This window comes from Numenius arquata, chromosome 13 (genome assembly GCF_964106895.1).
Source record: "Numenius arquata chromosome 13, bNumArq3.hap1.1, whole genome shotgun sequence".
Lineage (NCBI taxonomy): Eukaryota > Metazoa > Chordata > Aves > Charadriiformes > Scolopacidae > Numenius > Numenius arquata.
Genome location: NC_133588.1, coordinates 6,831,789 through 6,974,819, shown reverse-complemented (window position 1 = coordinate 6,974,819; position 143,031 = coordinate 6,831,789). Strand labels below are relative to the sequence as shown.

General features: G+C 41.5%; 7 protein-coding genes across 9 annotated transcripts in view; 3 read left to right on the top strand and 4 right to left on the bottom strand.

The window, feature by feature from the left end:
• Nucleotides 1-8,203, bottom strand: part of VPS35 (VPS35 retromer complex component) — a 25,492-nt gene extending 17,289 nt beyond the window's left edge. The window contains exons 1-4 of the mRNA XM_074157896.1: nt 8,123-8,203; nt 1,251-1,349; nt 367-463; nt 1-35 (exon numbers count right to left, since the gene is read on the bottom strand). The exon at nt 1-35 is cut by the window's left edge and continues 89 nt beyond it. Of these exons, the coding sequence (XP_074013997.1) occupies nt 1-35; nt 367-463; nt 1,251-1,349; nt 8,123-8,125 (234 nt within the window). The 5' untranslated portion in view covers nt 8,126-8,203. The remainder of the gene's footprint in view (nt 36-366; nt 464-1,250; nt 1,350-8,122) is intronic.
• Nucleotides 8,204-8,344: 141 nt separating this feature from the next.
• ORC6 (origin recognition complex subunit 6) lies at nt 8,345-14,667 on the top strand. Its single transcript, XM_074158066.1, has 7 exons — nt 8,345-8,424; nt 8,769-8,898; nt 9,703-9,866; nt 10,985-11,074; nt 12,151-12,263; nt 13,508-13,582; nt 13,973-14,667. The coding sequence occupies exons 1-7, from the start codon at nt 8,360-8,362 to the stop codon at nt 14,140-14,142; spliced, it is 807 nt and encodes a 268-aa protein (XP_074014167.1). The 5' UTR covers nt 8,345-8,359; the 3' UTR covers nt 14,143-14,667.
• Nucleotides 14,668-16,573: 1,906 nt separating this feature from the next.
• MYLK3 (myosin light chain kinase 3) lies at nt 16,574-39,685 on the bottom strand. 2 transcript variants are annotated; one of them, XM_074158135.1, is made up of 14 exons: nt 39,032-39,544; nt 36,563-36,628; nt 35,452-35,542; nt 33,752-34,190; nt 30,202-30,773; nt 28,401-28,506; nt 27,195-27,288; nt 26,791-26,900; nt 25,377-25,518; nt 24,244-24,314; nt 22,586-22,714; nt 21,361-21,513; nt 19,356-19,488; nt 16,574-18,313 (listed from the first exon to the last, which is right to left on the bottom strand). In XM_074158135.1, the coding sequence occupies exons 1-14, from the start codon at nt 39,542-39,544 to the stop codon at nt 18,242-18,244; spliced, it is 2,691 nt and encodes an 896-aa protein (XP_074014236.1). In that variant the 3' UTR covers nt 16,574-18,241. The 2 variants fall into 2 exon arrangements, with proteins under 2 accessions (XP_074014236.1, XP_074014238.1); XM_074158137.1 differs by lacking the exon at nt 36,563-36,628 and having other exon boundaries at nt 39,032-39,685.
• Nucleotides 39,686-64,263: 24,578 nt separating this feature from the next.
• On the bottom strand, nt 64,264-78,018 carry C13H16orf87 (chromosome 13 C16orf87 homolog). Of its 2 annotated transcripts, XM_074158138.1 has the most exons (4): nt 77,847-78,018; nt 73,532-73,628; nt 70,748-70,930; nt 64,264-64,970 (listed from the first exon to the last, which is right to left on the bottom strand). In XM_074158138.1, the coding sequence occupies exons 1-4, from the start codon at nt 77,910-77,912 to the stop codon at nt 64,852-64,854; spliced, it is 465 nt and encodes a 154-aa protein (XP_074014239.1). In that variant the 5' UTR covers nt 77,913-78,018; the 3' UTR covers nt 64,264-64,851. The 2 variants fall into 2 exon arrangements, with proteins under 2 accessions (XP_074014239.1, XP_074014240.1); XM_074158139.1 differs by lacking the exon at nt 70,748-70,930 and having other exon boundaries at nt 64,852-64,970; nt 77,847-77,912.
• A 9,787-nt stretch (nt 78,019-87,805) lies between these two features.
• GPT2 (glutamic--pyruvic transaminase 2) lies at nt 87,806-113,451 on the top strand. Its single transcript, XM_074158134.1, has 11 exons — nt 87,806-88,561; nt 98,940-99,029; nt 100,493-100,601; nt 104,213-104,346; nt 106,742-106,985; nt 107,746-107,825; nt 108,373-108,509; nt 109,195-109,369; nt 110,188-110,343; nt 111,471-111,583; nt 112,824-113,451. Exons 1-11 carry the CDS (start codon nt 88,220-88,222, stop codon nt 112,912-112,914), a joined length of 1,671 nt encoding a protein of 556 aa, XP_074014235.1. The 5' UTR covers nt 87,806-88,219; the 3' UTR covers nt 112,915-113,451.
• Nucleotides 113,452-117,925: 4,474 nt separating this feature from the next.
• On the top strand, nt 117,926-126,212 carry LOC141471605 (borealin-2-like). Its single transcript, XM_074158208.1, has 10 exons — nt 117,926-118,055; nt 118,325-118,453; nt 119,421-119,461; nt 119,944-120,004; nt 120,665-120,732; nt 121,537-121,604; nt 122,984-123,082; nt 124,889-125,021; nt 125,261-125,347; nt 126,165-126,212. Exons 1-10 carry the CDS (start codon nt 117,926-117,928, stop codon nt 126,210-126,212), a joined length of 864 nt encoding a protein of 287 aa, XP_074014309.1.
• Nucleotides 126,213-128,894: 2,682 nt separating this feature from the next.
• Nucleotides 128,895-142,812, bottom strand: DNAJA2 (DnaJ heat shock protein family (Hsp40) member A2). Its single transcript, XM_074158207.1, has 9 exons — nt 142,610-142,812; nt 139,630-139,689; nt 138,431-138,654; nt 135,706-135,786; nt 135,258-135,391; nt 133,352-133,548; nt 131,518-131,662; nt 131,228-131,355; nt 128,895-130,711 (listed from the first exon to the last, which is right to left on the bottom strand). The coding sequence occupies exons 1-9, from the start codon at nt 142,685-142,687 to the stop codon at nt 130,523-130,525; spliced, it is 1,236 nt and encodes a 411-aa protein (XP_074014308.1). The 5' UTR covers nt 142,688-142,812; the 3' UTR covers nt 128,895-130,522.
• Nucleotides 142,813-143,031: the final 219 nt, after the last annotated feature.

Here is a 143,031-nt window from a genome sequence, read left to right as displayed (position 1 = left end):
TTCCAAGTAGTGTAGTTCATCAGAAATTGCCATATCTTTTTCTCTTAGTTAAGGATTTCAAGCCAGAATGTCGACAACAGATTAACATAGTAATTTGCTCATTCACACCAAGGAGGAAAGGTGCTGTACCAAATACAGTCATGCCTAAGTAGCTAGAACTTCTGAAACAATAATCACAATTTGGATAAATACACACTGCGTTCTTAACTGTATATTCACCCACAACAATCCGGATAACTAAATACTGAAGGGAAAAGTGCTAGTAAATATCTGAGAGCGAGGAGATGCCATTGTACAAAAAAGCGCAGATGAATATTTCATTCCAAATTCAGCATTTCAAGCATTCGTTTCCTCTTCAAAGGATACAGAGCTCATAATAGCTCTTTGGAGATAACATAGAAGTCCGCAGCTCACCAAGCATGTTGGAAGCATGTTTCAGAGCATCCATGAGCTTGTTTTTGTCCTTTAAAGGAAGAAAGGGAGAACAATCTGTAAGAAATAATACTAGGCAATTGCAGTATTTTAGAAAGCTGCGCTTTTAGCTTTAAAAAGCACACAAAGATTAAGTAAACATGAGGCAAGCAATAACTGTGATTAAATCAATGTTATTGATTTATTATTATTGATTATTTAGTATGTAGCTTGTACTACGTTGCCCATCCTAATTTCAAGATAAAGACCTCTGCACAACCCTAGCCAATGGTGTTTTCCAGTCACAGAAGAATTCATGCATTAGTCTACAATTAATCACTACAAAATTTATCCTGTGCAGCAGGTAATTCATTAGCAGCCTGTCCCGGTTTGAAGACGAAACCACAACATAGCCTCACGATCTGTGGTTCATGCCAAGAAAAGACTACATGGAAAAAACCCAACAGCGTGTTCAACATAAACAAGAAGAGTTTCTTATCATATCGTTCCATATAAAATGATTTTAGGCAATTACCTTCTGATATCAAATGGCAGGCTCATTCTCAGTTTAGCTTTACTTAAATGCAAGCACATAAATTATAAAGCTACACCTTTATAATTTATCTTGTCAAATACTAGAGCAAAATCAGGAAGACATATTCAACGAATACTCAATGCTCACTCTCGTTGAGTAGCCACTCTCATTTATTTGCAAAGCCTCTGCCAGAAAGATACATAAAGGGTTAACTTTCCTCGCATCACTAGAGACAAGTATTGATTTACTGTTTTAGTCCTAGCAGACAAGAAGCTTCATTGCATTTTAGAAGTCACATTCTCACCAAGCATCTCTTCATCTGGAAAGACTGCACCTTCACAGCCTGAATAGCTTCGTCCAGGAGTTTTTCCTGCTCATCCTGAGGAGATTGCTGTGTTGTTGGCTGGAAGAAAACAACAGAATGCAATTATTTTTATGAAGCTGTTTATGACTTGATTCAAACTGGTTTAGAACAAGGTGCAAGTGACACTGCAGCGTGACCACTCAAGAGCTGTCAGATACATGATATTTAAGGGAGAAAGTTTCCAGTACTCTGCAAAAACCTGAGGGCAGGGAGGAGATAGGCTGTGGGTAGCCTGTGAGTACCATTGCTTCTTGGAGCACAAAGCCACAGGGGACAGAACAGGGTCAACTTTTCCCTTCTAACAAGTAGGGGTCAAGAACCTAGTGCAGGTATCCAGCAAGAAAAAGCTTCAAGAGAACGCCAGGCATCACTATGCTGAGAGGAAGCATTGTTACTTCCCTCCACTTCAAAGCAATGCCCAGAGCACACACACTGCAACTGTACAGATGCTTTCCTGTACTCACAAGTTCTCAATTAACTGCTGAGCCACACAACTCTATTAAAGGCAAGTTTAAGATAAGCAAAGGATAAAGTACAGTTAGTGCTTTCCGGAAGGTAGAAGTGACTTGCAAAAAGCAATATAAAACTGAAGAGAAGCAACAACTCTTCATGTCCCCTGTTTGTCCCAGTGACACTCTTACCTCTCCTCAAAGAGGAAAAGTCCAGGCCTTCATGATCCTTTTTCCAAGGATCATACTGAATTTTCTTATAATATTGATTAAATTCATTGCTTACAGCTTAGGCTTCCCCCCAATGCAGCTGTAATAGACCTTCTCCTACTGCAGCTGCTCCCTGCTGTCTACCAGACCGATAAGATTATTTTCTATGACTGTCTTTATGTTATCCTCGAAGATGTCCGAATCTACTTAGGTCCCTAATACTCTCCCCACCTGCAACCAGCCTTCTTTCCTAACACCTTACAAGGAAACACCACCATCCAACTATTGTTTAAGCCCATTCTTCAACATCTCATTAAAGCTTCACAGCCTCCCCTAATCTTGCTCTTTGTTTTCAGACGGTCTCTCTGAAATAATGACAGAGATGAAAGTACTGAGGTGTCCCAATCACATCTTCTCTAGTCTTGACAAATACCACGTACAGAGTAATTCGCACAGCACGGTTCTCCAAGACTGCAGCTTCAGTAATTTCTCAACTATTAGTTTAGTGATGGCTTCTGCCAGTGTTAGGTTGATGGTTGGACTCTATGACCTGAAAGGTCCCTTCCAACCTAGACAATTATATGATTCTGTTCTTACTTGTTCTCCTCATCCACTGTGTTCAGAAGGTTCCTAGTCTCCTCTTTAACTACTGTTTTCTCCCATATTTAATTGGATTCTTGTTCTGCAATTGTTATCTCCCTAATAAGAGTCACAGACAGTATCTCCCCACTATCATTTTCCACATACAGAAAACAGACAGTGCCATGCAATATTCTTCTTGCCTTGATCATGCCCAAATAGGCAGTGAATCTCTACCCTTGAAGGCTTTCAATCACCCAGCTACACAAAAAGAAGGGTGACAATCCTGCTTCAAGTAGGAGGTTACATGAAATAAAGTTCCTTCCAACCATCACTTCTATGACTCAACGTGCCTCAGTAATATTCAGATCATTCACAATAACTAATTAACAAGTCTATTTTGTCAACAGAAAAAAAAAAAATCTACCTCTTCTAATTAGAGTAACTGCACCTCTAACAAAGCTCTCTCCATAATTAATCACATAAAGTGCAGGTCTTCAAAAAGCAATTTAAGCATAAGGTGAAAGTGGTATCCATGGCTAGATGCCCCTATTTCCCAGGAAATTCAATAGAAAACCTCCAACTGTGAAACAAGTACATTCTGCCAACAGAACCTTTGCTGTAACAGCTAAGCTTTATTTATTCCATGACAGATCAGACTTTCAAGGAGCAGAAAGTGACAGCGCTGGGACTAGCGTGCAACAATCAATATCAAAACATCATGTAACAGACTTGCTGAATTATGCCTATGCCAGCACATTTGTCACACCCTGCAGTCCCCTGAACCCACAGTAGCGCTTTAAAGTAGATATATCACTACTGAGCTGAACACCATATGCTCTATCCACATCAGACACCTCTATATTAAAGCACAGTGGAGTAACGTTAATGCTAACCACAACTTCCTAAGCCCCATTTCTCCTAATGGGCATTAAGCTTACACAGCTACCAGTCCTGCTTTTCCATCCCCAGTTGTTCACGGGGCCACATAGTGCTGGAAGAGCTGTTTAGGCTGCAAAGCAATTAATAAGCTAGAAGACTAGCCCAGCTGATTAATAGTTTACCATTCACCCTACAACCACATAAAACCTTGCAAGCAAGGCTGTAAAAAGAAGGCCTTTTGACAGCAACATCAAGTTAAAGCATTTATTGAAACACATAATATTTGCTACAGCCCTAAGACGTGGTTGGCAGACCGCACATGCATCAGTTTACTTACTTTTGGGGTAAAAGCCACCAGTTAAAGCATAATGGCTACTATGAGTTTGAAACTACACTTCAGATCATACTGGATCTGCCGGACCTAGCTTTCCCATTTATAATGAAAAAGAGTCTGCTCTACATCAAATTCTGTCTGCGTCAACAGGAGACATGGACAGTATTTCCATTTCTGCTCTAAATTTGAGCAGCAAGGTCCCACACCATACTCAACTCTGGGATTGTCGTAAGTATGTGACTGAATTCATCGACAGCAGCATTTCCATGCTAGCACAATAGATTGACTTTTTTCTTCTGTATCTCCTGAAGATTAAGAGTAAAATTCCATTCATCTGTTCTGATTTGAAGACCGAGAAGGCGATTGGTCTAAATAAAGATGTCTTTACTACAAGGGTACTGCACTTCATGTCTAAAGAAAAGCCAACCTCAGCATTTCAGTCGCACAGGCAATGAGATAACCTACCACTGATTGTCACAAGCACACAACTGAACCAGCACAGAACAACTTCCCGCTCTTTCTTACTTTTCCATTTTCAAATTCTGAATATTTATCCCCTTACCCTTTTCTTTCTACTTCAGAAAGCAAGCTACTTTCAGCTTCAGAACCACACAGCATTTCCACACGTAACTTGCTTATTATCGAGTGACACAAAAAAAAAAAAAAAAATCACATCAAAATACACGCATCCTCACACATATGCCTGACATTTGAGGAAGTTGTAGCAAAAAGCAACTGAAGTAAAGAGAACATAGAGCAAAAGCCTACCAATGACAGTTTGCAGAGCACACACCAAACCAGAAACCAGTTCTTCTGTCAGGTACAATGCAGAATAAAGCTGTCTATGTTCTGTATCTTCCACTTCAAATTAGGTACCTAATAATACAAGATGGTATTTTCAAGTGGCGTTTTATCAAAAATGCAACTGCACCGTGGAGTCCTCTGTCAATCTATAAACAAGAATCTTGAATGAAAGCTTCTGAAGTGGAAGATCTTTGACACTGGAGAAAAGCAGCAGTACTCTGTAACCAAGGCACAGAACGTCCTGCCTTGTCAAGAGCATGTACAATAAGGTATAAAATCCTGCATGAACACAAGGTAAGCAATTACACAGCCATTTGGGCTCAAGAAATCCTCATCCCTACCGCCATTAGATACGCTGCAGATGTTGAAGAAAAAAGGAGAGCTGATGCGAACACAGTTTTCTGCTTACTTGTTCCCTAACCTTCTTTTCTCCGAAGCCACAAGGAAGCAAGTAAGCAGTGAAGAAGGGACAGAACTGCTTCTTTCAGATACACTATCAGTTTCTGTACAAGAGACCAGAGGCTTTTTCTGCCTTTGAAAAAAAGGACTATCATAAGTTACCGCGTGCAAGTTATGGAAGTCCCAACACACAGCAGAGCTGGCTTTTGGTGTGGGTTTTTTTCTTTGTTTGTTTCAGGCTTTGATTCTGTGTTTGTTTTGTGGTTTGTTTGTTTGTTTGTTGTGTTTTGTTGTTGGTTTTTTGTTTGGGTTTTTTTAATACAGGCTAGTGAACTGTAAGTTGCCTTGGAAAATAAGAATTTGCATTAAACCTCGAACTAGCTTGGAAGAAGTCTGCTGCCTGGCTGACCAGAGTGGGTATTACAAGTTATCCTGCAGGTAACAATTAGAAAAGAATTATCACAGCAGCACACACTATTCTGGACTATCCTCATAATAGCAACTTGCCTATCCTCATAATAGCAACTGTTCTTGAACATATAAAGTAAACATTACACATATTGTGTATGATTTACTTATTTCCTAACACTCATCTCCATGAGAAGACTTCGTAAGATTCATACTTAGTTTCATACTTAAGACTTAGCTGCACTCCGGAGATGGTTATTATTTTGGGTAAGCGCGCTGACTAGATAAGATGCTCATCCCACTCAAAAATCTGCTAAATTGCTCAAGAGCAAGAATTACATAGCATTGAAATACAGAGTTCAAGGCAAGCTTGTGGAGCCTACAAACCACATGTATTCTGGTGATACAGGTATCTTAAGCTGGATGCAGAGCACAAATACTACAAAGTAGAAGGTTTCGCTTCTGTTCCATTCCGAAGTGCATTTTCATCTAATCTCCAAATGATTAAGGACTTTTCTTTAGATAACTGATGTGCTTACAGACTATCCTGCACGTGACTTTTCCTTCTGTTTGCTCACATACTTGTGTTTGGAACCACAACGAACGAGATTTACCCAAGGAGGTTTTTCTGCCTCCTCCTAGTTGGATGTTATTAGGACTACCTGCCAGGCAGTCACAACTGACACATTTAAAATGAAGGCTACCCAAGACAGAAGATGGGTTAGCTACAGAAGCTGACCAGGACAACAACTACAGATAAAGCCTGAGTGCACACAATGGGTTGCTGTTAAAGTCATTGAGCTGCTTGGGATTAACAAAAATGCAGAAGCACTGAATACCATATAGGAAGTATTATTCTGCAACACTGAAGGCAACTCCAGAAATTCTATTATATCTCACAGTATAGGAGCTTGAAGATGAACCAAAGAAAAGAAAACATTTTCCACATTTAAACTGGTACTGGCACAGGAAGCCACAAAATATTAACAAGAATCAAGGGGCTGGACTTCTTATTCAGGGAACCATCAAGAACAGTAGTGACAGGACAAGGGGTAATGGTTTTAAACAGGAAGAGGGGAGATTTAGATTAGATATTAGGAAGAAATTCTTTACTGTGAGGGTGGTGAAGCACTGGAACAGGTTGCCCAGGGAAGTTGTGGATGCCCCATCCCTGGAAGTGTTCAAGGCCAGGCTGGATGGGGCTTTGAGCAGCCTGGTCTGGTGGGAGGTGTCCCTGCCCATGGCAGGGGGGTTGGAACTCGATGATCTTTAAGGTCCCTTCCAACTCTAACCATTCTATGATTCTATAAAGTCAGTCCTATTAACGGTACTTAAACATCCAGCTTCAAAGTTTAAGCCAAGCTTAGCATAAGAAATGGCAGTAGAGCTTAACTGGGTAGAGGAGATGTTCGTATGTTTAACATCTATAAACACCTGTAAGTTTGTTTTTCCTGAATCACCTGATATCGGCTACTCTTAGAAAGAGGACATGAGACAGACAGGTCTCAGGCCAGTTCCCATGGAAGTGACAGGCAGAGGAAAGTTGTGTCATTCTTGAATTAATGACTACCACAAAGTACGTGGGGGGCAAAGACTGCTATCTATATAGTAGATTTAGCATTTCTCATCACCCAATTAAGTATTTTTCCATTCATCTTTCAAGTAATATTACAGGTTTTGCTCCCACACAGACCTCTACAGAATATAGTATTAAACTTACACCAACATAAACATCGCTTTAAAAAGAAAGTCTGTCTCAAGACAGAGGAACCGTGCAATCCCTGCGTTATAACACGTTATTTTTTGCCTCACTGTCTAGATCCTGTTAGTACTGTTTATACTCCACACTCAGGCTAATCAACACACCGTGATGGTTATAGCAAGCGCCGCTTAAAATTCTATTGAATGTTAAATACCACAGAAAACAGACTAAACAGACTTTTCAGTTTTACTTGGAAACTTGACTCTCCCTTGTTTTTATCAAATAAGAGCTATTTCCATGCTGAAATCTCAGGTTTGCCTCTCTTAATAAAACACCAACGTTTGTTCCAAAACATCCCTAACCAAGCCAGGCCCCACCAACGCACAGCCCCCCCACCCTCCCGCCTGCAGGAAGAGAAAGGCGGGTGACCGGGTGAGCCCGAAACAGCCGCCCTGGAGGGTGGGGAACAACCCACCCCCCAACTGCGGGACAGGACACAGGCACAGCGCCGGGAGCCACAGGAGCTCGGGTCTGATGACAGGAGCAGCAGGCTAAAACACACGGAATTCTGACCGCAAGTGCGGCAGCCCTTCCCTAACAAAAACGCCTGCCCCCCCCCCCCCCCCGCACACTCGCTTCAGCCCAGCGACCTGCACTGAGCGGGGCAGCCGCGGGCCGCCCTCACCACAGGGCGAACCGTTACCAGGGGCACAGCGGGCCCAGCCCTCACCTCAGCCCCACCCGGGACAGGCGGCGGCCTCCGGACCGCGGCTCCCGGGCCCCCCTTACCCCGCCAGGCCCGCACCCCCCGCCAGCCGAGCGCGGCCGCTGACGGCGCTCCCGAGCGGCAGCGAGCACGACACTCCCCCCCCCCCCTCAACACACACACACCCGGCCGGGCCTGCCGCTGGGCCACCGGCGGGCGCGGGCCGGACCCCTCCAACCCACACACAGGAGGCCGGTGCCGGCTCCCCCGGGCCGCACCCCGCAGCGCCCGCCGGCCCCGCCCGCCCTGCAGCGGCCCGGCCGCCCCGCGGCCCCTCACCATGGTCGCGCCGCCACAAGCCGCCCCCACCAGCAACGCCCCGCAGCGCCGCGCACCGTCATGTGACTGCGCCGCCCGCGCCGCCCCGCCCCGGCCACCGCCCTGCGGCCTTCCCATTGGTCCGCTCCGAGGAAGTGGCCCTCTGCAGGCCGATTGGCGCCGGAGGGCGATGATTGGCGGCGGAGCCGGCCAGTCGGCTGCGGGAGCGGGCTGAGGGGAGCGCGGGCGGGAGGCGGCATGGAGGGCGGCGCGGTGCGGCGCCTGGCCGCCCGGCTGGGCCTGGCCGAGCCCGCCGTCGTCAGGTACCGCGGGGCAGCTCGGCGCCGGGCGAGCCCCGAGAGCGGCGGCGGCGGCCGCCGTTATCACAGGGCGGGGGGGTGTAGCTGGGGCGGGGGGGGATCGATGCCCTCCCTGCAGAGAGGGGCCGTGCGGCCGTCCCGGTTACGGCCCAGCAGCCCCCCGGCCGGGTGAGGCGCTGGCCTGGCCCGCGGGCCTCCCTGGGGCACGGACGGGCCTGGCGGCTCCCCCTTTCCCTCAGCCGCCCCTGGGGCCGGGCGGGCCTCGGGCCGGTTCCTGTCCCGCCGCCGGCACCGTCTTCTAACGGCGGTTTTGTTGACGGGGGCTCGGCGTGGCGGGTGTTTTGCAGAAAAGCTGAAGAGTACCTGCGGCTGTCTCAGGTGAAATGCACGGGGTTAATGGCCCAGATGACGGCGACAAGCAGCGCTGTGGTGTGCCTGGACCTGGCGGCTGGTTTCATGCAACTGCCGGTTGACAGAGTAAGGCACAGCGTGTGAGCCGGCTGGCTCCATAAGTCCGCTACGGTCATTCTTCTGGATAGCGCATGTTGGGAGCAGGACGGGGATAGCAATAACTGCCGTCACCCTGCCGCTGAACAGAGTTAGAGCTTTCACTACTCAAGAGTTTGAAACGGGGCAAATTGGGATGTGCCGTAGTCGCTTCACAAGTTGAGCTTGCTTTGTTAAAAATTTCAGCGCTTTTAAGTTACAAACAAACTACCAGCAAGAATGTCAAATTTAAGATCTGTCCCTTTTACTGAGGAAAGGAAGCTGTGGCTCCAAGGAATCCCTCTCTCTGGTGGTACCTGTAAACCTCCACCTGCAGACTCGCCAGGTAAATGGCACTGAGCTGCCAAAGTAATGTCTGGTACAAGATGTTCTTGATTGTCAGTTCACAGACAAAGAGGAACTTAATTGGACCTAACCCCATGAGGAGCAACATGAAAGTATTGCTCAACTTTTCAAGTCGCCCAGATCTTAGTTACCTTTGTTTTCAGCCACCTTGTGATAAAAGGGCCACGTCATGTATGGAAAAGAAACCTCACTTCCAGTTAAATGGTCTAAAAATAACACCACATTAAAAGATGTGACATTCCTAGGTGGTTAATCTTTTTGTGTACAGTCAAAGCTTACAGTATTCATTGCACAAATTTGTTTAATATGGCAATTGAACTTAATTTTATGATGTTGTGCAGTTTCTCCCTCGTCTGTTTTGGTTGCCTGAATAAGATGTTGGGAAGGAATCTCGCTAATTCATGGGGTTTGTCTTTGTCTTCTTGAAAGAGCTATTTTGTTAAACTCTCCGGTTTGAACAAGACGACCTACCAGAGCTCCATGAAGTCTTTGGAGTGTTTGCTAGAGGTGAACCCCAGACTGGGAATGCGAGACTTGGCTGTGCAATTCTGCTGCACAGAGGCAGTGAGCACTGCTTCAAAAATACTGCAGAGGTGAGGAAGCTCTCGTGAGCACACTGGTAAACACTAGTAAGATTCTTTGTTGTGTGAAGATGTGTAAAGAGCTTGATGGTTTGGAGGGCCAGGTATCTCCTACTGACCGGAGTGCTGAGGTGAGTTGTTAGCACTGACACTCCAGTGATTTATCTAGGCCACTTTTTTAGAAGATGTGTCAGAAAGACTGAGTGTGGGCATCTCAGTAAGTCATTGTCTGAGTCCTAGTTCTTCAACTGGGAATAGTATGAAAAATGTAGGACTCTTAGTCCCTGTATTTGTCCATAGCGTTACGTTGTCTTCCATTTAACTGCAGATCGTGTCACAGTTCAGATGTAATGCTCAGTAGAACTGGAGGAGCAGATCTCTAACAATGCACAGTACTCTATCTGTAAAAGCAATAGATGGAACACTTCAATGGACATTCAATAGATTTAACTAAAATTTTGCACCCTGCTCTTGTTAAAGTATGTGTTACAATCGCTGAAGAGTTTTCTGGAGTGCTGTCACCCTGATAGCACATGTTTAAATGCTGTTAGGGATTTAGAATATCCTGAGTTGCAGGTCAGTGAACAAAGGCTGTGTATGCTTGTCGGTGCTACAAACTACACAAAAAAATAGATTGGGGACAGTTGGACAAGAAAAAACTTAATTCTTCTTTAGTGCTACACATCTGTCACATCACTTCCTGTATTTAAGCCTTCATCTGTGTAATATACACGTTAGAGGAATCAGAGAAACTGTAATTCTACCCTCTATTATAGGATGGATTTATGCAAAGCATCTTATTTTAACTTTCTGATGTAAGGTAGACATAAAAGTGCCGTGTGGATAGGCAGCACAAGAAATAGATTTTACTGACATGCTTAGATCCCGATCCCTAATTTAAAATATCTTTAATTCAAAAGGAGGAGGTCATCTTGATTCCCTTCTTTTCCCTAGTCACTCTTGCTCTTCTCAGCCAGTAGCAGCTGTTTCTGCTTGACTGGGTTGCAAAGGACCAAGTAATCCAAGAGGAGACCTGTTTAACTGCCGAGTACCATGTGACAAATTCATTTCAACAGCTTCATTGGAGGCAAATGCACTATACAGTTATCTCTCTTATTGCTGTTCTTCAGGTATGAATCCAGCCTCTCTGAAGCACAGCAAATGGACCTTGATTTCTCAAAACCGCTGTTTATAACAGCTGCACTATTCACGGCATGTAGGTGAGTACAGCTTGAGGGATCTTTTATGGGTTTAAACGCTTTGTGAGACACCAAACAGAAACAGCGCTTACAGTGTTAGCAGCTGATTCATTCAGCATGTCTGAATAGTCTGAAGGGTCTTGCTTAGTGCATCTTGCTGCCCTGGTCCTGGAAATGGAGACAGCTGTAGCAAACCAAGCCATTCCTGCAGTGAAGTCTTCAACCTATACTGCATTTGCCTTCAGGAGAAAGCAGAAGTGTTATATCAAATATACGGAAAAGGATCTTGAGTTACTTATCGTAAAATAAATGAAATTTATCTTCCCGGGTGTGTAAGTGGATGCTGTGGGAAATTCCATGGCCGTGGCTGTAGAACTTCTGTTAGAGTTTTGCGCTTCATCCTCCTTCTTCTCAGCCTAACCAGCATAACATCATTCCCTAGTAACATTTTCAGGTTTAGTGGGAATTTTTTTTCCCTTGTCAGGATAGATTTGAGCTGGGCACGAAGCAAAAAGTGGCTTTTCGTGAGATACTCCTCAGGGTGGAAGAATGGCGACTAGCTTACTTGTGAGCACCAAGAAGCAGCCATTCTGAACAAGGAAAAAGCTTTGGGAGATGGATTGAATAGCTGTAGGCCTGCATCAGCTTGGAAGCTGGGTGTCAGGAGCACGTGACTCTGCCAACCCTTTCTTTATCAGTATTCTGCCTCGTAAAAATCTTAGGAAGCGATTCAGGTGGTGTGCAGTTGCACGGCTCCTGACAGATGTTCTCTTGACACACGGGTCCCATTCATCTTTTTGCAGTAGTGGGATTTTGTCCTGGTTCTCTCAAAATCTGAAAAGTACCTTTTCCTGATAGAATTTCCTCATGTCACTTGAACTAACCCTGGGTCTCAATTTCTGAGCTGTATTGACTGAGTAGCGTAGGGGTCTGTTTTTTAAGTAATTTGGTTTCTGAGCGAGACAAGGACTAGATAGGACAAAAACTCGGGTCTACCTTCCCAATTCTCACAGGCAGCGTTGGTATAGTAAATATCACCTCGTCTGAGTGATAGTTGCTTGAGTATTGCTTTGTACAGAGATAACTTTCTCTTGTAGGCGTTTGAAGCTAAAAGTGGAAAAAACTAAAATGTTGGCCACATCTGGGGTGAAAAAAGCAATATTTGACCGGCTGTGCAATCAGCTGGAGAAGATAAGTCAGCAACTCAGCAGTAAGTTTTTCGGCTTTATCCCTGTACCACAGCATACCCATCGCCTGGCCTCACAGTGCCCCATCCTTTTCCACTGGTGATTTTATTCTGATCACTTTCAGCCAAACCTGCCCATCCATTCCAACATGTTTTCCATAGCCCAGTTCCCAGTCACAGTAACTGCTTCTGGGGAAGTCAAAACAGCTTAGCATATGTCAAGGCCAAAAATAAATATTTTCCTCTCTTCTCAAATGCTCACTGTTCCTTACATTCTCTGCTGCTGCAATTTCTTGCTTGCATCTCCCATACTACCTGACCTATCTTGAATTCCTCCTTCTTGCTTGCTTTCTACATCCCGTTAACATGGCAACATGACACACAAATTAACATAAACATCTTGCTACCTCTCTGTTGCCTTGGACTGACTCACTTCTGTGTTTTCCTTTCCCCCACTGCAGGATTAACAAGCCTAAGCCTTGCTTTTCTGGTAGTAATTCAGCCATTACCTGACGCCATCCCTCCACATATGGCTGGCAAACGTGAGGAACCTTTCTCACCTGGTCCTGAACCTGCAGCTCTCTCCGCTTCTTTTTGTGGAGGAGGAAGATTGAAATACGACACACATCTTCCTGTCCTTATATCTCTGCTCCTTCCTACTTGCCTCCTTTTTCCTTTCCGAGGCTTTCATTCCGACTCTCCCACTGACAGTAGCCCTGCTTCACCCTGTCTTCACGCTTTATATCATGAAGGTTTCAGGAATGTGCTGCCTGAATCCAAACCGAAAGCTGCTGCTCTCCCTAGGCATGGACCTTCCCATAGGGCAGTGCCCTATAAAAACCTCAAACCTTTCCCCGCCGCTAAAAGCAGCTGGGAGTTTGTGGATCAGTTCAGGGAAGAGTGTGCACCTGCACAGCCCCCAGCATGTTGTGGGCATCTATAATACAAAGTGTGGAAATGGGATAGAAGGAGAAAAAAATAACTGAGAATCCTGCCTGAGTAATCCAGCAGGGTAGCAGTGAGGTTTTGGGGTATGAACACGGTTACAAATGCAGCAGCAGCACTAGTTAAAGCAGCCAACCAGTCCGTGCAACCCTCAAAGTGTGCCGGCACCTATGCACGTAGACCTTCAGGCTGGACCAGGGAACTGCTCTGAGAGGGAGAATTCTGGAAGGTGGCACTGCTGCCAAAGAATTGCGTGTAGAACACCACCCGTGGAGCCCCAAACACCATTCACAAGTAAAGCAACTCACCTATTTTTTTTTTAGAAGACGACGTTCCACTGGCTGCAGAGACACCTGAAAGCTTACAGACCAACCTGGAACACTGGGAGAAGGAAGATGGTAAGTTGTGTTTAGCTGCGAACTAAAATCACCTCACCAGAGCAGTTCCGAGCTGCAGTGCTGCTCAATATTTTAGTTGTGTAATAAGCCATAACGTTCCGTTCCCAGCAGCCTATTCCATTCTGCAAACCACTGGCTAACGAAGGGACAAAGAGAACCTAGGAGACAGATAATGGTGTTTATACTGAGTAGTCCTAGTAGAATTAAGAACAACTCCTGCATTCAGACACGGAGGTGAAAAGGTGACCGTTCTGGTAGGAGAGGGGAGCAGCAAAACAGGATTAGATAACGCAGTGACAGACCTGTCTGTACATTTCCCTGCTGCCATGGTTATTCCCAGCAACATGTTGCCCCTGATTGCCTGTCTTGGACTTTCTCCTTCTCTCACAGGATCTGAAGATGATGAGGAGACGCCATGTAAACGGCCAAAGACTGAAACAAAGCAAGACTATGAAGAATGGAAAAAGAAAATCCTGGAAAACGCTGCTAAGGCGCAAGAGACGAGTAGGGGTGCTGTCTCTGTAGTGCCACCGAGTAATACCACTGCTGCTCGCTCGTAATTTTAACCCCCCCTCTGCTCTAACAAGAGTTCCAGTAGCCTATCAGTGTTGGCTGCCTGGTAGCCAGCTGATTTTATTAGTTAGCTTTTAAGTATTTAAGAATGTTATTTTTAGTAAATGACACCAGAATTGAGGTGATTTTACAAGGAGCTGGTCTGACTCCGTGCCAGGCTGGTACCTGAGCAGCTATGGCATTAGGTGGTAGAACAGCTTCATTCTGTTGCTGCAGGAAGCAGGTAGCGTTCTAATGACGTGCTACGTGTAAATAAGTTGTAAGTTTTATGTCCTTGGGCCCCTGGGTGGAAGCAGTCAGTGAAAAAAGAGGGAGGGGACCAACGGTGCCTTGTTAAACTGCAAAACCAGGAAAGGAAGTCAAACTGATTTTTTTATATATTTTTTTTTTTTTTTACTGTTGAAGAAATATTTAGTCACTGAATGTGACTTATTTTTATGACCTGTACAGGACTGACATCTCTTGTTCTTGTAAGGGGTCCCAAATATTCCAAGAAACAATAAAAATACTGGAAAGAAAAGCTTTGCATTATTCTTGGCACTTGTCATATATAAAACCCTTAGAGCACAAACCAAAAGCTGCACAGGAGATGTCTGTGCTTTAAGGAGGATGAGATCCAGGGGACAAGGACCTTCTCTGGGTAATACAGGTTTGTCGCCTCTCGCAGTCGTGAACTTGTGAAGAGGACAGAGTGCCCTGCCCTGCAGCCCTGCGCTTCCATCCCAGCTACTCAAACTGCAGTTTGTGTTAACTATTTTTTTTTTTTTTTTTTTTTTTTTTTTAGGAAAAATGGCAAGTTTTTGCAGTACAGGGCTGGTGTAACTGTAATAATAAAACCCATTTAGTCTTCTGCCCATTTCTCTTGCACGTTTTCTGCCTGGGGTGTGCAAAGAGAAGTTAACTTTCATAAACCCTTGTTTCAGAACAGCCTAGAAAACCTCAAGCATGCGTATGAAGCAAGATGAATTCTCTCATCTCTGAGCATTTAGATTTGAAACACTGCTCCCATGTGAGCTTCTCAACCGTATTTCAATGGCTTGCTGAACACCCCTGTGCTCACCTGGGTGACACTGATTGCACCAGGATTACGACAGTTGATCCCATTATCTGCTTTAGGTATCGGTGTATGGGGCCAGTTCTTTTTGTAATATTTCCTTACTGGTCCAGCGACTGGTCACCTGTGCTTTGTCCTTTTAGCTTTTTTGTAGACCCCAAAGCAAAACGCACCGGACATGGTGAAGCATCCCGTGAGGCTGCCGGGGTGGGTTTCGCTGTACTGCAGAACCACGTGATGGCTGCCAAATCTAAAGGGATTGCTTTCTATTAGGAAAGAAATACTAATCCTGGTGGCCAGGTACACCTTCTTTTTGTAGAAAACGGAGAGGAAATATATTCCGGTGTCGTGGTTTTGGCTGGGATGGAGTTAACTTTCTTACTAGCAGCTGGTGTTAGGCTCCGTTTTGGATTTGGGATGTTAAAGAGCGATGATAGCGCACTGGTGGCTTCAGTTGTTGCTTAGCTCTCAAGGCCTTTTCTGCCCTATCTCAGGGCCACACCGCCCCAGCAGGGGACACAAGGAGTTGGGAGGGGACACAACTGGGACAGCTTAGTCTAGGGGTAGTCCATACCATGTGATATCATGGTCAGTACATAAAGCTGGAGGAAGCAGGAAGGGGGGACATTTGGAGTGTTGGCGTTTGTCTTCCCAAGCAACTGTTATGTGTGATGGAGCCTGGCTTTCCTGGAGATGGCTGAACACCTGCCTGCCCGCGGGAAGCAGTGAGTGAATTCCTTGTTTTGTTTTGCTTGCGTGGGTTTTGCTTGCGTGGGTTTTGCTTTACTTATTAACTGTCTTTATCTCAACCCAGGAGTTTTCTCACTTTTACTCTTCTTCCCCTATCGCAACTGGGGGGTGTGAGCCAGTGGCTGCGTGGTTCTGGCTGCCGGCTGGGGTTACACCACCACAAGACAGCAGAGAGCATCCGAATGTTACCCTCTCAAAAAAAACAGAGGAAGCAGCACACAGTAACTGGAAAATTAAAACTTACCAGCCATTTTCCTTTCACCACTTCTCCCAATGCATAAAAAAAAGAGGAAATCACTTGAAGCCAACTTAACTTTAATTAGCAAGAGCTAATTTCATTCCAGATGCGAGTTCTGAAATGTAACAGTAACAGAGTCCATCTGGGAATGGACTCCAAACAAACGCCTGATGTGCAAGAAAATACTGGACAATTATCCCACATTGAGTAAGAGCTCTTAAGAAAATGTCTGCCATTTAAAGTCTGATCCAATAGGTAGCAGAGGATCCTCAGGATGGGAGAGAATCCCACCTCCTACATTAGCATTCTGTTGAGACCTACTCGGAGATGCTTTCAGGTTTGGTGGAATGATTTAAACAAAAAATTGAGGAATAGACTCGTTCTTCCACTTTAATGGAATTTATTAGTATTAATTCAGAAATATACAGACCAATTAATATAATCACATTTAGCATGCAGAACCACTGTGGAAGGAACACACGAACAAAAGTGGGCCTTCACAGAAGGTGATACATTGTCAAGATTATTTCACTTGATTTTAATAATGCTCTGTCTCAATTCTGGAAGTGCTGTAGAAGTCCAGAATTCAGGACTACGCGAAGTGAGAAACACTACAGTGGAAAAGATAACTAGACCAGGGTAAGCCAGTTTTACAAACCTCTTTATTAGCAATCAACACTTTTGCTAATTCAAAGGACATGAAAGTCTCTAAAATTACAGGGAGCTTTACAGTGGTTTGATGCCTTTGCTGGAAAGCCAGTTTTAGTGCTATTACTTTCTGTTTTTCCTCAGAGCTCATCCAACTCACACTGATTTGCAGAATCTAGAACAGGAATGAAGGAAATCACAGGTTTAATAAATAAAGTTAATACTTTTAGCTGAGAGACTGTAAGTGGCTCCAACTCTTTATACATCAGGAAAAAGTTTAAAATCCAAAATAAGTTAGTATCGTGAAGAAAACATTTAACGTTCAAGAGCAAAGTGGAGAAAAAAAGGGCTTCAACATCCTCCTGGAGCTATAGTGAGAGTCTGGCAATGCACCATTTCCCTGCCACTGAACAGCGATAAAACCTAGTTTGCATATCACACCTATCAACTTCTCAGACTTCATTAAAATTGTCAGAGAGGAGAAAAAAATCCTCAAACTAAAACTTAAAAAATTAAGGGGGACAATCACAGTCAATGAGAAGCGCTTACAAATTTTAAATACATACAAAATGATGTCTGGAAGCCTATTCTTTCTGGACCACGTGAAATCTTTTTGCATAGGCCCAACGGTCATTAGGCAATTTTCATTTGTGGCACTTTCACCTGTTTCCTTCCAGAAGTTCAATCAATTCAGCTAAATCCAACTTACCATAAGAAAAAGCAGCAATGGACCGATAGACTTAAGTTGCTTCAAATCAGGATTCCTCCTATTTCCTAACTATGCAATGCAGTGACTTTTTTAAAGGAGGGAGTAGAATAAAAAAGCCAACAAGCCAAAACCATTCCACTCTGAGTAGTTGCACTGAATCATCATCATGTTGGGAGGAAAAAAATTAATCTTTTTGGAAAAAATATAGAAGAAAAGGATAGCCGATATCTTTTGTTTTAAGTAACAAATACCCAAGTTGTGCCACTGTTGTGGCAGTGCTCTGAAACTGATGACGTGCAGTCATGAAGAAAGTCTTCAGAGATCCCATCCTTAGTGTGAGAAACCAGAAAACTGATAGGATGTTTTCTGGTGTAAACACACCAACCATACTCGGCAGAATCAAGGCCTTCAGCGAGAAATCAGCCCCAATAACAGCCACGTCTTTCCATCACTATGTACAACGACTGAAAGCTTGTAAAAACAAACAAGGTAGCTTCTGCTTTTAGAAATTATTCCAGTGCCTCTGCCTTGAGGCACTTCCGGAACCTTAGCACTCACACACATAATATTTGAGGAGGATAGACCCAAAACCTGATGTTATAAAACAAAGGGGTAGAAAATTATTGAAGATACTGAGTCCCATGGCTTCATGTCCATCTCCAAGAGTGGTCGATGCTTCATACAAGCTTATGCCAGCTTGACAGACGTACTCTGAAATCTCTTCAGCCTGTTAGCAGCAGCCACCACATAAAAATGTTTCTGTGAACAAAACAGAGCAGTCCAAGCGTGAGTGCAACTGCGGTAAAGGACCTTCTCTGAGGCTGACGTGGGTTTTTCTTCGTGGTAAATCCGGTTACCTCCCAGTGACCCACACCTTGTGCGGCCTGCAGCACAGAACAGCTTTGTGTTGGGGAACCAACACAAATCTGTTCCAATTGTTGCAGAACAGGCTGCTGGTACCGTCAACTTCTGCAGCACTATTGTGAATCGTATAGTGACGCTTCTTTAGATTACGTATTTTTCACAATGCGAGTGCAGAAGTCTGACCGAACAGCTGGAGCGCAGGAGTGGAAAAAAATACAAGCCCTGGTTTAACTCCTTGGCAAAGAATTACAGCTCTCCAGGGACAAAAGAAAAGGAAATGGTCCTCACTGAGTTTTCCTCACATTTCCACAAGCTTATTTGTCACAAGATCACTGCGTTCACCTTCCAGGATCAATTATCTACAATCCAATACAGGCTTCAATAGAAAGTCATATCTATCACTTTTTTCATACAATATTTAGTTCTGAAGGAGGATGGGGTTATGAGAAAGGTCCTGAAGGGCTCTCTGGCTGGGGTTGAGCATAATTTTTTTCTTTCTCCCAGACTCCTCCTCCCTGCAACAGGAGGCACAAAACTGCCTTATGTTGTAACCCTACTCCATAGCGACAACGGAACAACGCAACTGCTGTCAATGGAAAAAGGTCTCTCCAATATGAAGAGAAAGAACATTTAATATCAGCTAAGTAGCACCTGAAGTCTCTGAACTTGTAAAGAGGAAAAAAAAAGTGTAAAACTTCTAAACACCAATGAGGAGGAGTAAAAATTGAAACCAAACTTGCTAAAAACAGAATCAGTATCATTCTGCAGGAGAAAAACCTTAATTTACAATTGAAAATAGGCTTCCCAAACTCATATTTACAAGAAAGAAGCCTGCGGACAAAAGTGAGCCATCATACAGAAGAGGAGGGAATGGCTCTGCCTTTGTTGAGCCGATTTTTCCCTCTGGATGTAGATTTGCCAGGCTTTATGTATTTACCTTCCATTTTCTGTGAGCCAGGTAACTCTGCAGCAACAACTGGGACCTCAGACGAAGCTTGAACTTCTTGGCTTTGGCAGGCAGATTATTTAACCACTCGTGCTTCAGACACTGCGTTGCACTCATCCGGCAGCTGCGGGAGAGGAAATCTTTCATGTAAATCCAGCTACCCCCATTGCCATTTTCTGTGCCCTGTACTCCTCAATATTATCGATAAAGAAACTGCTTTAAACGAACAAACAGCTGCTTTAAATCAACAAACACAAGTGTGTGGAGATGCCTCCTGAGAGAGTTCATCCTGGTGCACGGGATCCTAATGCCATACTGCACCTCTCCAGCATAAAAGGTGAGTGGTGTGAAAAGCTGCTGGTGGGTCTGCAGTGGGTTGATAAAGCTGTGATTAAATACTGTATTTTGCCTTTTTAGGGTTTGGGTTGGGGTGTGTTTTTTTTCTTTGAAGCAGCAGCTGTACAGGTTCATCAGTTTATATAGCATTTTGTTATGCGAATGCAGAACTCTAAGAGAATCAGTGCATATAGAACAATAATATTTGTGGTGTTATCTGCCTGTCCTGATAGCGCAGGCTTGTCCCGTGCCTCATCTTTAAAAAGCACAATTGTCTATTCACCCTAAACTTGGACCAAGCTAAGCACGCGTTATATCCTGGCGTTCAACAATGGGCCCACGTGTGAAGGTCTATCAAAAAAACTTTGAGAATTATATGGCAATAGAGGAAATCTTGGGGGAGAGGTGTTGAGAAAAAAGTTTAATTTGCCATTTTTTCCAAAACAAAAGCTATGCCTAACTCCTGAGCTTTGCCTGAGCTGTCAATGGGAAGATGATGAAAAGAAGGCTCCTGCCCGCTCACACCTAGTTTCAGTTCTTCAGGGGAGGCAGGTACAGATCTTGCCCAAGGCCAGACCTGCTGTCCCAGCATGGCAAAGGCCCCTACTCTGTAGGACACCGGAGGCTGCCCCATATACCGTGTGAACAAGTGGGCCAATTAATCATTGCTCTTCGCATCTCACTGGCAATACTCTTCTCTTGCAGTCTTTTCATTCACAGCTGCTAACCAGACTTTGCATAGTTTCCCTCTGGAATATCTATTCCCATTGCACAGAAAAATGGAAGACTCCAAAGCAAAGTTTACAGTCTCACAGCAAATCATCATCACAGTCTGAGAAAAAGCCCCTTTGCTGTCTCCTGCTGGCAATATGCTAAAACTCAGTTTATTATTTCATGAGACTTGTTGTTCAAAATGTAATTATTACTAGAACCGATTTGTCTGATTTTGGTAGTGATGTGGAAGTTGTTAATATTCTAAGCGCTCCTTTGAATTCCCCTTGACCACACGATCTGTTTTACCGCATGCATCATTTCCTGTTTTGATTAGTTTTGTATCACTGCTCAGCAAGAGAAAAATTTCTCTACTCTCTTACCCAACCCCATAGCCATGGTCTGACATCAACATCATCCTCGTTCTCTCCTCGTTTCCTACGTGCAGTCACTTATTTCAGTGGAGCCAAGACTGAGAAGCCACATGCAGAGTTCAGTCCCAAATGCTCCTTAATATCTACCAAATGCATGTAGACCACTTTCGAAGAGAACAATGCACATTTTCACAGCTGCAGCTTCCATTTATCCTCCATGGCATTCAAGAGATGTTTTTGCAATTTGTATCAGGGCTTGTGAGAATCCAAAGTAACAACAGAAACCGCTTTTGCTCAGAGAAGGAACACTGAAGACAGCAAATCCTCCCAGATTTCCTCTGTTCTGCCTATATTGATGTTACCATGAAAACCAACTTCCTTCAGGCAAGGTACACAGCCATTTTCCTTTTAAATAGGGCCTTTTGAATCGCTGAGGAACTGCCCAGCAAGCACAGATACAGCATGCAAAAATGTCACGTAGTAAGTTCTCATTGTTGGCTGTAATCCAAACAGTTGGCTAGGAGAAACTTAGTGTTATTAGGTGCTACTGTCCTCACAATCAAACAAAGACATACCTTTTCTCTTTCACGAGTAATCTGGAAATGAAGTCTTTAGCTTCCTCCGATAGCTGTTCAAATGCTTCTGCATCAAAATCCCAGTTGCAATTGACTACATAATTCATTGTCTCTGCATCTGTTTCTCCCAGGAATGGGGACAGGCCACTGAGCCTTAAAAAAAGAAAGAATGGGAGGGAGATGAGTATTTGTTACAGGCAAGATGCATTTTTCCTTCTATGAATGCTCTGCTTTATAATCATTGTTAGCTTACGAAGAGGAAAGACTCTCAGCTGTGGGTGGTCCCACTTTTCAATCCCTGCCAAACTAAGCCAAGAGTGTGGAGCAATGAAGCCTTGTAATGTTAGTGTTACTCTCTAGCAGTTCACTCAGCTAATTTACTGTTAATAGATCCCTAAGGAAACCAATTCCGCCGGGATGCAGGTACATACTTCAGTGCTTTCCCAGCTAGGAAAGCTAGGGGGACTCAAGAGCTTTCCTAAATCAAGGCCGTATCCATATTTGGCTTGAATTAAACTGAATTCTGAACAATGGCATACTTTTTTCAATTAGTCTCTAAGCCCAGATTTATTGCTTCAGTCGTTTATTACTTCATTCAGTTGGGTTTTGGCTAACATACAAATTTAAACCAGAAATGTATCCAGTTCACAGAAAGCATCTGTGAAAGATTCTGGGATGCAAAGTCAGCTCACCAGAAGGCAGAGATTTTGGACAGACAAGCCATCCATGGTCACCATCCAGATATCAGAGAAAAGTTTGAGCCCCATTTGTGACATGACATTTTGTAGACCTGTGGCCTAACACCCAACATTAACTCCTCTGTGCAGACACACGCCAAGTCCAAGCTACTAAAATGATCAGACTGCAAATTCAAAAATTAATTCAAGTCCTCAAGAACGCAATCAAAATGAAAATTCTGACCTGCTTTGGGCAACTTTTCCAAGTAAACAAAAAAAGACCTGACCCATTTTACCTTGCTAAATAAGGTGGCAAGAAAGAACATTTACATATTTATCAAAAGGACTGATTGTTTTTTTAGAGACTCTGTACACACAGCGAGCTGCCTTTGCATTAAAGGCTGGGTTTTTTAACAGAATGAATTAGGAGGAGTCACGGGCAGATGGGCTCAGCGGTTGCTGCATTCCAGCTCTGCAGATACCCTCCACTGGTGTGCTCCTGCAGAGCCGGTGGTGCCACCGCCACGACCCCTCACAGGGTTACTCACAACATATACGTGATGACGCCTACACTCCACATGTCTGTTGGGAAGGAAACAAAGTCGTAGTTCACCACTTCAGGAGCCAAGAACTCCGGAGTTCCAAAATTAACCTTCAGTTTCTCACGAGGTTTGTACCTTGACGGGAAAGAGAGAGAAATCATCGCTGAGAGCAGGCTGGGGAACACAACTCACGTTTGTAAAAATCAAGGTATGGCTTTTTGCCATGCGAGCATGGCAGAGTGAGCGTAGCAGGCTCACCCAGGCAATCAGGACAGGATTAAGGTTTTTAAACCAACCAATCGGTGAATTTTTCTGGGACTTAAGGTGAATACACCATCAGCCGTGCCTTTCCTGCAGCAAAACCAGAAGGAAGACCAAGGGCAATAAAACCTGCAAAGGCCTCCCCCAGAGAGCGATAGCAGCTTTCCTCTCTGCCAGGCTCCACAGGGTGCTTTCCAGCAGATGTTATCCAACATCCAACAGATAAAGCAGCTTCCATTAAAACAGGTTTGGAGAGCATTTGCTTAGTGGGATGTACCCAGCTACAGCTCGGGGCAAAGGTCTGTATAACAGATAGGAGCTAAGGTGGGACTCTCAAGACGATTATTTGGGCTTGTAACAAGTTAAAGTGATCCATATAGGGAGAAAATTATTCTGGTTCATCGCTTAAAAGGGACAGATTATGAAACTGAACTAGTAATAGTCACTGATGGCAGCTGGAGTTACATCTGTGTACAGACAGAACAAACCGTTAGAGCATTGCTTTTTCTCTATTTCCTGGAATATCTTGTTTTCAAAGCTGCTTTAGTGGAAGATTGCTTCTTTACCTTCCCAATTAAAAAAAAAACAAACAAAAAACAAAACAACAAAAAAAAACCCCAACAAACTAAAAAAAACCCCAAACAACCCCAAAAACCCCCACAAACCTCAATGTAACCGTTTCTGTTTTCATAAAATACTTCTAAAACAAAAAAGTCCTTGGACAGATACATACACACATGTAGGTACATATATGCATCAATGTACCAGACTTTGACTTTAAAAAAGCCTCAAAGGGTTTAGAAAAGAAATAGAGAAGTGTCGGTTTTGTACTGTTTACTGGACTCCCGTTAACAGGAGATGTTCCTTTTGATTGTAGGGGAATTGACTCATGCTCCCACAGCTTTCCTTTAACAAACTCATGCCAGCAATGTAAAAGAATGGAGAAAAGTCCATATTTTTCCGAGTGTTTCCTGTTACATATGGGATGGCTCAAACATGTTTTGTTTCCTCTCCCTGCCTTCAATCTATGTAGAGTTTAGCAGATAATTGCCACAATTTGAACCTGCACAATAAAACCCAGCAGTCAAGAAGTCTCTGAGAGCCTCCATAGAGTCCCTAGAGCAAAAGCTCTACATGGGGAATAATTTTGAGATAATTAGAACAGCAGTATAGCTTTATCCAACAGAAATGTTATTTGGAAAATGTAATTAGATAATTAATGCACAGAGCAGAAAACGCATGCTTGCAGCAGCACACTGCTTAGCTCATTCACATAGCAGAATTACTTTCGAGCCATCAAAATACATTAAAAAACCCCAAGACCTACCAATAATACGTCAGAAGGTTTGGGGTTTGTTTTGGTTTTATTTTTTTAAAATAAATTCATAACTGAACTTTCTTACCTCCTTGCTAATCCAAAATCAATAATTTTAATCTGGTTTCCTGTGTGGTTTACACATAGTATGTTTTCAGGCTACAAAGAGAGAAGAGGGTATTTTGAGTTAAACGTACGACTGTTTGACAGAGAGATCCAGCAAAAGAATGTAACAATCAGAGATTTTAATCATAATTTTTATTATAATATTTTTTTCTTCTATTCCTGTCATGGGAGAGGAGGATTCTGGCATACTGTGTTAGTGAAAGGTTTGGTTTTGGACCTCCCATAAAGAAGTCTAACTTTTATTCCTATATAACAATATTCCTGTATTTCACCATAGATGACGATAGATTTTGAAATCAAAAGGCCCCCTCGTGTAAAACAGTAGAGTCAGTCTGACGGTTGAGGCTCACCCACTGGATTCACTCCTTAAATATAAAAGTAACTCCATAAAAAGCCACAAGAAATATGTCAAATGCATCCTTTGGTTTGCCCACAAAGGCAAAAACTTGTTTTTTTTCAATGAGGATATTTTTCAAGGTGGAGACAGGGGGGACGATGATGTCCAAATTTATTATAAATGCAGAACTGTCTACAGGCCAACAGGGTCTAACATCATTTGTGTAAGGCACCGTATAAACAAGCAGAACAAAAACCCCAGTTTTTCTTTTGAAAAAGATCAGTTATTAAGGGGCCATTAGGAAAACACTGTCATTTCACTGCAGTTCAGTTCCAGGCAGAAAAAAGCACAAACAATAGGAAGAGGATTGAATAGGTATTTGAACACAGCTACAAGGGGGGGTAGGAGGCTGCGGAGGGGAGACCGCAGGCATTCCTAGCCAAAGAGGAGTTTGGGTGTGTTTTTCTATTAATGACAAAAGGGCATTGTTTAATTCCACACAGAACGAAAAGCTTCTGATTTAAGAGAGGCAAAAGCACAGAACCCTGTCCATTTCACGATTCTAAGCAAGCTACCAAACAGACATTGAACAAAAAATAATGAATCTCTAGAGCTCCATTCATTGTGGCTATTGAATTAAGTAAGTCTATTCCTTTGTGACGCAAGTCCACGAAATGAGACGTGACTCTTGTAACGAGAGACTCTGTGGTGGTTCAAACCACAGCATCGCCAAAGAGCGGAGAGTATGAGCTACTGACCTTCAGATCTAAATGCAGAATATAATGCTGGTGCAAGAAGTGAACTCCTTCACAAATCTGTTTGGTAAACAGGATTGCATCCAACTCAGTTAGATTGTAGTTTTCATCTGTGATCCGGTCAAATAATTCACCACCATCAAGACTAAAATTTTGACATAGAAAAGTGTTAAAAACCCTAAAATTCCTCATTAGCTCAATTTATTTCCAAGTTGGAAAACTTAGGCTCTCTAATTTAGCAAGGATCCTAACAATGCATCCAATATAAAGCGTATCAGTAGACTCAATGACTTCAGGAGACTTATTTCTGAGTGTGAAATTAAGTTTCAATCTAAATTCCAATCTGGAGAAGTTATCACTAACATTTGGGGGAGATATATGTCAAACCAAACCCACACGACCTGGTGATCCAATGGGGACCTGGAGAACCTACAGGGAGTACCAAAGTATCTATTATTTGCTAATCTTATTAGTCTAGAGAAAATAAGTCTTCAACCTATAAAATTTACTAAATGAAGTTTCTCAAACGGAAAGCTATTTTACATAAGCTGACAACTGAATTTAATTATGCACAAAAATTAAGAGAAAATGACATCAGACATATAGCTCTGACAAGTTTCTGCAAGGTAAAAACTTCAGGTATTAATTTCAATATACACATTTTAAATGTCATATTTATATTTCCTTTTGTGTTGTTTTTTCCTTCAGTTCTGTAGCAGAAACTCAGTTTTTAGGTTATAAAACTTCAGGTTTTTGTAAAGCAATATGCCACTACACAGAAAAGGCAGATGTAAAGTCATGTACATCATGAAATCTCCCTTTTATGAATTCTGTATTTAATATAGATCCAAATTCTTATTTAGCTTCAAATGGGGAGGCATTTTTATTAATCTTAAAATTATTCAAAGGAGGCAGACCATGCATATAATTAATCACTTTCCTACCTTCCCCATGTCTTTTCTAATTCTACTTAAAACACCTCTCTCCTCCTCTTGTCTGGGTCTCTCACTTTCACTCTCTCCCTAATATGACATTTTATTTACCCACAATACTTTTATGTAATTTGGCAGCTGGAGACAATGTTGGAGCCCGTAAGTTAAACCTAAATGAAAAATGATTCATAGTGAAGATGTGTTCACGAACAATCTTGTAATTTGTTTCATGCTCTTGAAGACAGCTGCCTTTCTTATAATTTGTTTAAGCTGTAACCTTGCCAAATACATGATTTTTAACCTGAAGAAATTGCCTTTAAAACATTCTATGTTTTTTTTTTTAGTTCTGAAATTGAAATCAAGTCTCTTTCAGGCTGGGAAACTACTCAAGTCTTCTTCACACCTCGGAATTATCATTCCCTGTTACATTTAGTGACCTGAGAAAACCCAAACATCTGACAATTCCCGAGATCATTTCAACTTACTATTCCATGATCAAAGTGACATTATTTTTGGCTTCAAATGCATCATAAAGCTGGATGAGATTAACATGATTTAATTGGTTCATGATGTTAATTTCATTTTTTACTTCTTCCTGAAAAAAATAACAGTAACAAAAAATGAGCAAAATATGCTCCTTAAATTCCAATATATTCAAATAAAATTATCTGTAAAGCCCAATAACAGTTATTCCACAGGTCTCTTGCGGACAGAAGGCTTAATCACAAAGAGGGGAGATGACAAACAGCCATATAAAGATTTTACAGTATTTGATAGTACGCAACGACAAATTGCCTCTTAGGGGCTGATTCGGGGAAGTGGTGTTAAGGTGCTTGCAATGAGGCCGGCTTTAGTGTGTGCTCACTCGGGTTCACAGCAACATACTTACCCTCTCCTTTGCTCCTTTCACTTTTATGATTTTGGCTGCCAGGTTGAGGCCAGTCGATATTTCCGTGCACTTGTGAACTTGCCCAAAACGCCCCCTGTTGATACCAAACAGAAGATGGGAAACCAGCTTAACACAGCTCACCGCAGAAACTTTTCATACAACTATTCTTATCGTTGATTAAAAATAGCACAGTACAAAGTGAACAGAATCAGGTGCCCAGCAGCATGAATCTCCTCGTTCTCTCAGCTTACGAAGGATTAGTTTTATCTTTCCTGCCAGTTGTTCAATGCTTACATTAAAATATTATGCCCCCGTTGTATTACTACATTTCACTGCGGCATGATGACCTGATGGTATTCTTTTTCGGTTCTGTAACTGTACCCGCTTGCTGTCCTTCAGTGATGCGTTACTGGGTATATTAACAAGGATATTTCTGTCCTGATCTCATAACTTTTTAAATGACTATAAGACCAGTAACTGTAGCCACTCCACAGACCGCATTGCCTGCATGTTGTAAATTCTCCCCCATGTCACCCAGATACGTTAATGTCCCTCGGGATGATTTCTAAACACCGTCTTCTCTGCTATTGCATCATTCGGCTTATACTTATTAAGCCATATTTGTACTTGGATCAACCTGTAAATCAAACCTTGTCAGACAAGTAAGGATACAAGAATACAAAGGCTGAAGCAGCTGCAGACTTCCTACGAGTGAAAACTAAACATAAGGTCAAAATAATTATAACTTCTCCCTTGGTTTTCCTTAACGTGCAGTTCAGCACGGAAAAGGGATTTTGGAAGCTGCCTGACCTAACGGGCTTCGCTGACTTCAAATGCTCTGATCTGTCTGCCTGAAGGCTACAGGTTTTGCTCATGACACCAGCTGTGGCCAGGATTATTGTAACAAATGCAAAAAAAAAAAAAAAAGTCATCCAAGATCACAGTCTGGCATCTGAAAATGGTACTAGGGGCAGAAACTAGTCATCTAAGGGACATTCCCACCACACACCCCAAAATCAACATCAGGTTGATATAAAGAGCCCAGGAACTGTGGTAGCCCGAAAGGCCTCAAGGATGAACCTGCTGACTCTGGCTGCAGTGGGCTCGGGACCCTCTGAAGAGGACAGCTCTAGCTCTCCAGCTAACTGCATTTCTCCCTGCCTTACCCACCACCAGCTGTACGGCACTAGGGACAGGGATACTTACCCCCCCAGCACTTCGTGACGACACACCGAGTAGCACGTTGTCACCTCTGTTTGCTTGACACTCACTATGCGGTGTTCGAAAGGAGCCGGTGGAGAAGGGCTGTCATCTGAACGGGACACAAGCTGGTCACTGAGACGCTCCCGCGCACATCACTGCGCCCAGTTTCACCCGCCTCACGCCAGTGACTTCAGTCCACGGGACACACACACATCACCTTGATGTGTTTGCTGAAAACCACGCTCCTGAGCTCCCCCACCTTCAGCACCGCTGTTCCTCGAGGGAGGAACCCAGTTTCTCAGGCAGGGGCCAACACAAAGACCCACACGAGCCAGCCCCCCCCCACCGCTGCCGATACGCTGCTCGTGCAAACACTCAAACACCAGAAGAACTTCGGTATAACGTGCACTGCCCTCTCCCCCATCTTTCCTCTTTGCCTCACGTTCCTCTACCGCACCACCATTTTTCCTTCTGCTGGAATTCAGACAAGCGCCGAAGTATCTGGATAACACTAAGCATGCGATTCCTTCGCTATTTTTAGAGTGGAATGCAAGTAAAATAACCAGTGCATTTGCAGCTAGCCCTAAGAAGGGAGGTGCTGACAATATCCAAAATCTCTCTTTTACTTCAAGTGAGGGACTTTTTTTACTACTAACCCTGTTTTACAGATGAGGAACAAAGGCCCAGAACAGAGAGTAGGATCCCACCTCCCGAATCTCAACCCTGGTTTTTTTTTTTAAAAAAAACACAGTAAACCCCCTGGGCACCTTCAGAAGATCAACATCTTAGTTTATGCGTTAACAGAAGAGGTCACCTGAAAAAAAATATCTGGAAATTTGAAGAAGTTACACTTGATCCTCTTTTAATTGTTATATGGCAGCCAGAAAGACCAGCACAAATACACAGCACTGATAAATGATGACAGTTACTGGTAAAATCAGGAAGTTTCTCCCGGCAGCGAGACTTTTGCAGACAATGTCCAAGTTAAAGCTGCAAACATTAATGTGACAACTATCAGGTTTAATCAGCTCCTGGGAAGCTAAACACTTAATATCCAATTTTTTCTCAGGTAAAGCTTCCATAAACCCACTTTTAGTGTCCCCTATTCAAAGCAATTTTACAATTAATGTCCAGATAGCTCGGGCTGCAATTTAACATGTATTCAACCCATCTCCAGCCACTGCTGAGAAAGCCAGATCCGGGTCAGGACATCTCCCCATGTATGTCCATTCTGGGACATACACATATCTATGCTGCCGGGAGAGATTACTCCCTGAAACGATCTAATCAGCTGTTCGTACAGCAACCAAGAAGAGATCTATGGTAAATAACACAACAAAGACCACAGCAAGATACTCTTCCTGCAATATTTTGCTGCTCTCTGGACCTCCAGCCCATAGCTGCTAACGCATACCAGTTTGCATACTCTCTTAAGGAATAAATGCTTAATCTAAAGAAAATGGAATTTTTCAAAATTACTCATACTTCTGATCACACATATACTTCACCCAATTTTATTTAAAATGAACTTTTTTCCCCCAAACACACTTTAAAAGGAAAATTACTATTAAAAGAATTTGTACAAATGCTAATTCACTTGTTATTTACATAGTCAAAGGCATCAAAGGCATTTAGGTAAATGCTCTTGAACTGTAAGAGACGGGTGGTCCACTGAGCACTGCTCCAATTATTATTGCATATATTGTATATATCATATCTCTATGATGTATATTGTATACAATACACACAGGTAGCACAAACATCTCAATGCAAAAATTTCCAAGAGTAACTGCGAATAACTTACCGATGATCATTTCATCCTGTGAGGGAAGCTCTTTGCTAGCTTCCAGTGACTTATCCTTCTCCGGTGCCGTTCCCGTACACTGATGGGCATCGTTTTCACTTCCCGCTGAAGATGCAGACTCAGATTCTCCCCTCTCAGAATTGGTATCCCTCAGGGATTCTTCTGCCTTTGCAGTTTCTTGATGGGTTTTTGCTTCTACTCCCAGGTCTTTTGTAGGCTCCTTTGCAGAGGTATTCTGTGAGGTTATGGGCTTGCATTTTAATTCTGATTTCTCTTCAGCCTTTTTCCCCGGTTTGGGCTTGCTCAGTAATGGCTGTTGCTTCCCTGTTTGAGGTGCAAGTTCATTTGGCTTATTGTCCCCTTTCACGTCTGGATTCGGCTCAGTGATGATGTTTTTAGGACTCTGTTGAAGTTTTAATTTGTCAGGCAGCTGTTCGACTCCTTCCACTTCTGCTGGTGTGGAAGATGCAGATTTTACTTTGGGGCTTTTACCTCTGTGATGATTTAAGTTTCCTTCCTTCGTTATCTCAATCTTTTCTTTCATTTCAGTCATATGTACATTGATGGATATCCTGCAGAGCAAACAGTTGACAGTTTATGCAGATGACTAGCCTTGCTTTTGTAACTTTGTGGGGGAAGAAGAATCTATAAGCTTCCGAAGCCACAGATGTTTACAGTTTTAAAGAAATCTAACCATATCAATCCTCTTAGGAAATACTCACAACCTTAAGGGAAGAGCACCAAAAAGTGTGCTGATGTTTTTTCTGTGTCCTCATCTGTGTATATGCCTGCCTTCTGCTGAACACAAAGTGTCTCACACTGCAAAGTATCAATCCCACATCTGAAAACTAACTTACTTTTTGCAGCTATTACAGTTGGTCTAATAAAATACCATCATCTCGGCGGAGAGGGTGCAGTGATTGCCCTCACAAATTACAGGCCGATTATCTAAATGACTGACTGCTCATACAGCTCTACAAATCCGAAGGTTTGCATCCATCCCAGTCCTCTTCCAGCTGGCTGAGTTGCGCACTCAAACATCTGTGTGTTTTCTGATGGGACAGCATTCTTTCCACAGCTTTCTGTTAAAAATGTAACTTTCATGAACTCTCACTCCATCAATACTATATTCCTTGGCGTTCCAGCTACTGGAAAAGTTTAATTATTCTTTTTTCCTCTTGTGTTGCCTAAAAAGAATATGGGTTAAAACCAATTCTCTATGCTTCTAAAATCCACCAAAGACATTTGTGTGATAATTTTGGATCGTTATTGCTCCAACTGTCACGAGCACACAGTCTGATTTCAGTGAGGCTGAACTGAAACTTGTGAAGTTGTAAAGTATGTTTTACACAGCAGCAAGTAAATAACATTTCTGATGTCTAGGAGAGAATGTATCTCATTTTCACAAAAGTTATTGCCTCTTTCAGTGGAGCAACCTTATTATAAAAAGAAATGTTTGTGCTTTTGCATAACAAGAGTCTGAAGTTTCTTACTTTCAGCACCTTTCACACCCTTGCGTTGTGCTATGAATCTCAGCTGCACCAGAGCGAGCTATCAGAGCAGCTGAACACAGCTCCGAGCAAACGCTTCCACTGCTATCTAGACAAGCCTGAACTCGGCAGGACTCTTGGGCATTTCTCCAAGCAGAAGAACACAATGTTCTTTTGACACTTCTGCGTGGGCTTACAGACTTCATTAAAAGTTGCGTTCGTTTTAGAGAGGCATTTACCACCCTCATGTGACTTCACACACAAAAGCATAGCAGGTACCCCGTGCAGGAAGGCTGCAGCTTCCCCTGGGCTTTACTCTAGGTTCTGCCTTCCAGTTACCCATCAGCCTCCCTCCTCCCCAAAACCAAAGTCTTTGGGGCTCAGACACCCCCCTGCCCAAACCAACCAGCTGCTTCAGAAGCTGCTGCTTATCTCCAAGTTCACGGCCCGGCACATCACCATCAACCAGCGCTGACTTCCAAGGGGTAACGGTAACTGTTCCTCCACCGCTTCGTGAACACCCTGAGCCATCCTCAAAGGACAGCACAGGCAGAGCCTCCGAGGCAGCGCTGCGGCGGGCAGTGGGGACGGACCCGCTCCGGCTGTTGAAGCACAGAGCCTGTGGCTCACCAGCCAGAGCCTAAAACCCACAGGGAAAATACAGGGAGGTCCCTCTGGTTTTAGTGTTGTTACAGCAACCCGTTTGGAGGTAACAAGGTCTATAAGCTGCACATAAAGTTGTTCCTGAATGTTTGAAAAGAGGCCACAGTAGAGAAAGCTTCTACTTTCTCCTCCACATCCTTACACTCGGCCTCTTAGAAAATAAAAATCCCAGCGTGCCAGTCCTCACAGTGAGCCCCTTCCTTTATGAAGCCTATGTACTGATATCAGGACAACTTTCATTATTTTGGTAAATTATTCTTCATTCACTTTTTTTTTTTTTTTTTAAGACTTCTGTAATCCCAGTAGACACTTACCCACTGCACAGGAATATTTAAGTGTCCACCCGATATTCACAACATACACAAGTTTTCAAATGAAAGTACACATACACAAAGGTAGTGTCATGTTCTTGTCTGGGCTTCAGACACCAATTTGTACACACAAGCAATGGGGAAATTCCACAAAGTAACACACACATATATATGTGTGTGCGTCTATGTACGTGTGAGCGTGTCTATCATAGAATCACAGAATGGTTTGGGTTCGAAGGGACCTTAAAGATCATCGAGTTCCAACCCCCCTGCCATGGGCAGGGACACCTCCACTAGACCAGGCTGCTCAAAGCCCCATCCAGCCTGGTCTTGAACACGTCCATACATACACACGTACATAAACAACTTTATATCCACCAGCTCAGACAGAAAAGGCAGAGCAGTTAAAATTTGCCACAGAACTTCCATCTGTTGGGGTTTGGTTGGTTTGGGTTTTTTGGTTGTAGGTTTTTGTTGTTGTTTGTTGTGTGGTTTTTTTTTCATTTAAATAAATAGAATTAAAATAAAATCCTAAATAAATAATTCAAAAGGAAATTGATTATGAAAGACATAATATAAAACACCTCTATAAGGAAAAGATTAGGCTAACAGAGATTACTAAGTGAATGATCTGGCCATATCTTTAGGTGACCAAGGGATAAAAAACCACCACAAAACCACCAAGGACAGCAAACAAAACAAGTTGGTCTTGTTGTACACTAGTAAATATCTCAAATTCCTTTCATCCCCACAGTTACAGAAACAGCATACTTGAGCTATACTAAGGCGGTCAGCTTTCTACCCCTAATACACAGAAGCCCCAATCATATAAAAAAAAATTCTCCAGTACATCTAGCCCTCTGACTCCTTGCCTTCACAGAAATTTACACAGAGCCCTTGCTGCTTTGAGTTTTGAGCCTTAATCATTTGCAAGGTCTCACCACTTCTATCCTAGCATGGACTGTTTTTCCCCTGGATCATGCCTCAGCAGGAGCTCCCTCCTTCAATGACCTGGCTTTCCTTTTTTTCCTTCTAACACATGAAATGGTTTCAGATCACACAGAAAGCCACCAACAAGGCCATTACCTGGTACGTGTCACTTCACACCCTATGTCAGATATAGCCCGGGATGTGGAGGGCACAGCTTCCCGGGACGCCGCACTCGATGATGGAGTTTTGTTTTCATTCTCTCTGAGTTTCTGGTGAACAAGCTGCCCGTGGCACTCATCCAGGCGCGGGGCTCTGTCCGTATCGTGTGCTTTAGCAGGAACATTTTGGTTGCCTACATGATCTTGATTTACGCAGGGAAGACCATTGTGTTGATTCAAAGCTTTGACACCAACGTCCTTTTGCTGTTGACAGCTCTTAGAGCTGTGTGTTTTGCCAGCACCTTCTACTGCTTGTTGCTGCGCTGTCCTCTCTTTAACTTGGGGTTTGGAGTCAGCTTTGTGGGCTACAGCACTGGAAGCGTTCACCTTCTCACATGCTCCCTTGTTTTCATCCAGCTTTTTCCCACTTTTCTTCTCTGAATAAAATAAGCCATTAATAAACTATCTTTGACAAAAATGACAGCAAAACAGAGAGGGAATGAAGTAACCCACCACTGAAAATAACCTATGCGGTTACATACATCTGAAAAGGTAGCAAGAAATGCCCCCCCCAAAGGTTTTAAATCCTTACACCAGCAGCCTTGAGACAGCCTTTATTAATGCTCGTGGTTTAATCAGAGGTTTAACTGCTCTGCTGGCTTTCCAGCCGTGTTACAGATTGAACTTGCATTTCCATAAGGCAAACAAATAAATGGCAAGGCTCGAGCTCACCGCATCTAAAATCCGAAATCACTCTGCAGGCAAATGGCACAGGTAGTTCAGGCACTGCAGACCCATCCAGGACCTGAAACTCCCTCTACCTGATGAGAGGGGCAGAGACCCACTAAGACTCCAAGGGACTCCGGGGCTTGAGACAGTGCCTTTTGCATTTTCCACCAAAGGACAAGAAGGTTCTTCAGCACCTTCTCATGACAACGGTTGTGAATATTAAACAGTGGAAATTTCTTGGTTAACTTCCTTCAGGATTCAGCACACACAGGTAACTGTCAAAGTTAGTTCACAACCCTGGGTAGCTTTTGAGTCAGAATTGTGACCGCCTGCTTTATTTTTGTCACTTCCTAAACAATGAAGCTAGAAAGGGGATCTCCCATAGGCGATTCACTGACTATTTGTGAAGACAACAGCGTGACAGGGCCTGCTCAACATCATCTTCACCCCTGTTGCAACTCCACAGGCATTTAATAAGGGATGCAACAGGGCAATGCCCTGACAGATCCATCCTAAATAGGAATCTAGCCCTGACACAGCAATGAAACTTGTTGATGAAAAAAGATATTCCCAATGTCAACATGTTCCTTCTTCAGAGAGGGGGAGGAGAGAGGGGCGGTTCAGATATGTTAAGGACAAAGAATTTTGTTAGGTTTCCTACGTGATATTGCCACTACCTTCGTGGTATCTCTGAACAAGTACTGCTCTCTTAATTCAGCTCACTGTCGTTCCAAAGCAAAAAAACCTGTGCAGCCAAAGGTGCTGCTTTTAGGTTTTGGGGTTTGATCCAGGGGGGCAGATCATCTTGCGGAGGAAGCGAGAACAACTATTTTCTGAGTACTGGTGGACAAAGTTACTCAGTTACATTTGAGTAATTCAGGTAGTGGGAAATAGCAGGCTATTAATTTCCAGTTTGTCTGCTGCACATTCTGGAGTCAAAGCTTGTAGCACGCCTGGAGTGATACATACCTTCCAGAGGCTTCTTGCTTTCAGTTTGGGTTCCTCTGTTACTAAGCACATGCTTAGGTTTTGCACCACTCTCCTCAGGCTTATCTTTGGCCTAAAAATGACAGGGGAACACAAAAATAACAGTAATGGCCAAGAGTGTTTATCTCCTACCAGGTTACTCCAACTGTGTAGGTATTCAGAGTCTGTGAAAAGACACCAACACCTCTGATCTTCTGAATTTTTAGTTACTGCTGTGTTTATCCCCTTCTTCCAATCTCTCCCCGCTTTTGCAGATGGGGGATACTGCATAAAACAAGATGCATACTTCTAAAACAAGATGGCGCAGAATAATACATTAGCTTACCACTTTCCAAAATTTTGACTGTCAAAGATTTTGCCTCCTGCCATCTTTACTCATATTATTAGAAAACTTGACATGTGCGACATAAGAGAGAGATTAGAAAAAGAAATTATACTGTATTTCCGTTGCTTTTTGGCTGGTGACTGAAAGATAAGCAATGTCTCTGAAGATGTTGTTAATATATTTGTCCCACAGCATCTAATGATTCATGATTTGAGCTATGATAGAAATGATACCAAAAAAAGCCTCTAGCTTTATGGTAACTTTTGTGTATGTACTTGATGTTACACACGTCACCTTTGGCATGGTTAAAACCAGACTTACTGTCTTTTAGAAGCAGATTTTTATTTTTAAGCAAATTTCTTCCTCCAATTAAGAAAGGGCTGAGGAGAGATATTTTGTAATAGCACCAGTAAACACTCCACACAGCAATACATTTGAAAGCACATTAAAACTAAATAACTAATATTCAGCAAAAAGCATTACACAAAAATAGGGAAAGGCATAACTTATTTCTTGGTTGACAGTTAAAAATCTAGTGATGAGCACCCTCCTATCCTTATTTGTACAAGCAATTAAGCAACATGTAAAATATTTCTGCAGATAACTCTGATTACAAGGTTGCTGCAAATCAGCCGCTTCATTTGTTAGTAAAAGCGGTTAAGGATTTCATGCTCCGACCATACAGATCCCACAACACATCCCCCCGACCTCCCACTTCACAAAAAACCAAGACACCCATAGAGTAAAAGTAGTAAAAAAAATCATTACCATTTTTATTACAGCTCTAAGCAAACCTGCAACAATGACCAGGGGAAGCATTATTCTTGCAAAATCCTACGTGCAAAGAAAGCCTTGGATAAGTGACAGTTTAATGCTGGTGGGCTTTTCTGTTTGTTTTCTAAATAAGAAGTTAAGAGGTTTGGATCCTATGAAGCTCAATTCATAGTCTTTTATTGATTTGACTCCAACCCTGCAAAACTGCTTCCATAAGTATTCCCATGGCATCCCTGGAACGCTGTCGTGCCATCAAACAGCTTCACCCAGACATGAAAACATGACCTCCCCGCTCCCATCCCCATACTGGGTAACCTTGCACTAAGCCAGCCCCACGATAAGCAGCAGGCTCTTACAAAACAGCAAAAGCCGGAAAACAGAAACAAGCAGGTAGCAAATTCCTTTTTTTGAGCAACCCCCCCGCAGCTGCGGAGCTCTTTGGACATCTCTATGCCACGATCACACAACAGGCTGCAAGAACTAGACCAAAGTTAGCACATGGCTCAGCGCAAGCTCATTTGTTTTTAAATTCACCCGTGCTTTGCTCCACATTACCCCAGCTAGGTCACGTACAGACGCTACCTCACTAATTCAAGCCTAGTTCAAATATCGCTAAACAGCCCGTGATCAAAGTATAAACGTATCTCAAGGTCTTAAAACTGACCTTATGCTCCGGTTTCAAAAACTTCACGACCAGAAACAAAAAAGGAGAACAATGATGGTGAAACTGCAAAACCGGAGTTAGTCACAGAACTCTCCGCTTGCCCGGTACACGTTGCTGGTTCTACTGAGGCAGTGGTTAGAGTCTGGGAAAGAGACCTCCACCCCATCCTGGTCACTCATCTCTATCCACCCATCCATAAAACCTGGATGAAGTTCTGACCTCCTTCAGCCTCCTCTTTTGCAAACACCGATGAGGAGGCAGTGCATAGTGGCTAGTTGACAACTAATCCCGACAGTATGCTACAAGTCCACGTGAAACATTCCTCCAGTATCCCTCACATCACCTCCCTTTATTTACCTCCCTCCTCACTGCTCTTTTCACTTAGAAACTGACTATCTGGAAACAAAATTAGTTAACCATCTTGATACTCATCTTCACCTGGCCACTGACACACTGTGCGCTGCCGGTTCATTTCGAGGTGTAAAGCCTCCCACGGACGGTATCTGCCTCCAGGCATTTTGCAGTGATTGCAGGCAGTAACTTGTAACAACACAGCTTTAACCAAAACCCCTCAAACTTCTCCATTTCTCCAAAAATCTGTAGAACTGAAATTGGAACTTCAAGCAAGTACAAGCTTCATCTCTATCAGAATTAAGAGTGATACCTAATGTACGATTTATTGTTCTCAGCACTAATGGAAACTCTTTATACATTCTTCTGTCTCCTAACCGTCTAGGTCACTTGGCAGCCTCAGACACTTAAAAAGGGAGACCAGGAGAGCATTCGGAAAGCCAGAAAAGGTATGCTGCCATCTAGCATTATCCTGTTCTTGTTAAAGTTTAGGTGTACCTTCCACCAAAGTATTTTACAGTTTTTGTGAAAAATATTTGGATTAAGATACAAATGGACATTTGAATTCGAGCTAAGTTCTCCTTACTGTAATCACACCTCCGCGGATCTGGAGATTCTTAGAACAAATAAACCTGTTCCAATTCTTGCAGTTTTCCGTCCCTTCTCCACTGCAGGATAAAAGCCATAGCGAAAACTGAAAACTCCCATTAGTTAAAACTAATTCCAGATGCCAAATTCCAGAATACCCTGAACATTTAAAACCAAGGGTAATCAATTCCAAAACCCCAGATCAACTATGTACTGGTCTCGCCTGTTCCTCCCTCATTGTCCTCAATAATTAAGAAATGCATAGGAGCTGATGTCTAGGAACTTGCAAACACAAGAATTATTTGTTTTGAAGATTGAAGAGTGTTGATAGAGTTGATGAAGTCACAGGTTCCTCATAAAGATGTAGCTAAAGACAACTTCAATATCTAAGGACATATCAAATCTGCTCAGTAATACAACCATAAGGCAGCACAGGTTTTAGCAACTGGCGTTGTGTTCAGAATTCGTGATCAACCAAGAAAACAGAAGCTTCTTCCAACAAAAAAGGCTTTCAGTATCTTACTCATACTTTTCACTGGGGCCTCAATTCAGTCACTAATTTGAATGACGTTGCTGATCTTGGAGCACTCAATTTTCCTTTACAGCAGCAATCTACTCCTCATCCTTGTTACAGGATCACCTGGCACACTTTGGGAACCTGGGACACGAGACTGCAAGGCAAGTTTTGAGCCTTGGTCTCTGCCTTAAGAGGCTTGCAATTCAAAGCTCACAGCAGTAACCTGTAACAGCAATACCGAAAGGAAAACCTCAACTATACCTTATGCAAGAAATTAGCAGGAGAGCCTAAAGCCCTGCTACGTTATAAAGAAAAATATGAAGAGTAGTAAAACAAAACCAACCTCAACAAGGATTTCCAGCAGACTCCCCTTCTTCCAGGGCACAATGCCTTTGAGAATAAAATCCACTACTTTAGAATTTTTTAATACTTCTCCCACAAACGTAATAACTTTATCCAGTGTATCAACCCTTTTCTCTATCTTTGCCAGCTTCTCCTTATGCTTGGAGGCATCTAGCTGGGCAGCCTTCATCAATTTCAGCACTTCTGAGCACATGCTCTGGACATCAGTCTGGTGAGTACTGTCCGATACCTTTGGGCCTTTTTTCATTGCATCTGTCTCATCAGGAGCTGCTCGGGATACTGTTAGCTTGTTAATGCCTTTTTCTACATCATCAATGCCTTTGTTAACTCGCTGCAGTTTGCCTGTCAGATCTTCTTGGAAATGCAACAGTTTGTCCATCTTTTCGTTCAAGAGATACAGTTTTTTGTCCATCATACTTAAATTGTTCACTTTTGTAGGCTGTAAGTTGGTCAGGGCAATCCCCTCTGCAAGGTCCAAGCTACCCGCAGACATTCTGTCCAGACAGCAGGATGTCAGATAGATTAGGTTGGCTTTTCATTAATCATAAATTAGAAAATGAGGGTCTGGAAGTTCATCTTCTTTAGCTATTCCTACACCCGACAACCTCGCTTATTGGAGTCGCTAGAGCGTATCATGAGATAGCTACTGCACAAAAGATTTATTTCTGTGTTATCTATTTCTTACTGCGTGCTTTCAATGATGGAGGTAATTTGGCACCAGACTCTATTTTCTTGGGCCTCCTTGACGTCACGAAACCATTTAAAATTCTTTCTCGAGTGGCTGTTGATAGGCAAGCATCTTAACAATTGCCAATGCCTGAGCAGACCTCTGGAGGGAGGGGGATTATTGTTTTTATGACCAGATTTAGTTCTGTGATAACGAAAAGAACTTGCTAGAGCATTTCTCCTCATTAAATAGGCAAAATATAACAGTAAATTTGGTGGCCTTGTGCTAAGGTTCGGAAGAATTCAGCTTTGTCACACGGATGCAGAGCACCCCATGTAGACCCAGGGTGTGCTCTTTAGGTTGGCTGGCACTCGAATTTAAAAATAGAGTACAATGACAAGGATCTGAAATACGTATCTAGCACCAGCATGTCTTTGTCAACTGAAACTTCTAAAATTAAATCTTTCTCCCAGGCTATGAAAGTGAACCAAGTAAAAAAAAAAAAAAAAATAAAATTTTCATGAAGACACAGGAGAATTAGTCCAAGCAGAATTAGTCCAACTATGAGCAACAAAATTACTAAATCATAAATCTTATTTAAAGGATTTGTTACTGACTTGCTTTCACTTCTGAATCACAGCACGTCTACTACAAAAATTACAGTCAGTCACTAGAGAACAGAACAGCAGTCACTTTATACTTGCACAGCCCCCACTGCCACAGTTCTGAATGCTTTAGAAACATTAATTAATTACAATACAGCACAGACCGAGAGTCGGTCCTCTGCCACAGAGGATGAACTGTGGCATCAGGAGATAAAGCAGTTTGTCCCATGCCAGACATGACATTGTGTCAAATGACTGTGTCAAGCACTCCCAGGCCCCTTTTCACTGCTGTTTGTATGTAGAGCAGGGGGAGAAAGCAGTGGGGAAATGATGCTGCCACAGGAGTCTTGGTGCGAAAGAACAACGGAACCACATCAAAGCCACCATGGGCTTTGGGATGCCAAGCATCCCTTTGCCTCCAATCCCTTCCTTGTTTTTTGGAAGGGGCACATGGGAAGAAAGTGGAATTCTTAAAGTAAATTTGCTGTATGAGATAGGACATACAGAATCATACATTCATTTAAAGATGTTAAGTCCTTTCCACTTATGTAACACAAGGGTTTTTTACCTTTACAGTAAATAAAAAAAATGTTATATCTACCAAGGCCACCAAATAAGTATAGCCAGCCTGGTGGTTCTGTGACATTTAGAGGACAATAACTGGCTTTACAAAAGACACCAAAAGCTTTAATACTTGGACTGCTCATCACCTTCAAAAGAGGGTTTGAATACCAAGCAATGACTCTGGAAGAAAACTTGGCCTGTGGAAGCTGATGGGAGCTGGCTTTTCATGCAATGTCACTTCTCCTGATCAAAAAAAATAAATAATTTTAAAGTCACTGGTATTTTCACAGTGGTCTGGGATAGTATGGCATAAATTTTATGATACACCATAATCTTATTTCAATTATCAAGCATACAATGCAGTAAAATATACAGCTCTATCTTGGAAGTATAGGACATTGGCAATAAAAGCTTCACAACTCTGCTACTGCGTTTAAAGAATCATATTTTTCAGCCAAATGCCTTTAAGTGATTAATTCTTTCAAGCCTACAAACATGCTGGATAACAAATAATCAAAACAGCCAACATTTTTACTAAATCAAGAGTACCAGCTAAATGCTGTCCTCTTAGGGGAAAAAACGAAAAAGGTAGAGTGATTTGATTGTTGTATTTAAAGTTGGACAACTTGCAGCAAATATTTCCATAAGGAAATGTAGCCACAGAAAGTCATCCACAGTTGCGTGCTTAGAACTTCAGTTGCCACCAGCAGTGTGCTATTACAGGCACAGCACGCGCAGTCGTGAAACAATGCAAGTACAATAAGAGTGCACTGGCCTCTGTGTGTGTTTGTGGGCAAATGGGAGTCTTTTGAAATCTTGAACCTTCTTAATTATTTAGCGATTGAGAGCCAAAAGCATTAATGCTGCCCCATTGTTATTTGCTAGTGGTGTTATTCATATAACTCTGACTATTTACTCCTCCTCATATGCAATGGACTCTAATGGTAAATGCTGTGTAAAACAAAAAAAAAGAAAAATAAAAAAAAAACCCAGAAAGGAAATCTCTGAATTTATATTACTTTACACAGGCAGACTTGCCTGACTGCAGCTCAAGGGGCACAAATCATCTCTTCCTCCTCCCGATTCAGCCGCGCGCACTGTGTATTCCAGCTATATGGAATAGATTTCACCACCCAACACCCACTCACACAGTGCACTGAGATGTGTGAGACAATGTACTATGGAGAATTCTTGCTCTACGCAGCAAATACTCCTTGCTAGTGTTTTCTGGGCCACGTACAGGGAAGATACAGCCAAAGCTGCCTCCTACTCAGATAGCTGTTTGACTTACAACACTACTTACATCGTACTGTGCATCCATAAGCAGCTGCAAAGTTACGGGTGGAATGAAGGATAGAGATGAAGGAAACAGCATTTGGCCCATAGTGGGAAGTTTTAAACACCTGTCACAAAGTTATTAAGGTCGGCTTTTTTTTCTTTAAATTTCCTTCTCCCCCTCTCTCCCCTTTTAAACTTCTGGTAAACACACAAAAATTAAAAATGGCTCCAATGGACCTAACTGATTGTTTTGTCTTCAGGATGATAATATGGTCAAATTCTGGCAAAAAATCTTTTATTCCTTTTGTTTTGAATTGCAATAGAAGGCAATTTTTGTTCAGAACGTTGATTTTAGTGCCCAATGTTTGCATCTTGTTTGAGCAGCCTGAAGAGAGCATTCAGCTCCATTGACAGTCTCAAGCCTTTCCACACTCTACCAAAAAAAAAACCAGAAAAAATCCTAAATTGCCTGACTGCATATTGCAGATCACAGCATACCCATCCTTAAACATCAGAAAAAAAATTACAGTTATTGTAACAAATAGCCCATTAAGCTCACTTTTTCTTTGTGAGGAGCTGTTGCTTATAATGATGTTTTGCACTTACATACTGCAACACGCGTTGCTTCATCTTCAGTACTCCCCAAATTACACCTAAAGAAGTGTTGTATGAGCGACGAATACCAGCGAACCTTGTAGGACCTCTGTAGCTTGCAGAGCTATGCTCAGTCACCCCGTGCTGTCACTGGCAAAACAAACTGGAGAGTCACAAGACTCCATCACAGTCTGGATGTAACTTGATTAAAGTTTCTGATGGTAATTGGTCTCCCGTGGATTTCTGCTTGTTTCTACCGGGAAACAAAAAATGAGCACTGCGATCTGGAGCGTGTAGGTGACTCCCTCCATTCTGTAAGAGCTGAACTGAAATGAACTTCTAGGATACCTTTAAAAAGTTTCCAAGCTATCAAGTGTCTCAGGAGCGCCAGAGAAAAGGAACACAAATGCTGGAGAACCAGAACTGCAAGTGACCTTGAACTGATGATGCCAAAGACACTTCTAATCTCAAGGGGGAAATGAGAGTTTATTCCTCTTTGGCTTCAACCCCACACACACTCTCCCAGTTGTGAAAGAGAAGTATCAGAAAACAAGAGGAAAAATTCACATTTAACACAAAGAATCTGTGATATGGCAGTTCAGTTATGATCCCTCCCCCTGAAGGAAAAAACCCAAAGATGGGGTGAAGAGAAAAAAAAAAAAAGTAAAAAAAAAAAATCATCTACAGCATGTACTAAAGCGACAGCAGAGGCTTATATCCCAAACAAGAAATGTCACAGAGGTTAAAACCAGCTGCTCAAACAGATCATCTCATTAGATTATTGCACTGCTTCCAACAACATCGTAAAACAGGAGATGGTTGAAAATATGTAGGTAAATGAAAAAAAATAACCTTTTAGAAGGCCAAAACAAAGTCAAAGTTTTATATAGAACTTGGGGGTGGCTTGAAAGAAGTTTGCAATGCAACAGAGTTCTAAGGAGATGAAGAAAACATGGTGAAACATCAGGAGCTTACAAAAAGAAACCAAACAGCAGATAAGCTCAAAACAATTTGGCTACATCTGCTGACACTAATCAGGCAAAAAAATACTAATAAATATTCTTTACGTATTTAGAAAACAGTTGTCAACTTTTCCAAGTTACAGTGAAAATCTACTTAATGTGAATATAGTTGCTGTAGCTCATTAATATACGCTTCTTAGTTTTCCCTCCAGCAAAGGAAAGGGTAACTAAGTTTTTTTAGCATACCTAAACTTTTGAAAAATTAAGCCCTACACCAGTAATTTCTCGTGAACAACATCTTTCCTAGACATATGAAAGGTAATTAATCACGTCCATGGAGTAATGGTGCAGCAAGAGACCCATTCTCATTCAAATGGCAAGCACCAAAAGGGGCATTGGCTCTAATTTAGAGGAATAGCTTCCAAGGGCAGGATATGCCACACAGTGCCATAGCTGGGTTTTCTGCCGAGATCAGACAAAAGATGTCCATCTGCCGTATTTGGTGGTGTACTAGGAACTGGCCCACACCTGCTTTAGAAGGCCAAGAACCTGACATTTAACACATTACTTGTGTCGGCTGTTGGTTGAAATCCACCTGCACAGTAAAAGAGTCTACAAAGCACTATCAGTCTCCCTGAGTGACCCTGGCACGATACATTTCAGTATTGCCTACCTCACAAAAGTAAATTACTGTAGTACTTAACCAACTAAATCTTAACATTCACTATATAAACTCTTTTTTTCCCCCTTTTTCTATATATTTAGTGACAGAAAACTGTTAACATAGTAAGTTAGGAAACACTCTCTTGCAAGTCCTGACTTCTTCCCTCCCTTCTATTTTATTCTTTTTCAAATAATGCATTCTATTTTATTCTTTTTCAAATAATGCATAATGCTCCCAGGCAGCGGCGCAGCTAAGGATAGGTTCATGAACCTGGGATCACATGCGGTATTGTAATGCATCTCTGTCAGGCAGCTGTCAGCAGAGAGCTGAACAGATCAATTATGACATTTCATTTACATCAAAGTGATGAGCTTTCTAGATAACACTGTTTACCATTTGCCCACATGGCTTAACAAGAACCTTTAAGTCCTTCCTCCAGGTTGCTTTGCCTCTCAGGAGACCAAGAGAGCACCTGTTGCCCATCACATTCACTCACTTGACCCCAGAGCTTATTCTCACCACCAAGTCTGTTACCCTCAGAAACTACTTTAAGAAGCTGTCTCAGTACTTTTAATTTTCATTCTTTCAAAAGTTTTTCTTTTTCTTTTAAATCTTTTTTTAAAACAAACAAACAAACAAAAAAAAAAACAAAAAACCCAAACAAACAAAAAAACCCACACACACAAAAAAAAAAACCAACCCAAGCAGCTACTAAACTATTTTGCCCACTTGGACCAGAAGAATGGTGATCAGCAATGTTTCCCTGGTATGGTGGTAAGGACTCGCTCTCCCACTGCTCCACACCCTCCAACAAAGAGCTCTGCTCTTGTAACTGAACAGAAAAGTCACTTTGCTCATTCCGTTTTCCCTGAATTTCAGTGATTTTATATCTAATGCAGTCAGTTCCTTGTAAACCTGCTGATTTTAAAGCCACAGAAGTTACCCTTGGATTCAAGGAGCTTCTCGTTTGCGAGATGCTTTCTCACCACTACCAGGAGCTCAGCAGAGAACCCTAAGGCACCTTTTCCATCTGCCAAAAGCTCTTGTGTCTATGGCAGCTTGCTCAGGTACAAGTAATTGTAAGTCAGTAGGGATCCACCATAATGCAGAAGAGTGGCCTTGGCTGTGCAGTAACGCCAATAGGAATAAAACCAGTAAAAGCAAATTCTTGTCACTGAAGTGATGCCATAGGCCTCTCAGTTTAAATATATATATGGAAAAGATGTGTTGCATAAGACAGGGTTATTTCTAGACAGCCAACTTTTCAGAGAAAAAAAGACTTAGATAATTCAGAGTTTGCTCCAAAACACACTGAAACCAGCACAATTGTTCTTGCTGACTTGAAGTCTGACCGGCTTCAAATTAAATCCCTCAGAAAAGTCTCTGCTTTGCCAGCAACACGCTTTTGTTGGAAAAGATGAAAATCACCAAATTGCACTGTGCTTTGTGCTGTCTCCTGTTCCCTTCCTATTTCAGATCTTCTCAGCTTCAAGTTTGAAAAATTACCACAAAATCCACACACAGAGCTGTACTAACTTCCTAATTTGTAACTATCATTTCCAACTTCACCTTTCTCAACACCACAACTGACAACTGCTGTAAGACACATCCAATTATTTCCTTGGCTCCTCCACCCGTATTTCCAAAGTTAAAAGGCAGTAATAACTTTTCCCTCAACTACCCTTCTGCCCTTCATAGCTACTGACTGATGTATGATCACCTCCAGCACAATTTTGCATTGCATTGGTTTCAGCATTTGAAAGGTAAAACACACAAGCACCTCAAATCACGTCAGATTATGCTGGAATTAAGTGAACAAAGTGTTCACGGACACCCACACGAGGGGCAGCCTCCAGCCACTCGCAAACCATTTGACTGGACTTGAGTGTGCCTTGGCTACTGACACACACTTGAAGAAACTTTTACCAAGCACTTCCAAAAGCAATTAGTGCCATCGTTTCGGGCCTTGTGCAAGCTGGAATCTCAGTTAGTGATTTTCTTCTCTCTCACATTTCCATCTGACAGTTGCCATCGCAGTAAAACAAACACCACGCACTGTGCTCAGCGGTCCTCGCTAATAATGGTCCTTACAGGAACCTAACAATGGGGGAAATTTTTATTTTTTTAAGTAAGAACACTCCTTGACATTGCTATTCCCCACTAATAACCAGAAGACCGTATTAAGGAAATTCTAAATCACCTAAGTAGTCATCTGTCCTATAATGAAGTCTGTTATGTGCTATATTCACCTGCTGATCTAGGTCTCTCTGACATTTTGCTTTGACGTCATTCACAAACACAGGAATAACTTCATCAGTTCAGGCTTAGTCTCCACACAAACTCTCCTTTGAAAAAGATTCAGAGTAAGAGAGCTTGGGCACAAAAGCTGGTGGTTTTGTGAACTCTTCTCAGTAATCAAACACTCACAGAGAAGCCACTTGCACTCCTTTAGGTGAATGTTTAAATGGCTGGCAAAAAGCACAGAAAATGCTGCATCCATTTCAGATGTGCAAAAGATCTCCAGCTAAATGTATAATGGCTTTCATCAAGCTGGAAGAAAGATACAGGAAACAAACAAGAGAATGTCGTCTACAGAAAAACTTGTCTAAAAGAAAAAAAGAAAATTACACCGCATGCCAGGGGAATTGCAGAAAGCAGCTAACAACAGGCATCAAGCTCTCTAGAGCAAGACACGAGAAGGCAATTTTTTAAGTTTATCTCTCTAAAGCAGATAGTTTAAGAACAGTTGGGTGTGAATTAGAAGCCTTGAGTTAGGGCCCCAGTGGTATGACTAAGCACAGTGATCCATTTCTCCATCTCTATCTCAGTACAAATATCTAGTAAAAACCAAAATCCAGAGCAGCCATTTCCACTCCCAGAACGGCAAGTACCCCCTAGTGCTTCTCTACAAGGATTCTATCAGAACTCAGGAAGTTTTACTTCTGAACCACCTTGCTACCTTAAATCAACAGCCAGCAGACTCCAGAGTATTCATTTTAAGCAAGCACATAGATGGTTCTCTGCACTCATAAGCAGCTCCTGATTTAAAACTACTAAACCATTGATTTTGCAATTCTGCTGTTAGATCAGTAACAAATTAATCTCCAGATGCATCGCAGAGACAGCTGTAGTGTAAACCCAGATACACTGATTATCAGCATTAGATTAAAAAACAGCACCAAGTCCTGGCACCATAAAGCAAAATCACTCGGAGGAAAGCAAGCAAATAACACTGTTGATAAAAGATCCAGGATATAAATGGTTTGGATTTCATATTAGTTGATATCAGGAGTATTTGATGCTAAAGGACAGTAGGGCAGCGCCAGCCACACATCTAGTAACAGTACATCAAGATCTTAGTGTGAGAAATTAGGAGAGTAGTTAAAATGCTGGGCTGGATGCTGTAATATTCTGCAGAGAGGTGAGCAAGTTACACCTGGCAAGAGACTCCAGTTAGTCCACGAAAATGGTGGAATACAGAGCTCCCTGGCTCTCGTTCAGCCACAAAACGAGGGACAGGAAAATTTTGCAAAAGTTTCTTTGAACTGAATCTAGTGAAGAGTGGATCTTATGAAATTCTGCATTGACCATAACCCAGTGGAAAGTGTACGGAAACAAGCTGAACGCCCCACAGCAACGACTGGCAGCTTTCTGCCTGGCTTACCAAGACAAACCATCACTGACAGCCATGGTCAGAACTGCTGCACGGAGCAGGCTGACCCAGTCAGCCCTTCGATAACTTGTGCCAATGTTTTCTGGCCCTAAGACTGATAATTCTGTATAAAGCAAACCCAGAAATAAGAAGGTCAATCATCAAATTTGTAGCAAACTATCTTCTTTTTATAGCAAGAGAGGTCAAGAAAGATGCAATTCAAGCTGTGCCAATTCCTAAAGAGGTGCTGAGAATTAACCAGGACACTGAAGCTCCCCACACTGGGCTTCTGGTGGACTTCAGCTGCAACTGGGAACAGGAACGCACCAAGATAGTAGCCACAACAGAGCCACTTATGGAAAAGGGGCATTTCTTTTTAATTCTACTCAGCCCCATACAATACCAGTGAGTCTGCAATGGCAGTGCTGGAAGGAATTGGGTCTCTGAAAAGAAGCATTCAGGACAATACATACCTGAAGTCGAAGGCATGTGTAAATAAGTTGGGTAAGCCAGAAAGCACATGCACTGCTCAAGCCTGAACACCAAAATGAGGACACAAATGAAGAGAATGAAAGATGAGACACAAATATAGAAGACAACAGCAGGAGGACCTGCTAGCTCCTGCTGTCTCAATTCAGCCATGGAAGAAGGTGAAAACAAACCTGTTTTGTAATGTCAGAGACTATATATAGTTTACTACTCTAGTTTCTGGGATATGAACTGTCTGAAAGGATACTCAGTAGAATATATTTAGACTGCAAACCACTATACACTGGTGCAAAATTTAAATTGGAGCATATGACATCTTTCTCTTGAGTTCCCACAAAGCCTGGGAAGACAGTGTTAACAACCGAGATGCTCAGAAATTTTCCAGTCATGTATTTTTCTAATAATCCCCATCCTTCAAAATGGTTTACTACTTCCATTGGGGTTTTTTTGTTTTTTTGTTTTTTTTTTTTTTTTCAGTCTGTCCACCTTTCTGCTAGATCTCCACAGCAGTCTGCACACAGCTCTGCCAGGACGCTGGACCCAAGGGTGGTAGTTTAGACCTCTGTAGTACGCAGACTGTCCCAGAGCCTGGGATCCCAGATCTAGTCTGCTGAGTAAAGGAGTGACTCCACAGGTAAACGGGAGAATGAATTGCATGTGCCAAGCACTGGTGTCCATCAGGCCTACCCCAGCAGCTCTGTAATCCAAGCATCAAATAACTATACAAAACAGGAGACAACTGTTCAAAGAGAGAATAAAATACAGGTATTTGTTGTACAGTGCAAGACATTCAAAAACAAATACACAAAGGTCAGGATGTGAACCAAGAGTACCTGAGGTGTTCCAAATAACACTACAGAGGACTCCCAGAAGAAATAAGTCTGAGTAGCAAAATCAGCAAGATGTTACCCCAAAAAAATGATAGTGGAATGCACACCCCCTACCACAAACAAGAAGTAGAAGAGAAGCATCAAGATTAGCTTATGTGAAAGACGAGGTGACTTCAGATATCTCATTAAGTGACCATGTCCTAAAATAAGAGTCAGCTCCAGCAAGTCAGCAGAAGAAAGAGCAGTAAAAGGACTGATGCAGCTGAACATCAAAGCTGTTCAGCTTATGGGAAGGAAAACCCTGAAGGAGGTATAGGCAACTTGGTCTTCAGACGCCAGGACACTTCTATCACTGTCTCTCCTAATTAAGAGTCTGATTAACTTTGGAAACTCAAAAAGCCTCGTCTTACTGCTTGAACGTGAACTACACCCTCCACTGTACATCTAAGCAATAACACTAATTTCCAAGCAATCTGTAAACACACTCAGGCTGCTGTTTACTGAGCTGCCTAGTGTTGTGAGCCCTTCCGTAACACCAGGATCAGCTGAGCCAGCCACTCACTTGAGCACAAGCAGGCAGATCACCAAGTACTGTGCCAGAAGGAGACTACGGTCAACAAACATGCAAACAAACAGGTTCCACACTGCAGCCACTGAAATCAGAAGTGTACATACACTCATCAGCTCCTGCTGGAACAGGCTCAAACCCAACTTATAGGCTGCCATTCTATGTGGGAGAAGAGAGCTCTCACTAGGGTTAATATTAAGCTTACAGATTAGAGCAGTTCTCACCAGCTTCAGTAAGAACTGCATGTATGATCTAAGACACTATTTATCCTTAAAGGCTTCTCTGCTGGTCATATATTCCTAAAATGAATGCGAGTGCTAGCTTTGTGAATAAAACAAACAATGATTTTCCAAGCAATAAACAAAATGAGTTTGGTAAACTGGCTGGAGTGATGTAATCCAATGCAAAACATCCAAAACCAAGTTATTTTTGATTCTTAGCTCACTGAGGACTAGGAAAACCAATAAATCAAACTAAACCTAAGATAGCTTTTACCTGTGGACCTTAACGTGTCTTCAGAAGAGAAGTATCATTATCACTAGTTTTACAGAAAGGGAAATTGAAGCAACGAATATGAAAGAATTACTCAGTCACCCAACAGATCAATTACAGAGGAACAAGATATTCTGAATCTCATTATAGCCTTCATATTACTGCAAAATACTAACTCTGCTCTGCACAGAGCCAAGCCACAGAATGCCATGTAGACAGAGAACTGCAGCACTGACTTTTTTCCCCAAGACATGACTAGTCCAAAAAAACCTGATTATTTGCTTTGATGGTTCTAAAGCCACCTTCTGCAGTTCATCCTGAAATATCTTTCATTCGCATTCCTCTGGCAACAACCAAAAGAAAACTGCATGCATTTCAGGGTGTTCAATATCTTTCTTTAACAAAAAGTTGAACATCAACAATGTAAACACATCATTATCTTTCCAGCATGAAGAACAGCTGAGTAGTATATTTCATTAAATTAATAGACCAATATTTTTTTTTCTGCTATGTTGCCATAAATAGACAGTAAATCATGTAGACAGAAGGGTATGAAATGTATCTCATCTTCTGCGCCATTCTGTTTCTTATGTAATAAATGATATCCAGAACATCATATTGTACTATTGGCTATATTAAAATCACTACATGTAATATTAGATTAATTTGAGGTTTTGGAACAAGATCCTACTTGTTGAAATTAGTAGCAATTTTGTTATTCAACTGGGCCAGAATTTGGTTTATCACTTGATTTAGTTCATTTACACTATTGGCTTTTTAAAGAACTAAACGATCACAAATATAAACTCTTTAAGAAAGCCCATTACAGCTAGCATTGAGCAAAATACATGAGGAAATCCTTCCTTCAAAGTTTTGGAAGAAAACAGCCCAAAAACCCACAACAACCTGATCCATTCTCATTTAAAATGCAACCCCCCCTAGAACTTTTTGGTTTTTTTAATTACTTGAACTGTATTATATGTACATGGCATTCTTTTTAAGGTTGCTTAAGTCCATTTTCTGCTTCTGTCTGGATGGTAATGGTCTTTTCAGCAACTCAAAAAGTAGGAAAACACAACCAAACTGAAGAACACAGAAACAGCATTTTCCCTGACTTCCTACCACTATAGCAACCGAAACTTAACGCCACAGATAGCATAAAACCACAGTGTGGTTTGATGAATAGCTTATAATGGTAGAAAAGCAAATTCCTAGTCTCTTTTTCCATCAGTGACGTCCCTACACCTCTCTCCTCTTGCAGGGTTTGCGGTCTGTCGATGGGTGATTAAGCTTTCACAGAGAGAATCTCTTTCACTTTGTTTCCTCAGACCCCTGCCCAATGGGGTTCTGATCTCACAACTTGTACGTACTGCCACAGAGCACACAACTGAGGTATTGAGTGCCTGGTGTTCAAGTCGATTGCACTGCTTTTACCACAGGTCGATGCAGAATTTGTTTCCTCATTAAATGGTCTCAGTGTGAGCCTGCCAACAGATTCATTGTCTTAAAACTCTCAGACATACTACAACTAAAGCAAAAAGCTGTAACAACCAACCTCCACATAATTGGAATGGCAGTCTGGCATCCTATACTGCAAACATACCACTTGGAAGAGAAGTTTTAATGTGCCAAGGCTCTCACGAAAAATAAATTTATTTATGAAGGCAAAGCCTGCACTCATCATTTCAGAAACACCTCCTTGACATTGGCAGGTGTTTTGCAAGCCAACAGACTGCACAACCTGGCCAAGAACGTCAAACACACATAGCCCTTTACAAAAGGCACAGGAACCAATACTGCGCCTTCTAGAAAGTCTTTACTTTCAAACTTAGCTCAAAATAAAACACTAAGAAGTCCCTTACCGTAAATCTCTTTATGTAATCAGAAACACAAAATCCTCCCATGCTCAAACGAAGGGATCTGTGCAGGGAAGATTCTTGATATAAAGTTCCCATCCTGTTTGGCTTGTATGGCGGTCACCCAGGTAGCCTGCGGCTTTTTACTGAATAAAGCTGCACAGCCTCCCCGGATCTTGCTAGAATTCTGCTCGTGAGATAAACTAGGCATTTCATCTTATCTAACACTACACCAGGCATTTCAATCATTTCGCTCCCTTATCAGGAGCACTAAGTTCTATCCATACCCCAGCAGCTCACTTCCTGCGTTACTGATAACAGCTACTGTAAGGCACGGAAACAACAGAAGACGACAGCCAAATCTCTTGAGTCAGTGGAGTCCCTTCTTCCCATTTCTCTGTTCCTTAGTTTATTTTTGCCCAATTTAACTTTGCTTTAGCTGTAACTTAAGGACAACGTTTGCTTCAGCCAAGCAGTGACAAGACTGTCATTTATCTGACTGCTGTTCTTTTTTTCAGTGACACCAATTATCACTGTAGGATATTTGCTTTAACATCATATGATTATTATACGTAATTTTTTATTTCCAGTTTCTTAAGTGGTAACGTAGGAACAGAGGGAACAAAAGAATTGACAAAAAAAGGACAATTATTCATCCTCCATACCCATTCATGTCTTCAAGCGCTGTTTCTATGGTCTGATGCTATGAACACACAGCCATTCACTCCAGTCTGTAAAATACCTTACAGCCAAACAGAAGTAATCTATGTTGCCATGAAGTCCATGTAGGCCTATTTGTGAACCCCTAGATTTAGAATCTCCTTTTTTCTACCTACACAGTTAGATTAATAAGCAGCCAGAATGCAGCCAAATGACGTTCTTTCTTGCACACTTGGCCCTCAACTACTGAATTCCTTTTTATTTTGCCTTATGTTAAAAATGCATTTTTTTTTTATCGCGTTCTTACCTATTAGACTGTGTCAGAGGAGTACAAATGCACAAAGACAACAGATACCAAGATGCTGGATGACCTAAGAAGGAAACTAAGTTCTGTAGAAGTAGAAGCAAACCTACTTTCAATTTTCATCTGTGCTGTGCCTTCCTTTCCCACTCTGCCAACAAGCTACAGCAGAATTACCTCTGTTTGATTACAAGTGATGTAACATTAACCAGAATCACATCAGGCATGGGTGCAGAAAGTGACAGCCACTCACTATGGACCAGCAGCCTTTGAGCAGATGGACAGGCATCTCAGCAGTACCTGGGCTTAGCATGGGCAATGCCTTCAGTGCTTAAATGAAAAGAGAAGTGTGTTTTACCGCAGGATGAGTGCACATGCACTCCCCCCTAAAATAATCAAGCAAGCAATGGAGTTAAGATACTGTACCTTTATCATTACGATCTAAGAGATGTCAGGTCCAGAAGTGTGGGTATAGATCTGGCTAGCTCTCTCACAGCAAACACAAGTCCCTCGTTTCCACTTGGGTTTGTACAGCAAGATAACCGATACGCTGTTAAAAAAAAAAAAAAAAAAACCAAAAGCAAAACCAAAATAAAACCAGTGTGAATACAGACAAAACCAATGTATTAAGGTGAATGAGGAACTCCCACAGGGCAAAAGCCAGAGAGGAGATGGCAATGCTGCTGTGCTCCAACTATTTTTCACTGGCTGGCAGAGGATGTTTTTCAGGCCATTCAACGAACAAGTGAAAAGGCCAGGGGTTGCCTGGGGTATCGGAGGATTTGACCACAGCCCATAGAGGTGAGATACTTCTCCCAAGAGGTCAGTAGTCTAACATCCTGGCAAAGGGACACAGGCAACCTGAGGCTGCCTGAGACACTGGACTTAGACCTCCAGAAATGTGAGGTCTGTCTCAACTGTCAGACTCCCGCATAATTTCTAACTCGGTCGCTGTGCCCTGGCTTTTCCACCTGTTAAACTCTTCCGAGCTCACAGAATATTATTAGAGCTTTAGAACCTATTATTACGATTCCCTCTTGTAAAAGGCAAAACCATCCCATAATTCCTAGATCAAAACCACCCCAAAATTGTTTAAATGCATTTGCTAGCTCCATATGGTGGTAGAGGAAAAGTGGTGTCTTCCGAGCAGTAGCAGGGAGCCTGCTGCTGAGCCCTGGTGCCTGGGCAGGGCAAGGCTGTTGCTGCAGACTTTGTGACAGCACCTCCAGCAGTATTCCTGGCAGTTGCAAAGGGAACACTATCCAGCCACTCTCAATGGGAGAAGAGACTGTCCACATGGGCATCAAGCTCCTGAACTCAACCTTAAGGTTTCTTTATTAACATGTAACTGATTGTATGAATTAAAGACCCCTATTCCAGATCCTAAGAACACAACAAAATACTGCAGCCATTCAGAAGGTGTAGTGCTTAATAGATGAGTCGGGAGATCCCTAGATGCAGAGGAGGGAAAAAAAGCATTTTTAACACATTTGTGACTTATTCCAATAGCACAAATAATCTTGTTGTTACTCCAGATTTAATAAAGAGATGCTATTACTTAATGTGGCAGCAAAGGCATGTACAGCATGTAAGCGCCATGCCACAGAGGAAAGCTTGCATGACAAAGAAAATCCTTTAGGAAATTTGGCAAGCAGTGCGGAACAAGCAATGCTCAGCCTGCGACCTTCCATTAGCAGATCTAAATACAGAACTGTAGTGTAAAACAACACCTTCCTGCAGTATTTTCATTAATTAATATTAAGAATATAACTATTATGATGAGGAGTTTCACCGGACTTTGCTTTTTCTCCATTTTAGCTTCTGAAAAAAAATAAATCCGGAGCTTTTCTTTCCCCCATTTTCATTTCAGATCTTACAATGCTGATTCTGGACTCTGTTTTCAGAAGGGTATTAAAAGCAACAGACCAGTAGCAACTACATAACATCCAGAAGTGAGTCCACTTCTCCCAAATTTGAATGCATTGCTGGAGATAGAAAAGAGACAGTGGACACAGAACAACATTTCCTTTAGTACTAGGGAAAAGCCTAGTGGATTTTACATAGAAGGAAAAACGGAGTTTGGTGCCTTGCCCTAAAAATACTAAGAGCTAGAGACGAGGAAAGTGGTCGCTTTGCATATAGATATTCTAGTATAGGCTTTGTAGATGTCACGAGACATCATTTACGTACAGAATAAATGCAAAGCTGTTCCAAAAATAATGCAAGTAACACCCAACAAATGAAATCAAGATCAAGATTAGTACTTCAGCTTTTAGAGCAACTCTTTGAGTCTGCTATACTTAGACTCCAAAACTCCACTTTCAGGCCAGCGAGATCAATGCATTTGGAGCAAAGACCAAGAAGAGGAAAAAGGTAATGTTAAGAGGCTATTAATTATTAATAGCTTCCCCAGGCAGCTGCTGACAGATATGCCAATTCCTGCACTACCTACACAGTCAAATGAAGGGGCTCAGCATTTTTGAGGTGACCTCTCTCATCTCCCAGCATCAGCCTCCATGAATTAGGAGGAGGTGCAATGCTCCACAAACACATCCCGTTTTCAGAGAATTTATAACCTAAACAACACTCCTTAGCTGAAGCAGTTAACATGACAGCTAATACAGAGTATTGTCCTTCCTGAAAATTAATAAAGAAAAGCTTTAGTCTCTTGGCACATTACTTTCATACACAGTTAAGAGTTACTAAATTACTTAAGTATTTTAGAGCCTTTTTGTCATTAATACGGGGCAGAGAGCTACAAACACTGATGCCACCCAGCTTAACTCATCATGACTATGCCCAAAACAGCTAATTGAAGGTTCACAGATCTCTTCCAAAAGGGATTTCCAAACTCTACCAATAGCTTACCCTTTCATTACGCTTCCATCCATGCAACAAGCTAGAACTGAATGCCAGCATACAGGAGTGTTCCCAGGGAAATGCACGCAGAATCAGCAGGCAGAGTATTGATACTGGAAGTGTTTAAATCCCCTTCTGTATCTGATCAGGACAAGTAGTCAGGACTTGGACTGATGAGGCATTTTCTAAGAGCAGTCAATTCCTGGTTGTCTCTGTGCCAGTATCAGCACATTTCTAGAGCTGCTCCACTCACAATGGATTAGTATTAAAGGCCGGGTCTGAAAGCCTCCCCACCTCATTAATATTAATTTTATATTTAAAAAAACATTTACACAAGGACTCATCCCTAAGGCTAGGAGCCTCATAAATTATATTCCATTTTTAAACCTGTAGTATTCACTGTTTCAGAAGGAAAAGACTTGCCGAGACAGCTTTAGGCAGGCTCCTTATGTTAAAGAGAAGAGTATCTAAAGCCCTGCTTTAACTTCATTAGCCCACAAAGATTTGCACTACAGAGAATTCCTGCCTGCAAAGCACAAATGCAAGTACAACTGTCAGCAGATTTTCACTCTTTCATTATTCTGCTTTTGTTCCAGCTGCCAAAGCGGGTGGGTATAACGTCTGCAGCTGAATAAACTCACGGAAGACAACTTACCTAGTGAACTCTTTGAAAATAGCTATAATCACCATAAAAACAAAGAGACAAAGTGACTCGGTATCTACTTGGTCTCCTGGCAAGCATGTGTGGATGATTTTGCATTCAAAGATTACCACACTACATAGCAAACGCGGTTCTGACGGTCATAAAAAGGGTCCAAAGGAGAACAGATTCAAACCTCCTGCGTAAGGATGGGGGACAGTTTTTGGGTAGTAACCTTTTACTCCTGTACAGCACAGAGCCTTGTCACACAGGTCAGCCCTGCAGGCAGCAACAAACAAGTCTGGGATGCTGAGGCAGACAGCACCTGCACCCTTCTAGTCTCCACTAGTGAAGGCATGAACAGCAAAAGGAAAAAAAAAATAAGATTAATTGTTCTAGTTTTACCTTATTCTCCTTTGCAAAGCATTTGTTGTAACACTGATTTACTGTTCAACAGCCTGTTAGTTTGTCAGGTGAAGCAACCTTTTGTAAAAACCTGAAGCTGAAAGAATTCCACATCATTCCTCCACTTGCCTTCAAAAAAACCCCTACAATAATGAGAAGTGCAGATCAAACATGTTTCCCAGAAATAGGTAGCAAGTCATTTTTTGTGGCTCAGATTCCCCATGTTCAAATAATTAATCTTCTTGTTTCCCAGAAATGCATCTGTAATACGGGCATTCAAAATAGAACATGTTCCCTGCTTGTTTCCATTTGCTGTGGTTTTATTTTTGATCTTTCTACAGTTGGTAGGAGTAGGATTCTCTTAATTTTATTTTCAAGTTCTTGTAATACATTAACAATCTAATACAGATTTTAAAAGACAAAACAAGGTATTTTCCTATGTACTGCTGCCATCAGTCTCAAAATCAAAATTGCTGAAGAGTACAAACTGTTAAAGTATCTGTTTCCTTTTCCAAACTCTGTACTCCTTTAACCTTTTTTTTTTTCCAGAACTACATTTAGATGCATACGCATGAGCTGTACATAAACGTGAGCTTCACTGTTGCTAAGTAACTGTGTGCCAGTAGAAAGCACTGTGAACGTTGTAAGCTACATCATACAAGTTGCCAAGTCCGTGATTTGGTCAGCGCCAAGAAATGTAAGCTAAATATTTTGGATAAGACTCTCTGATCTTTTTAAAACGGGCATGAGCAACAATGAAAGAAAAATACATTGAGAAGTGACTAGACTCATGGATAATCCCACACGCCGTGGGACACTTCCCATCAGGATAGTTAGGCTATTCTTCAGAATGCAGCTAGCACTATTTACCTAAATTAGGGTTCTTCCTCAATTTCCGTTTAGCCCATTATTTACTGCTTTGAGGTACTATTTTCAAAACACTCCTCTAAGTAAGTGTTAGAAAGACTTTCCATCATTTTAAACATTCAGTTAAATAAACAATTTGTTTTAAAAGTACCTTCTTGAAAACCTCTCACTGGATGTCAAGACCTGTCACAGTAAAAAAATCCTAAGAGTAAATTCTAATGCTCATCTTCAAATCCTAGAATGGATTTGTCCACTCAGTTTGGTAGGGAATTCTACTTGTACAATTTTTTTTAATTATTTTTTTTAAAGTTTTTTAGTTTCTTCTTTTTCAACAGAATTAAGGGGTAAAACTACAGGACCAGATTCTGAATTAGTACTTGGCAAAGACTTGATATATCTCAATGCCTTAAGTATCTCAACTTACTTTATTGTTTTTCATTCTTTGGAATTGCTCTGTCTTAGAGAACGGAGAGATATGTTACTTTTTCAAGATGATAGGAAGTAACATTATTCTCCACTGTTTGAGAATGATAAAGTAAATGCAATTATGCCTTAACCTCCATTCTACAGTAACATAGTTTCCTTAGTGAATTTAAAAAAAAAAAGAAATGAGCCTTGCATATCTTAACTTCATTTGAGGTTACACATCAACATTTCAAGTTTTAATAAAGTCGTCCAGCTGACAGCCTCATGCAAAGTAACAGCTGTTCTTTTCAAGAGTTTCTTACACTCATGCCTTTTCTCTGACTTCTGTCTCGTGTTCAAGATAAAACCTGTACTACATCTTCAAGACACTGTGTGGTTTCACAAGATAATTTAATATCTAGTGCAGCTCTTATGCATGTTATGACAACACTAGATCTAAAGATTCAGAAACTATGCTGTTAATAAACTGTATCCCTTTACTTAAATAAAAATGTCCTTTAATGCATCAGAATTATTTTAATTGCCAAAGTAGTAAATTCCATCAATAAAAGTTAGTTTCAAATATATTACAAACTACCATGCAGTGCCAGTAAAAAAACAGCATTAGGACTCAGTATCATTTATTCATTTTACTGAAACCAGAACTCCTGGCTCACCTGTTGCTCTAGCTAGTTCAGTGACCTTAGATGAAATGCTGCTTTGCTATTGTTGAGAATCAGGACCCTGGGGCCCAGACCACCTGCACAGCAGACTCCAACCACCCATCTCCTCATTACACGTGCTCGCATGGGCATGCTCACACACATACATTCTGCTCCACAACTCCAAATAAAGCAACTCAGATCCCAATCTGAAGGTTTTTCTTTATTAGCAACATATTTTCAATAAAATATTCAAAAGTTGTTTATTCAGGACAAAACAAAAACCACTGAGACTTGGAAAATTGCCAGGCTATTAATGTTTGTACTGCTGGTATCTGGAATACCCACTGTTCTTAACAGCACTTTGTGGTCTTCAACACTGCCCAGGATTAAGAATAGTAGTTATTTCTTAACCCTTATGACAAAATTAAAGACTAAGTTATGACTGAGAGAAATAATGCACAGTAAGAGACCAAAGGCAGTAAACTAACTTTTATAAGATGGAGTTCAGGTTCTATGTACAAAGCTAAGAAGCACCAAGAAAAGCAGGGGGTGGGGGAAAGATGAGGGAGGGGTACCTGACCTCTTCCTGGGGGATGCGCTGCACGGCGACACCAAATGATTCATGAGAATCATGTTTTGAGCTTGAAATTAAACAACTTCGGTGAAAGCAGGTTTAAGTTTTCTTCTGGAGAAAAAAAGAAATACACAGATTTATCCATTTCCACTGCCTTCTGCCTAATCAATTTCTTGCTTTTAACTTAGATTGCACCCCCTATTCAATAGCTAGCAGCTACAAATAGCTCTTTTTACAGAGCAGGAAAAAATCCCACTCTAGTACATTAATGTACAGACACTATCAGTCCATTATGAACTCACAGTATCTACTGAAATCATGCATCGTGTATTTCTGTAGTGTCTGATCAACAACAAGGCAGCAAAACTGATCACCTTCGTATCAACAGAAGAACTGCTTAATCAAATAACTTTAGGGCAGTCAGACTTTCTGTAACTATTAGTGAATTTTGAAAGTGACAGCATAAAGGAAAGAATAAAAATATTCTACAACTTACTACAGCTGTCCTACCATCACTGCTACCTTAGTGACAGCCTCCAAAAAGGGTAGGCAAACAAATGGGGAAAGCAACATCTTGAAATGCTACAGTTAGATTTGCTAGAGGATATTAATCCGAATCTACAGTGAAATAAAAAAGCAGGAAGCCTAAAGCCTACAATACACTGATGACATTGCTAATACTTTGAAGGATAACAACTCACCTGAAAGTGTTGGTTAGACTTGTTAACATTTGCTCTGCTGTATTTTCATAATAAGCAAGAGACAAGTGGAAATCTGTAGAGTGAAACAGTTGGTACTGAGAGCCCAACACCTGCTACAGGCAGACCTGGTCCTGCAGACTAAACACTAACAGTTGAAGGACATCTTCAAGGTCATTTTATTGTGAAAGGAATCTACTTTCTGCTCCCCAAGACCATTCTGTGATGCAAACAGAAGCACTGGAAGCAGAGACTGTCACGAGATTTGCTTCAAACACACACACTCCTAATCCAAACAGAACCAGAGGTGCACCTAGAGATACAAACCAGGACACCGGCAATACCTGCACATGTTCATGCACACAGAGGACTCATATTTTGGAGAACAGCAACTCAGAAAGGCTTTAAACTAAACAGTCATTTAAGATGGCTTTCTGATTACCTTGTTTAATCACAGGTTATCAATACCTTACAGGTTATCAGTATCTTAAAGAACATAAGTCAAGCACCAGGTGTTGTTAGGCAGTAAGATACTAAGCACCCATGACAGTACAGTCCAAGATACAAGGAAGACACTGTGCTGATGGTAGCCTACATCAATCACTGTTTCACTCTAAAAAAAGCCTAGAAAAACTCAAAAAAGATTAAGAACACTAATTAAAACCAACCCAAAGACCTTGTTTAAGACCTGATATTTGAAGCAAATATCTCAATTCTAGTGTCCCTCTTGTAAATCTTGCTACTCAACCACAGGGTGATGTCAATCTGCAAAGTATTCCCCAATGCCTTGCCCCATTTTCAACTTTCTTTAATCAATCATAACAGTATTAGAGCGAAAATAACAGGAAAATTAGAGATGTTTGTAAAATTTCACCAAAGAAAACTTATATACATAGGACTTCCAGGGGAGGTGAAGAACATTTTCCTTCAACCATTTTTTATTAAACTGCCAATTGAAAGTTCAGAGTTCTTCCATCTTAACAAATTATTAATCTCTACCAATTTTCACAACTCAAAAGCTAACATCCCACACAACTAATGAAGCCATCTACTTTGGGCGCAGATTGCTAGTAATACCCATTAGCGGGATTTTAAGCTCCCAGGTAAGGTATGAGTAAGTGATGTTCTGAAGAAAAATAATCTTACTTTCACCAAAAATGGAATACCACGCTCTTCCTAGTAGCGATATTAAGAATGCCTGAATAGACAGGAACTGTCTTTAGAGTAAGGCTGCCATCTAGTAGCAGAACAGAGTGAATGCAGAGAAATCTCAAGCCAGAGTTTGAACTGTGAACCTGTTGATGGTCTGACATGCTATTACACAGAGATATGACATCGGAAGCACATTTCTTCAGAAGCAAGGGAGAAAAGCAGCGGCAGAAAGCAGAGCCTGCTAGATGGTTGCTTATAAACAGGCAGTTCTCCAGTACAAGCCTAAACTATTCAGTTCACAACATCAAGTTTATCTGGTCAGATAAGTCAACATGTAGAGGTGGTATGGAGATGGAGTGGTAATTTTGTGGTGGTGATATACTTGGTCTTCTTTGGAGTTAGTTAAAAAAATGGCAGCCTAATTCACTTTTTCTGAAAGAAGATTATTTTTCTGTGTGAGGTCTCATGCTACAAAATGCAGTGAAACAAATTAAGTTAGACTGAACCACAATGACATTCAAAGGCAGGGCCTAAGATCTTATACTGGAACTAGACAGTCACCAAAAAAAAAAAAAAGCGTTGCACAAGCAGCTTCCTGAAGCATTACATATTTATTCTTGCTTCTTGGAAACTATGCAGTTCTCAAGAAAGTTGGAGCTGCATTACATTATCTCTCATCATTTAGCTGTCACTGGCTTTATTTCAGTTTCATCAGACAGTGACCCAACACATTTTACAACTACGATCTACAATGATTTGCCACGGTGTTTCATCCATTGATCATCTCTAAAGCACAAAGAGCGAGCTCAAGATGCCATCAGGTTGACGCCTATTTCACACAATGCAGATGCTTTCCAGTTCAGTCACTGAATACGTTCCAATAAAGCTATGTCTTTGGATACCACAGCCACAGTTACCAGGGCTTTGGGAAGGTGCTGAAGTGTCCTGTCTATACAGGAAAGAATGGTTTGTTTCTGGTTGCTTCTTGAAAGAAAGTCAGGACTCTTGCTTTGCAAGATCCACTGGCAAAGCAGCACTCTCTTCCTGGGGTACTGTCAAGGCCGCCTGCTTCCATCACAGCTTTCTCAAAGAAACTAGAAGATAGCAGGGGAAGAAAAATAGCATGACCACAAGTAGGAAAGAGCTGACAGCAGCGATGTGGGGAAGACAAAAGGGAAAAAGTACATAAATAGAACTCAAACCACCATTTCAAGAGAGCCTCCACCGACAGAGGAGAAAAAACAGCCTTGCACTTTTGAAAGGTATGAATGTCTTTTGCAGTACTTATCAGAGAAGGCAGCAATCTAAGTGTAAAAGTCGTAAGTTGAATTTTGTCACATCTAACATTAACTTCAGTCCCCTGAAGATAACTTTAATTCCACGTACAGGAGCAGAAAGAAATAGATATCTGTAGGAACACAGGTCAGAACACCAGAGACTGCATTAGTAGTTCCCTTTGTCCCTTCTTAACACAGTAGATTTCATTCTAGCAACAGAAGCGACACAAGCCTGATCATAATCTTAAGTTTTCAAAATTAGAACTTCCCTTTTGTCATTCTGACTTTAATAACTTACCATGCAAACATATACTCTATCCTCAAGAGTTACTCATCTGTCCTTACTACTGGTATCTGTGACAGGCTACAGTTCTAGAAAGCAGAAGTCTACATGATGTAGGGAAGTAGGTCTTGTGTTTGCAATTCCTCATTTACTGGAATAAAGACAAATGTAGATTAGTGGTTTAAGTGCATTTCCACACCCATTCATCTTGTCCAGTGTTAAAAGGGACCCAGTTACTCCTTGGGAGTTAAAAATTAAAAATCACTTTCTCTGTTTCCTGCCTCTGTTAACAAAGTTTGTGTCTGATCAGTCCCTTGTGGCTTAAAACCATCATAGCTCCTTCCTTTAACCAGTAACTAATAAACAGTCAGTATTTCATAGTCTAGCTTTATTAATAAAAATCCCTGCTTCTACCCAGAGATCAGCTCTGTAGCAGAACCTCATTAGTAATTCTCACTATTAAAGTAATGTGATACTGAAAAGCATGAGTAATACTGAAAAAAACCAAATTTAGTGTTTTAAGTGTTTAAAAAGACATTTAATTGCATTCCTTCTCTTAGAAAAGAGTGAATGAAAGGCAGCAAAAAGCTAGTATGTCAGATTTTATGAATGCAATTGCCTCCTAAACCTCCTCCCTCAGGATTTTACAGGGCTTGAGGTTTTTTTTTTTTCTGGTAAAACAAAACCCCCATGTAGTTACTAATGCAAGAGTTTTGGCTCAAACTGCACTATACCACTTTAACAAAGAGAACTCTGTTGAATGCTTTCCCCAAACTTACTTCTACCAAAACAGCTCATTTTTGCACACTCAACTAGACTTTTGCTTTGGCATTTACAGTCAACAGTCCAAAGACAATACTGCTGAGAATTACACTTTTAAAAGACAGACAAAAAAAGCTGATGAGAATAAAAGGAACTAGCATAACCTCATCATTTAGAAATACCAGTAAGAAGATGCAAGCTGCAGATCTACATCTCTGATGCCTGCTTCTCTGCCTCTCCAGTAAATGATGGGCCAAGAAAGAGTATGGGAGAAGTACTTACCATCTGGACAAGGCAGATACCCGGCAAACAGTGGTTACAAAACAAGCACTTTCCTTTCAAACTTCAGGAGTCTGACCACAAGAAGTATATGTGATTTTTGAAAAACAGGGAATCATTTTCTGGAGAGAATTCATAAACAATACAGAGTCGTCAAGCAGAATAATGCCCCAAATGAAACCACTTTAATTTCCTTCCTATGGGAATAGCACACCTATAAAAAAAAACGCAAATCTAAAGTCATCCCTAGGATGAATACCAGATTTTGAAGATTAAAACCAACATATCCTAAGGATGACAAATGTACTTAATTCCCAGTTCAATAAAATATTGGAATATCAATTTATTAAAAAGTTATGTGAACTGTACATACGTAAACTGTAATATAGCTGAAAAATCTGAAATATATAATTTTAAAGGAAAATCATTTATTTCTGAAAATATTTAAAATATTGCATTTCTGGCAGCAAATTTAAAAGAAGTGCTCTGGAATGGGTGCAGTCTCTCTGTGCATTTGTCTAGCATTTGTCTTCAAAGTGTAAAACACATCTGCTTTCTGATTTTTCATAGCACAATCCTGTGAATGCTTTCTTTCTGACTTGCAGAGACAGAATTCGACTTCCAAGAACAACAGCAGAAAATAGGAAATAGCATGGTCCTTGATGGTGCAGACAACACTTTCCGAGAGTCCACGACACCTTGGAAATACGCTAGCCATTCTGCATATAAACGCATCAGATTGTGCTTACAAGTTACAGAATAAGTCTTTGATTGATAATTTTTCTGTTTATTTCCGCCAAGGCCACTGAAAATACGAAGGCCTTTTCATCTGAAAGGTTAGCATACATGTCAACTTCTTTTTCTTGTTTCTCTGTAGAAGAAAAAAAAGTCACTATTAGAAGCTTTTTCCATTATCCAAAGTTAATGCAAGTTACATAGTTGTTAATAAATGATGTGGAATGGAGTACTAGAATTGAAAAGAAGTTAGACAATCAACTCCTATGCGGGGAGGGATTGAGAGAGAGGAGGAAGGAATGGAGGCACACAAAGGTGCTAGAAGAGTCACAATTAGTCATCCAAAAGCATGACTGAATTTCTGTTCTTTAATGACAAAGAAAGAATGAGTCACTAACATTATATTGATTCCTGGCACAAAAGAGTATTCAAGTGTTCCTCCAGTTTTGGGTTGGGGTTTTTACAAAGTTATTTCACCATATCCTCATTAAATATGTTTATCCCCCTATTTTATACCCTAAGTAACAGAAACCCAAGAGTTTAATGACAGTGTCCAAGACCAAAGAGCAGATATATGGCAGAAGTCAGGTTCCCAATTTGTCACCATGATCACTTCTGGGATTTCTACACTGCAGCCTTTCAGCCTTCTCCCAGATACAGAACAACGCTAACACCTCAGTGAGCAAGGGGAAGCCTCTGAACTCCCTCTGCTGATGTGGGCTTCTTTCAAGGCTACAGACACACAACAGCAAGCCATCAAGAAGTTTCCACTCTGCAGGGCTCAACTACACTAAGTTACACTGTAGCATATGACAAAACTAATAAAATAGTACTTTCATATATACCACTTACTCCAGTTCTTGACTACATATATCTCAGTTTAGCTAGCCATGGGCAGCTGACACAACTCATTAAGAAAAAAAACAAAACAAAACAAAAAACAGCTTTGTCAGCAGAAGACCAAGCTTGCAGACACAGAGAAGAGAGGAATACATACAGAGCTTTAAGGCTGGTGTCTAGCTGTGGAACTCCATCTCTAATCCAATTTCCACAGTGGCCTGGACTAATTTACAATCACAACACAACGCTCACCTGACAGATTCCTCTGTCTCATTAACACACAGACACACACGTGCGTGCTCTTTTTGACCACAGCACACTGGCAGACTGTCCACCAAGACACCTAAATCAGCAATGGGCAGGTGAAAGACATAGCAGCATTGGAAAATAATGGCAAGCACCGTGTGGAAAAAAGATCCTGGCACCTCATATCTCCATCCACTCACACGGTTATTCCTTCAGTGCATCTATATTCATAACAACATTTTTAGATTTGGCTTCACATCTGATTGTCTGTATTACAGCTATGGACACCATTCCAACAGACTGCCTTCCCTGTGAAGTCAAATGCTTGTGTTAAGCAACTAAGTTGGAGAAACTGAAAAATCCTTTACTGCTGTGTTCGGATTTAATACTGATAGAGACACATGGCAACAAAATACTCTATTTAAATATTTCTAGACAACTTAAATCACACGTTTCACCTTTCCCTGCAAGTAAAATTGCTTAGTGAGGAGCCTGGACACACAAAGATGCATCAGTTTTTAGTCTGAAAACAAGAATCTTGCCTTAGCAAAGTAAAACAAATCAAAGCATGTTTGATATTTGGAAGGTAAATTATTTCTGCTTGTTCCCTGGCTACACAAGTCAATATTCTCTAGTGTATTGAGTTGCAGCGAAACTCAGTTTCTCAGCTTTCATTTCCAAGTCCTACCCTGTAGTTTAAGGCAAATCGGTTTCCATATGTACACTCAGTCTGGGCTTCTCCACTTCCTCCCTCCCACCACTTACAAATTAACAATGCTGGGAGTTGTTCTGAGCATAGATGCTATGCACACTGGTTATTCCACATTAACCTTGTCTATTTTCATATCTAAACCCCTCCCTTTTTTCATATTTCCTGATCCAAACAAATCCAGCTATCACCTGAATATGTCAGCACCCAGCAAGATTAGAAATACTTTTTTTTCCCCCCCCTGGTTACTGTTAACAGATTTTAGACTTCTTCACACAAAACTCTCTCAATTTTCCTTTACCCCCGTCCTTGTTCTGCAAGACTTCAGCTTTACAAATAGATATCTTGGTATCAAACAGTATCAGGGATTAACACAGGTTTGCAAGCTTTATGCATTATTAAGACAATTCCAGTTCTCATCAGTAGCTAGTGAAGAGCTTGCACCTGCCTGACATTTTACCATATGCTACTCATGGGATACCATGGTTTCTACAGACACTATTAAAACTTTCCGCTTCGCAGGCTTATCCGAAAGTAGTTTTGACTCACTTCTCTATTATTAGCATAAGATTGTCTTACAGAATTACAATACCATTTTCTAACATGTTAAAAATACTAAGTCTTTTAATATACAACTAGTAGGCTATTTAGGTGAAAACATTCAGTCTTTCTGTAGCATCTCTCTTACATCCCCAGATCTCCCGCAAGAGAGATCACGAGATCCACAGCCCTTAAAATTCTGATCTACGTATAAATCAAATACAGACCCTCCCCCTCACAAATTTTGTATGGATTCAAAATCCAGAGTTCTGAGATTCACTCACCAAGATAGTAAACTACTTCAAAGGTGCACATTGGGCAAGCAAATGTATGAGTAATACAGTTGGAAATTACTAGAAAAGGAAAACTCGTGTGAAGAAATTTAATCTTAAGTTTTATCAGCATGCTGAAATGTATATTATCTTTATAAAGATTCACCCCTTGTTAAGTATCAAGTACGCTTTAGTAATAGACTCTAGGCCACTCTTATTCAGTCCCACTTGATGGTAACCTCTTTCAGGAGTAGAATAACACCACTTCCTCCAGCACATGAGGGGGTTTTTTCATTTGTTTTAATATAATCAAGGTTGTTACCTAGATAAAGCAGCCTGGGAACCTGTCTAGCTGTGTATCACGGTCCCATACAGTAAAATAAAAAAACCCACAACATACCACCACAACAAAAATCAGAATCATATTATTATAAAAGTTTCAATTTTCAAAATATATTGCAGCACTGCTGACAAAGAAATAAAGTGACAATTTTGACAAGTCAAGCCTGCAGTGAGAAGTTCCTATTTTCCAGGGTTATCACATGGGTCTGAAACATGTGATCGGAATATTCTCTAGTTCCCAGTGCTCTGCCATATCCCCTCAATCTACAGCAGCTTCCTCTTTCCTCCCCCTCCATTCCTTCTTACTAAACCCGCAGAAAAAATAGCTTATTTTAAAAAGCTCTTTTGCTTCTCCTATTCTTAATTCCTGTTGAATCCTGCAGCTCTTTGCCCTAATGTGAACCAGTCATGAAGGATACAAAAGAACTAGTCAAAGGCACAGACATAACTGGGAACAAGCACGCTATGTATGAAAAGAGCACGACACAGGCAAGGAAGCAAAGCTACAGATGTCATAGATGTCGTTGGGAAGAAAATTTTCCCATCAAATGGACAGATTATCTGCTCTTACATGCTATTATAATTCACATCTCCTCTGTCCTCCTGTTTTTCATCTATAAATGCATTAGGCATTGCAGAAGCCTAAAAAGCAGCAATTATTTAACAGCTTTGCAAACAGTGGCCTTTCTTCAAGTCTTTTGAGGGAAGGAATAGCACAATCTCTAGTGGCAAGTAACGTGTACACAAAAAATCCTAGAAATATAAAATAGGCAAGGAAATAATATACCACAAGTCTAACACTAAGCTAATGTCTTGCACTCCAGTGCCGACTTTTGACATTATGTAGACTGATAGAAGGACTAGCAATGAGTCACACAAAAATCACTTTGAGTAGAGGAATTAAAGTTGCTTAACGTGCTTTTATGCAAACAACACTATCAAGTAGCAGGTTTGGTAAAGGAAGAATATTTCTAAGATTCCCCGCTAATTACTCCACAAGTAGTAGTTAGGCCACTGGAAAAGGGAGAAGTCAATGTTAACTTGTTTTATAGTAATTACTTACAAAATGATGGGTTCTCTGCTGAATTTATTTTTATAGCCAAGACAGCCATATGTATCAACTTCTTGTTTGTTTTTTCAAGTCTGCCCAAAAATCACCACAGTGGTCTACACGCATTAGTCTGACATAACCAGAAATAAGTCAGAAGTAAGAAAATATCCCAAGCCCACTTATCCCTAACCAATAAGGTGTGCTGTGCTGGTGAGAAGCAAAGATAATTACAAATGGGCGTGAATCTAAGCACAATACCAACTCCACAGAGGAGGTCGAGTAAGAAATAGCAGCAGTCACAGTAGCAAGTAAAGGGGATGGTAGAACAAGAACATGAAGGCAAACTTCTCAAGGGAGATTCAACTTAAAAAAAAAAAAAAAAAAACAAAAAAACCAACAACAACAACCACCAAGAAAACACCACACCACACGCACTCTTGCGCAAAGATGTCACTATATATGTATTTCTAGTTTTCTACCTCAGAACACTGCCATATTGTCACGCTTTGGAGTATGCAGCAAGAGAGTAGAAACATTTAGAATAGTTTTGGATAGAAAAACACGTTCTCTAAATACACCTCATGCTTCCAAATTCTTGCTTTTCGGAGACTAGAAAACACGGTTTAAGAAAATGGATATTTTCTTTTGATTGCTTAGATTGCTTTCCTCTTTTTCAGGGGACAGGAAAGAAGATTTACTTTTATAGGGCAACCCAACAAGCTCAAACCAAAGCTATGTGTGACCTAGACTGGCAGTAAAATGCCTAGAAATGATCCTAGCTTGGATCAATAACAAATAGGGAAGCTCTGTATTCTGTGAAGCTACATACATCAACAAGCCATATGCAACAGTGAAGCAACTGCCATCCAGAAAACATACAGAAATCAAATTCTAACTCCTCTTCCCACAGCCAAAGCACTAAAACAACAAAATCCCAATTTATACTTTGCTTTTATAGGAAAAAAACTATAAGAATGAACAGATTTACATTAAACAGCAGAGACAACAAAATTGGTTAGTGCAATATGGATTAACACCCATTTTTGTTAACACAAAAAACCCACAATTGCATTTCTGTGTTATGCCAGAAGGTATGCTTGATGGTTTCAATAGTTTTAAGAACAAGTTCTAAGTATCTACATGAAGTCTTGTTCTTCCCTTCCTAACTGCCCTCCACAGCCTTTTTAAGACTATGCTAAGTTTTGAATTATTAAAACCTAAAATTATTATCTCCAACACCATAGATAACAAGTGCAGTGTTGATAGTCTTGTAAAAAACAAGAATCCTAAGTGACAGTCACATACTTGAAGGGCTCCAAAATTTGTGCGTAACAGTCTCTTTATTGTATAAGGATTGAGAACAGCAGGTCACCAAGGAACCTTAATAAGCAAGGAAGCACTCTTTCCTCTAGAGTATTATTCTGTTAGAAACATGGGACAAAAATTCAGGTCATACTAGTGACTCAAGATGCCCTTTAACTTCTGTTCTCTAAAAGGTTTCAAAGAACTTTTTAAGCAATCCAACCATCCTAATCACACTCTGGTAACAGGCATCATTACATTGTTTGTCTTCGTGATACAGAGCAGCAGTACCTCAAAAAGAAAATAAACAAAACCAAAGCAAAAAACCTACTAAGCACTACAGTCCAATGGCTGTCAACCTACATGTTGAAACTTGATCTGGTGCCTAAAAATACAGACGTAGTTCAAATTAGACACTGGAACATAAAACCAGAGGTCTCTACAGATGTGAAGCAGTCCCTTCCCCATATTAAGATATTGGGTATCAGCTGAAATAGTCTAGTTACTTACATGGTCTGAATGGTATAAAGGTTTATTGACCAAAAAAAAAAATAAATAAAATCTTAATACCTAAAGAAAACCCAATGAACATATTTCTCCAGTTCTCATACCTCTTTCTTCCTCGTGCTTTTTGGCTGAGGCACTCTTAGGTCTTCCTCTTCCTCGTCTGCTATGATCTGAATGGCTGTTAGACCTGGATCTTTTTCGGTTTTCTAAGTCTTTATTCACTGCAGAATTTATCTTCTCTCGTTTAACTCTCTCTGTCCGTCTTCTTTTGGCCTCACTCTTGTTTTCTGTGCAAATTAATAGAGATGGTATGATCTAGGGTTTTTTTTCCTCTTTGTTCTTAATTTACTCTTAGTGCTTACCCCACCCAATCATATTTTTTCTTTAAATCTCTTAGCAAAAGTGGTTAGGTATCTATACCTTTACAGAACAATTACATCTGCACAATATCCATGTAGAAATTAAGGTGTCAGATCCAGAATGACACTTCACTTCTTGATTACAAAGATCGAGCCTTTAATTATTCCAAATGCATTTTGCAATGTGAGGTATTTGCTAGTATACAGAAAGTTCACAGTTACCCATAATAAGATGAAAAAAAAAAAAAAATATGCACAGATCGCAGCCATCAAGATAGCCCGTTGCATGTTTCCACTAGCCAAATAAAAAAGTTCATCATATAGGCAAACAGCAAAGTATTTAATCTTCCTCACCTCTGTGCCTGGCAAGATCATGGAGCAGATCCTCCTGGAATCTCTGCTAAGGCACATGGAAAATAAGGAGGTGATTGGTGACAGTCACCATGGCTTCACCAAGGGCAAGTCATGCCTGAAAAACTTGGTGGCCTTCTACAATGTTGCTACAGCATGGATAGATAAGGGGAGAGCAACTGACGTCATCTACCTGGACTTATTCAAAGTGTTTGACACTATCCTGCATGACATCCTGATCTCTAAATTGAAAGGCATGGATTTGATGGATGGACCACTCGGTGAATAGGGAACTAGCTGGATGGCTGCACTCAAAGGGTTGCAGTCAACAGCTCCATGTCCAAGTGGAAGCCAGTGATGAGTGGTGTTCCCTCAGGGGTCAGTACTGGGACCAGTGCTGTTTAATAACTTTGTCAGAGACATGGACAGTAGGATCAAGAGCACCCTCAGCAAGTTTGCTGATGACACCAAGCTGTGTGGTGAGGTCAACACGCTGGAGGGATGCCATCCAGAGGGACCTCAACAGGCTTTGGAGGTGGGCCTGTGTGAACCTCATGAAGTTCAACCAGTTCAAGTGCAAGGTCCTGCGCTTGGGTCAGGGCAATCCCAGGCAAAAATCAGGTTGGGTAGAGAATGGATTGAGAGCAGCCCTGAGAAGAAGGACTTGGGGGCGTTGGTGGACAAGAAGCACAACATGAGCTGGCAATGTGCGCTGGCAGCCCAGAAAGCCAAGCTCATCCTGGGCTGCATCGAAGCACAGCCAGCAGGTAGAGGGAGGTGATTCTGTCCCTCCACTCCGCTCTGGTGTGACCCCACCTGGAGCACTGCATCCAGCTCTGGAGTCCTCAACATAGAAAGGACATGGACCTATTGGAACAGGTCCAGCATAGGGCCACAAAGAATATCAGAGGGCTGGAGCACCTGTCCTATGAAGACAGGCTGAGAGAGTTGGGATTGTTAAGCCTGGAGAAGGGAAGGCTCCGGGGAGACCTTATAAAGGCCTTCCAGTACCTGAAGGGGGCTACAGGAGAGATGGGGAGGGACTCTTTATCAGGAAGTATAGTGACAGGACAAAGGGTAATGGTTTTAAATTGGAAGAGGGGAGACTTAGATTAGATATTAGGAAGAAATTCTTTACTGTGAGGGTGGTGAGACACTGGAACAGGTTGCCCAGGGAAGTTGTGGATGCCCCATCCCTGGAGGTGTTTAAGGCCAGGCTGGATGGGGCTTTGAGCAACCTGCTCTAATGGGAGGAGTCCCTGCCCATGGCAGGGGGGTTGGAACTCGATGATCTTTAAGGTCCCTTCCAACTCCAACCATTCTATGATTCTGTAATTCCTACAAGCTGGTAAACTACAAGTATCCTTTAAAATAATGATAAAAAATATCAATTACTTAGTTTCCATTTTGTAGGCCTAGTAGATAATTTTAAAAAGTAGACATTATAAATCAGATGTTTAAAAAAACAAACAAACAACAAACTATCTTCCCTGACAGGTGCTTGTTCTGACTAATTCCTACTAGGATTGGAGGAAGTGATAAAAACGAACACAAGGAGAATGTTAATCATGCCAGAATGCATATTCAACTGACTTCTTACTGTGCCTATCAAAAACAAAAGATACACAAATTAAACACAAAAAATGCACTATTTTTTTAATTTAACCATGCAGAGAGATGCAAGACCCACCTGGTTTTAGATTTAACATACAACAAATTTTATATGAAGTGCAATTCAGGTGTTCATTAATAAGTACAACTCAGCATAACTTCTTCAAAAAAAGGATTTTTACTTTCAGAAAACCCAGCTTCAATCAGCATGTACTCTGAAATCTGATCCCTTTGGCACCTCTAAACATTTAGCTTCAAAACAGGATTAACAGAAGGCTTTCTATAAGGAGTTATTTTGCATAGTAACCAATATGCACAGCTAGAATATACACAGTATAAATGCCAACATCACCAGAACACACGAAGTAAGACTGAAAACACCAGCTTTTTCCTCCCCTCAAAATTCAAGCTAAATTAACATATTAAAAGTCTACCATGCACAAATTCAAGGGAAAGCAAACTGACAACAGTCAATTTACAGAGAGAAGTAAAATATTCTATCCTTTGCCTCCAAGAAATGAAGGGAAAGAACCAGTGCCCCCTTCTCCCCACCTCTGTAAGTATTACCTGTGATGGGTGGTGATCTCTCAGCACGTTTAGCATGCAAGAGTTTTCGACTAATAAATATATAGCCACAGGGACATGATTTACACGCAACAGGAACCTGGGAAAACAAAAGACAAATATTTCAGGTCATTTCAAATTATGACAAAATACCTGTCCAAAGAAGGAAAAAAAAAACCCTAATAACTCGCATTTTGTCCCCAAAGACACCTCTTCAAAATCAGTCTGTACTGCAAACTATGGCCTGTACTATTATACAATTGTATTTAAACATAGTAAAACCAGGTTGTGCTGGTTTTCTTAATCACCCACCAAGCCTTTTCTTTATGCAGGTGTTAGAAATCGAGCTTGAAATGTACAGCTGTTGTGACTGCTTTGTACTACAAAACCCTTTCCCCAAACTGTCGAAAGGGAGCAGGAGAAAGCAAGGAGGACTAAAGCAAGGGTGAATTAGATAGAAATATAATTTCTCTTCAGCACTCTCAAATATCCCCCGTCAAATCAGTCAGACATTCCCAGTTTTGCTTCCTTCATTTACCTACAAAAAAATCCAAGAAAAAGTATGAGTTAAAACTGTCGGTATATTCTGAATACACTCACTTTCAGAAGCAATTGAAAGCAACTCCTTTAGAGAGCAGGAGCAGCTTTAAACAGGAGGCATAATAGAGCCCAAAGAAAACAGATGCATTTGTACCACCCTCTACAACACGGTTGTAGGCAAGGCCGGGTGGCTACAGAAGGATCTAGTTAATTCAAAATGCAAATAACCTACCACAGCTAGTCAAAAGCTGACTGCAGGCTGAAGAGTTTGAGAGACTATAGTGCTGCTCCTGATCAGCTAAGCAGTCAGGAGCAGTACATTACAAGATGAGAAAAATCTGGAAATGCCACACTGGCATGAAAAGTGACAAAAATCTTACTCTGAGCAATTAAAAAAAAAAGTGATGCTGATAAATTACAAACCTCATTATCTTCACTTGAAGCCAAGACCTTTGAGATCTTTTAAAGTAGTAAGGAATACACCATATTGCTTTGATTAGGTTTAAGACTGAAAACACAAATCAAAGCAAGTTTAAACAGAGATCTGGAAGAGATTAACACACATTAAAGTCAACTCATGTTGAAGCATGACAGTGGGGGAAAAAGCAGGAGGTAATTTCTCAAATGTAATTCTTTAAGACAGGTCTCTACAGGTTTGCCAGTGTCCACTGAAACAAACAGGGGTACAGAACCACAACTGCCTGCTCAATTTTACAGGACATGCAGAAGAACCAAGTTCCAATGTTCGACTGGCCAGGAAAAAATCTGCAAAATTAGTATGTGAACTTGTAAAGGGGAACTTAACTGCTACTCAGAATAAACAAATTATTTTGCCTTCTGTAACACATCCTAACTCCTGTACTTCACCCTATGAACAGCTTACAGATAGACTTTCGATACAGGTTTTATATAACTAGAAGCTTTAATTCCCTTTATGGAGACACTGACATAAAACCAATTCTACCCAAGGTTTACTGAACCTTAAAGCTCAGAATTTAGCAGACTTGCGTGCATGCTTATCTTCTTGTTCATAAGTCAAAAAGCACTATATAGCAGATAGTTTGCATTGTTAAGGTGATACAGGAGTTCCATTTAAGCCCATTTTTGAACATCTGGGTCTCTCCAATAATTGTATTTCCAGGCACAGCCTAAAAAAAAAATGTGGGGAAAAGCACCCAAGGGGATTGGAGCAGACCCAATATTTTTCAATGAACTTAACTATGTTTAACAGAACAATATTGTTCTCGTGTTACAGGTTTGGCAGGTAGGTGTGTGTGTCATTTAGAGGAGAATTAGGTGGGAAGGGGCTTATTCACTGAAAGATACCAGTTATCCTTTGAAGGCCTACACTGGTAACATCCTGTAATATAATTATTAAGGAGACATAATCCTACTATTCTCCTCTGTTTAACATTTTCCTAATCAAAAAGAAATTGAGTTTCTCATACAAGAAAGTTTACCTGAAGCTAAATTAAGAAGTGATAATTGTTTGTTCTGATTAACTGCAAGTACTTCAGGCTCCCTAGTTTAACGGGGCTGTGCTTTGGTTGTGAAAATACCATAAAAAAACCTTCTTTTTTATTTTAAAAAAGTCTAAGTGGCAATTACAACAGTAAAAGTTTAAAAGTCTAAGAAGTGTTACTCAATATTGTACTCCAATATTTGTGGCTGTCTAAGTATTTCCATGCGTGCCACTTCTAGTGAGGAAATCAGAAACAAATGCAAAGCCCTTGTTTATGGAAGAATTTAAGAAATGCTAGTACATGACACAACCACTTAAGAGTCACATAAGAGCTTCCCCACACTCTGCAAAGGGCTGACTTGTACTGTAGGCTTTAGTTTCTTGTCTTCTCTCAAACATTTAGCACTGGAAAACAAGGAGAAATGGTTGTGCCGGGGCGGAACACATCTGCACATTAATTACATGTCAGCCACAGAAGAGCTGCTAACAGAAATCTACATTGACATATGCATATCGTGTTTCAGTTTTAAAGCACAGAACAAAATGAAAGTTTTACCATCAGCTTAAAAAGCCTATGTTTGCTTACTCGCTCTTCCTATTGTTGATGGTTTGACATTCACTACATTTATTTTAAAAAAAAAAAAAAACCAACAAAAAACCCCACCATCACTCTCATATTCAACTTCTCACTCATTTCAGTTTCTTCTTTCACCAACTGAATAACCAGAATTCGGCACAAAATTTCTTCTCAGAAATAGTATTTCAGTGACGTGCTTAACGTGAGCATTTGCAATAGTTCATCTGTTGTTTAAAACATGAAAGGATGCCCTACACACAGCTTAACATTCCAAACTCTTCCTGGATGAGTAGAAACACTATAAAAACTATGCAATTCGGAACAAATAAGATGACTTTTTTTTTTTTAATTTTTATAAGTAAAGAAAAATAGCACGGGATTATTTTTTTAAGTATAGTTAAAATAGCGTATACCAGCCAAGCTTCAGGAACAAATAATAGAACCGTGTTTCCCATGATTACATGTAAAATTCGCTCCCCCTACCCTGAGCCCCAGAGCAGCCTTCTGCAGTGCTGTGCTATTGTTCCAGCAGAGCAGCGCTGCTGAAACAAACTGGCCTATTTTTAATAGGAACATCACTACCAGTAAAAAGCATAAATGAAAACAAGCTTATGAGGTAGTAACAGTTCGAATCTGCTGTCGGTAACGTTTAAGCATAAGCAACTCCATTTTGTCCACATCACAAAACTGCAGTGAGACACAAACGACACTTCAGGTGTGTATTTGGACCGCATGATAAGAAATTGCAGCAAAGGTCTCAGTTTGGCTGTTTCTGAACTACTCCATGACAAAACACCACAACCGAACGCTCTCCCAACAAGCCTCAGGCAAATCAGTCACCCAAAGGACAAACTGCGTTGTATAAATTACTGAGCTCGTTGTATTTTTAATAAGTTACGTTGTTACTAAACGATACTAGCGCATAAACAAACAATTCTGCACGTCGCTTCAGCGTTAATAGGGCTATTTCACTAGGGAACACGGTGTTTAATGCACATTCCAAGCAGAGAGATTGCACAGGCAACTTATTTAATTCATATAAGCATTGCTTCACAGCGGCACGGAGACACTTTTAATTGTTTCTCACCCACCCCCACCCCACCCCCCCACACACACCCCGCTCCTCCCTCAGGACCGAACAGCTCGGCCGCCGGTTTCTCGCCCGGCTGTCGGCAGGGCGCAGCCGGCAGCGCTGGGTACGACGGGGCGGAGGAGGGAGCGCAGGAAGCGGAGCTGTGCCTGCCGCCGACGGGAGCCGCTCGCCGGCCGGGCCACGGCTGCCAGCGGCCTCCCAACCGCGCCCGGCCCGGGGAAAGGTCGGTAAGGACAAGCGCACATCTTAGGCGGGCAGGCCGGAGCGGAGCCGGTCCCCGAGGTGCTGCCGGCGGGGGACGGGGGGTCTGAGGGCGGCGAGCGCCGGGGACGCGCCGAGGGAGGGGGTCCCGCAGTCCCGGGACTCGGAGCCGCCGGCGGGCGGTGAAGCCCACCCGTCCCCGTTCCGCCCACGGCTCCCACCCTTCCCTCAAGCCAGAGCCCCGGCGGCAGCACCACCTGTCCCCGCACCGCCCCGGGGCACCCCCGGCCTGCGAGGGCAGCCAGCTCCGACGGCGGGCCGCCTCGGGACGGGCGGGGGCGGCGGGACCAGCGCTCCTTCCGCTCAATGGGAGAGTGCCGCTTTAGCCCCGTGGCCACCGATCCGGCGGGAGGGGGGGGGAGAGCGAGCCGGGCAGGCGCCTCACCTGCTGGTCACACTCCGGGCAAGACTTGGTGGCCATCTTCACTTTCTTGGCCCTGCTCGAGGACATGCTCGCTACTGCTGTTACCGCCGCCGGAGCACCGACCGCCCCGCCCCGGGGAGGGCGGGAGGAGCGGGGCAGAGGGGCCGGGGAGCCGGCCCACCCTCCGCGGGCCCCGCCCGCCGCCGGCGCGGCCCCTCCGACAAAGGAGCCGCTCCCTCGCGCCGCCGCCGCCGCCGAAGCCCCGCCCCACCCCAGCGATCGGGCAGAACTGGGGAGGGGCGCGTGCGCCAGGAGCTGCTGCCGCCGCCGGATTGGCTGACTCGCGCGCGCGCCGGTAACGGCTGACTCGCGCGCGCGCCGGTAACGGCTGACTCGCGCGCGCGCCGGTAACGGCTGACTCGCGCGCGCGCCGGTAACGGCTGACTCGCGCGCGCGCCGGTAACGGCTGACTCGCGCGCGCGCCGGTAACGGCTGACTCGCGCGCGCGCCGGTAACGGCTGACTCGCGCGCCCCCGGCGCTGAGGGGAAGCGGGGAGAATCGGCGGCGGCGGCGGGGCCCGCGGTCGGCGGCTGACTGCGAGGTAAGGAGTGACGGGGCGGCGCCTTTGTGGCCTCCCTCCCCAGCGGCACCGGCAGGACGCAGTGAGGCCGGAGCGGGCGAGGCGTCAGGAAGCGTTAAACGCTGCTTTTTTTTTTTTTTTTTTTTCTGGTTTTCGTCTCAATTCAGAAAAAGAAAAGGCTAAAGCTGAGGGGGAGGGTTACCGCCTGCGGCCCCTTTTATCTTTGGGAGCTGGGTGGTTCAGCAGTCAGGGTATGCTGTCATGCCTCTAAAGGTTGCTGTTTGCAAATGTGGTGTTTTTACGTAAGTATGCTCTTTTTTCCCCGTCACTCCCACCTAAAAACATGAATAGCACAATATAAACTAACTACACTTTTATATTTCTTGTAAAACACATTTTTAAAGAAATATAGCAGCTGGAAAAACTCATTTCAACTCCAAAATTCCTTCAAGATATACCTCTTAGACTGAAAAACCACAACAGCTTTGTATTGCTATAAAATGTTTATATCTGAATCGTTTACCTCTGGAGTTAAAAAAAGAGGAAAGTGGTAATAACACCACTGCTATTAACAGGAGTTTGGGTGGTGGTGGTTTTTTTTTTTCTTGTACCACAAAATGTCTACAGGAGAACAGTGCAGCAAAGTCTCAACAGAAAATTCTTTCTGAAGGTCAGTGTTTGAAATCTCCTGAAATACAGCTGCCAAATGTTAAAGAACTGCACTGGAACTAACCGTGATCTCCTCGGAGCAGATTTCTCACACTTACCGTTTGAAGCAGGAGGCTGCAGCTCTGGCTCCAAGTACCATCACTCCAAGTCATTTACCATCTTCTCTTGTTGACAGCTTATCTCTGTGATTATCAGGGGCAGATCTCCACTGAGAGCTCCTGGGTAAAACAGGATAACAGAACTCTGGACTATGCTATTTTGCACATGTAAACTGAGGAAATGCAAGGGGTTTAATCACTTCTAATCTGTTCAGGCTCCACTTTTCCCACCTGGCCCAGGAGAACATCTTCCCACCCTTCCTTTAGCAGTCACCCTGAAGAGGGAGGAGCCATCTCAAAGCATCCTAGCGGAGAGGGGCATAGCTTGTAATGGACAGAGACTCCATGAAGGCAGCCCCTAAATGAAGCAGAATATGTTCCATATTTGTACAAAATACTGTACTTCTCACTGTACTTGATTTCACAAGTCTTTCATGTAAATATTTATACTTTTTTGTATTTAGTAATATGTACAAGTTAATTAAAGATACTGAAAAATCTATTCCGGTAATAGCAAAGCTGTACTATTTCTTGGTTGTTGTTTTGCACTCTCCTTAAATGAAATGATGTAATGTAAAACTGTTGTGAGATTTAAATGACCAGAAGGATCTGTTTGATAAATGTTTTTTCTACCTGTTTTTCCACTGGAAGCCCTACATGTCACAACTGGCTGCAGTGGACGCTTTCACGTTATTGCAATGCAAAGGAATTTGATTTCAGGTGACAAACCAAATGCTGATAGAGATAGTGCTCCAGATACCTTTATATTTTTGCTGAGGTAAAAAATAAAGACAAAAAAATAAGCTCAACATTTTGATTCTAAATCGCTCACATAAAGCGAAAGAGGGTGGATGCTTATTAAACTGTTCTACAACTCAAATTTCCACCACTGGAACACATAAGAGTTAGACTTTAAGTGCAATGCTTGCTTCGTGCACACTGTCACGGAATGAAAGCAATGCTACAATGGGTATATGAGTTGTAGGCAGACAAAAAAAAACCTCATAAAATACAAATGGTCAAAATATTAGAAGTGTTTTAAATCCTGAATATTGATAGTGGGGAAACATCACTGAACATCTGGTTAGCATCTCTCCACACAAATCTACTCGATGGGGGGGTTCTACATGCTGCAGGCATCAAGATGCTGTAAGTTACAATGAGCCTATATATATAAGTATTAACTTTGTCTCATATAGATAAATTGAAGATACAGGTACACAGTTTTGTTTGATCTAGTTTTCCTGATTCTATGTCCAATGCCTCAACTATAAAACCACCCTTACTGCAGCCTCATACACAAACTTCTCTTCCCGAAGAGAACCACTGCCAGGACCGAAGCAACAGGCAAAGTCCTACCTCAGCAGGGCCTGGATTTCTGAGAGGTAAATCACGTTCACGCCCTTGAAAGTATCCTTCAGATTCCCGGTTTGTCGTGCCATCCCTCTCCATCCTTTCTACCAATGCTGTACAATGACTAAAGAATCAAACGTCCTATCGTTTGCAATATCCTTTCCTGCGACAGTACAACGTATTGATTTTTTTTCTATCCTTCCTCCTCCACGAGTCTCTCTCTTCAGCCCAATTCCCACGCAAGGGCATGAGAACGTTGTACTTGTGAGCATCGTGGGCTCCCCCAAGTGTGTGTTGTGGTTTCTGCGTGAGTACAGAGTTAGTGAATTGGCTGATTTGCCCTTTTCCTTTTCTTCTTAGTATTTAAGTTGTGTTTCAGAGGGTGGCTTTTGTTTCCCTCTCTCTGCGCACATTGTTTTCAGCCTGTAGCAGTCCATTACCAGCAGAGGCCTTCCTCCAGAGATACACAAAGACAAGACAGGGTTTTTTTTTTATATAAACTGCGACCGTGGCCAAAAGCACAAATGTGTTCTATGTAGGCAGGGCATCCACATTTCATTCCTCAATCAAGACCAAAGCCATGCAACCAGGAGCTTGAGAATACTTTTGGATTTTTTTTTTCGTCTTAACTGAGAAGGTCCAGACGCAGCAAAACACAGAAAGGCTCTTTTGGCGTTTCAGAGGGTCTTTGTAACAGCAGGGGGCTCTGCTGTGTATGGTAACAGTATCTAGTAAAGAAGTTAATGAATATACAAGAGAACTAACAGATCTGTTACAATACCCTGCCTTTCTTTATAGAGCAAATAAACTAGTCGGTGACAGCTGTTCAACTGTTCTAATAACACAAATATTTTCCTTATTGAATGCAAACAAGACAGTATTTGTACCTAAACAACTGATTGTTAAGATTTACCAGACAGATATTTTTCTTGTTATTCTTATTATTTAACGCATTAGTTTTGAGTTCGGAAAGTCCAAGGCTATTTCTTGTGCATCGTTTGAGAGGTTTAATCCAGCACTGAGAAAAAAAGCAATTAATACCTTTTTAAGGGTACAGGTACTTCCTCTCTTAGAGAGTCAATAATGAGTGGCACTTTGCAAGACCAAGCCTCATTTAAAATGTGCTTTACACTAATTTAAAATAGAAAATTAGAAAGTTATGCCATTTCTCTATTTTGTGAAAAGCTACACATGACTTTTCAAATGTCTGTTCCTGATGGCTTCTTTTCTTTGCTGTTGTCAGAACACAGTCCAGCTGATCTGAATGGTCTGAGATCCGGGGGCTCTTTCCCCCCCTTCACTGGAAGGCCATGTGTACGCCTGCCACACCAGCTTCTTGCACGCTACAGTAATTTACTGTACAACTATAATTTTACAAGAAGATAATCCCAAAGTAGGTACAATTCACATATCGAATCCACATTACATTAGGAGAGAGAAGCACTTCATAAGTTTGATTTCTGCCCACCACTACAGACAACGTGGAAGCATTCTGCTCTCCGAGCGCTGACAGCCTCAGACTTGCCTAAGAGCTGACAACATGCAGCAGATTGAAAAGTTCCTAAAAATGCTGTGCAACCTTGTGTCAGAAAGGTTATAAAATGCATCCAGATTAGGTAACAACCTCCTAAGTAGTCAGCTATATTCAGTGGGACTTCTATTCTTTCCACAGATAAAGTACTATCTAGAGAATTACAGTTATATCTAAAACACATGGGCGTTCATACCAGGCACAGAATGGATCAGAGAAAAATTACAGATAATAACAGCTAGATGAGAATATTTGCAATGTTACCATGAATGAAGTTGTAATGTTATGGTATATAACTGGTAAGAGGAACATACTATATAAAAATCCATTAATTTTACAGACAAGCTTTAATGCTATTTTCTATGATTCTGGTTTTTGGCAATTTCAGTAATCACAACAGTTCACAATACTTAACCCTCTTACTATGCTTCTCTCATCAGTAGATTTCAGGGTAGCTGTAATCTGAGTACCCTCTGAGTCCTTTCATAAGAAATCAGGGTTGTGCCTAGTAAGTCCTCTGAGATCTCATTACTCTGAACATGGGCAAGAACAACATTTAAGTGGTACAAATGTTGGCTTTGTTCTCCAAGTACAGCTAAATATTGAGCGTTTCCCGATTGTAAAGCATTTTGTTCTTCAAAATGTTGTTATGCATTGATGTCTTGGTTTCACAAAGCCCACATTCAGCTTGACTTCGTCTCTCAAGTTTAGGTTTTGCACATTAGAGCTTGCCTGAAAAAAAGAGACCATGCCACCAGCATAAGGATGCCAGCTTCTACCAACACTGCTGGCTATTGCAGACTACTAGGACACAGCTATGAGCCCGCTCAGAGCGTCACTGCATCACCAAGCTTCCCAGGTACCCAAGTCCCACCCTTGCCCACAGTCACTGCAGCCCTTTCCCACCTCTGCAGCTGAGTGTCAGCATCTCTTGTCCACCATGATGCACAGTGACAGAGTCTAATCTAAGTGAAGCCCGCTTCAGTAAACAACATGTTACATTTTTTTTAAGGTCATATCTTTTCTATACCTCTACTGTGCTTCTTTTTGTAATCAGAAAGAAACATTTTAATTTCTAGCTCCTGTATTTTAGTAAGTTGCTATATTAGTAATGGGGAGAAAAAAAATCCTTCAACTTTTCCATTCAGCTGCTTCAGTTTACTTGATTCTTAAAGCAAATGTATCCAATACGGTGACCTTGACCATATAATTTATAACAATGAGTTACATGTCGCCCAAACCCTCCAGGGTGGGAAGATCCTTCTCTCATCAAGCTGAAGCACAACCTATGAAATGAGATTTATGGCCCAGAAAAACAGTGTGTTTTAAAAAAGATTTATTTGCTTTGTGAAGCAAGTCAACTTCAGATGAGATTTTTAAAAGAATCTTTTGTTAAAATATTAATAATTTAAATTATTTAACGCCAGTAGCAGCTACCATTCCATAAAAAAGACTTCCAACATTTTATTCTCACATATCAGGCCTTTTTCATGGGAAACTTCATTAAAATTCACATGTTGTTCAGAACCGTTTGGTTTCAACAAAATCAGCACTTTTCACCAAAAACCTTCTGAGCAGTTTTATTTTAAATGCAGTGTGTACAAAAAAATGCTTCACAAAATAAAATTACGTTACTTTCATAGAGCACCTTTTCAATTAATTCTTAAGATAATTCAATAGTTTGTTTTTAGGGTAGGGAGTTGGGTGCTTTTTTTTTTTTTTTTTTGCTTATCACGAGAGGATGAGAGCTGGTAAACATTAAGGTATGAAGTCACTAAACTGGCACTTTTTCCACTGACTGCACTGAGCTTTGGACCAAATCTTAAAGTTTTATGATCAGTTTGAAGAACAGTAGCAACAGTAATTCCTCTGAACATGCTCGTTATGTTCTGAACTGCTAAAATCAGCAGTATTCCATAGGAAACAACCATCCTCCAGATTTGTACAACACAGAATACATAAAAGGTTTGCTCTTTTTGCCTTAAAAAACCCCATAGTTTTTGTACCGTGGGTTCCGTTTACTTAGTGTCCTCAAAGAATCCTAAATATCATTAACAGCACTTTGCCATTTTAAGCTATTAGGAGTAGTTTTCTATCCAGTGCCCTTATGGAAATGAAACAAAAAAAAATGATGCTTAGTTACCATGTGCCGTTACTGTAATCATGGGGTTTAGACCAAGCAACTCTCCATGACAAAGGAGCCTGCTGAACGTCTGTTCAAAATGGAAACGTGACAGCAGCTGTTAGTCTGTTTATCAAGGTTTTATCTCCAACTCTCTATCTACCTTTCTATGCATTTATGCATTTGCTCCTCTTCTGTATCTCCAGCTCCCCACCATCAACATGAAATTATTTTAACTTCTTATAACTTACGACTAAAGATGGAACGCAGTATGGGGATCAAGGAGCTGCCCTCCGTGAGCAGCGCTTGCCAGCCTCTTTGTCTGGCTTGTCTGAAACCTGTGTTCGTATAATTTGTATAGAACACATAAACTGTCTGTTGACCAGGTCAATCGATCACCACAGGCCAAGCTGGAAAAGCTAAAGCCTTGTCTGAGGGGTACAGGGTGAGCCTGCAATGATGCCTGCTATCTGCAGCTCAACTCAGGGGGCAGCAGAGAGAGAGAAAGGAACATTTCCTTCAGCAAACACAGAAAGATACTTCATGTTTAACAGGTCATTGCACAAGATTTTTACAAACACGCATTAACCAATTTCACAGCTCATGAGGTGTGTTTTTTTTTTGCTCATTGTACAGGCAGATATGCCAAACCACAATAAGTCGGTGCCATGCACAAAAACACAGTCGCGCTGACACGGGAGTGGAACGCTGACTCTCCCGAAGGCAGCAGAAGCTCTGCAGCTACCTTCAAAAAAGGCAAGAAGACAGGCACAACTTGGCCTCAACACTGCAAGTTCATCATACGCTATTCCATTTCCTGAAAGTATCTCTATTAAAATAACACTTGGAGATACATTTATCGTAATTAAAGCAACAGATACTTTTCCTATAACACAAGCAAGACTTCACGTTACATTGAACATGGAAAGGCTTTTTTTTTTTTTCATCTTACTTATTTCCTGTGTGCCTTTCTTAACTTAGGAAATGAATCGGACTACTGCATTTCGAGTTTGCAAATGTTTTACAAAAAACATATGCTTTGGCTTGTGCAACGTGCATTTTAAGACTGTGAGCCTCACTCCAATGCTGCCGGGCTGCGTTACGTGCTCACACACAGCATTACAGCATTTGCAAACAAGGTGTGAGGTCCTGCTTGGACTGTCAGGTGGAGGCAGAAACGGAGATGTCAGGCAGTCTGTACCTTTCCTTCCTGGGGGATCAATCAGAGATCCTGTGCCAGCGCTGCTGGAAACTTTCTGCTATGCCAGCTGTTTCGGGGGGGGGGGGAGAGGGCGGGGGGCGGGCTGGGGGTGGAACAGCAGCGTGTGGACCAAGAGCAAAGGTTAATTTGTGTTCTTCCCCTAGCAAAATTAGTGCTTCCAAAACCATTGGGCTTTGATTTTTAATAGACTGAGTAACTTTTCAACCTCGATTTCTAATCAACCCTGAAACACACACAGATCAAGATGTCTGGGAAGTCTACTTGTACACACTGAATGTAAATATTGGAATTTAAAGTAAGTCGAACATTTCAGTTGATCTGATTAAAGCTTACTGCGGAATCAGTTCTGGTTTTGTTTTTGTGGTAAATTTGACCTTAACAAGTCTTTACCACAGCTTGAAATCTTTTCTTCTGAACTACATTTTATCAAAACTGGGAAAAAAACCACCATGACCCTGCTTGTTAATTATCAGTCAAAAAGCTGGATTCAGGTGGCGCTCGGCTTTCTAGATACATGACTGATTGCAACTTTAAAGGAAAAATGTTGAAATATGCAGGCTCCAAAACTTGACATCTCAAAAGTTAAAAAGGTTTATAATGTGGAGAAAAAAAAAAAAATCAGTCTGAAGGAGATGTAGACTGTAATGTCCAGAAACAGTTACTGAAGCTGCAAATTCACAAAAATGTCCTTCTTGGAAATTGAATTTCTAACATATAGTGCTCCTCTGGGTCATTTTGTGAGCAGAATTTTGGAGGGAGGATAAACGGGCTCAGACACGCTCCACTCAGCCTTCACAAGCTGAGCACTGAACAAGAAAAAACTTTGAGTACAATTAGAACAATGACTGGAAATAAACAAAATTTAATTCCTGAGTAAAACAAATGAGTTCTCTGCACCATCTCAAGATGCTCCCTTCAGCACCAAAAAAAAAAAAAAAGAATCCCATTTCTGTTATTTTGTTAAATATGAATTCACTAAAATTCTCAAGTAGCAATTGTTTTTAGAAGAGCACAGAGCAAGAGCTAAAATATTGCCCTTGAAACAGAATAAGGACTGGAACAAATTACTTATGAACTAAACACTATGGCGAGCAGAAGCTTGTTAGAAAGAAGAAATAGTAAAAACAGCAAAAAGATTCAAGATATTATTGTATGGGGCAAAATAAAATCAAACACAGCAAAAGCAGCTTGTTTTCTCTCCATCAACCAAGGAAAGATACCAAAATCACACAGAACAGAACCCAAGTCTCAAACCATCTAATTTAGGCACCTAAAATAGGAAGCTGGTTTTCTATATTCTGTCTAAGTCAGTGGAGAAAGAGAAAGTAAAAAGAAGGTTCTACAAAAACAATTCACAAATAAGCCTGATTCACGGCCCAGGCTCCTACTCGGGGAGGTAACATTAGGTCATAGGAATATTCCTGAGTGAATGTTCCCTTATTCCACTCCCTGAGCACAAACAAGGAGTCTCTTCTGGGCACCCAGGACGGGTAAAACGGGCCTTCTCCTCCCTATGGGCAGCAAGGAGAGAGAGCTCCCCTGAATTCTGCTGCTGTTGTATTTCGTGGCAGATCTCCAGTAATTTGCTACGAAGGCTGAACTGAACCCGAGAGATAAAAACATTTTCATCATCTGGAAACAATGAGGGAACTGTGAGAGAGGAGCGACTTGTTCCTGCGGGAGGGAAGGACCAGGAGAAAATGCTCCACTGGCAGGGTGACAGGGTGTGAGATGAGGCTGCTGGCGCTCAGCCTCCCTGCCCCATCTCCCTCTCCCCCAGCAACAGGTGACCCATCCGCAGCACACCCCACACCCCCCCCCGCCGACATTTCTGACGCCACCGCCGAGCTGGGAAACCAGAGCGGGAGGCTTTTTCCCCCCGACGGCCAGCGGAGAACCGGCGGGGGCAATATTGCATTTCCCAAACCGCAGAGCAGAAAAAAAAAACACACACCCAGACAAAGGCAGCGCTCCCCGCCGCGGGCAGGCGGCGGCACGGCGGAACTCGCCCCGGACCCCGCCGCCCCCCCCCGCCCGTCGGGGCTGCGGCCCCGGCCCCCGCCGCCCCCCGGCCCCGCTCCGGGGCTGGCACCGAGAAGACTTGGCTTTGCCGTTCCCTTAGGAAACGCCCCTGGGTTTGCCCCCTCCCCGGTTCCCCCGGCATCTCCAGCACCGGGAGCGTGTCGTGTCCCCCACCCCCCCACACCCCGCGGGCGGCGGCGGCAGACAATGCGGGACCCCGGGGCGGGCGGGGGGACGGAGGGGGGGCGCTGTGGGCGCGGTAGTTCCCTGCCCATCACCTGATGCTGTGGGCAGGCGCAGGCGAGGGCTGCAGGAACTACAAAACCCGCCAGGCAGCGCGCCCGGCAGTCTGGCTGCTGCAACCCGCACCTTCGCACGCCCCGGGCCCCGCGGGGTGAGCGGCGGCGGCGGCGGGGGGGCGGCCGCCACCGGCTGAGGAAAGGATGGTTTTACCCGGGACTCTTCCGGAGCACTATAGCGCTTTCTGTTGGGGAGAGGGGTCCGCAAGGCTGTTCTGATGCAATGGTGGGATCTAGGGCTCCTCTGGTGGCATCGCGGCGCCGCAAGATCAGTTGTACCCGTCGCAATTAAGTTTGCAGGATCCGGGCATGGGAGGATCGAGCATGTACGTGTAACTGTGCCAGCTCCTCGGCGTTTCTCCTGACTACATCCCTTCCTCGTGTGCGTCTCACCGGCTCGCCCTGCTGATTACAGGGCACACCGACCCTCAGCACTGGTATCCCTCTCCTGCTTTGGGAAGATCAGGACTCTCGCTTCGGGAGCTGCCGGAGAGACCATGCATCGTTTTGTCTCGGTTGCCAAGCAAACTGCGGCAAGCCTGGGCTGCCAAGGGCCGGGGGGCTGCCGAAGCGGAAGGAAAGACATGGCTTTGCGCTGCGCCGCTTGGCTGGCGGGGGGGCGGCAGCCGCCGTGTCCCCGGCTCCCGCCGCCGGCGCGGGAGGGGACGGTGCGCCGGAGCAGCGCTGCCAAGGCCTCCGCGGTGAAGATCACCGAGAAGGCGAGCAGGGAGAAGATCCTGACGCTGGAGTCCATGAACCCGCAAGTGAAGGCGGTGGAATATGCAGTGCGGGGCCCCATCGTCCTTAAAGCCGGCGAGATCGAGAAGGAGCTGCGGAAGGTGAGGCAGGGGCGGCGGGGGGATGCGGGGCAGGGCAGGGCGGACTCCCCGCCGCCGCGCTCCGCTCCGCTCCCCGGCGTGCCCGCCGCCGCCCGCGCTGGCCCTGCCCCCGGGGCACTCCTCCGCCACCGCCGCTCCTGATTGGGGGCATCGGGGGGCTCGGCAGGGCCGCGGCCGGCGGTGGGGCCGACGTGGCAAACGGTGGGGCCGGCGGGGCCGCTGACACCCGGCGGGGCTGAGCCGCGACCCTGTGGAAGCCTCGGGAAAGCGGGCGGCGGGGGGAGGCGGCGCTGCTGCCAGTGCCGCGCCTCCTACCGAGTTAGAAACTCGCAAAACCACGAGCATCTTTCCCCGCCCCCCCCCCCCCCCGGCCATCACCTCCCCTGCCCGAAGCCGCGGCCGGACGCGCTCTACCCGCGGGGGGGGGGCTGCGGGAGCCGCCCTCCCGACCCTGCCCGGGCCGCCCCCGGCCCCGCTCCGCTGCGGGACACCCCCTCACTCGCCCCCCTTCACACGGGAGGCGGGAGAGGCAGAAAACAAAGAAACCCGCCCTCTGGCTACTGTTTATCTCGTGTCACTCATTGCGTAAGGCAAATACAGTATACCCCCATAAAGCAGGGTTTACATTTCTTAAGCCACTTTGACCCTTTGCTGCAATCCCGTGTCCTTTGCGTTATACAAGAGGGTGACTGACCGGCTTTCATCAGACTGATAGAGCCTTTAAAACGTGGATGAGGATGTCGGAGATACCGCCTTGGCCGGGGGCAGGGAGACACCTCGGAAACAGGCGGTCTCCTAAAGAGGGGAGACGGACCCAGCTCTCCCCAGGGTCACCCAACATTCCTCTGCCTCTGGCTGTCCCCGAGCCGAGCCGGTTAACACCCTCTGAGATGACCACTGATACTCTCATTCTCTCTTTTTTTTTTTTTTTAATGGCACAAGTTGAGGTACTTAAGGACAACAAACCTTCCGAGCACAAACCTGATCAAAGTTTTAGGTGGTTAGTGCTTTTAGGGCAATAAACCCTGATACAAGATACTCCTGAGAGCTTGGGCCAAAATGTACTAAATAAAGCATCCAAATCGGTCAGCGCTTACATTTTGTTCTTTGTATTTTCCTCTTATTCCTCATCTTAGTATTAAGACTTAGCATTGAAAAAAAACAAACCCGTAGCAATTCAGGCGTGGCTTTTTGCTTGTGCAGTTCCCATCACAGCCTCCCCTGTCAGCAGGAGGGAGGACTCACTTATTTTTGTTTTGAGTAAAGCATCTGGCATAGTTACTTTTCTATGATTTCAAATATTATTCCCTGCCTTCACTGCATTAGAAAGTCTTGCTGATATCTTATTACAGGTACTGCAAGGCCAATTTGATTAGTATATGTAAAGTGCTTTGAACAAAAACAGTGCCATACCAATGCTAACGAGAAGAGATTATTTTAATTCTGTGGTCTTTGTGTTACTTGCTTCCCCTTGTTTTAGAAGGTGAAGCATGCCTTCTGCTCATTGCGTATTATATACATCAATTATTTGTGTCTAACTCAATACTTATTAAAAACGTCTTTTTTAGAATTCTACTTAAAAACTTCAGAGTGATGATGGAGATTTTATTTCAGAACAATTGTTTTGATTTTTGCCCTAAAACTTGTTTATAAAGGTGTCATTGACTTCATGCAACCGGATTCTTTAGTGGGTGCATTTTCCAGAGTATAAAATCTTCCAGTGTTCTCGCTGAGTGTGTTTGTTTTCAAGTTAACGTCACAGGGCAGGAGGTATTACTTGACAAAACAAATATAATACAATCTCCACTAACTCCTCCCAACTCCCCTGCTTACTTCAATTACCAGCTCAGTCACAGGCAGAATAATCCACTTCTTAAAAATGCAAGAGCAAGTCATTGCCAATTGCTTTATTAAAAGATTGTTATGGCAGTTTTGTGCCCACTTACATGGCATTTTCCATTTAAAAGCTTTTTTTCTTGAGCCAGCCTCATGGAATATTATCAATGGCTACCAGCAGTCATAGACATGTGACTATGCTCTTAAGATGACTAAAGCAAACAAAAAGCTCCCTGTTGGCAGGGAAGGACAGCGTTACTGCAAAAGTTGAGACAATGTGTCTGCAGAGAACACTAATCAACTTAAGGAAGCAGCTGAAAGACTTCATTTTCTTCCACTCTGCTCAAGTTATTCATTCCTCTTTGCCTTTCTGACAAAAATACTGTTATTCCTTCTATTGTTTAATCAAACTGTCTGATAAATTATACAGCCTTGAGTAGTATCTAGGTTCCTTATAATTGAAATATGATAGGTTTTCTAAGTGTCTATTTTTTGGTCTAAAATTGACTTCTGTGTGATCACAGGTCAATGGCACTTCTTTGTTTACTTTTAATTTAAACCGGACAACTACTTTTTTCATCCCTCTCAACCTTAGCTCACAGAGTTAGGTCAACCACTGCCAGCAGAATTAACAGTGCCTGACAAAGAAAAGAGGCTGAAGCGGCTGTCAGAGAAAGGTAACGGCCCACAGCATCTCTACATCCATGATTATCCTTTATGGACAGCAAAAGGGTTGCCCCGTAGCAACTCTGCTACATAGGATGGGGAGGAACTTTTCTTCCTTTGGGGGAGGAATGAAAGCATGGACTCCATAGTCTGACATGGAAGCGCTGCCCTGGCTGGTGGCAGCAGGAGCAGGCAGGGGTGCAGCAATGATATACCTACTAGTAAAATTGCATTTGTCCTGTTCTGCCAAGATGCCTTTGGGTCATTTGTTTCTAAACTATAAGCATCTTAAATGCAGACATTGCCTACTCAGATGCAATAGAGGCTCTCCCTGTTTAACCTTGGTTGAATTCAGTTAGACTTCATACTCGTGTAACTTATACAGCTTGTTGCCCGACTGTAAAATAGCTACTTGAAGCTGTTTGCACAGTGTAAGCTTTCATCTTCTCCGAGTTTTGTACTGCTGTCTCAGATTCTGAATAGCAGTTCCTCTGTTATTCTATCTGGCACTTCCTTCTTTTGTATATTAACTGCAAATGATTACAACAGGAGCTGTAACTCCACAGTGCACAAAGAGATAAGGACTAAAATGTTACTTGAGAAGTCTCCAACTAGGCAATTGGAGGGATAGTTCTTTAAAAAAGTAAATAAACACGAGGCATTAATTTCAGCAAATGTGCTCAGGATTAAGGCAATGTAAGTGACAAGTTAGAATACTCTATTAAAGCAGGATAAGATTGATTGCTCAGGAGCACACATGGGGCATGCTGGACTTGGACTTCCTAAGTTTTGTTGGCCTGTGACCTGTATTCAACTAGGTGGAAAATCAAGGTTTTGATCTACATCATGTCTTTCCAGCTGGAAATCTTTATGCAAAGTCACTTACTTGAATCACTTCTCGGATTTTTTTTTTTTTTTTTTTTTAATAATTTTGAAATTGCATCATGCTTCAAAAGTGAAAACCTGATTTCTCTTCCCCTTTGCTAATGGTAATAATCAGCTGATTCTGGCTTACTAAGGTGAGAAAAAGGAGAAAGAACTGCCTTCAGCTGTTTTCCCTGGTGTTTCTGGAAACTTTTTACAGCAAGCTAGAGTACAGGTATATTTTAATAAATTATTATATTCTCAGCACAACTCAACCAAGTAAGATTTTTTTTTCTATCCGCTTTTTGTTAGACTTGCTAACAGATGGCCACCTTATCAAGTGTTGACTTTAATTACTTTTCAGTTTAGAAATTTCAGCCTGAACATGAATTCAATGCAAGAATAATGTAATCTCTGGACAAAGCCCTTCTCTTTACCTAATCAGTACTAACAAGCTAGTTTTATTTTACAAAGGCAGCACACATACTTGGTTTGTTACTTTGCACTCATGCCAATTTTAAACAACCTTGTTACGGAAAGTCCCTTCATATCTGTTACTCTGACATCTCTCTCCACTTACACTCTCCTTTTTTCCCCGTTTCCTGCTCAGGTTTTACATAATGTTAAGTTCTATGCCAGGTTCAGTTGGCTTACACATACTTGCAGAGTACTTGCTTATTAAACAGCATTTTAGGATCCACGAGTCAACGCACGTAAGATTGGAAACTCTGCCTGGCTTAGTGTAAGCCACACAACATTAGGTCCCTGTCCAAAACTTTCAAGTTACTGAAACAGAACTGCAGGGCAGAAAAGGGTGGAGGGATGGTATGCAGAGATACAGTGGTAGCACCTAGAAAGTTCCTTCAGATCAGAGCAGGTGGTTAGAACATTCCACCACCGCGTCTGGAACTACCTGCCTCCAATGGCAATACGCAGCCTCTACACATTGAGGCCCGTGTTTTCTGAACAGCCCCTGTAGTCTGACTTACTTTTACAGTAAGAGAGTTGTACACTCATCTCCTGTGCCCCTGTTTTTCATTTGCATAACTATTGCAAATAGGTTCCTGTTGCATGTTTGTTCTTCAAGTCACTGGTTCACTCCCTACATTTTATTTAGATAATAAAACTACCCAAATCCCTTTTATTTATGTAGCTATAATCTCAGGCGGCTGCTTCTGCTAAAGTATTTTGGTTAAAAGAGTGTAGAGCTTTTCTTCCTTTTTTTTTTTTTTGCATTAATTCTCCAGGCTTTTAAGTTGAATAGAAAAAATTCTGACTTAGAATCCAGCAGACTTAATTGTAAATGTGAGTTGACTGTGTTCCTGGGAGTTGTGGAAAGACAGAACAGAGTTTAGACAATGACATGCAGAAATATAAATTGACATGCCAAGAAAAAGATACAAGATTGACTGGTACACCCAGTAATGAAAGATGTTAAGCTTAAATTACCATCCTATAATTTTCTGCTTTGAATACGTGACTGTGTGCACAGTAAGAAACTATCTTCCAGGCAAGAGCATTTGACCTCATTAAGACAGAACTGTTGTTCCTCAGTTGCCTGTACATGTTGCATATGGAAGCAAATCTGTAGTAAAAGCCATGGTTTTTTAACAGGGTGAAAACTACTGCAGATGAAGGTGAAAGAAAATCAGTTTTAAGAGTACTATTGCCAAAATCATATGTTCAGAAGCACACAGTCTACAAGATTCAGTTATCTGATCTCTTCTTGTTGAATACAGTAGCAAAATCTATTCCAAAATAGCCCTTTTCCAATAGGTCCTCTAGTTAAGAGGGTCCTAATGTCTGATCTCCTTCGAATGAACATTATTTTAATTATGTCATTTACATTCAAAATCTAGGGCTTTATTCATATAGGCAAAATTTCTGAATGCAAATGCACTTTGAACAATGTATAAGGCAAAAGTGACTTGAGGACAACTCCTGTTCTGTAATCCCTGAATCAGGTCTGCCAATTAATGGTCAGCCCCATCGACTTCCTCATCTAATATTAGGGGGCGCGCAAGTCATCACTGCCATTTCAAGTCAAAATCCAGAATTTGCCTTCTCCTTCCTTCCAACAACAGCTCATGTCAGCTTGAATTAAACACGCATAACACAAACTCCAAGCCTTACTCTGTGGTAAGCAGGTCAGGTTTATTTTTCTGCTGTGAGCTGTTTTAATAAAAAGATTGGAATGCTAATTCAGGCCTTCAAGTGCCCATTAGTTAAGGGCCTCTGGGTAGTGCTTTCTTGGCCCTTTGAGAGAGGGGAAAAAAAAAAGGCAAGCAAGCAATTTGGCTACTACAGCATAGATCTTAACTATGCTGAAACGTTTAGTTTTGCCAGCTGTCTTATTATACAGCTTGTTTGTGCAAGTCACAGCGAAACCAGACTCGATGTGTGCTAAGGAAATAGCACAATGTTCCATAGTGTGATGTTATTGCCCGATAACCATCAAGAGGAGGCACAAAGCAATGGCAATGAACGTGAAACCCAGAGGAGCAGCCAAGAGTGGGCAAATTCTGAAATTCAGAAATAGTTGAAACACCATGTCGCTCTTCTGGGATTAAAAGCACCTCAATTTTCATGGCTTCCTCAAGGGAACCCTTTTCAATTATTTCCTATCGCCATTACCAAATCCAAATCACACAAGCCTCTCTACAGACTGAGGGGTTTCCTCTGAAATTTGCTAAGGCCTTTAGCAAAGACAACTTTAGGTCAGTCTGTGCCCTTTACTCTTTGCAGGCACAGTGGGATTTTGCAATTTGCCAGCATTCTTACATGGCACCAACTGTAAAGAGAACCTCCAGGCACACTAAAACTCCTAAGAGACAAACCAGCTCCTGGCAGTGTGTTGCCTTCATGTTAGTTCTTCAGGATAGTGTATGTTCTGGCATCATATCATTTCTTTGATCGAGTAAATACCCCAACACTGCTTGCATGTTGGCTCTCTCCTTGAGAGACAGCTCATCACTTCATACTGTAGTCCTTCCCTTGCTGGGTTTCTTGAGGCCATGGGCATGTCTAGGGGAAGAGGAAGCTTCTCCAAACCTGGTTAACTACATAAAGATTGTATTGACTCTGCACCAAGGAATTCTGATTCATATATTAAAATCCCTTCTCCCAACTTCGTGTGATACTTAGAACACTGATACAGTTGTTAGAATAATCCTGCCTGACCTGCTTCAGGTTTCAGAGGGTTTTGGAAGACTGCATTTCCTGTGAGAAGAGCAAATGACAGAAGTAACTGCTGAAGAAGCTAATTTCCAAAGAGCTTATTCCAAATCTGGGAAGATTCCTTTATGCCGTTAAAATCCTTTCATTATCCAGAAGACAGCAATTGAAAAAAAAATAATGCATTTTTATATTTTCTACTTAACATCTGAATTTGAAAGTGCAAGGTGGCTCCTTCAGCTTTAAAAATGGCTACTACAATTAGTCCCTTTCCTAACAATTTCAAAAGAATGGCAGAAGATTGGCTTTGTTCCCAAGATTACGATGAATCATGTTGTTAGGACAGTGGGAGGTGCCACCAAAGGCAGAAGGCTGTAGAGGTGGTTGTTTTGTAGGGCTGGGGCTTGTTTTCCCTCCTTGATGTGGTTCATACCCTCTTCAGTAGACATGAGTATCAATCTGGTACTTACTGCTCTCAAGTTTGTTATTAAAGCTCCTGTTCTGCAAGCTTCCCTTTTCCAAATCCCTGCCTGCTGGCAGAGGCCAGTTACAATCCAGTCAGACTGCCTCTAGAACACACCTTGAAAGCCTGCCTGTACTGAGAGAGAGAATATGAGAGTGAGGGGGAGAGAGAGAATGAGACATAGAGAATAGGAGAAAGAGAGAACCAGGTGGAGGGGCAGCTCTCCATCGCCAGTAGAGAGCAAAACTATTCCAATGGCCTGGTTTCTGCTCCCTCTGTATGTTCCTTGACTTACTAGGGACTTAGATTGTCTCAGCATGGGCATGTTGCTGACATGGTCAAAGACTGCTTAGCCTTTTGCAGTGAAATAAATCTAGCCCTAACAAACTATGTCCTGTTGCAGCACTTCTCCTGGTGTTCTACAACCTGATGTTGAGGTTATCAACATCACATTCACACTCCCTCCTTTCATACAGATCTTTTCATAGACCTTCCAGAAAGTATTTGACATTAATCTTCCCTCGGACGCCCATGCGCAGCAGTGCCATCACCACAGGAGAAATCTTGACACAAATAACCAGTGACTAATGCCATTCTGTCTTGGATTTAAGTAGAATTCCACCTGGAACTCATCCGCGGAGTCATAGGCACTGTCTAGACTTCCCCTGATGCCAGCTTCTGATATTTTTGCTTTGAAACTTTGATTCACTAGCATTTGACACTTGTTCTTGCCTGCTGCTGTTCCATGTTCATTCTTTCTAAAGTGCTAAGACCAGACTTTTTGTTCTGGAGGAATGAAAACTAAATCTGAACAACTTCTGATATTCCTTCTTTCTATAGAAAGACTGGAAATCAAGTAATAGAAAGAGATGAGAAAAAGTTAAGTAGTCATAATTTTTATCTTTTTCCCTAGGAGGGGATATAGTGAATCTCATGAAGACAGTGCTAAACAAGTGCTGAACATTGTGTACAATAAAGAAAACCTAATTGTTCCTTCTCTGCCAGGATTTTACTGTTCTGTATGTTTTGTTACTTTCTCCAGATCAGTTATGTTAGTAGCAGAGGTAGTGTGGGGTTTATGCAGTAGGTGATGATTGTATACTCGCAGTTGATGCCCAAAGGCAGTGATGGCATAAACACTGAGTCTGGCAGTGGCAGAGATCTGGACAGTATCAGTGCTAATGAGCTATGACATTATTTACAATAAACCTGACACAGACACCAAAAAGGTCTGTTACCTTTGTTGTAAAGGCTGTACCACTACAGAAACTCCAAAGCTACCTCTCAGTGTTTCACTCACCAAAGGAGCAACTATTTTTTAGTGCAGATCACAATAGTATTTGTGTGCAAAAGCCATCTAATTTGTCTAACCTAAATATATTTATGTTTTTAGGGGTTTAGTTTGTTGTGGTTTTAATCTGGTAAAATAAGGTATTTCTGTTTCATCTTATTGCTCAGAACTGCTATGTTTTTTTAGAATGCCTAACTTGAGGCATCCCTTACTCTTTAAAAAAATTTTATTACTGTGCAAGTCTAGTGAGACTGATTCGGTTTGCTGTAAGAAGGACCAAATGTAATCAAAATCTGTGGGAATTTTTCTTAATTTCAGACAAACAGAATTTATTCTCCATCTACATGTATCTTTCTTTTCCTGCTTATTTGTAAATTAGAATGAAACTATGTTGTGTTATCAGTGGACCCCAGATAGTTTGAAGAGAACCTGTTTCTAGCTGTTTGTTTTCCTCATAAATTGCTAAAATTCAGCCTCGGATTCCTGTAATCATTATCTGGCGTCCCTATTCCTAATTTTTTATTTAAGCCTGAAATACAACTCTTATTTAGGCACTCAGTTAGATCAGGAAACATAAAAGCAAATGACTTGATGGAGCCAGTGTGTCACTTTCAATTATTTTAAGTGATTTTTTTTTTCAATTCCTGCTAAACTTAAAGCCATATAAAATTGACCCTTTTGAGTCAGGATCACATAAGTCCAATTGTCTTGTTTTATTGCAATTTCTAACTACCTGTTTAATTTCAAAAGAAAAACCTAAATGCTATCAGTTATATGATGGATCGGATCTATCGTGAAGATTTGAATCATATTACCACATAACCTCTCAGCCACATTACACAGCTGCAAACCTCCAAAGCTTGCCATACCTGGGAATTTATAGCCCTGGTGACTACTGACATTTTGGTCATTGTTACCTTTGCATACGTAACAATGGTCTGATGTTGAAGTCCAACACATGGTAGAAAGGCAAAAATTAGGTAAGGCTTGCCAGCCATACATTCTATATCCAACATATCCAAAGCCAATAGTTTGCTGGAAATACACAGGCCAGGAAGAGCTTTGTGAGTTCTGTCCACAGCCAGAGGAGGTCGTTATATATAATTTTGTACAGAAAACAAATAGGTCTAATTTTGCAGTTCATTAGTCCACATGAAAATTCCGTCACTGTTTGAAAGCCTTCCTACTGTCTCTCATACTTAAATATGCATTAGGAAAGCTATGAATTTATTCTTGCCTACCTCGTTTATTCTTCTTGTAATATTGGCCTTTACTTTCAGTTAATCTTTTTTATTTAAATCAACGGTGTATTTTTTCTGCCAGTCAGTTCCTTGCTGTTTTTCCCTTATTTTATTTTGTTTTTTAAAGAGCTGTGATTGCTAATCAACATTCATCAACTGTTTTCCCCTCTGTTCAGTTCCTCACAGGAAAAATGGCTGTCTGTTCAGATTTCAGAGATTAGGAAGCTTTTAAATATTCATGGTGATTATTTAGCACTTCTGCTGTTTATCATATGGAGCCTCACTATGATATACTTTGCAAAACAACTGTATATGGAAAAGTGGGGTCATCACACAATGAATATTTAATCGAAATAGAAAATAAATAAACACGCAGTATCTTTAATCTTTTTACTCTAAAAAGTACTAAAGCTCTTGAGGTTTCTTTTGTTGGTGGATTTCTCAAATGTCCTCAAATCTTTTTAGCTTCTTGACTGATCCATCCCTCCCTTAGGTGTATCAAATAAGTTGCTCTAATACTGACAATTCAAAATGCCTCTTTTTCATCCCTTCTATTTCAGTGTGTAGTTTCCAGGCAAGTCAATCTCTTACTTGTAGCTAGCACCCAAAAAAAAAAGCCAGCCCATCATTTAGAAATGTGTCGCAGTCAGCATCATTTCTGTAAAGCATTTAAGATTTACTGGCAGTATTGTATAAGAAATGCACTAAGCTTTACATTAAATACTGTATCTATTCTGAGATAGGGCACTGTTTAGTTACAACCATATAACATATACCGAAAAAGAAGTATTCCTTATCATCTACTTCAGCCCTAACAATACATTATGATCTATCTCTTTTTAGGGAATCAAAAAACCTTTTACTGAAGTAATTAAAGCCAACATTGGAGATGCACATGCAATGGGACAGAGGCCAATCACCTTCCTCCGCCAGGTAAGAATATTATAAAATATTATTCTGGATTTTTTATTAGGTTACCAAGAATCCCTTAAAAACTGACTGATGTGTGTATTAGTATAAATTATTCCCTAGATGCACCTGGACTTAAAATAGTTCTGTTGTAAAGAATTACAAATTTTGATTTCTGAGACAAAGTCTTGCTTGCTGAGTGTCCTCTTTCAACACAGTAATTTTCCTTACTTTTCAGATATCGTTCCCCATCTCCCGCCACTTCTCCTATGTTATCAGTCAGCACATGCATTATCAATAATGCACTTCAAAAGAGAAAGTGCTTGTCCTCAAAACAAAAAGCAAATGCCTCTCTTCATCTGACCATGTACTTTTAAGGTCTGCACGCAGTTGGGTACAACTAGTTGTACTGTTGCTGATTTTGCACATTTTACCTCTGGGCAAGCTCATCAGTAGGTTAACTTTTAGGAAAGACTACAACAGAATCCACATTCATGTATTATTCCTAAAACACAATCAATGTTTAAAATTAGCACTACGCTATTTACTGTGCATCCCTTACACACACACATAAAATCCTCAGTCTACAATAAGGTAAATTCAGAGAATTCCAGGACAAACTGAAGCTGTATCAAACTGGGCATCCAAGCGATGAGATTATAAAATTGAGCTACACAGCAAACTGTCAGCAAACTAGGAAGACCAGAACTACTTACAAATTACTCAGATCCAATGGGAAATCCTTTCTCCCCATGGCTGTGTGCACACATGCATTAATTCTTTAGTCACTGTCCCACAAGATGACAACAGCCCATCTATATTACAACATGTAAGCTTAAAAATGAGAGAGAGACTGGAACAAATCAAGCTGATCTCAAGCAACACCTCTAGATTCTGTGTCTTAGATTTCTTCATAAACTTCATTCTGCAAGGTCATGTTTCTACTTTTACTATGTTCCATATCACCACTTCTTTTTTAATTAAATATTTCCCACAAATTCAAGTTAATAAGAACTATAAGTTATTTTTAGGAAGGATTATTAGAACATGCAACTGGCACTTCAAAATCTGATTGTATTTCTCAGTTCTGCTCCATATTTAAACTCTTGATTTCTTATCAATAAAGTGGGCTAGTAATACACAAAGAGTGGAGGATAGAGCTGTTTAGAGATAACATATGAATAATTAACTGTGTTTTACTGTGTTTGCACTATGCATAGCTCACTTGGACTCCAATCTTCCGTCTGTAACACAAATAGTTAATAATTCTATAACTGTTTTTCTCAGCAGAACTTGGAACCTAGTAAGATTTCTTCACTTCTGTCAGCACTACCCTTAGAAAAACAACTGCAAACTCTTCATCAATAACCTTTGTTTTAAATTAGCCAGTATTTGTGATCTTCATTTCCAAGCAAAGTTAACAGTGATATTACCAACTTAAAATAACCATTGAGAAGCGGCCAATTTATATTTTCTTGGCACTCTAGGTAGTGGCACTATGTACATACCCAAACCTGTTGGACAGCCCAAGTTTTCCAGAAGATGCCAAAAAGCGAGCCAGACGGATCTTGCAGGGTTGTGGAGGAAACAGCTTAGGTAAGCATCCTTTTCAGCTGCTTCTGTAGGTATTAGAATCAACAAAGGTAGTTTCAACATCTGCAACGCTGAGATTTCTTAATTGTGTCGTATATGGTTACAAGTCAAACGGGAGATGGCCTAGGGCAAAACGGTAGGGGGGGAGTTCACGGTGTGGCCCAATGAGAAGCAGTGATTAATAGCGCAAATTTTTGACGAGACTCGTCACAGGAGAGGAAGATGAGGATTATGCAGTTATGGAGCCCTCACCACAATAACATCAAGGCATAACCCTAAACAGAATGCTGAGCCTTTTTTTTGTATTAGAAAAGTACGTGGCAGAGAATACTAGTGAAGCCTCGTTACTGTTCCTATGACATCTGTTAATCCTGGGCTCTGAGAGCTATGTCTCCTGCTAAGTCTAGGTGGGGCTGTTTACAATTTTATCATCTCTAGATGTTTCTCTGCCAAGGAGTCTACTGTCCCTATAACGACGGCATCAACAAACAATATATGTCCATCTCCGCTGATCCAGGTCACAGTCCTGCATCTTAATCCTGAACCACCAGTCCAAGTATATTTGTCAGGATATGAACTAGGGTATCAGAAACTCGGGTACCAAGGCGACAATGCTCTGCAAAGGGCAAGCCACACAGCTGAAAGGTGGCAGCTTTTTACTTAGCTGAGATAGTTTTAACTGAAGATGTCAAAGCCCTATTTCTCCAAGGTAAAATAACCCTTGAAAGAACTAAAAAACTCTATTCTTCAACCACTGTTCCTGCAAGAGTATACGTATAATATACACATAAATAAGTACAAACTTTGCATATTCAGTGGAGAGGAAATGGAAGAGACAAATTCTTTATTATCTAGCAACTGTACTGCCTAGTGGGAAATGCCACTAGAATTTTTACTCTGCAGATAGTGTTACAGCTGCTGGGTACGGCAAAGGATCTGGCACACTTAATTACCTTCTGTCAGGTAGGCTCACAGTGACATTGCAGAGTACGTATTAGAGTAACTGGCATATTTCTGAATCTTTGTGATTGCAGAACCTAGTTGCATTGGCATCTATTGAGAGTAGGTGCTGTGAAACTTAATAAAATAAAACCTAATACAGAATGTATTTTATCTTCACCTTTTTTGCATTGGTTTTGTTTCTGTATGTAGAACATTACATGAATTCCTTTCCTGGCTTACTTTGGAACAATTAATCCACATAGTACTCGTTGTCATGTAAGAGTTACTGAGGACACATTTGAATTTTGCCTCAATCATTCTTTGTAGTGATTTTCAAATGCATGGACATGGTAAGAGTTCTCAGAATGCTGGGTCTTGGCCCCATGCTGGAATGAAATGAAAGGAATTCAGCCTTGCATGATATTTCAGAAATATGTTGACTCTGTACAAAATCCTCTTTTCGGCAGAAGATCACATATTTCAAGTAATTTATGTTAGCTCAGTAAACGCTGAGGAAATAAGCCTGAAACGGATGCAATATTCAAATAAGATGATCATTCTGAATACACCCTTTTAATTTCAGTGGATAAATTCAGGTTCTGTAAGTGGCTGGAGTCTAAATGATTTTTTTCTTGATATGATATGTACCAAGAACATCCATCCCTCTAAATTCCTGAAAACTAAAACCCCTGCAGACCTTACTGATCTGCTGCACTGGTTTATGCCTTCTCTCCACCCTCCCTGTCTCCAGTATCATCTATCAGCCCCTTCTCTTGGCCTCAGTTGCTCTTCAGCCTCTGTCCCGCGCTCCATAAACACGCAGCCCGAGGCACGTGGGTGTGCAGCTGAATGGAAGTTACTCCCATCATGTTGTTGGTAGTCTGACAACTTACTGCTGTTCTCCTCATGGCTGAGAAAGAGAAATTGGCTTTCTTGGGAAAAAGCAAAGGTCAAAAACTGTTCCCTCCAGGTAGCTTCAAGTGCGGTGTTGTGTTCTAGTAAAACCTTATTTTCAAAAAATTTGTCAATCCAACACAGAAGTGGCTTCACTACACATATGGTCAAGCTATTTGAAGCATTATACTCTCATCTATACCAGCTTGTTTAAATGTATTAATTGCAAAGTTAATATGAATGTCTTGACCTCTGGATATGAACTAGAATAACCTCACTTCCAATGAACGTTCATTTGGCAAAACCCTACTCGTAGTATTGAGTCTTGCTACTTCCAGACCATGAAGGCTCAGATATGTCCTCAACTTCTGTTGCATTCAAACACGCTGGGATTCCTTTGACATCACTTACTTTACCTGAGGGATAACTATCACATCTTTCCAGGCAGCTGAGAAATTTACCCCTCTCCTATCTATAAGAATCTCTAATATATGCACATGCAGCTTTTTGGGTCGGGTTTATTTATTTGCATCCCACAGTGCAAAGAGATGGGTTCTAGTCAAAGGCATCAACTGAGTACAATTAAGTGTAGAAGACCTGAAAATTGAATTCAGGTCTTCTGTATAACCTCACTGAGTCATGGGACTCAGTCCTCAATGGAGAACAAGACAGAATGACAGCTTAGGTTTGTTCTCCTACTTTAGCAGCAGCTTCCTCACTGTGGTCAAAGACACCCGTGTATAGACCCAATATAACTTTTAGTCCTGTAAAAGTAAACGTTTAGGACATCAGGGAACTTTGTGCCCTGAATTACCATTTTGTTTCATGCAATTGTGCAATACTTGCAAAGGTTCTTTGTCTTTATAAATTATGCTTTCACAGAAGTGTTATCAGGGAGAATACTAGTATATAACTGAGGGATGAGAGTTAAGACAGGCACAATTATTCCACTCCACCCAACAAGCAAAGAAGATTGTGCAGCTTCATGACAGTGTTCTAAATTGGATATATGCTTGTCACTTCATTGTCCATCAGTCTTAGGCTTCATAGCTTGAATCTGTTCCTCGCCTTGGCTTAGGCTTATTTTTACTCTTTATTTGTTGCACATGCTCAGCAAGGATGCACATAATCATCTAAAGTCTTTTTTTATTTAAGATTATTAGTTGTGCTCTGTAAACTGCACATGAGGCTTATAGATTGGGGGGATCCTAGATGTTTCTGCTACAAGTAACTGAAAAGCGGTTGTGGGAGATGCTGTGGGGGGAGAGAGAAGCAGTTTAGGATTTGGGGGGTTTCAGACTGTGGGAGAAATGGTATTATATTATTTTCATATTGCAAATAGAAATCTTATTTTTGTCATGAATTTGAAGAAGTTGTTTTCCTTTCTATTGCACATGCTACCTCTGTTCCTTGTTCCCATTACTTAAGTAGGTGTTGGTTGACATTGTAAAGATATTTTCAACATAAAGAAAGCAACTGGGAGATAGTCAAAAAGAGATTCCTGTCCCAATTTGCAAAGTAGCCTTTAAATCCTACTTTTTACCAATATTATTTTTGTATTTTAGTGATACTAACTGTATTTATCTAATTCCAAAGTAATTTTTTGCTCTATGAACAAACCTTTCCTACTCCTTAAACACCCCCCCCAAGTCCTGAGGATCCAAAGCCCTCATATATACAAGCTACTTCATACAATACTAGCTCAGGAGTTCTGCTAGCAAACAGGAAATCTGATGTTCATTGTTCTCAATTCTCATCTCATTCTCTATTTTTCACAGGATCTTACAGTGCCAGTCAAGGTATAAACTGCATCCGTGAAGATGTTGCTTCATATATTGAAAGAAGAGATGGAGGGGTTCCTGCAGATCCAGATAACATATATCTTACCACTGGGGCAAGTGATGGTATTGCTGTAAGTGCTAAAATTAAACCTGTCTCTTCTTGATATAAACTATAATTTACCAGTTACCTTTGGAAATACAGATCTCTGCTGAACATCTAGTCTCACAAACTCCTGTGAGTTTGATCCAACAGATACTGCGGTCACAGTAAGTGAATATCCAACACACACAATTATGTGGATGTAAGATGCCAGCTAAGACACAGGCACATGAAGACAAAGTCTCTTAACATATACTAGCTTGTACCTTTTGCAAAGGTAGTATAAACTACATAGGTGCCTAAATATAAATTTAGGAGATTCAGACCAGACTAAGTAATGGCGGTTAAGATACATAAGCACTGAAGATTACAGGGTATGAATCAGTGGCAGAGGGAAGAGGGAATGACCTTGGAAGTGAGAAGTCTCAGCAGCATTTCTTCCTAGTAGACTCTCTGCTAGTGCAGATTAACGCCAGTGAAAATCTCAAAGAGCTATTGCAGTAACCAGCTTGTTTGGGAAAAACTCAAGGTTTTGGCTTCAATCAAGGTTCAAAGATGGTCCTCAGGTAAGACAGGAATAACTCTCTATTAGGTTTTTCCTTTACACTGACTGCTACTGATATGACAACAACCAGCAGTCCTTTGCTTTTAATAAGGCAGCGTTTTATAGCTTGTTTGTAAAAGGTGTTTTTTAAAATGACATCTAGTGGCAGAGCTCAGAATGACAATGTTCTGTCGAGCAATTCCCCAGATGTCTTTAGTGAATTGGCTTTCCAGAGTTTACGATGCCAAGTGTTACCCTGGCAGCTTGTCAGGAATGGCAGCGTGGCATATCAAATCTGTACCACGCTTATTTGATTTCACCAGTGATGAAAAGTCAGCAGTACAATGAGTCTCATTATTTGGTACTTCCAAGGACAAAACAACTACTCTTTCATAACTTGGGGGGCAGAGGGTGTTAAAGAGTTTTTAAATCTGCATTTGGTCCTGATTATACATTTTGGATGCTTGATGTTTTTAAAATAATGGTGGGTACAAAATTTTGTTGATTAGAAATCACAAGCTCAGCAGCTGAGTTAGTATGTGATGAGAGGCACAGAAAGACAGATTTTGTTCTAGAACCAATGAGAAACTTAAAGGATACCGCTGTTATACTTGAAGAGATATTTTTGTTTTTACACTATCAATTACATGATTGATAAGGATGCCTGCTTTGATTGCACCTGTACTTCAGAGTGAAGTACAAGTAAGAAATCACTTCCTGCGCCAAATGCACTCTTTTATTTAATTCACAAGTAGAAAGCCTACACATAGACACACAGCTGTTGGGCACAGGTAAATCCTCTGGACTGACTTTAGCACAAGCATTACATTTCTCTGTGTCTTCTGGGCATAAACTACATGTGATACATTAGATTTCCATCCCAAGACATGCAGACTTTTGGTCTGTTATTTGAAAATGAAACCATAATGTGAGTCTCTAGCTTTGTTCCCACCTGGCCACAATTGCTCCTAATCTAAAAGAATCTCTGTTCCAAAGGAGAACCTCCACAGGCCCCAGTTCTAATTTCTGGTTTTATTTATTGGCCTCTTGTGTTTAGTGAGATAAAATGAGTGGAAGGCAACAAGCAACAACTAGCTGACGCTTCTTTGCTTACAGCTGGGCACAGCAGAAAAATCATGATCTTGATATTCCTGTTTCCAACTTTCCCTCTAGCCTTGTGCTCAAAATGTTTTTCCCAAATTTTGCAGTTGATCAGACATGATCGTTAGAAGCCGTGACATGCAGAAGAATTCCATTAAGATGAGTTAGACCATCCTGACTCAGCCAGTAACTTAACTTGAAATAAATAAATGCTCTTTGATATGAGAAAATGACTGTACGCTTGTAGAAATCTACCTTAACTCCAGATTTTTTAAGAAGGAAGATCAGTAACTTATTCTAGAGTATAGAGTCTTAAGAGACTTAAGAGAACTTATTTTCAGCCTGGAGAAGAGAAGGCTCCAGGGAGACCTTATAAAGGCCTTCCAGTACCTGAAGGGGGCTACAGGAGAGATAGGGAGGGACTCTTTATCAGGGACTGGAGCGATAGGACGAGGGGTAATGGTTTTAAATTGAAAGGGGGGAGATTTATATTAGATATTAGGAAGAAATTCTTTACTGTGAGGGTGGTGAAGCACTGGAACAGGTTGCCCAGAGAAGCTGTGGCTGCCCCATCCCTGGAAGCGTTTAAGGCCAGGCTGGATGGGGCTTTGAGCAACCTGCTCTAGTGGAGGTGTCCCTGCCCATGGCAGGGGGGTTGGAACTCAATGATCTTTAACGTCCCTTCCAACTTGAACCGTTCTATAATTCTATGATTCTGTGACACTATTAATTCTGGGGTGTGACTTTTTTTTTTTTTTTTTAATTCCTACTTTTCCCTCAGACAATTTTAAAGATCTTGGTCTCAGGAGGTGGAAAATCCCGAACAGGAGTGATGATCCCTATACCACAATATCCCTTATATTCAGCAGCCATATCTGAACTAGATGCTATCCAGGTGAACTACTATTTGGATGAAGAAAATTGCTGGGCTCTAAATGTGAATGAACTTCGCCGTTCCTTGAATGAAGCTAAGGCATATTGCAATCCAAAAGTCCTCTGCATCATCAACCCCGGAAATCCCACAGGTCTATGGCAATTTTGTTTAATGGCTGGGTTTTAAGAGCAATTTTTTTTTCCCTTTTTCATTCATTTGACATTGCAGGCAAATCCTAAATACATATCAAATATGTACAGCTGAATTCTAGACATCAGTGCTCTAAGTAGGACAGTATGTCATGCTTCTAGAAACTTATTTTCAGTATCATGGAACTCCAGGGATTTGGGAAGAGAGGAAGGAGCTGGTTCACTTCGCTGGATCCCATTTGAAGCCATTGCTTCCACTGAACTACTGCAGACTTGTGGAATGACTTTCAGTCACTTCTGGTCTTTATCAAAGATCTTGTCTCTGACATGGTCTGTAGCCTCTTGCCTGTGAGAGGCAATGACTACAGAAACACTCTGAAGCCAGTGGTAACCACTGCCTCCTTCAGAATAATTTAGGGTTTTGAGTAGCTGAGGTTGATTAGCGAGAAACTAGCTCCCACTTAACCACTAAGCACGTGAGTATTTCAAATGATGAGCTATACACAGAGTACTACTCTTAATAACTTATTGATTACTGTATCTCACACTTCCTTTGCTTGATGTGGACTAAGTTACTTTGAACCATAATCCTCCAAAAATGTTCCTTAACTTCACACTTAGTGAACTGAATTCTAAAATTCAATAGCACTTTTCTGAGAAAGCGGGATATGTTACTGAAAAGCTGGTAGGTCTGGGCGAAAAGATTTGTATATATATGATCCACTAACTTTCTTTTTTCTTGCTTTAAAAATCCAACTATAGGACAGGTGCAAAGCAGAAAGTGCATTGAAGATGTGATACACTTCGCTTGGGAAGAGAAACTTTTTCTTCTGGCTGATGAGGTAATGGAATATTCTGTTCTCTCAAAAGCACAGCTAAGAGTACACTTGAGATGTAATTTTGTTACGTGTGTGGTATTGGTATTTAAGTCCAGGGAACAGATTTTCTGTTATTATATTAAGACATGAACAAACATGCAAGATTCTTAATATCAGAGGATTAATATGAGAGGTGACTTGATCTGGATTTTAACTAGAGAGAAAGCGTAGGGGACTCAAGCAAGGAGACACAAGGAGGAACTTTGCTGGAACTGACCTAAAAACCTATGTGATACTCGGACCACTTAAACGGAAAGAAACAGAAGGGAAATCAATTTAAACATACAAGTAAAGGTTAAATTATCAAAGAAGCTCACTGTTCTTCCAAAGGCTAAACTATTAACTATGGCCACACGAGATAAAATATATAATTACAGTAACTATTACTTAAAAAATAACCTTGTGTCTTCTAAGGGTTTTAAGTTTCGAGTGTTACCCCTGGCTCTCTAAAAGGCCATCTTTTATCCTTAGTTGGCAGAACAGAGCACATTAATGTCTTCTGACTGTTCAGGTTTACCAGGACAATGTGTACTCTGAAGGATGCCAGTTTCATTCTTTCAAAAAGATTCTGTATGAGATGGGACCCGAGTACTATAACAATGTTGAGCTGGCCTCTTTTCACTCCACCTCTAAGGGATACATGGGCGAGTAAGTCTGCTTTAGTTTCTTTTTATTTCATCTTCCTCATTAATCTGGTTGGACAGCCGTTTCATGTTAGTGACCTGAAGGTAATCCACTGTCTTCTATTAATTTTAACTAAAAATTATTAAGAAAAGGAAAGCAAGCATTTAAGGCACAGAATAATGGATTAGCTCAGTGGTTTCCAAAGTACCGAATAATAACTGTATTTATTTCAGAAACCTAATGCCTCAGTTCCACAAAGGTGAAATCCTACAGTCCTAAATCGGACCTGTGATAAAGGAAAATACAGTCTCCAACATTCAAGGGAACAGCTCTGGAATCACTGGGACGTTTGATATTACAAATGTTTGGGTTTGGTTGTTTTGGGGAGGAAGAGATGGAAGAAAAAGAGTTTTCTGACCAAATGAATGCTGCTACAGCCATGTGCTCTTGTTCTGAAGAGCAAACAATCCACGTTAGTCGTTAACTTGCACATACACCATTTTCTCTGTATGGGATACTAGGGTTTAATGACATATCATTTAGTGCCATCTTAAAACATTATCAGTATAGCAGCTGTTTCAACAACCTGTATGTTACATATTGTAAGATCCTCATTAATTGTCTTTCCACTTCTGCAGTTATTTTCCTTGCTTTTCCAGTATTGATGCACTTGAGGTTAACCCATCTGTTCTGTTCACTTTAATCACAGATGTGGCTACAGAGGAGGTTACATGGAGGTCATTAACTTGCACCCAGAAATTAAAGGACAGCTTGTTAAGCTGCTTTCTGTTCGCCTTTGTCCTCCAGTCTCAGGACAAGCAGCAATGGATATTGTAGTGAATCCTCCAATACCTGGAGAAGAATCTTATTCACAGTTCATAAAGGTCAGCAATAAGATGCTTGTTCTTTTGCACATTTCCTAGACGTATCCTAAATATTGTGAACTCAATATATGCACTGAGTCCAGACTTCTTTCCTTTCTTCTCAGGCAATCCTGTAATAACACCAATTTACAGAACCATCCAGAGTATTTTAAATCAACTCAATATGACTATTTTTAAAAGTACTTTTAATTCCTTTTATGGTTCCTTTGTTTAGGAGCCAAAAAAAGCTAAGAAGGTGTTATAAAATGAGCTTTCTTGTTGAGAAATTCAACTTCTCTCCTGCATTTAGCATGAGAAAAAGAATTACTAAATAAGATTTGCTTTTACTAAAATCTGAACAGTAATGTAAGTTCAAATACAGTTAAAAAACCAGCCTTATTCTTAGGTATCCAGTGCCTCTACATACTGAACAACATGTTATTCTGTATTAAAGTATACAAATAGTTTCTCACTTGTAAAAATGAAACTGAATCTGGCTTAAGAAATTACAGTATTGAGTCAGATCAAAGGTTCAGCTACCATGGCCTCTAAAAATAGTCAAGAGTGGATGCTCAGAAGGAAGAATGTAAGAAAAGGGCACGCAGATAGAGACTTTTGCAGGTTATTGTCTATCTACAACACTTTGTAGTAGTATCCTGCTAATGCCTTTTCACATTGCTGTCTTTATGACTGGAATTAGGAACATCATTTTCTCTAATAGCTCAGCAAAGCCCTCACAGTGCTCAATTCGGGGAAGGGTTCTAGAAGCATCATAGTTTTCTCTGGCGTTTTTATTGCCACTTCAAATATATCAAACTGAACACCTTCCTTTTAAACAGGAGAAGGAATCTGTTTTGAACAATCTCGCCAAAAAAGCCAAACTAACAGAAGACATGTTTAACAAGGTACCAGGAATCCACTGCAATCCACTTCAAGGAGCTATGTATGCTTTCCCACGGATCTTTATTCCTTCCAAAGCCATTGAGGAAGCCAAGGTCGGTCAGTCATTATTACCCCAATCCATTTTAACCTTCACACACCTGCGCCTGCCACTTCTAATGATGAATTTTTATTCGAGAGCTAGAGTAAGCTCATGTAGTTCCAAAAGCAGCACTTCATTGACTACGTATGATCTTAAATAAAACACGACCTTTATTTTGAGAGAGGAAAACAAAACAGAGCATTTCATCACAGCGCTAAGGCTTCCAGGTTGAGAATGTTACCCAAAGATGTTAGTGTTAAATGATTAAGTAAGAGGGTGGGCAAGTAGCTGGATCTGTGCAAATTCCCAGTTGCTGTCCGTGTCTGGGTTAGGTAGCCAGCACGTGTGACAGGGGTTGTGAATGGCAGCGTGTGACTGACCCTGCAAAAGAAGCTCCATTGAAGCACTGTTATTTAATTTACAGTGTGAACTGTCCCATTAGCAACTGTTCAGCAAGTGTGGGAAGGAGGGAAGGAGGTTTCCTTACAAATTTTACTTCTGTACAATACCTTTCTGCATCTGGGTCAGTAAGCTGTATTACAAAATGACAAGTCTTTTTGTTCCCAACTAGAGCTCTATTACCTTATATGTAATGTTAATTTTTTAAAGGGAATTTTATCAGCATAGCTGGGGACAAAAATAGGGCTGTTTTTCAGCTGATTATTTGATTAGGCATATAACCTGCATGTATTTAAGAACTTCCATACTTATTAATCAGGGGACTTTCTAGTTAGCAGATAATTCAGGGGAAAAAATAGTAACTGCCAACGGAACTGGAACACACAGCTCTCGAATTAATTTCATCTTGTCAAATGTCAGTGGCTTAGATTTTTGTAAGTACAATTCTGAGACTTTTTACAAAAAGTTACAAGCAAGTCAAGGAGAAAAACAAAAATATCTAAAAACCTCTCTTTTGAAGTGAATGTTTTGTGTAGGTTCTTCAGCCTTGTTCCTCCATGAAGTACTGTTATTTAATTCACAGTGTGACCTGTCCCATTAGCAATTGTTTTTCAGTTTCTTTAGTAGATAGAGTAAGAAACTAATAATATAAGATAAAGTTTCAGGAAGAAAAGCAATCATGAAATTCTACGTATTTGGAATATTTTGACTTCAATAATTCCAAAGCATCCATTTCCTTAGGCTCACAAGATGGCACCTGATATGTTCTATTGCATGAAACTTCTGGAAGAGACTGGAATATGTGTTGTACCTGGAAGTGGATTCGGCCAAAGAGAAGGAAGCTACCATTTCAGGTACAGTTTCTGTTTGTTTAAAATCAAATGAACTGTAATAAGCCAAGTGCCATCCCACTACTTTCTCTTCTGATTAAATATAAGGATTTTTATTTCAGTTTATGTTGTCTCAGTTTCTACTGGACACTTTCTGTGGACTGACAGCTAGGTCGAAGACCTGGTCTGCTAGATGAGCTATTCAGGTTTTTACGGTGTTTTCACAGCTTGCTGACATAGTTTTATTCTATTTTTATACCCTGACATTTGAAATGCCTTCTCCACGAATACAAACAATAATAATAGCTTATACTCTAATCTTAAAGTTGGCTAAGGCATTACAAAAACTGCCCTGCTTTCTTCTGGGGGGAAGGGGGATAAAAGTGTTTCCATATGGAGAAACTGCATGAACGATGCAGTACCTTCCCTATAAATCTGCTCCTTAAACATGCTGAATAACTCTCTGCTTTACCAAAACAAGATGTTGGACTAAATCTTCTAACACCAAAATCATGAACACAAACTCTATTGCTTTTGCTTCCAATAACCAGCACTTTACTCCAGCCGAGCCACAGATAGCTGGAATTTATCACAGAATTTAGTCTTGTTTGGTCTGAAGCAACGTAACAGAGGGTATGTTTAGCCATGGTAGTTCTGCAACACAGATAGCTGGTTAGAGATCTGCATGCATGCAGCTACGGGAAAAAGCTAGTGTGGGGCCATCCCTGTACCAGTGTGGGAAAAACATTTTGTTCTCTAGGTCTTTCCTACAGTCTTGCAGACATACTCATTGTGGTTTTCAGATTATGCAGAAGAAGGAAAAAAGGGACTAAAAACTGCAGCATAGGATGTTGCATTGATTTAATGCTTCTGAGTTAAGTTTTCAATTCAAAAAGAAATGTACATTTACTTATAACTGCCTGACCCTAAAGCTCAAAAAAAAAGGGTATAATCTGGCATAACTGCCCCCAAAATGGAAACTGACCTGCTGTTATTTCTTACTGATAACTTTCTTTATCACCCAACAGGAAACAACAGTTCCTGAATTCCTGTATATTAGCCAATTGAAACAAATTGCTGTATTTAATAGTATAGTTCAATTAAAGCATAAATGCAGAAAATAAGAGAATCATATCAAAAGAGATATTAAACTTAATAGATTACTAGCTGTGCCCTGAGATTAATCAGGGCAAAGATCACAGTTAAGTTTGTTTTGAAGATAATGTGGGTTCTTTTTTTCCTTTCTTTAAATGTTATTTTTCAGAATGACCATTCTTCCTCCAGTAGAGAAGCTGACGATCCTACTGGAGAAAGTGAAAGACTTCCACATAAAGTTTCTTGAAAAATATGCATGAAACTACTGTGGCTTCTCTCCCTCATCCCTTCCCCTTCAAGGCAAATGCAGAAAATGAACAAAGATGTGCTGAGAATGTGCTGTTCATCTAATTTAACTAAATTTAAAATAGATAGAACCAATCTCAGATACTGCTACAACTTATTGGACTATTAAATTTAATGTCTGGTATAGAAGACATTGTTACACCAACTTTTTTTTTTTTTAAGGGGAAGGGGAGAATGTGAAGAAAGCAGTGAGAAGAAAGTCAGTATATGATTTTGTGCCTTGATTGGAAGTTATATTTGTGAACTTTTGACTTAATAGGTTGGGGAAGGGAGTTGCTCATTAAAATTACTACTGTTGTGTGGGTTTTTTTTTTACATAACAGAAATGCCAAAAGCAATTGTTTAGCTAGGAACATGTTTCCCATCTTAAAATTCTTCTAAAAAAGTTCAAAAGCCTACATTATAGATATTGTTTGGTTTCATTTTTGTTGTTGTTAAGTATGAAGTGTTCTTACAACCTGATTAAGCATATAGGTACAGCGTGCTTATTTAAAAAAAAAAAAAAAGAAAAAAACCAACTTTGGCAGATGTGTGCAGATACCTTTGAATTTCTCTTAAAAAGAAATCCTGCCATCATGGCATAATCTGAGAAGAAAATGTAGTTTTATCAGAGGAGCAAACATGGTGTCTGCTTGAACCCTATTTTTATGAAACTGAAACATAATGAGGAATATTAGCTTCTTATTCGTATGGTGTTCAACACATCATCCCAGCGTAAGATAAGAGCACCGAACACTTCCTCTCGTAACAACTCCACGAGTCTCCTGTTAACTCACATCTTCCATACACATGGAACATAGTAAGTTACTATTTCAAAGCAGACGTGAGTACTGACAGTCCTTTCAAGCAGGGTGAAATACAACACTACTTCAGAATCGCTTTATCTATGGAGAACATTTGTTTGGAACCACATGCTGGAGAGACCCGTTAGCTGGCCAAAATCCAGCTTGAACTGGGAAGGACTAACAAATGTTACCAGGAGAAATACCGGGGGTGGTTTCTAATGAAGGGAAAGGTATTTAAAGGAAAATGGCTTGCACCAAGCGTAAAGATAACGATAGTACAGCTCGCTCTTAAATCTTCCACAGTCCTACTGCGGGCTGCATGATCCTGAGTGCTTATTAAAACCCAGCTAAACCAGGTCGCTACCTAGGAGTACAGCTGTATTGCTCTACTAATCTATGCCAGTTTCCCTGCACAACGAAGGAAGGCTTCTGCTTCTCTAGAGCTGGAAGCTGGACACCTTCTGCTAGCACTGATAAAGGACTGAAGGAACGTAGCTTCCAGTACTCAGCCATGAAAGCATTAGCATTTGTCAGGCTTAGGCTCAGCATTTACAAAGTTTATTCACTAAGAATATCTCACTTAATCTAGTCATTAATTTTAAGTTATTATTTAGAAGTAAAGTCATTTTTATGTCTACTAGCACTTTGTTAGGCTGCCTTTGTAGCTGGTTCAACATCCTACGCTGATCCAGGTTACTAAAGCCAAGGGCTAGAGAATCACCGTTTGGATAAAGCACGTGCCAATCTATTATGTGCAGAAGATGAGAGATGTTGCCAATAACTGACCTTGCAACAGCAGCTACTAGTCTATGACACAGCACTCGCAGTTGGTGTACTTCTCACAGTTCCTTACCGAAGTCTGTGAGAGGAATTTAGTACTTCTCAGTCACCTGCCAGTGGTCACAGACTCATGAATGAAGATGGCACGCTGCTACACAAGGCCACTAGGGAGGCTTGGAGAAAAAAAAAAATAAATACTTTTATCCTTGAGAAATGTACTTCTTGGAGGACAGCAGACTGAGAACACTTACGTTGCCACTCTCCATTGATAAATACAACTTTTTATCTGTTAGCACTCTCCACTTGGCATCCTTAATATGCACTAATAAAACAGATACAGAAAGCAAAACTGTAGTAAGAGCTCAGAATATTGATGTAAAAATAAGACAAACGCACTTTCCTATTCCAGGAATGTGTCCAAATCAGATCTGGCTTTGGACTCATAATGCAGTGTAGATTGAAGCTAAGATCTAACAATGGGAGTTAGAATATTTTTTTATATTTTTGTAACTACAGCTTTTTCATGGGGTAGTATTTGTAATCTAATAAGTCAATAGATTTTATATTTGCCTTGCATTTGCACCTGATACTTCTGGAAAAAAATGTAAAGGTTTACAAGTTTCTAATGATAATTTACAGGTGTGAAAGGCTTTTTGTTTTAAGTCGGGACAGCAATTCTTACACTTTTAAATCAAAATATAATGGCATAAACTGAGTTTTTTCTAAACATTCTATTATGGTGCCTTTTATGTTTCTGACATTATAAGGGATAACAATTTGTTCTTGATGCATCTCATATGGAAGGGTGGTGATTTCTATTGTCCATCCACAATATTTGTATGTACTGTGATACAGTTAATGTGCATTTTGTGGAACGATCTTGTAAAGCTAAGAAAAGAGGCTTATTTTCAATGTCTTTGAAATATTTCATTAATAACAGACAATCCTTACTTTCAAATGCATGCTTCTAGGTTTGATTTTCCTACAGGTGCTCCTTATAATGGTACTTCAGATGTATGAGACTTCCAAATAATAAAGCACATGTTAAAAAAAAAAAAGGTAATAGTTCTCCATTTCCTGTGTCACTGAAGCAACACTTGCTGGATTGCACTGAGGCATTTAACTTCATGTTCAAAGCGGTATTTACTTTAATCCATGTAAGAGACATCATTAATTTCTGCATCACTCCAATTTATGGACTTGGAATTTGTTAAACTTGTTACCACAAAACTGTTCCCTGCCAAACACAGAACTGTACATAGAGATGATCTTAGGCATGTTTTATGCTCATAATTAATCATATATTTTTATGTAAGGAGTTGTAACCAGGATTTAAGCAAGCCAGACTTCTTTCTTCATAGAGAAGATCAACCTGTCGGTTAAGGCTGATCAACTGTGGCCTGAAAGCTTTGGTGAGGGGGTTGTTTGGCGTAGTCGGTTGTTTCCTTTTTAAAAAACTTCTTCAGTGGCTTGTATGAGATCAAACTTACAGAGCAACACAATCTTGGATTTTTGCAGTGACACCTCAGAATGATTTTACTGGTGTTTGGTAATTCAAAAGAAAATTAAGTTTAGGGAAAGGGAAGATAGCCCTACTTCCCTAAACATATATGCATATGCCAGCACTACTGAAAAAAAAAAAAAAAAAAGCAAAAGCAGGCTATTCTCTTCTTTGTATCAGGTATTTGAGTGTTTCCCGGAGCAGCAACACTTACCTGTTTTTTGGGGGGAGTAGGTTGGTTGTTTTACAAACAAGAACACGGTCTGATTTGAAGCAGTTATGTTACAAATTGTCAGTCAGATTTTTTACAGCTTTTTTTTGGGTGACGTAGGCTGTCCCATCTGGATCAGTAGATAAGGATACTGTGCCAGACGCATACGATACAGAAAAAGATACTAACTTCAGACAGCTTGCAACACGAACTTCATACACCGTGTGAAAAACAATAGTGTTTTAAAACATTATCTAAATTCCTTTTTACGTGTGTCCTTGGTCAATAGAGAATACAGGTTTGATCCTTTGTAGAAAAGCTGAGATACTCATATCTCTGGTGTGATTTTTTTATTGGAATGCATGTGAGGTAATAAGTTTCTGCTAGGAATTCTACTTTTAAGGATATGGCTTTGAATGTTTTTATACATTCAATACTTCATGTAGTCACGCCGTTCTGATGTTCCACATTATTATATGTTTATTAAATACTCTCTTCACCTGATTAGAATTTGCACAAGCTGTAACCACCCGCCTCGGGCAGAACAGGTTATTCGCTTTGCTAGCTTTGAAGCACTGCACATCCGCACGCTGAACAGCAGCAAAACTGCTAAAAACAAACCTCAGCTGTGAAAGAGGGTCCCTCTAATACAGCAAAAAGGTTTCCAAGTCCCTGCCCAAGCCCTGCCAGCCCGGCCACCCTCCGCCGCCGGTCACCACTCACCCCGGGATGGAAGCGGTCCCCTGCCCCGCCGCCGCTCCTCATGCGTCCAGGTCAGCAGCGGCCGCTTCAAAGCGATTAACAAAAAAGCACAATTAATGTCGTGCCACCAGGACAAAGCGCACCCAGCTCCTGTCAGGATGCGTGGCCCCAGCTTTTGGCCAGAGATAGCCCCTGGTTGTGTCCCCATCCCTGGGGCGCTATCATAGAATCATCAAGGTTGGAAGGGATCTTCAAGATCATCTAGTCCTACCATCAACCTAACTCTGACAAAAAAACCCATCACTAAACCATGTCCCCCAGCACCATGTCAACCCGTCTTTTGAACACCTCCAGGGGTGGTGCCTCAACCACTTCCCTGGGCAGCCCATTCCAAGGCTTGATAACCCTTTCAGTGAAAAAATTCTTCCTAATATCCCACCTGAACCTCCCCTGGTGCAACTTGAGGCCATTTCCTCTTGTCCTGTCGCCTGTTCCTTGGGAGAAGAGACCGTCCCCCATCTCTCTACACCCTCCTTTCAGGGAGTTGTAGAGAGCAATAAGGTCTCCCCTCAGCCTCCTTTCCTCCGGGCTGAACGACCCCAGCTCCCTCAGCCTCTCCTCATTAGACTTGTTCTCCACACCCCTCACCAGCTCCGTTGCCCTATCGAGACGGGGACCCCACGATTCCCACCTCACCGCTTCCCCGCACCTCTTTCCCGCCTTCCCTCCCTCCTGACAGGAGGGCCCGGGAACCCCGGGGGACCCCCCCCTCCCCGCCCAGCCCCACAGACCGGGGCCTCCGGGCTCGCCCCGTCCCCTCACGCCGCAGCCCCTCACAGGTGGCCGGCGCCGCCCGCTCCCGCCGCCCCTCAGGGTGTGCCCGCCCGGGCCCGGGGGAGGAGAAGAAGGAGGGGAGGGAGAAGCCCCCGCTCTTACAAAAGCTTCCCTGGCGAGGAGCGGCGGCTGTGTCCTGCGAGGAGGCAGCCATGCCCCTGAAGAAGCCGGCGGGCAAGCGGCGCAGCACCGACTCGGGCGTGGAGCCCGACCGCGGGGCCCTCTCCCAGGAGAAGAAGGACCAACGCATCGCGCTCTTCCTCAGCGACTTCGACCAGCAGGGTAGGCCCGGGAGGAGGGGGACAGCGGCCCGGGAGGAGGGGGACAGCGGCTCCTGGCGAGGAGAGGCTCCGGGACGAGGGGGGGGCCCGGCGGGAGCCCCGCGACGGCGAGTGGTGGCCGCCGTCCCACCGCTCGCCGCAGATCTGAGTTGCCTGTCTGCGCCGCCTTTCTCCTCAGCCTGAGGAGCGTGGCCGATGGCGACTTGGGAAGAAGCAACACCTATGGCAATAAAAGCCTGTTTTGTTTTTGTTTGTTTGTTTGTTTTAAAGCCAAGGAAAATATCCAGGAAATGAAGAAAGAGCTTCATTCGCTTCTGCAGACAGCTGAGAAGGCGTTTACGGTGGAGCTGCTGAAGATGCCAGTTGCCATCAGGAAAATGAGAAGAAAAGACTTGCTTAGTAAGTGTGTGTGGTCTTAAATTGGCCAGGAATGCAGATGTCGTTACAGCGTGATGTACCCCTGGCTAATGTGAGAAAACGTGTAAAGTTAGTGACTTTTATGAAGAAAGTTTACTTTGCTGTGTATTTTAAGCTCATCAGCAGTGGTATGAGACTGCAGCTGCTCAGTAAGCACTCCTGTTCAAGTATAGACTCTGGAGCCTTCTTATATGTGTGCTCTTAACTCATCTTATTTAAAGCCTGAAGAGACAAGGAATAATTACAAGTCTAGTATTTTCTGTGTGTAAAAGCTTAAGCACTTCTTTCCATCTGAATCTATTGTTCCTAGCCACAGACATTATTTTGTCTTTCTGTTAATTTGAAGTCTTTTACTACTGAGCCTTTCTCATCTAGTTGCTTACCTGTGATGATGAGCAAACAAGTTCAGTTTAAGCCTCGCATTTATGCAGCAGTTTAAGCTGTGATGTACAGTCAGCATCAGATAGATCTTCTGGTGACAACTGATGCTTTTTGGAATCTACCGTGTGGCTGGAAATTGCAGGGGCTGCATAAAGATCAAACCCAAGGCTCTTGGAGAATTTGGGTTTACTGTAAGCCTTTGCTAAGTGTGTATTTCAGTGTCTTTCTTGAAAACTTCTGCCTAAAAGCATTAACTTTCAGGAGTGCAATGTATGGGGGGTTTTTCCTCTTTGAATTGGGGTTATGTACCGTGTGACCACGCTTAGTGTCCTTTCCAAGGTTAAACATACTGAAATGGCCTAAGATTTTCAGTGTTGTTTTGTAGGAGTGACTGTCCTATGAGACTTGAGTCTTGTTCAAAGACAACATATATGCCAGCTAAGCTTAATTGTTTAAGCAACTGTAATCCTGAATTACGTGTTGTGGTTCATAGCCCATAAGATAAGAACCTGCAGATAGTAATTATGCAAGTAATAGCATATAAGCAAGTTACTTCCTTTAATTGCAGATTTGCAAGGAGGGGAGGAAGTGGCTCTTGCTGCTGCAGTGGTAAGTGTGTGTTTTCAAATTTTATCACAGCTTACAGAACAGAAGTCTTCTGTCCCTGCTGTAAGCGCTTCAGACAAATGTTTTGGTTTGGCTGTCTGTTTAAATAGAAGATGATATGAAAAGGCTAGACAGCCAGCCATGGTGCAGTTGTGAACACTACCTAAAGCTTCAGGGTTGTAGAATCATAGAATTGTCTAGGTTGGAAGGGACCTTTCAGATCACCGAGTCCAACCATCAAACACTGGCAAAAACCATCACTAAACCATATCGCTAAGCACTACGTCTGCCAGTCTTTTAAATACCTCCAGCGTCATCTGTGGGCAGAAATCCAGATGTTTCTGAAAAAATAAACTGTTTTTTAGCCAATCCTACTTCTGTCACTTTCTTTCATGCCCTTTTAGTTCACTGCCTTTTGTAGGATGAATCACATTTACTGGGCAAAATCCGTTGACTTTCCCTTGTTGAATAAACATTTTTTTTAGACTGACTGCTCTCTAGAAGAAGTACCAAATCCAAAACTCTCGAGGACCAACAGCAAAAAAGGCAAGCCAATCCATTAATATATAGCTTGGTTCTTAAGTTTTCATTTTTTTACTGGTTGAACAGGGCATTTGTAAAGTGAATGTTAAACTTGAAGGATACAAGAGGGAAAAGCGTGTAACTGGAAGTAAAACATACAGGTCCCCTCAGCGTTCAGTGTGGAGGATCATGAACTATGCTACTGCTCAAATACTTTAAAACATGAGATAAGAGTTCCTGCCCTTTGGATTTATCGCTGAAAATGGTGACAAGGGACAGATTTAAGTGACTTGTCAGTGTTTTACAGTATAGCAGAAGTGCTAGGAAAGCCACCCCTATTTTCTCATCGGTTCTGCTTTTGACCTCCTGCCCATTGAGGTTTGTAAGGAAAATGCCATTTCTTCATACACCAAAATATGCAATAAGAAAGACCATCACTGAAATATAATTCTATTTTGTCTGGGGGTTGGAGGGTTATCTGGTGTCGAACTGTCCTGTGTGTCACAGGGTCTGTGACGAACAGGCATAGTTTGCTTTGAACTCTGTCCCAGGTGAATGACCATCAAATAGCAGAACTGATAATAGCTGTCAGTGGGTAAACGGGCTTCAAACAAATGAGTTTGAAGTGGTGTTTTGTGCTTTTAATGAGACTTCATTTTCCTTGTCTTTCTAATATATTTCTAGTTAAGGTAACTACAATTGTTGAATATGAAGATGCCAAGCATGTTTCTGCAACGAAAATATGTAAAAAAGTAAGTCTGTTCTGAATAAACAGAATTGGGGTTAAATTAGTTCTGACCTGCTAGGAACCCAGCTAGATCTATGACTGGGCAGGCCAATGGCCTGTGGTTTGTTTGAAAAATCAGTTCAATTAAATTCAACATTTTAAGTTAAGCAAGGCTAAACTCCATAGCAAATTAATCTCATCATGAAATATGGTATCTGCGCTTCTGGTTACTCATTCACACAGACTTGCAAATACTGGCATAGTCATACTCTCTTAACTTGGTGGTTTGAGGAACCATTTTTTGTTGAAAGTTAGGGTTTGTTTGCCTCTTTTTTTTTTTTTTTTTAAATCAACTTTATGTTTTAATACATGCTTTTCTATACTTGCATTATTTGTGTGTTCTTGTCCACCTTGATCTCAAAACCAAATAGCACAGGTATATTAATTGTACTGTCTCGGTCTGTGCAATACAATGCCTCAGCCAGACGCTGAGGTAGGTAGCAAGATGACAACAGAGACAAAAAGATTATATGCACAGTAACAGGCATTAATTAAAAGAGGACTTAGAAGTTAGAAGGGTGTATATTAGAGAAATGGTTGTTTATGCAGAACTTTGGTATGAACAAATATTCTTTGGCATTATGAAACTTTTGTTTTGGAATGTATATTTGCCATTTTATGTATATTTAGAACTATGAAAGACAGCACTGTGGGGCTTAACTGTTCTTTATCAACTAGGTATTCTTACAGTGTTGTTCCCTGGTGGTATCTATCGTTTTGCCTCAAAATGCCGCTTCTTTTAACTGCAGTCTTACATGTACCCTTTCAGGTGTCTAAAACAAAGTCATTGGTTTCATTGTCCTCTGGTTTAAACAGCAAACTCAAGCCTCTTTCTAGGTAAGACTGACCTTTGATAGCTTATTAAACTCACCTGAACTTGTGAATGCTGAATAAAACTCTCTTCAGATAAAGCAGCTGAGATTTGTGGGCAACAGGAGTATATCTGGTAAAGATGTCTTCCATAACCTGAATCAGATGCATTGTAGTGACATGAACCCTGAACAAAAAGCACCCCTCGCTGATGAGGGGATGTAGCTGTGCCTCTCACTCACCGAATGGTGCACAGTCCTGAATCTGTGTAACCAGTATAGACTTCCAAACAGTACTTAATGGAAGAGAGTGTGTCAGGGAAACATCTTTGTTGCTCTGCTAGGACTAATGAATTGTTCTGTAATAATTTTGCCCTTATACATAGCTGAAATGGAGGTGTCATTAGCAGGAAAATACACACTTGTAAAACCACCCTAGAGCTACTTACAGCCATGATGGACCAAACTAGAGTCTCACTATGAGATCTAATGAATTAAAAAATTGGTGGATATCTGCATGAATGCTTTTTTTTTTTTTTTTTGAGAAGCTATTACTACACATACAGCTCCAGGGTGTATACTTGTACCCACTGGCACTTACTGTGATACATTCAAATTGTCTTCAGAGAAATGCAATTTAAATAATGTATCGGTGTTTAATGTGCCTAAAAGAAATAATAATAATAAAAAAAATTGTAGCCAGGTTTAATTACTTCTTGAATTGGGATTATAGAATTTTTGGCCCAACAAAATCAAACTGGAGAAGGCTGCTTTGCCTGGGGAAGTTAAACTTTTCAGTCTTTGAAGGTTGCTTTTATTCAAGTACATTAACACTGGGACAAAAACACATGCCCATATAATATCCGCAAAATGTGTGTGGGAAAAGGGAAGGAGTGAGGTAAACTCCTGTCATCAAGATTTCTGTGAACTGAGTTAAAATCCAGAACTGGAAAAAAAAAATAAAAATCATTCTCTGGATTCGGGTCAACTACAGAGGACAAATATCCTGACAAGTATTCTAGAAAAATTAATTCCTGCTGAAAAAAACTTCCCAAGAAATTTTTGTGCACTCAAATCAAAAGCTGTGGATGCACCCTTAATTATACCCCACTTGGGTATTGCAGCCCCCTCTTATCTACTAACATAAATTATATTTCATTCCCCTATGGTGTTAGGTCCCATTATATCATGTCTACCTCAGGAGGGCTTCCTCACATGTATACACACCAGATCTCTGTCATGGAGCACTTCAGCATTCTCTAACCCACCAGCTGTCTATCTTCATCCCAGCTAAAGCCCTACAGTAGATGAGGAGGAAAAAAAAAGTGGATATTGGTTTTGGGTAGGGTTTGGGTTGGTTTTGTGGGTTTTTTTGTTGTGTTTTTTTTTCCCTTCTTTTTTTTTTAGGTCTGCTCACTCTTCTGTAAGTGTGACTGATGCTGTCAGGTCTCTTGCTTCTGACTGCAGTGCCACAAACTTCAAAGCTGTGCCAAAGCTATCTAAAAGGTAAGGGATTTTTACTTGTTCTTAAATAATTTTGTTAAATTCCAAGATACTAAATATCTACATTAACTGCAACCTACATGTTAATCAGTCATTGTCAATCTAGATTTAATAGACCTTCACGGTCTGCCACTAGATTTGGTAGTAGGGATGTGAATCCTGCTTTTATTGTGGGTCTTAACTTCTCATTGAGGTACAGGATTTGATGTCCTAACTAAGCCAGGTTTAAAAAAAAAAAAAAAAACAAACCAAAAAAACCCAACAAACAAACCCAAACCCCACAAACCACCTAACAGATTAAGAGTATAAATTCTACTCCCACTCACTGTTGTTTGAAGGTATAGTTTACAGCTTAAACTAACTTTCAGAGCCTAAGCTTCATTTTTAAAATGTTATCAATACTGCTGTTTGGGTTTAAAGAAACAAAAACAAGCAAACAAAAAAAACCCAGAAAAAAACCCCAAAAAACAAACAAAACCACCACCAACAAAAGAACCCCAACCAAATAAATTGACAATCAGATTTTTGCACATTGAACAGTTAAGGCTTTCAGTTGTTACCATTCTCCACACACTACAGAGTTTGGTTTTGGCAGAAGTCGTCAGCTGAAGTGAGGGGGTGAAAAACCCACTAACTTAAACCAGCAAGTGGCTTAGTTTCACCTTGGCTTGCTGTAAATTTTAGAGGCTTGCTTCCCTGCAGAAGATGCCCAAATGTTACAAATGTGAAGTGGAATAAGAACAAATATATCATGAAAGAAGCTCAGGAAAAAAAAATGGGGCAAGGAAAGCAGGAGACCTGCGTGGTTGAGCAGGGAGCTTCTGAAAAAGCTCAAGTGGAAGAAGGAATTTTACAGTGCGTGGAAGAAGGGAAGGTTACAGGAATGCTGTTAGAGTATGCAGGGATGAAATGAGGAAAGCCAATGCCTCCTTGGAATTAAAATTGGCAAAGGATGTGGAAGTCAACAAGAAAGGCTTGGTGTTTTGGTGTGTGTTTTTTTTTTTTTTTTTCCAAGTATATTGGAGGCAAAAGGAAAACTAGAGAAAACGTGGGCCCATTGTTGAATGAGACGGGTGCCATGGTGACAGAGGATGTCTTTTTTCAGTGGTGCCCAGTGACAGGACAAGTGGTAGCGGGCAGAAACTAGAACATAAGAAGTTCCATCTAAACATGAGGAGGAACTTCTCCACTTTGAGGGTGGCAGAGCACTGGGACAGGCTGCCCGGGGAGGTGGTGGAGTCTCCTTCTCTGGAGACATTCAGAATCCGCCTGGACACGTTCCTATGTGACCTGCTCTGGCAGGGAGGTTGGACTAGATGATCTCCAGAGGTCCCTTCCAACCCCATATCATTCTGTGAATTTTGTATGGTGCAAGACATGCCCTGTACCTCTGAAAGCCAGCAGCTTTGGTGTTTCTTGGTGTCTCCCTCTGTAGCAGACAGTCACAGCACACATCTTGTCTTCAGTGCTGAGACATGAAGTTTCCTCTATCCAAAACTATAAGCCTTCGCTGTTGATACTGGAGAATGGATATTCTTACCGAGTGCCTCAAATGCCAGCCTGCTCGCTGGCCTGCAGCACAGGCTTAGGGCTACCGCTGTTTCGGGGTCAGAAAATGTCACCTGGTGGTGGCAGTAAATGCTGCTGCCGGTTGGATTTCCTGTCGTCTTCTGGCAGAACTGGAAAAACTTAGAAATGACTGCCTTTCTATTGGGTATGTTTGCTACTACTTGCATTTGCTTCACGCTTGAAGACTTCCTGCAGAGCGTAGGAAGTTCACCTCTGAGTAACACTTTTCTTGTATCCTAGTGCTGGACCACAACAGCCTGTCTCCAGAACCCTACCTACCCGTGGAAGGGTTCAGGGCATGTTACTACGAAGTAAATCGGTACCCCGAGATAAAACTGTTCCGTTTGTAAACATTCCCCTGGCTGATGGACAGGTATCAAACTTCTTTTTTTTTTTTTTTTAAATAAATAAATTCATCTTAGAGTAGTTGATAAATTGTGAGTAGTCAGTGATAGCTCTTGCTACCCCTAAATGAAAAATGGTTACTGAAGTTTTGCAGTGTTAACAAGGAAGCACATGATTTTCATAAAAGCTGACTGTGCAAGTAAGAACTTTCATAATAGTTGGTTTTGGTTTTTTTCTAATCTTAAAACTGCTTCTCTTCACCTTTAGACACTCTGTACGGCTGGTGGAGACCTCCGTAACATTGACGTGCAGCTACTAAATCAAGATACAGTACAGCATATTCATAACTTAGTGGTAAGCTTAAACTAATGGCCTTGCATCGAAATATTCAGACACTTCGTCTCAGGTTTTCATGTGGGAGACTGTCGTGAATGCAAATTCGAAGTGCTTTAATTCTTCTGAGGTTAAGCCTAAAGTAGAGGGAGGAATAGGGCAAGGGAGGACCAGGGAGGGAAGAACTGCTGCACACAGATAATATGTAAAAGTAAGTGCACTTAAGTAAGCATGTGCAGTTTGGTAATTGCTTGAGAGGCAACAGAAGCATAAACTCTTCCTTCTGGACTCTGTCCTGCCTGTCTAGACTCTCTCCTGCCATGTGAGCAAACTGCCCTTCTCTGGCTCACTCACAGAGGCTTGCAAAGCTATGGCTAAGTTTCAATGCTTGTTATCTCTCTATTATTCCGTGTCCCTTGGCGAGTAAGAACTATAACTGCTAATTCTCTGCTGCAGTTCCTAGGAACTGCCTTACCTTTGGTGCGGGGAGGCGAACTGTTTTGAAACAGAATGAAGCTGAGGAAAGCTTTGTAGTGTGTAGTGGCCACTTCTCTGAAAATGAGTGCCTGGCCTCGTGCATGAAGTAATGTGCAGCACTAGAAAGCTATCTAGACATAAAAAATACTAATGAATGTACAGTCTTGCAGGTATTTAGACGTGAATACAGCTACATGAGTTAAGCTGGAAGCTGTTTTGTACTTTACAACATGGACCTGCCTCTGTAGGTAGCGAAGGGGGCAGCGCTTGCTCACCGCTTGCTTTCGCAACAGCGACTCTTCTCTCTCTTCCAAGTCCTGTTGGATAGCTTCGACTAAAATCAATTTCTTCCTCCCCTTAGAGCGAGCTGACTGTACTCTGTGGAAAGGCATCAGCTAAACCAAGTTAATGGAACTGTCTCCTGACTAAAGAATATTCGTGACAGCTCTTGCTGCCTCTGAAGTGTTTAGATAATGTCTATAATGTCTTAATAAAGCTGTATACTGTTCAGTAAATTTTTTATATAAAAGCTTACAATGTGATGTGTATTATTAAATTCCTGTTATGTCTCTGAAGGATACAAAAGCAGAAGAAAATAATTCTACTTTTCTAACTCTCTTTATAAAAGGCTTAGTTAAAATCTAACCTCAGTTCACAGTATAATGAACAGTAATAGATTGTATGTAGGAAATACATTTTTAACTCTGATATTCTAAATAGGACTCTTTTGGGGTTTTTTACATGACTGTAAGTATAGAGCTTTTTAATGCCATTCTCCCATGCATGCCACAAGCAGAATGTAGTGGCACTATTAGACTTTTGTCTACCCAGTATCAATCTCCTCGAATCTAACTCTAGAATTGAGCTGAAGTGCAAACTTTTAAATTCTCAAATAGCATTTAAAGACATGTAACTTCAGTTCTGTGGTGGCACGTGGGAGTCTGACACAGGAATAAAACTTCTGGTTTTGTGCTGTGACGTAACAGTAATGTGCAAGGTGACAGCTACTAACCCAGACTTACTGTAACTTGTGGTGCCAACCCCATTTTTCTAGTATTTTTGTACAAAGGGCTTGTAACATCTTTCCAGGTAAAGATGCCAGTCCAGCAGTCAAGTTTCAAATAAGGGAAAAAGAAAGCCTTCCAAGGCATGGCAGACAAAAACTGCTAAACAACATGAAGTTAAAACACTATCAGACCCAGATTAAAACTATGCTCTTATTTGGTAACCCAGAAAATACAAGAATAAATGCCTTATTCAGATTATCTCGGAGATGTTACAGAACATTCATGAACAGTTAGTTCTGTAACTCAGCAGCTTAACCTGCATTAGTATGTGTTTTTCCTCTTGAATTGGTAAGAGCATCACATCGATGTGGTATCAGTTTTTGATTATTGCAGGAAAATAGACATTTCAACATGAATGATTGAACCGTTTACTCGCATATTACACTAAGGTAAGCAAAACTGAAACGCAGTATTGAAACCTGCAGGTTTTTTTTAATTTCTGCAAGACAGGCCAACACACCTTTGTTGTGGATCTCACTTGGGGTTTGGGTATGGTGGCAGCCACATTACAAAAATAGCTCCTAGTGTTTAATCCAGTCTGCTCTTGTTAAAAGTATTTTCTGAGTTGCAATTTAGAGATTTGCTTTTTTCTGTAACTAAAAGGCTGCTCCTAAGAACCGGGAAAGCATTTCTGGGCCCTGATGCAAAGGGCAAATTCACAGGGTGCACACTGTAATGAAGCACAAGGACTCTTCAGCCAACTGAAGTCATTCTTAAGAATTGTCACCAAACTAGGAAGCCTCCAGAACTCTATTTATATCTACAATGTTCCTTTTAAATGTGCTAAGAGAGGCACAATTAAATACAATAAAACTAGGTGCCCTGTGCCTCCTTTACAGTGATTGCTTGAACTTGATACTTGCATCAGCCTAAGGCTACTGTGGAAGGTTATGGGTTAATAACTAAAATACAATTTCCTAAAATACAATTACTTTTTATTTGGAGGGCTGAGAAATAGCTGCATATTATCAGATAAGTCTGACATGCTTCATTTTTTTCAAACAGCAGTAATCTTTGTTCCAGTGATTACTATTTTTCAGAAGAACATAGCCTCATCTTTTATGTGAGCAGGAACCACACCACTGTCAGTATCTTATGACTAAATATTCCCTGTGAACACCTTGGTAAATTTAAATACCCTCAAGAGGACAGGTAAGACTGTCCCCGAGAGTCAACTTTAGGTTAATTTTAGTCAGTATATATACAGAAATAGATGTGTCACAAAGTAAGGTAGACAAGACTTCCTGAGGTTTCTTATGGCCAATATTAAAGATATAAAAAAGTGTCAACTAAATGGTTCTGCTACAGTTCTGGTGATGGCATTTTCTTCCTTCCCCCAACGTACAGAATACTTATTTGGTTGTAGTAGCACCTCTAACAGAAGTACTTCAGTGGCAGCTGTTTGTTACTGAGAACACTCTACTGTTTTATTTGATTATTCACAGGACAGTCACACCGGCCCTCTCAAAGCATTAGTATTATGTTAAGCGTTAAACTTCTCCAATAAACTGCTAAAGCATTTGTAAGCGTAGCAGTATAGTGCTTGCAATTTGGATACTGAAACCAAGATAGTCTAGACAGTGAATTTGTGTGAAGTTTTTCTACACTAAACTTTGTAAAGCGGGAGACACATGTAATAAGGGCAACTCTGAAGAAGTCACCATTCCTGAAAGATATTGCTGGCAGGAGCCTAAATTAATGCAATTTCAAGGCTGAAACGGAACTAGAATATTCCCACTGCATCCACATATCAACTTCCCCTCCACTTCAGCAGGCTCTCCTAATTGCTTTTCTGAGGGGTGACAGAGGGAGGGACTCCTGGTAAGTTGCCATGAATCCCTTCCTCTATTCCCCCATCCCCCCAAGGCAATTTGAAAGTAGGGGGATAACAGAATGTACTCTAAACCTTTTATCCAACGAGGTAAATCTACTACTTAAAAGCAGGAGACAGGCATTTTAATTATTTAAGCATTTCAGGTTAAGATGACTGACTTTTTGGAGAAATGAATCAGGAGAAAGGATGAGTAGGTAACCACAGCTTCATGAAATGCAACATGAAGTTTTAATAAATGAAAATAAAGATTCTCTAGATGAGAATGCCACAGCATAAGAAGTCAATACTGAAATACAGGTCAAACAGTATTTATTCTTTAGAGTCTATAACAAGGATGTTCAGCAACACTCAAATGCCAACGCCTACCCAAGCACATGGAAACCCTTGGAGTTTGTCCATCCAACCTCATTGGTAAAGTGTTAACAACTATCTGAGCAATAATTAAACAAGTCACACTTCAGATTTGTAAAGAACACTAGAGGCATCTTGCAACTTCCTCACTTGAACAGGGAGAGAAATCTCCCTACAGCAGCATGAACCAACCAAGGCTCATGCACAGTTCCTTAACAATGCAACAAAATGCCTAGATAACGAACTGCACCTGATAATTAAGGTCACACTTTTGCTTTGTTGTGGTATTTTCACCACTTAAAAGCATATAAAAAGGAACAGAACTGAAGCTGGAAAACTTAATAGTTAAAACAAAGTGCAAACTACTGGAAAAAAACCAATCAGTATGTTTCCAGGTCAAAGTTTTTTGTCAAGTACAATACTAATCTCCATTTCTTTACAAACTGTGTCAATGCAACCACAAGTTGCCAGGCATAATGTTCATTTTTACAGAGATTTTTAAAAAGAAAAACCTGGAAACATTTTGCTAGCAAGTCAGGCTGAATCAGGCTTTGGATTGGACTCAAAGGCTAAGCGAAAGGCACCATTATTCTGGGATTTAATCATCATTTAAAAGGTTTTGTTACTTTGAGTGAACTCAGATATCCTTGTGTTTTCTTCATACAAAGGGGACATGGCTGCAGCCTTCCCTGTGCCCATTTAATCATACCTCATTTTAAGAAAAAGACTTTAATATGTGGCACACCAGAGTTACCTCACTGCAACCTACTCTTAAAGCAGCTTCAGCCCCCCTGTGGGTATAAAACGTCTACCATCTACGTAGTCTCTTCCTACACAGAACAGTTAAAGCCACTGGAAAAGTAAGAGTTACAAGGCAAAAGAAATATATTATACACCAACTGCTTTTATTTAATTTCAGAAACCGTTCACAAGATGGTAGAAAAAACTTACAACCACTTCTAATTTAGTCTTCCATTGTTCCCAGTCAGCTCTAAACCCATTATGTGCAAAGCCCATTTACCATGCATCTAGATGATAGATACAGGCTATGAAATTCTTTATTCTACTTGTAGCAGCTTATGCAGGTGCAGCCAAATACCAAGCCTCAGGACAAATTGTACACAAACTTTACAATGTAGAATTTGAATTTAAAATATGAAACTTAAAATCTACACAAAACTGGTAAAAATCAAGCACAGATACGAGGACAAACTTAAAACCCATGTGAAAAGGAGTCTCGTCTTCCTTTCAAGTGCTTTATTCTGCTACACAGTCAAAATGAAGATGTAAGCTTGTGGTTAGTTTAAATTACACTCTGTAGATACTATAGACCAATTTAAAAGTTACACATACAGCAATAGATGTCCATTGGTTCATCTGGATTACTTATACAATCCAGCTGGATTGTTGAAAACAAGTCAGGCAAAATTTGAAAGAAAATCCTTGTGCAACTTTTTAGACAAACGTTTACTGATGGGCACACTGTACCCCAGGTCCATGATGGCTGCTCTCTTCATCAGAACTATCGTTATAAGCTTCACGTCTCTGGCCACCACCTGAACCACGAGTGGTATCAAATTCCTGAAGATCTACCTCTTCTGCATCACCAATTACATTGGGAAATTCTGGTCTAGCTGGCAGAAGATCTTCAAGTTCCTGCCCCAAAAGAAGAAGTGTGTTCAGTACTGCATCTACAACTGCTAAATAAAGCGAGCGGTTTCCCACAACTTCAAGACTCCCTCTCAGACCAGGTTTGGTTTAGAAGTCTAAGCCGATGTAGACTCTGAAGGACATGCTCATTTAAAAGTGTCCAGAGTATTTGTATCAACTGGAAGACACAACTTAAAAAGAACCAACAGCTCCACATATCATCAACCAAAAGTGCAATCAGTAAATACAGTTGCACTCCGAAAACTTATCACACAGCAGCAGGAAGATTCTTCCTCCTACCCTCATCTGCCCAACATCTGCCCAGCCCTTAAGTACAGGTTCCATAAATTCATATTCCAATGGCTATTTTCGAGTTACACGTTGCCCATAAACAACATTAAAAGAACAATTGTACTTGCATCTAAATTTTAGCACTGAAAGCAACCGTGTGAGGTACACCACACACGCTTCGCATACACTGTCAAATAAGGCAACCACATTTATGCTTGAAAAACTACTTACTGAGAGCTTTTCTGGGCTAATCCAGTTATTTTCAGGAAACTGAACATCAAATTTAATGTAAAGATCCCCTTTCTCAAAAGGATTGCGATACTGTGGCATTCCTTCACCTCTGACTACGCGAACACAACCTGTAATTCAAAGAGAGGTAAGCTGGAGAGTACTACTTCAGAACAAATCTTTATACAATTCCCTTCGTTCCTCTAGCCTGGGCTCAGTTAACAGGACAATAACGGGATTAAGTGTTCAAGAATCACAAAAGCACAAAGAAGTCCTTATCAGTTCGAGCTTACCTGGTTCAATTACTTTTCCAGGAGGATATTTAACCACAATTTGACGTCCATCAAGGTGCTTAAATGTGAACTGAAATCCACACAGTGCTTCAACAAGTCCAATCTTGTGCGTCATATGCAAGTCATTCCCATCCCGCTGGAACACCTGAAAACCAAAGAACAGGAGATATCTTTTCTAGTCCAATAATATCTCCACAAGACTCATCATTTAGAATTCATTATTTATTATTAAAGTTCAGTGTCAGAGCAACAGCCTTTGTACGAAGTTAGCTTGATTCTGTTAATTCAAATAGCTTGGAAAGTTTGTGCCTGATGGAAGTGTCATCTAAGATAAGGCAAACCCCAGTATATACTATGATGTAAGGTTCAAATTAAGCAAGAAGGCCTGTGTAGCAGCAGTGCTCCCTTACCCTCAAGATACTCTACACAAGCAACCTATACACAAAACTTAGGACAGTCTGACACTACTTCCCCTGCACTGGAGTAGGAAAAAAACCCACATCTTTATTTCTCAACATTTAACTAGTCATCACACATCTGCTTCAGGTAACTTCATCTACAGCAGGGCTTTGAGCAATTAGTCCACAGCTGTCATAACTGATCTTCAAGCCCCATCACTCAGGATTCTTAAATCAGAGTAAATGTAAGCTTTATCCACTGACAGAACCACTACTCCTACCTCAAGGGAAATTTTAAGAACACTAAAAGCTTCACTAAAAGTCAGTCTAGTTTTGCTCACTAGAACACAATGTAATTTTTCAGACTCGTTAATACTATCAAACTAGATGTAGTTCATTAGAGACTCAGACAGACGTGGCATCCACCATCTGGAATTTGATCCCATTCTGTACATCTGACTGTTCTGTAAACTTACAGACCGTTTCTCCCTTATCGTAGTGAAAAATCAACTGTGATGCCACATTTCAACCAGTATTACAGACGAAAGAGGAGAAGAATGTGTAAAGAGCTATGCAAAACTGATTGACAAATTAGCAGTCCTTGACACAGCTTTGAAAAGCTTACAATGTACCTAATTTTCAGATCACCAACATTATATTCTTAATATGTGACTGGAATTTAAATTTCTACCCAATGCTATTCTTCTTGTCACAACAGAACTTCCCACCACCATTCCATTCAACATTTTTTCCAGAGTATAACACACAAACTATTTCTTATTTCATCATGCTAATACCTGGCCATTCTAAACAAAAACATTAAATAAAGAAGCAGTCACCTCAACTCTGCCCTACAGGAGTTTTAATACAGAAAAAGATAGATTGCAGTATTTAATTCAAAAGTGCAATGTATATGCTCTGGAATACAGTAAGTATAAGCCTTAGCAAACTTATAAAATTATCTTTGTTAAATGAATCGGTAACATCAGCATTCTGTGCTGCTTTTCCACAAGTACAGTAGCAGAGATAGAAAGCACCACCTGGGGATTTTAATAGGAGTTCCCCGCCATGTCACAAGACATTAAAAAAACCCCAACACTTAGCATTTTGTGTCACAAGCAAAGCAGATTGAAATTAACGTCCTGAATGGCTCTTCACTGAGAGTCAAAGTCAGCCTGAGCTTACCTGAGAAAGCTACCTTTTATTAGCGTTAGGAAGCCCCACAATCTGCACGTCCTCTGGCTACAGGCTTGCAAAGTTCTTTCTGGCTCACCATGAAAAGACATGTTACTTGCTATAAATCTATTAAAAGCTATTCACCATCTCTCCCAGAGCTGCAACTATATGAATTACTTTAAAATGAACAGCCATCTATATCACTTAAATATTAAAGACCAAGATAAAAGGCATTTAAAATATAAACTCAAAAGCATTACCTCATTCTCCTTTTCTTGGAGTAAGAGGACAATATCGCCTGGTTCCACACCTGGAGCCTGATCCGCTTCTCCACTGAATGTAATTCTTTGCCCATGTTTCATCCCTTTGTCTACATGGACTTCAAGTATTTTTACCTCTTTGATCACCTTCTTCCCTTCACATTTTTTACAGCGGTCTTTTTCATTAATTACTTCACCTAAAGAAAGATAAATTGAGTTCAGAGATTTCCTCTCATTCCATCCAATTCTGAAAAAAAAAAAACCCCAACTATTTTAAAGTAGGCTGAAGAACACATGCAACACAACTAGTGATTTATATGTTGCTTTATGAATTCCTCACAAGAGGAAAGCCAAGCTCCATTTACCCTAGCTGAAAGAGGGGGAAGAAAGAAAAAAAATAATATATATATACACATAACCTTCCAAGCTGTCTTATTAAGGATTTTGAAATGTGAGAGTGCTTTAGAGGAACGAAAACAAGATTCTGTCTATAGCTTCTAGTGTTCCTTAAGTCTTGATTTGACTCCAGTATCCTTACCACAAAACTTACTACTTTAAAAAAAAAAAAGCCTACTTTTCCATTCCTTGTTACACTGGAGTATGACAGCTATAAGAAAAAGAAGCTAAAACCAAACTGAAGCGTCTTCCCTCCCTTAAAAGTCAGAATACAAATTTAAAATTATTTAAATGCATTTAGGAAGCTTAGTTCCACTTCTGTCAACAACAGTGAAAAAAGGATTACTGGGTTCTGTTCATCGGCAGCCACATTTTGCAGCAGACCACCACCACAAAGTACTATGTAAAAGCAGCCAGCAGAACTAGAGAACCTTGCACACAAATGGGGGGAAGATCGCTGGTCACATCAGAGTTTCATGCAAGAGCAATATATAGGTTTTCCCATGGAAAGGATCTAACATTTTCTCACACATAAGGGATTTCACTTTTACGCTCTGAAACTGAATAGTTTTTCCACATTGTCCGTCACCTCTAGCAAGGCAATTACTTCTTCCAGCAAACTGAAGGATGACTAGCCAAAACAGCTTAAATTCTCTGTTCTACTTCATCTTTATTTTTCAAGGAAGCTATTGTCTTTGTACAGAAGCACCAAAATGTTACACCACATGCACTGTACAATTTCAGTACTTATTTCCAACACTGCTGCAAGTTCCACAAGCAGATGCACTTGGCTTAAGACACTAAACTTGTCAGCTTAAACCACCTTTTTGTGAAACAAAGCATAACATTATGATGCAGCTGAAACTGCTAAATGTGTAGGTTAGGTATGTAAACTGTGGAAGCAAGATGTTCAGAGACAACACCATTTATGAAATGTTTCGACTAGTCACAAAATATAACTCTAATTTCTGAGTATTGTGAAAAGTGAAATCATCTACAAAGTGACATTACTACTCTTCAAACTGCAGAAAATCTAAAAAGAAATCACATGAAGCGCAGATCATGTGCTGAACTTGTTCCCCAAACACAGACAATTCAGCAAAAGGTATCTTCTTAATTTGAGTAAGTTAAAATCCAACTTTAGGTTTGCATTTTTAACATAAACCTGTCATTCGACATTAGAACGCAAAAAGACAAAAAGCTCCTAAACCAACAAAAACCTTATGTTTTACTTTAACACAAGAGTAATACCAGTAAGTAATATTCACCTTTAAGTATTTTCAAAAACAATCATTCCCTACTCTCCAAGCTTCCAGGCTGCTTTTCAGCACATTAAACACTGTAAACCTTGCTGTTGTTCTGAGTAAAATGATTTCTCCATGGCGACATCAGATCAAGACCCAACTGACTAGATGGGAGCAAAACTGCCCCGGATAAGTTCCTCCTGAGATTTAACCAGGAGGTGGAATCCAACTAAATGCATTTAGTAACACAGAACAGCTTGGCCTACCTTCTCCGTTGCAGTCAGAGCATACAGATTGCATCTGCTGAACCATTCCAGGAGCCAGCTGTCTGATCATGATACGTACACCTCTACCCCGGCAAGCATTACATTTCTGAACGGCTCCAGCCTTCCCTCCCTGCCTAGAATAGAAAGCACCAGTTGCGTGAATAGCAAGTTTTTCAGAAACATACGACAAAAAAAACCCCTACATCAGTAGGTTAACATGCCTAATTGCACTGCCAATTTTAATTCGGTTCTCTCCTCCCCCCTTCCTCCCAAACAAAGCCCTTGAATAGTTCCAGCTCCATCAACAGTATCATTCAAGTTTAACAATTTTCTAGTCTGAGAGCAGGCTCCAGAAAGTCATACTGATAAAGATCTGACATAGGATATGCTTCATTACACTATATGCCAAAAAAGCAACCAGAGAACTCAAAAATATAAACAAACTTACCCATTACATGCACTACAAAGGACATTCTTGCTAAGTTGTAGTTTAGTTGTCTTTCCATTATACAGATCTTCTAAAGAGACTCTACAAAATAAAGCATTTCTCCTGGGTTATCATTTAACAACTTATTTTTACCACATAATTAAAATAACTTGCCTAGGACAAATTAAAGAAAAACAGATCTTCATAAAAAGACTAAATCTGCTATTAAAATAAGACTCCATTTTAGCTTTTGCGAAGAGTCATTAAAAACTATTCCATACATATGAATATACATGTGTAATCCTGAACATAGTTTCAGAGAAAAGCTGTAATTTAATCAAAGGAAACCAGATCAGACTGCTCATGTTTCTCAATAGGAAACAAGCTGATCTAGCATTTTAGGTTTCATTGTATCGTTGTAGTTGATTTATTTTTTAGTTCTACCAGACAGGTGAGAAACCAACCTCTCTAGACAGTCCTGACAACATTCATAGCATGCATACATACATAAGAATACATACAGAATACTTACTACTGTATTGGGCTTTCCACAAGAGATCACAGAATCACAAAATGGGAGGGGTTGGAAGAGACCTCTGGAGATCACCTAGTCCAACCCCCCTGCCAAAGCAGGTTCACCTAGAGCAGTTTGGACAGGAACACATCCAAGCAGGTTTTGAATCTCTCCAGAGAAGGAGACTCCACCACCCCTCTGGGCAGCCTCTTCCAGTGCTCTGTTACCCTCAAAGTAAACAGGTTTGTCTGCATGTTCAGACGAACTTCCTGTGTTCCAGCTTGTGTCTGTTGCCCCTTGTCCTGTCACCAGGCACCACTGAAAAGAGTCTGGCCCCATCCTCCTGACACCTGCCCTTTATATATTTATAAGCATTGATAAGGTCTCCTCTCAGTCTTCTCTTCTCTAGGCTAAACAGACCCAGGTCTCTCAGCCTTTCCTCCCTAGAGAGATGCTCCAGTCCCTTGATTGTCTTCATAGCCCTCCGCTGGACTCTCTCCAGCAGTTCGTTGTCTTTCCTGAACTGCGGAGCCCAAAACTAGACACAGAACTCCAGATGTGGCCCCACCAGGACACAGTAAAGGGGGAGGATGGCCTTCCTCGACTTGCTGGCCATGCTCTTTTTAATGTGCTGCAAGAGACTATTGGCATTCTTGGCCACAAGAGCACACTGCTGCTTCATGGTCAACTTGTTGTCCACCAGGACTCCCGGGTCCTTCTCCACAGAGCTGCTTGCCAGCAGGTCAGCCCCTAACCTGTACTAGTGCATGGGGTTACTCCTCCCTAGGTGCAGGACCCTACACTTCCCTTTGTTCAACCTCATCAGGTTCCTCTCTGCCCAACTCTCCAGCTGGTCCAGGTCTCGCTGAATAGCAGCACAGCCTTCTGGTGTCAGCCACTCCTCCCAGTTTTGTGTCATCAGCAAACTTGCTGAGGGCACACAGGTCACTGATGAACATGTTGAATGTGACTGGACCTAGTACTGACCCCTGGGAAACACCACTAGCTACAGGCTTCCAACTAGATTCTGAGCCACTGATCACATCCCTCTGAGCTCTGCCATTCAGCCAGTTCTCAATCCACCTCGCTATCCACTCATCTCACCCACGCTTCCCAAGATTACCTATGAGGATGTTATGGGAGACAGCATCAAAAGCCTTGCTGAAGTCGAGGTAGACAACATCCACTGCTCTCCCCTTATCCACCCAGCCAGTCATGCCATCATAGAAGGGTATCAGATTGGTCAAGCATGATTTCCCCTTGGTGAATCAATGCTGACAATTCCCAACAGTAGTTTAGAGGGGAGGGTTTAGCATGTTCCCAAGGCCGCTTAATTCTTTAGATGCGTTCATGTTTTAATTTCTTTTAGAAGCTCTTGAATACACTATCAAACTCCAATAACTTTCATGTATTGTTTATAAAAGATTATAAACACATTTAGTGTTTCTCCTAAAAGGGTTTGTTAGCAGATAGAAATTTCAACTCAGTGTATTGAGAAAAGGTTGCCTGGCATCAGTGTTTACAAATAACAACAAATCCAAAGCTAATTAATGACAGAGCATGCAGTACTAGCTACCAAACTAAGGAAGCATGTAGAAGTCAAGAGACTTTACTAAGCATGGTTTGCCAATCACAGAAAAGATGCAGCTTAACTTAAAAACTTAGAATGGACCTGCTCAGCCAGCAAAAAGCCAGTCACGGCTGCAAGCAAGCAGAGATCTAAAATACACACTTAGATGCAATATTCAAGCATAGCTTAAAAAAGACCACATTCAAACCCGCCACACACACTTTTCCATTAATTATGCAGTCCACCTTTAGTTCCAGCTGGTATTACGCTATGAATGCACATCAATTTAAGTCTTTCCAAAGCCTTTGCACCTCTGCTTCCCTAAGAATCCAGCTAGTAAGTAATACTTGGCTGTTGAGCACCTTTTTAAGATGAAACTTCCAAACATAATTATGGAGCAAAACCAGGAAAGTTATGCTAACAAAGTATATACATACTAATAACAGGCAAAACAAACTATTAGGTAGTCTATAAAATTAATCAATCATGAAGAGCAACTCAAGATGACTGCCTTCTGGGCTATGCATGACACACAGGTCTAAAAAGCAGGTGCAGATTGCAGAGTATCTCAACTGAGAAGCATATAAAAAAATATAAACCAGCAGAGACAAGTACTGATCAGGAAAGCTTGAAAGTACAAGTTACAGTATGAAGATACTCACTTGAGTGGATGCATCATATCTTCTCCTCTTCTTCTACCATTACGACTTCTACTCTGGCCACCCATGAAATTGAACAATCCACCACCAAAGATATGGGAGAAAATATCGTCCATTCCACTGCCTCCACCGCTACCTTCTCGAAGACCCTGTTCTCCATATCTATCATATAACTCACGTTTCTCCGGATTTGACAATACTTCATAGGCAAAGCTTATTTCTTTGAACTAGAAGAGGAACAGAGTCAAAACAGTCCATGACAATTCAGAACTTCAAGCGAGCATTTTACTACTGTTTGTTGCCCAGCACAAACGACCAATTAAGAAGGTACACAACAGAACAGTTTTCCACCCTTGTTCTAATATGCAGGACTTAACAGTCAGGCTTGGGCTTAGTTGTGTTACCTCTTATCATAAAATATGACATTTTATTGAAAAACGTCATTGACTTTGTTCTTTACTACGCCTAGCACAAGAGCTTTCTTACAAACAAAAGACCCAATCAAAAAAAAATCCAATCAAAGAAGAAAACCCCCAAATACGCAATACTGCAGTAGCCAACAGTCAAAAAATAAATCCAGCTACATCCTAATGGCAAAGACTTCAAGACATCTTAGGCACTTAAAATACGCTAACAATTGAGCAACTTATTAAAATGCATATTAATGTGTTTGTCCTCAAAACAAATGAATGTTTTCATAGTCACCTCTGCTCACCTCTAAGCAACCATTGGAAATTCAGTTCCGTTACAGAGAATCAGCTAAGTCAACTTAAATGACATTTTTTTAATTGCTATTAGCATAATAAATCTAATTCAACCTTCCCACATATGCCATTTGTTTTATGCTGCAGCAGTTTCAAGAACCTCCACACAAACATTTTTCCACATTGGAAAAACTTGGAAAACTGACTCTACCTTTTTCAAATACCTATGTAGGTGCCAATGCCAGTTGACACCATCTCGGCAGATGAAGAGAGGCAGTTTTTCCCTCAGCATTACTTTCCCAACCAATTTGATTCAGCCAACTCCTGCATTTTTTCACGAGGTACACTGGTAGATTTTGAGATTGGGAAGAAGTAGACAAGACAGGGTTCCCTCTCACAGTTACTATTTTTGAAAAAACTTGTAAGAGCAAGCCCCCAGCACCTGTATTTCATCCCTTAGACTCTATTGTTATATCAAACTTAAAGATTAAGTCTTACTTTGTCGCCTGCATTTGGATTCTTATCAGGATGGTACTCCTTGGCCAGCTTTCTGTATGCCTAGTTGAAAGAGGTACAAAATTAGTGTAAGTTTTTGAATTATCTGTTCTTTTCTGAGAAACTCAAGGAAGAAAGGAAATTCTGTCTTCAGGAAGAAAGGAAATCCTAATAAAGTGTTTTGAAGTTACTTATACATTGAATTGATACATAAAAATTATGACATTACTATATGCATAAATTAACTACACTTTGATTTAAACACAACTATAGCACACAATAGCTAGAACTAGTTTTCCTACTTATCGTTATTAACTTACAGGAAGAACCACATTGGACTTTCATTAAAATTACTTACTCTACAGAACCCACTCAAAACCTACAATATGAGAGCTTAAGTTTCAACCCATTTTTCTTTCACCTCAATCACAGCAATACACTAACAACAAAATGGCTGCCTCAGCTCCTCGTTCACTCTATCAGTCAATCCTCACAATAATCCTTTTATTCTTCTTTACCTATCAGTAATGGAAGATTTCATCTCACTTTGAACTAAGCATATGAGTTACATGTGCAGAAATGTACAGATCATTGCTTTTATTTAGCCTCATTATTCTAAAACAGTAATAGGAGTAAGTACAGCCAAATTTCCAGAACATATTTTTCAGAATGCCTTTTTTTTGACTAGTACTTCGACTCTCAGGACTATCACTTTTTCCTACAGCGGTACTTCATTTGTTTTGCTTATACATTAGAGGATCAAAGCAAATAACAGGACAGGCAGAGACTTCTCCTACAGTTTGAGTTTTTGACAGTAAAAACCTCAACTCTTCCCCCACTCCACCTCAAGACCCCCCAGTAACAATCAGAGAACAGATATTAATAAATTACCTGGTATACAGTATTTTATATTTTTAATTATACATATAAAAAAAGTTACAGTGGTGCAACTGCAAACAACCGAAACACTTGTTATTAGAGTGGATTTTTCAAAAGCTCTGTTTCTGTTGAACTGAGCATCTAAACTAGCTCTTTAGAACTACAATGTTGAGAGTTTATAGCTTTACACATAAAGCTTTAAAGAGATCACAACTTTTCATTTTGTACTGGAACAAGTAAGATTTCCTTTTTATATCTGCACAGTTACTTCTCTTTACTGATTATCTTTAAATACTCCATACTTCTGCATGCAATCAAGAAATAAAGTTTGATAAGGAACTAGTGAAACAAAAATAAAAACATTGATGTTACAAGCCAAAAAATCTAAACCAAAGTAAGTATAAAGAAAAAACCTTGGTCTTTTAGGACAAATTACCCATCAGTAACAAAGCATAATCTTCCACAAACCTACATATTCTGTAATAATAAAGGATTTTCTGAAAATATTTTAAGGAGTCTAACCAAGAAAAAAAAACAAACAGAACACTAAACTGAAAAGCTACATAACATTATCTAATCAGGAAAAAATGAGCATGCACGGTGATCTTTAAAAAGAGAGAGCACTTGTGTCTTTGCTGATAACAACATTCCAGTTTAGAGCAATTCTTAAGACTACTCATGACCCAAAAGGAAGCTACCACTATTTATTTAATCAGAAACAGATCCAGAACCAAGGTCTACACTGGCACCATATTATAATTTCAACACAAGTTAATTTAAGTAATCAGTGTTAAAGCCTGTTCTTTCAGCCCCCTTTGACTAAGCAATTACCTATTTGTTTTCACTTTTCTATACTGTTACATAGGTTAAAATAGATGATTAATAAAGCATCCATGTGACCTCTCAGTGACAATAAGATATAGATGAATTTTTTGCTATTGCAGGCCGTTGGAAACTTTACATTCCACGATAACTCTAATCCACAGCAATTAATATTGAGCAGCGCAGGTTATCTGAGGGGAAAAATGCTGTCAGTTCTTCATTTTTACAGGACAAAAATACCTTTAAAAGAGTCCAGCAAGGAAAAAATAAATACTTCATGGTGTTTGACGTACAGCACTATCTTCTCACTGCAGGCCTTCCACCTCTAACACTATTTCAACACTGCAACTGCCTATCCCCGCACAAATTAGGCTACCCCATGCATGATGGGTAACGCATAGTTGTTAATACCAGCACCACCCATCAGCGGAAGCAGGTCACTGCTAGTAAACTGTCTAATTAATTATCCCCCCCCTCACGTGTAAGTGATCATTAAGTCCCTTTAGAAAAAAAAATAATTAATTTTTTTTTTTTTTTAAAAAAAAGTGGTTTATACGCTACAGAATAAAATGGATGTAGCGAATTGCTACACCGGTGACCTGGCTCCAAGTTTTCACCTGGCTTCTTTGTTTACCTTACCGTGTCGCTTTCCGCCTGGGAGGGGTCAAATACGTGAGGAAAACGAACCCTTACTAAGGCCTACACGTGGGGCGGACAATGGCACCAGTCAGAATCTACTGGTCCGTCACGAGGGTTTTTAACACCCCGAATGCCTTTCACAGGCGGCGAACACCGGCTCCGCCGCGCGGGAGGGACGCGGCGCTGCGGGGGCGAGTCGAACAGAGTCCCGGCGCCGCCGGGCCCGGCACACGGGGAAGCACGGCCGGGTCCCGCTGCTCCCGCCTCCCTCCCCGCCCCGGGGGCCCTGCCCGCGGCCTACCTCGCTCCCTCGGGCGCCCGCCCGCAGGCCAGGCCCCAGCGGCCCCGCGGCGCGGCCTACCTCGGCGGGCTCAGGCGGCACCGGGCGCCTTCACCCGGCGCCGCGCCCTTCCCCCCCCGCAGGCCTCAGCCGGGCGGGCCGCCGCCTTCAGGCCATACTCCCCACAGCCTTCTCTCGGCTCCGTTCTCCCTGCCGCCCGCCGGCACCAGGACCGACCGCCCCCCCCCCCCACCTCAGCCGCCCCGCGGGGCCCTACCCGGCGGCGAGGCCGGCACCCCCCACACACCCTACCGCGCTGCCGCCCGGTCTCCCCAGGCACCGGCCGCCGCCCCTCCCCCGCACCTTCTTGAGCTCATTGTCGGAGGCCCCGGGCGGCACCCCCAGGATGTCGTAGAGCTTCGTGTCGGCCACGTTCGCCATGGCGGCAGCGGGCGGCGGGCGCAGGCCGGAACGGGCCGAGGGGCGGCGAGGGCGAGACCGGGAGCAGGACGAAAGCCGCCGCGACGTCACGCGCAAGACGCCCCCGCGTCACCACGCCGCGACGCGGGAGGAGTCCGCCCGCCCCCTTCGCCCTTCGGCGGGCGCGGCCCCGCCCCCTCGGCCCACTTCGGGCGCCTGACCCAGTTCCGGCGCGGCGCGGCAGGGGGCGCTCGCCTCGGGGGAGGGAGCTCGTGCCGTAACCGCCGCGCGCGGGAGGCGGGAAGAGGCTGAGGGAAGGGGCTGAGGGAAGGGGCCGAGGGACGGGAAGGGCTGAGGTGGCGGCT

Coding starts and splice junctions, on each gene's coding strand:
- ORC6 (XM_074158066.1), top strand. CDS start 8,360: ATGGAGGGCGGCGCGGTGCGGCGCCTGGCCGCCCGGCTGGGCCTGGCC. Junction 8,425..8,768: donor GCCGAGCCCGCCGTCGTCAG/GTACCGCGGGGC, acceptor GGTGTTTTGCAG/AAAAGCTGAAGAGTACCTGC. Junction 9,867..10,984: donor GCTTCAAAAATACTGCAGAG/GTGAGGAAGCTC, acceptor GCTGTTCTTCAG/GTATGAATCCAGCCTCTCTG.
- MYLK3 (XM_074158135.1), bottom strand. CDS start 39,544: ATGTCTGCGGGTAGCTTGGACCTTGCAGAGGGGATTGCCCTGACCAAC. Junction 28,507..30,201: donor ACAGGATGAAATGATCATCG/GTAAGTTATTCG, acceptor TGTCCCGTTCAG/ATGACAGCCCTTCTCCACCG. Junction 25,519..26,790: donor GTCACTTTGATCATGGAATA/GTAAGTTGAAAT, acceptor TCAAAATTTTAG/TCTTGATGGTGGTGAATTAT.
- C13H16orf87 (XM_074158138.1), bottom strand. CDS start 77,912: ATGTCCTCGAGCAGGGCCAAGAAAGTGAAGATGGCCACCAAGTCTTGC. Junction 73,629..77,846: donor GCCCGGAGTGTGACCAGCAG/GTGAGGCGCCTG, acceptor TTGTTTTCCCAG/GTTCCTGTTGCGTGTAAATC. Junction 70,931..73,531: donor GAGATCACCACCCATCACAG/GTAATACTTACA, acceptor TAATTTGCACAG/AAAACAAGAGTGAGGCCAAA.
- GPT2 (XM_074158134.1), top strand. CDS start 88,220: ATGCATCGTTTTGTCTCGGTTGCCAAGCAAACTGCGGCAAGCCTGGGC. Junction 99,030..100,492: donor CAATCACCTTCCTCCGCCAG/GTAAGAATATTA, acceptor TTGGCACTCTAG/GTAGTGGCACTATGTACATA. Junction 106,986..107,745: donor CAACCCCGGAAATCCCACAG/GTCTATGGCAAT, acceptor ATCCAACTATAG/GACAGGTGCAAAGCAGAAAG.
- LOC141471605 (XM_074158208.1), top strand. CDS start 117,926: ATGCCCCTGAAGAAGCCGGCGGGCAAGCGGCGCAGCACCGACTCGGGC. Junction 118,056..118,324: donor CAGCGACTTCGACCAGCAGG/GTAGGCCCGGGA, acceptor TTTGTTTTAAAG/CCAAGGAAAATATCCAGGAA. Junction 120,005..120,664: donor GAGGACCAACAGCAAAAAAG/GCAAGCCAATCC, acceptor ATATATTTCTAG/TTAAGGTAACTACAATTGTT.
- DNAJA2 (XM_074158207.1), bottom strand. CDS start 142,687: ATGGCGAACGTGGCCGACACGAAGCTCTACGACATCCTGGGGGTGCCG. Junction 135,787..138,430: donor GATATGATGCATCCACTCAA/GTGAGTATCTTC, acceptor TTTATTTTGTAG/AGTCTCTTTAGAAGATCTGT. Junction 133,549..135,257: donor CTCTGACTGCAACGGAGAAG/GTAGGCCAAGCT, acceptor ATCTTTCTTTAG/GTGAAGTAATTAATGAAAAA.